The 121,896-nt window shown below is 43.8% G+C and overlaps 1 protein-coding gene across 1 annotated transcript; it reads right to left on the bottom strand.

Moving 5' to 3' along the window:
• Positions 1–215: 215 nt before the first annotated feature.
• CLVS1 (clavesin 1) lies at positions 216–75,143 on the bottom strand. Its single transcript, XM_054985657.1, is given in 6 exon segments — positions 216–303; positions 12,461–12,696; positions 16,772–16,882; positions 55,674–55,848; positions 74,688–75,082; positions 75,084–75,143. Coding segments are annotated over 6 exon segments (1,065 nt in total).
• Between the last annotated feature and the right edge of the window lie 46,753 nt (positions 75,144–121,896).

The raw sequence follows: 121,896 nt of genomic DNA, 5'->3' as shown, positions 1-121,896 counted from the left end.
TCTCTAGCTTAGTATTCTGGGCCACAAGGAATGTCCCTTTGGCTTTGGCCGCACAGACAGATGGCTGGTGATGATCATTACTTGCTTGGCAAAGATGGAGAACCTGACTTCAAGCTGAATGTGTATTAGCATGTGTGAAACCTGTCTGTGGCTTCGTAGGTTTCTTGTCCCATTGAAGTCCGGTGATGTGTTTTTGTGTCAGGGTGAATCCAAACTCAGTCTAGAGCCAGAAGTGGCTGGGTGTTCTCATTCTCATTCTGATCTTCATGTTTCAGCATCCCAGGCTCCACCACCGACTGAGACCTAAAAGGAAAGCTCAGCTGTTAATTTTTGTTAAGCCTAATATGTTTGCTTACCATTTTTCTTCTCTAGAGGTCTCATGTTCATAAATCTAACCAGATATTTGAAATGTCCAGAAATTTTAAAGCCAAGAGGGGGAAAATAAGAATTTTTACCAGTTTCCCTCTTCCAACCCACCAAAATTTTGGGGAAAACTGAAATATATGCAGATTTTGCTTATCAACCTAAAATTGATTACTGCTTTAACAACATAAACTACATCATTTATAACAGCATATAATACTGTGTTATTTGGCAGGTTTATGAAACTTAAAAGGATAAATGCCTTTGTTTTCTACAAATAAAATTGTTAATATACCCAAAACTACAGAGAGAAAGTTTCAAACTCCTGTTCCCTATCTAACTGAGCATATACATTTTAGCTTTTGACATCTGAGAGACAGGAAAAAATAACAGTTAAAAATAGCAAAGACTCATTTTGCAGCAAAAAAATGTGTAGTATTTGGAAAGAAATCGACTCATACAGTCACCATAATATTAGCATCATAGTTGAATTACCAAGACTGAAAACACTGAACTCTTCAATATCCACACGAGAGCATATTAACTGGATACAAAATCAGTCATATTTAAACATCCTTGAACATATGTTGTGTGTCTACAGTACACATCAGAATTATTTTCCTCTAATGCTGATTGTCTTATGTAAAAATGGTCATACATACTGTATAAAATCTTGTCTTCAAAAGCATTTCATTCATTCCGTGACAGAAGACATTTGAGTTTGTTTCTTTGTTTCAGTGTGTTACAAAATGTCCAATTCATCAGAACAATTGAAAAAGGCTTTTAGGGCCTCCAAAGATTAAATTTATATACAAAGTACATTTATCAGCTGTCTCAATATAATTAATGGCTTGGATCCAGATGTAAGCTCTATTCTTCTTGTGGAACAGATCTTTACTCTAAAAGAAGCTGTTGAAGGCCAGGAGACTTCCAAATCTTGCTACACATCATTGGCTTCTACTTTCCCATATTTTTTCAGAAAAGTAGAATTAGGTTGCCTGAAAGGTTCCAGGGAGCAGTGGATTCATGAGTAGCAACTGAATGAACTCTGAGAAGGCAGCCTTACACCTTGCTCTTACAGCTTGGAACTGGATTGAAACAACATCCCAATGGTTTCTTCTCTGTGCCTTTCCGTAATCTGTATCATGTTCATCAGCTGGGTCTTCCAGTTTACATTAAGCATTTCCAAATCCAGGATTCCAACAAACTGGAAGAGTCACATGATGAACCACACTGTCTATTACAGCCACAGCACAGAATAGCCAGAACACAGATTCTGTGTTGAGCTAGCTATGCACAGTACATACACACACCTCAGAGTTTGTTTCCAAGAAGCACCATTAGACCGGTGACTAGTTATACATAGTTACATTTTGAGAGAGTCCCCAAGCTTTCAAGAGCCTTAAGGAGAAAGAAACGTACAGATGATGTGTCACCTACTGCAATATTTGAGTGATACAACCTCTACTTCATCTCTGCAACTTATCAGTCTTGCTTTCACAGACCACAGTAGCATTGTGGCAGAATCAGCTATGCCTGCCCAGTGCCTGCTAGATGCTGAAGAATCACTGAGGGAGGAGAGTTAGTTGTCAGCAATTAGCAGCCCTAAGCATTCAAAGTATAACTGCACATAGATGCTACCTGAAGGCTGTTAGAGCCAATATTGGGCCAGATGCTACCACAAACCAAAGCAGATTGTGATACCTTCCCAAAGGCCCACTATGTTACTATTTTGCCAACTAAATTGCTTAGGGAGCCTGTAGTATATTTTACTTAAAGCTAACATTCATGAAATGTTTCTACCAATGTTTGGTCATAGATCCAGAGGAGTTAGCTGTATTAGTCTGTAGTTGCAAAATAGTAAAAAGTCCAGTAGCACCTTTAGGACTAACCAACTTTATTGTAGCATATTGTAGCTTTTGAGAACCACAGCTCTCTTCGTCAGAGGCATCTGACGAAAAGAGCTACTGGACTCCACCAATTTTTGGAGCATCTTCCATGCAGCTGCTCAGGACTGCTGCAGCTGAGTTAGCAAATCTATGATTTAGTTAATCCAGGTCTCTGTTCCCTGTCACTCCCTGCTACCCGCAAAGATAATTTGCTGTACTTTTTCTAAGGTAATGCAGCCTATAGCAGATTTCTGACAGAAGTACAATTTCTGAAGATGATTTTGAGGAAATAATTCCTTATACTGGATCAAATTAAATCCAGACAGAAGTCCATAGCATAACTGAGAAATTTTATTTCTAGTAGTGCCTGGCCAGGTATCTCCAAAAACTTACAAGCAGGGCACAAAGATAAGAATTTGTCTTTGTTGTTCAACCCCACATCAGGTACCTGGAGATACCCTGTCTAAACACTGTTATGCCATGTAGCTATAATGACAAAGAGTCATTGACTGACCTATTTAGGTTCTGAAATTCCTGGAGATTTAAGGGTGGATCCTGTGGAAGCAAGGTTTCAGGAGGGAAGGGACCTCAGCAGGGTATAATGTCATAGAGTCTACCCTTCAAAGCAGCCACTTTATCCAGGGGAACTGATCTCTCTCTGAAGATCAATTGTAATTTCAAGAGATCTCCGGGGGGGGGGCCTAGAGGCTGGCAACCCTAGATCTATTCTCTATGAATTTGACTTGTCCCGTTAGACATCTCCCCCCTTTCATTCTCTTTGCACAGGGTGTTTGTGTAGGATGTTCAGTGGTGGTGTACTTGGTTGCATTTGGGAAGTATAGTGGCTTAAGCATCTCCTTTCTTAACCTGTGCAGGCAATTTGAGAGTAGGGTTATATATATATATATGTTACATATGTGTGTGTGTGTGTGTGTTACAGCACAGCTGAAACAATGACATCTTGAAATACCATTAAAATTTTGCATTTTATGATTGACTAGACTAATAATGGGGTGAGGTGGAAAGCAAGAGATTAGGACTCGGGGGAAAATTAATAAACTAGTGCTCAGAAAGTGCTCTGTATTTATGTTTTTCTACCACAGTCTTTTTAATAGAAGTTACACACCAGAATCTCCAAACTGATTTTAAAACTCCCTTTCAAGAGGAAAATTCCACTGCCATCCCTTCTCCCCAAATGCATGGCATGTGAAGCAACTATTACATACACTCTCAGTTCTTAAATGTTAGTCGGTAACATGAAAATAATGTTAAATGATTGTTAAACTTCGACACTGTAATATTTTAAATGTGCCCTTTTGGGTTTCAGGTAATGTATGAATTAACAACTGAACACTGTGTTCCAAATCCATTGTAGAATCTACCACACACATTTGAGTCAGTTCATGATTCATTCACACCGAATGCCTTCTAAACATTAGCTAGATTTAGAAAGTACAAATTATGTTCCTCATAAAAAAATCACCAGCAGTTTCTTCAACAATATTGCTGTGTAAAAATAGCACAGCAAAACAGAACATTGGTGGGGAACAATGTTCTTTCTCCTTGAAAAACACTAATCTAAGACAAGTTAGAATTAAGGAGTGAGTTCTAGTTGGCCACGATCACTTTAGCTATGTTCTCTCCCCACCCCAAAGGGCAAACACTGTCTTCAAAGAGGAAAAATGGAATGCATCTCTTTCTAGAAAATTCTATTTCTCCTCTTGTTTGTTCTTAACTGAGAGTAGTGTTTAGACAAACTTCTGTGGACCAGTTTATAAAATATTAAATTTGACCTTCAGAGTGCTACATATGCATCATGGAAGAACTTAAAGACATGGCTAGCTTGTCCGTTAGAAATACTAGGTGGTACCTATGCTAACAAGAAAGAAGCCCTAACATACAGCCTTCTGAGGATTGCTATTTTGTAATCCTACATGTGGCCAAGTATTTGACAATGGGCCATAGCAAAAGACCAGAAACTACACCTCTCAGACATACCCCAAACTATTACACCTGAATTCAGTCAAGTAAGTCTCAGAATAACATATAGAGTGAATTTGTAGATTTAGGCATTGTGAGATTGAAAGTAGACCTACACATTACATAATTATGTGTACAGTAAAAATCTGATAGCTGCTCTTTCTAGACATACTTAAGGAGGGGGCAATCTGCTGGGAAGAAACAACTCAGGTTGCCAACCTCCAGGTGAGGTCTAGCAATCTCTCAGAATTACAATTGATTTCCAGATTATAAAGATCAGCTCCCCTGGAGAAAATGACTACTTTAGAGGGTAGACTATGGCATTATACCTTGCTGAGACTCTACCCCCAAATCTCCAGGAATTTCCCAGCCCAGAGTAGGAAACAGCAGAGGAAGCAGAGTCTGAATTCATCTTCTTCATTTGTATTTTTTCCCCGCAGATTTTAACATTTGCTTTACTCCAAATGCATTTTATGGGGAAATACGCGGGTGGGATTCAGCCAATTATTCTGCCTGCCTGCCTGTACTTGGGCAATGTAGAAGATTGGCTGCAAGAACGTCCGATTTTTCAGAGGAACTCTGAGCACTAAAAGGAAGGATTTGGATTCACCCCTCATTGTAGGAACACTGCACAAGGAAACATGAAACCAGCAGGCAACAGCAGAATACAAAGGTAATAAATTATTGGGACTATAGAAAAAGAAAAACTCAGTGGATCAATGGCTTAGACTAGGAAAGGGACTAAAGTTTGATGCTGTTTTTAGTTATGCATGAAAATAGCTGCCCCAAAGCCTCATTAACTCACCCACCCCTGAAAATAGCAGTGTGTGTTTACACATGTGAGTGCAATGTGTACTCAAAGGACTGAAACAAAACAACACAAACTGATCAGTTCTGAGCCGGGACCAGCCCAGACGGAACAAACTAGTAATAAAACAAGAGTGCTCCAGAACCCTAGAACAGAAATGGAAATGGAAATGTTCTAGATGCACATCCCCCTACTTGCTAGCAATAGTGGAGATACTGTATACTAAGTAGCTCCTGATTGGCTAGGAATCTGCACCTACACTGGGTTCTCCTAAACAGGAAGCAACTGCTCTGTGCTGGTGGCCTCTTCCACCTTCTAATCTCTCCTCTCTGCTTGTTGCTGATAACCCCACTCTGAAGATACTGGACCAGACTCAGGGCACAATTCAAGGTGCTGATTTGAACAGGGGTCTGAGTCTGGGCACCACTTATAGAATTCACATGCTTTTGTAAAGTACAAAAGCATTTCCCCCCATACCCTAGGTGACCTCCCGGTATTTTATCAGCATAATCCAGTCTCTAAAATCTGCTCTACTCCCAAACTCCTTGCATTGATGGGTTCTGTGATCCCAAATCATACAATGCATGCAAAATATAGACTTTTCTGTAGGCAAAGTATAGGTGCCCTGCTTGCATAGAGAAAGCTTATGCATGTAGAAATGCTTCCACTGAAGTGCAGTTTTGAACCATGGTTTTTATCTGTGGAAAGTGAAAAAAGTTTCCATAAAACATGAGAAGTCCAAATTCTGTTATGACTATGTTTCATTCAATAAATGCATTTTTGCAACCTGTATACTTGTATTCCCAGTCCCTCGCTCCTATTTTTTCCCCCTTCACATTGAATTAACAAGCTTATTTGCTATAAAAAAATATGATAGTCCTGCTGGACTTTCCCCCTCGAATTGAGCTTTGTGCTTTTCAAACTAGCACACTGTAACCAATCAATCAGACCACACTGCAAAGATCTATTCACTTGGCTCTTACTACCCATCTGCTCATTTCCGTCTAATTCTTTGCCCATTACACCAACTCCTCCAGGCTATTATCATTTAGTGATTCATTCCTTCTGCAGAAAATAATAATGAACAAAAAAGTTTCCTTGTAACCAGAGATGAGCACAAACCTAAATACGACCCCCCCCCCCAAAAAAAACATGAACCAGGCTGGTTCGGGGTTCACGAACCAGGGTTCATGGAAGCTCCTTTTCACGGAACTTCCATGAATTGTGTACTGGTTCATTGGGTTGTATTTACAGGGGCAGTTTAAAACTGCCCCTTTAAGGGACTTGCAAGGGCAGGTCCCTTTACCCCCAGCCCCAGCCCTAGCCCCACACTTACCTTCCCCTGAGGCGTGACGTCCTTCCTCTCCTCTCAGGAGTGGTGGGAAGGCCGTTTTCAGCCTCTTCCATCACCCTGCGGGCCCCCAGGGCAGCAGAAGAGGCCCAAAACAGCCTTCTCACCCCTCCCGGGAGAAGAGGAAGGACACCGCGCCGCAGGGGAAGGTAAGTGTGGGGCTGGGGCTGGGGGGTAGGGGGTAGGGGGGCTGGGGTTTAGGCAGTTTAAAGGGCCCTGCCAATGGCAGGTCCCTTTAAACTATCAGCTGGCAGACAGCGAGGGCGGGATCCCCCCTGCCGCCTGCCAGCTGATAGTTCAACCCTTTAAACTATCAAATACCCCTTTCCTTGCCACTGTTAAGGCTGAAAAGGGGCATTTAAACCCCTCGAACCATGATCTGGTTCGTAACTGGTCTAGCTCTGTGGTTCGTGGTTCATGAACCACAACCACGAACCACAAACCTCCTGGTTCTTGGTTTTTTTTTTTGTTCCATGCCCATCTCTACTTGTAACATGCATGTCTCGATTTTCTTATTGATGTAGCGAGAAGGATTTTATATTTCCAATAGTATTTAAGATTTCTTTGTATTTGGTTTTTGGGCAGTATTGCCTCTTACATCTCAAGAATATGATCTCTCAAATAGAAAGAAGATTTCCCCCCCCCCAGTTGTACCTCTAGATTGGGGGCGGAGGGAATCAGTAGCGGAGGTAGTAGGAAACACAGGAACTGTGTTTATTGGAACAGGACAACTAACTAAGCAACAGGCCACAACTAGGCCCCAGTAACTGCAACTTTTCCTCCAGTCACAAGATCTGAACCTCTCCTTACTAGAGAGCCTTTGGAAGTTGACCTTAAAGTAACTCTGGCAATAACCCTTTGCCATCTACCCCAATCGCCTTTCACAGGTTTGAGGCCCGACAGGTAGGTAAAGGGTAGGTCATGACACACCACTTGTTTAACCTCCACTATAGCAGGCAGAAAGCCTGACCCAAATCGTCACAAGGTCCCCTCTCTGCTCTTCCAGAGGCTCCACCAGACAGGCAGTCCATTCCCTGTAAGTACCTCCCCTCACCCAGCTACAGCCCAGGGCTACTGGGGAAAAGGGGTTACTTTCCCTATATATACACTGTCACCATTTAAATTTGGCCCATTTAACAGAACAAGAGTGTTTGAGACCTGTGGGGGGGATATTTTCCATCAGCCAAAGATTTCAAGCCAGCCAGGGTTAAACAAAACAAAACTAGACTTTATTTATAAGATGGAACATAGGAGTGAATGGATTTTAAACTGTGTGTGTGTCTGGTGTGGGGGCAGCATGGAGGATGGCCCCATGGGCCATCATTCCACTCTGGGGAGCCATCATCTTTGTAGCTACCTTCCTGTCAGCCTCTGTGTATGCCAGGAAAGAGGAGATGGAAATCAGGTCCACAGATCTCTTCATCACTTCAGCGATGAGTAATCTGTGCAATGGCTGGTTACCTAGCAACAATGTAATTTTTCCCCAGTCTGAGGACCAGTTCAAATATAATTAAATGGCATGGTATAGTCTTTACATTGACATCTTGGGTTTCACATAGGTGAGAGTTATTAGTTTTGACACTCCTGAACGTGAAAATTATTTCCATATCAAATTGGTAGAGTTACCATCCAAATAAAATTAAAATCACCTAACCATTAGCGTGAGGGGCATGGAGATCTCGCGGAATTACAACAGATCTCCAGACTACAGATATCACTTTCTTTGGAGAAAATGAACAGCTTTGGAAGGTGAACTCTATAACATTATACCTCGCTGAGGTCTTTCCTGTCTCCAACCACCACCTGGTGGTTGGCAACCCTACAAAAAGGAGATGTGTATACATAAAAAAGAGACGCTGGCAGGAGAGATTCTAGCAAAGTAGACTGAAGATAGGGAGACAGTGAGACAAAACAGAGTTGAGGAAATGACAGGGCAGTGGGTGAAAAGGAGTGTGTAAGAAAACCATGTATGGAATGCTGGACCAGGCAGAATGCCAAAGATCACGAGAGCAGCATGGCTGTACTGACAGTGACATGGGAAGATGTGGACCAAGGCCTTTCATCTGTGTTGGCCTTGAGTACTGTAGCATCTAAACGGGCAGCCCAATCCTGCACCAACACCCACACATCAGCGTAACATTATTGCTGCTCGTTCTCTCCCACAGGACTTTGGCAGGCAAGCAACGGCAGCAGCTGAGCCCAGGAAGGTGCAGTGTGGCTGCTGCCACAGTTCCCCTGCCAACTCCACCAGCACCTGCACCACTTCTCTGACAGGCACATGAGGGGCAAGGAATGGTGCAGCCAATGGGTGGGCCATGGTTGCCACTGCCTGGTGATACCACCCCTGCCAGGAAGCAGGCCGTCAGGGGCCACATGCCCCTATGCCTGGGCACCCACACTAGGGTGCCTGGCTGGGGAATGTGCCCAGTGCAGAATCTGCCAATTGGAAGGCAGCTGCAATTGACAGTGCTGTGAGTGGCAGGAGAAGGTGTAGCCAGTCCATGGGCAGGGCCATGTCTCCCCTTGCTAACTGCCAGGGCTACTCCTCTACCAGGTAGGTAGTGGGTGCATGGGGCAGAGAGAGCCTGTTTGGGTTTGCCACATCCCAACAGAGGCGCCTGCCTTGAGAGAAGCCCCGCCCCATCTTGGGACCAGGGTATGACTCGCAAGGTCCACCCCGAGTTTTTGCACCTTTTTGATGCAGTGATGTGTTTCAGTGGCGCTGCTGCAAGCTGGTGGATATTTGCCACTCCCATCACATCAGATAGGCCTTCCAGCCTCTCCCATGGTTTCCAATGGGCATTCCTGTCAGTCAGTACAGAACCTGCCCCCTGCTTATCTCTAAGGAGCTGCCTCTCTGAGTCTTTGGGAGTGCAAGTGCAATCCTTACAGGTCCCACTACCTTTCTGGTCTCACTTTTCAAGGTGGGGGAGCATGTTTCTCAGAGTAGCAGCAGCAGCTGGGGGGAGTTTGCAAGTGGTGCTTTAGCCACCAGGCTGGCCCTTGTCAGAAATCATGGTTGGGCGAGCAGGTGGACAGGTGCCCTGTTATCAGCTGTGGAAAAGACATGCAACTCAACACATGTACTCAGAGATCTCACAGCACATTCTGGAGATGGAGTTCCCCTTCCTCCAACTCAAGTACTATTCCTAAGGCCATGGGGGTGGGGGGAGCAGCCAGGCATCCACTGATCATGGCTGGATTCAGCACAACTTAGAATTCTCTCCACAAGGAACTTTTTATATCATACTTTAAATACATTATTTGCATTAGATTCTGATACCTGTGAACACCTTTGGGAGCCAACTTACCACTGAAAAGCTACCTGCAAGTTCTTGCGGGTCCCCCACTTGTCATCTCTAAATCTCACCATGCCCAAATCTGTGAATACTTAAATCCTGAGACTGTAGCCATGAACAGACAAGACCTCCATTAACTTATGGTTGTTTGTATACATTGCTTATACCTTGATATGATGGATTGAGTGTAATTATTGTTCTTACTTGTATAAGGTTACACTTTTGAGCACGTGAGCATTTTAGAATTCAAAAATTTTGTAATAATTGTACAGAGTTTTCTTATTCCCCGATAGGCAGTGCCCTTTCTGTTTTGAGCTCTTTTCGGGGAAGCCCTTTTCTTATTGTTGGCTTCTGCTACTGTTCAACAGCAGCTACTCTATGAAAGCCGGCGTGGTGGTGTTAGTGTTTCAGGCTAGGATTCTGTAGACCCAAGTTTGAATCAATGCTCTTCCATGGAAGGTCCTAGGACCAGTCAAACACACACACTCAGCCCAAGCTACCTCACAGGGTTGTTGTAAGGATAGAATGGAGGAGAGGAGAATATTATAAGTCACTTGGGGTACCCATTGGGGAGATAAAATAGATATAAATAAAGTAATATATAGCTAGAGATGGGGCAGATAAAAGGTAGGTTGGTTCGTGGGTGGGAAGGAAAGAAGAAAGCAGGGAAAGACAAGGATTTGGGGGTTGCCAGGAGCAGGGAAAGAGAATATATCTGCAGAATGTGATGTGGAGGAAACCTACAGCTCCTTGCAGGTTCCTTACCACACAACTGGACCTGGGCTGACAGCCAGCACCTTGAAACTTGGCCATAGTTTTCCTCGGTAGAGGCTGCCAGAGGATGAAAAGAAGGTAAGCTGAAGCCAGGAGTGCACAAAAAGATAGGTCGGCTTGTAGGTGGGAAAAAGAGGAGGGAGCAGGAAAGGGGAGAAGTTATGAGGGCTTTCAGGGGAGGGAAATAGCCCCTGCAAACCCCCCTGGTCATAATTAATATTTATGGCCAAATCTATTTATGGCCAATGTAAACCCAAACACTGGAGCCATGATCTTTCTATAAGTCTGAAAAATGCCCAAGTTTTTTTTTGTGGGGAGGGGACTTGAAATCTAAGGAAAAAATACATGGGATGATGTTTTTTAAAAAACCCAAACAACAGAAGCAGCATCTGAGTAGCCATTTGGGGGGTTGTCAGGAAGCCCCAACAATAATGCCAGACTTCAAGTCTTGGTTTTTGTCAGTAAAAGGTGGGGGGAAGGGCCCTTTCCAGAGCTCTTTGAAGCTCTCAGTGAGTCCACCCCTGTTCCCCTCCCTAGAGAGAGGACTTACAGGAGGCAAGCCTGGCAGCAACCAACACTGGGTGACTTGCAACCATATGATTTGCATGACACACCTAGGTCTAGAGCAAGGACCCAGTAACTTGCTGCTTTGCAACAACCACCACCACATGACTTGCAATTTGTATCACTCACCCTGGTCTGGCAGAGGCTATCAGATGACTATACCATGTAACTCGGCTGGGCCCAGCAGCAGCCATCAAATAACTCACCTGAGTAACTTTCTACTGCACAACTTTTGCAACTTACCCAGGAAAGCTGAGAACCAGCAATAGTTTGAGGGTTCTGGATGACTCGGGTTCAGTTCCCCGCTCTGCCATGGAAGTTGGTTGGGTGACTGTGGGCCAATCATACCCTCTCAACCTAACCTACTTCACAGGATTGTTGCGAGGATAAAAAGGCAGAGAGAACAATGTAGTGGAGAGAAAGATAATTTAGAAACAGAATAAATAATAAAGTTGAAGACAGTTTTTGGTTGGAGAATAGGATGGAGAAAAAGAAGCAGGGAAAAGGCAGGGGATGGGGGAGCTGCCAGGAGGAAGAAACCATAAGAGAGAGAGAGAGAGAGAGAGAGAGAGAGAGAGAGAGAGAGAGAGAGAGAGAGAGAGAGTGTGTGTGTGTGTGTGTGTGGGGGGGGGGGGGGGTTTACAGGGGAAAATAAGCCTCCTCTCCACAAGTTCTTGCGGATTCCCAGCTTCTTATATCTAACTCTCAACATGCCCCAGCTGATTTTAAATGACTAAAACCATGGCCAAGTTATTAAGTGCAGATCAAATTGTGGTAAGAGTGTGCATCAGGCATTAAGTCAGCCTGCTGTTGATGGGATTGCAGTCACCCCAAATAAGTAAGTTAGAATAGGGGGAATTTACACTGGAGTGAGGGAACAGCTGAGAAGGACCACATGGTTCTAATTCCCACTCCTGGTCCATGAACTTGGTCAAAACTACCCCATCATACCTGCATTGACCCTCAAGAAAGTGTTCTTTCAGAGCTCAGCTAGTAGTAGATACAACGACATATACAGTTCAAAGTTTTAATTCCCTACTTTGGAGAACAATTGCACCTGTTAGAGCTTATTTTACCTCTCATTATTTTCCTTGGCTTAACGAGTGTGACCTGGATGCTCCACAATCAACAATTGTTCACGAGACCCAAGATGACAAGAAGCATGCATGACGCCTCCTGAAAGAGCATTCCACTGTTCACCATTTAAAACTTACCCATTTAATACATCCTTGTTTTTCTCTTTGCTGTCAATAGTAATGAGGCAAAGTAATTGCATTTGTACTATGTGCTGTTCTTTTGTGGCCAGACAGCATTCTCTCTTCAAGGTGAAGTGCCTTTTCTTTTCCACTTCAACAAAATGACTACTTTGGAAAAAACAATTAAAAACATGGGGGTTTTGACAGGTTCCTCTTTCTTAATTCTTAATTCTTACCTTTTCATGAGTTTTGGTGAGCATTCCCTCTCCAGGTTGGAAGATGCATGCTTCACATGCATGGCATTGTAGGATGTGTGAGTGTATTCATTTTCATCGCTGTAGTCAGGGCCAAGCAATGTCCGAGCCCAAGTACCCATGTCATAAGGAGGAAGTGTCCCTCCAAACTCCGAGGGCAGACAGTCAGGATGTATTAGCTGGTGAAGGCTGTTCAGATTGTTACCATGAAGGAAGATCTTTTTAAAAAACACAAATAGCAAACGAAAAACACTGCTAGTTCATTGTGATCAGTGTTTTCATGGACAGTAACAAAATATCAAGGATGATCAGAAAGGAAGACCAAAAAAAAAATATTGTAAATCAGTCATCTATCTGTAGAAATACACATGACTTTTGGAACCCTAAATTTTATTCCAGCATGTGCTGTAGGTGAACTAGAACAAATGCAATAAATATATGTCTAATGAACAATAAATTCGGGGATCTCTAACTGGATTAGAGAATCTGACCTGGATTTCAGGGATACCAGATCTGGATTTATTTTTATTATTTATGTCATCACCCCAATTCTTTTTGCTGCACACCCCTATTGTTCATTAGCACTTTTTAGCTTCCTCCATGTAAAAAAGACATAATACAAATATATATTGCACAAACATAGACAGTAAAAGTGAGCAAGAGAAATACAGAGACTGCACTGCTCTCTAGAGAGGGTAAGTTTACCTCGTGCCCACTTACGGCAGGCAATCTCCCAATAGTTTCTGTTGTAGCAGTGTGTGTGTGTGTGGGGGGGATGGAATTAACATAAAAATACTATAGGTCTCTTTGTTAATATGTTACTTTAGAGTACAACCCAGAAATGACAATGGGTAGCTCTAAGAACTACCAGAAACTCTAAGGTAAAACCACAGAGTTTTCCTATAGAGTTGCAGTGATTCCTAAAACTATCTATTAGCACTTGTGGGTTGTACCTGATGTCAGCACCGTTACTGACATCACCACACCAGATCCCTGCCCCCAATCCTTCTGTTGGCTGCCAGGCTTGGTCTGGCAACTCTAAGAGAGCATTAAGGACAAATTCAAGCTATGGTTTTAAATAATGCTGGTTGCTACCTGGAGGATACTAACTTTTCTTACAGAGTGCCTCTCCTTGTAAAAAAACCCCATCTCACCAGGATTTGAGTTCAGTGGCACCTTAGAGACCAACAAAATTTTCAGAGTATAAGCTTTTGAGAGTCAAAGCTCCCTTCTTCAGGTACAAATATGAATGTAGATTCTTGAGCCTTTATTTCCCAGTCAGGAGGTGGGAGGGATGAAGCAAAGAAAGGAATGTAAAAGTACAATGTTACAATGCAGCTTGATTAGAGGAGAAATTAGCATCCATAGTGAGATAAGAATCCTATGTCTCTATTCATCCCTGGAGGTTCCATTATTCTGAACTTGTAAATGAACTCAAGTTCAGCAATTTCATGTTGTAATCTGCCCTTGAACCTGCTTTGTTTGGAGACATCCACTTTTAGGTCAGCAATGGAATGTCCCCAAAAATAAAAATGTTCTCCCACTAGTTTTTGAATGTTGTGGTTTTTAATGGCAGATTTATGTCCAATATAGAGAATGAAAGGTCATTGCTGACACTTGACAGCATATTTAACAGGTGTTGTTAGGTCCATGATTATGTTGTTGGAGTGAATATGGGGACAGAATTGGCATCTTGGTTTACTGTAGGCCTGGGTTCCAGAGTTTGTGTCCATGTTAGGAAGTACATTATTGTGAGAAGTCGTTTGTGGTTAGGGCGCTCTCTTGGGCAAGAAAAGGTTTGTCTTTTTGAAAGCTCATACCCTGAAAATCTTGTTTGTCTCGAAAGTACCTCTGGATTTCAGTCTTGCTGTTTTACTGCAGACCAACATAGTTACCTCCCTGAAACCCACCTCACCACATTCACTAAAACAAGGAAGGGAGAGCTCTGTTGAAGGGCCTGTTCTGAAGGATTGTGACAACTGGTACATGATATTGTGAGGTATTTAGACCAGTTGCTCCTGACCTGCTGCCAGGAGCAACTAGAACATGTTTATATAACCAAAGGGAACCAGTGTAGCATAATGGCTAAGATAATTAGCTTTATGATCTAGAAGGTTGCCAGTTCAAATCTCATCTCAGCCACAAACACACCAGGCAAGTCATTCTCAGGGCCAAACTACAAGTGACAAATGACACAGGTCAGCTTGTCAGCTTGACAAATGACACTTGTCAGCTTCCCTCAAGTTTTGATGGGAAATGTAGGCAGCTTGGCAGAATGTTGGACAAGTGACAGTTGAAAAGTCCATTGGACAGCAGTCGGAGAGCCAAGCTGCAAGACCAGGATGCCTACATTTCCCATCAAAACTTGAGGGAAGCTGACAAGTGTCCAACCTGTGTCATCCGTCACTTGTAGCTTGGCCCTCAGTCTACCTCCCATTCTGCCATCTGGCTGTGATAATACTGGCCTACCTTATAGGGCTTTTGTAATGTTGTTGTGATGGTAATATATGAAGCACTTTAAACCCTGAACGTGCTATATACACTCTAAGTATTATTATTAAAGGTCTCCATGGTATGGGTCTTTTCTCTGTGTTCCATATGGGGCTTTCATTGTTTGTATTAAAATGCACAGGGAAGAAAAAAATTCTCATCACATTTTGGAGTAATGCTTTTTCCTGTTTTTTTATTCTTCTCTGTAGTCTCTCTCTCTTTGTGTGCCCTGAACTAATGATTTTCTCATCGCTCTCTAATTTGGTAGGGAGATGCTTGTTAGAAGAGGAGGAATTGATGCTGTCCCTTTCCTCAAGTTTCAGAGGGGGACACACCAGACAGTTAGAAAGATACCAGTTACTCTTATACTGTCTTGAACTATCCTTTGATGTGTAGATTGCTAATCTCAGGCCTTCCTCCTTGTGACATCCTTCTCTTCATCCCTTTGTCACACTACTATCTCTTCTACCTATTCTCTCCATCTTCCACCACGTCCTGCCATCCATGCCCATCCCTAGACTAGATAGATGGACAGGAATCCACTTCTCCTCTATTCTATCAGACTATGGAGTTCCCATCATAAAGGATTCTTATTTGTTTTCTGAAAATAAGCTACATGTAAGTTTGTTATTTTCTCTCTCATACTCACACCAGCCAGCACGCTCCAACTACCCATCATGTTTTCTATGTAATTGATGCTACTCTGTTAAGGCCCAACTATGGATACCTTTTAACAGGTTAAAGAGACCCAGTTTATGTTCCTTTAATAATGCTACTATTTGCAGTTACTTTTTACAGTTTCTCTCTAAGTCTGGGAAAATTACACTTTCGCTGTGACTGCATGACTCCCATCAGCTTCCTCATCATCTGTGTGACTCCCACCCACCTTCTCTCTCACACACTGCTGTTTACCTCATTGAGGCTAGCTGGTCTAAAAGAAGGGCAAGTAAGTAAGGACTCCACCTGCTCCAGCATCCCTTCCACCAGGAAGGGGAGATTTCTTCAGAGGCCTTTGTGACATCAAAAAAGACCTCCTATTTTGTGATGGGGGATGTGCCTAGTGGATTCCTCCACAGCTGCCACGAAGACATGCCTGTCTTCCATTGGGAACTATCACCCAGTGTCTCCTGCGGGTAGGGGGGGCATTGGCTATTCCACAGCTCTATAGAGAGATAGTTGTGAATTTCCTACATTGTACAGGGGGTGGACTAGATGGCCTTAGAGCCCCCTCCAACTCTATGATTCTATGATTCTAGACCATTGTCACTCCTTGACACCCATCACTGATAAAAATGATATAGAATAGAAATCAGTATTTACAGGCTTTTTGCAGCAATGGAGTCCTGTTTGTTCTCCAACTACATCTGAAATTGGGATGTTTCAGAAGGAGACTGAGCTAACGAAACAAATGGGAAATTTCTTTCAAGATTAAAATTACTGCAACGGACAGGAAGCATATAGTCTAAAACTGTTCCAGTGGGAAATTTCCTCTGGTTCTTCTCTATCAGGGCCCTGAAAATGCTGTGTCTTCACTTCATCTCTGTGTATTTATAATATAAAATGGTGCCTTTTGTTTGTACATGATGAAAGGGTCATTTTTAGTGCCTGACTGTGATTCTGAAAATAACTCTCTCCTGCTGAAATATTGATTAAATGTTGGCTGTCGGCAAACTCCAACCGAGGCATCAGGCCTTGCTGCTGTTCTGCGGCCACACAAAGCACACCACAAACAGACCAGAGGAGGAGGCAGATGAAAATGAGTGTCACTATAGGTTCTGCAGATGAGTTTCATTCTCTAATTACCCTTTTCCTTGTCTTGTCTTTGAGAAAGGGTTTGATTAGTGTGTACAGGGCATGGATGTACCAAGGCTGGTTCACAAAATGGACACCTCCAAAGCGAGCAGGAAAGCTGTCCTGTGGAGAAGAAAGAAATGGAAGCCAATTAACAGAGGCACCCAGTCAGATGAGCAAGCAGCAGGGTTCTAGTCAGGACGGAGAATGTTTGCATGTTAATTGGTGCATTATGATCCAGTATTTCCTTTAAGACACACACAGGCACACAGCTTCTGTTTTAACACTTTCTTGCCACTTCTGTAAACAATTACAGGGGTTGTGTATGTCTTTGAAACAAACCAGAGCTCAGCCTGCCTTTCCCCAGACTCATCCCAGCGCTCTGTGTGCATCTTATTTTTCAAAAAGCTCAATATGAATGTGGGAGGGAACGTGTTTTCTAATTCCCCATTGTGTCACAGAGCCAAGTTCCCATATACCTCTGTGAACACAACTCACCTCTTCACCCCCATGCTTCCCTCCCTCCCCCAAGCCATCATTACAATAGCTGAACTTTCTGGGTGAATGAACTGCACATTATGCAGAAGAGGACGGGTGGAAAATGTTGATAAGTGAAGCTGTTGAGGGGGAGCAGCGTGACAACACCATGGAAACTGACACAGACAAGGGCTTGCTTTGGAGGATTTCTACAGATACTCAGCAAATTAGCATGCAGGTAGAGTAGCCTCTGCCAGCGATGGCTGCAGTAGCACGCAATCCCAGGTAAGCAGAAAGGCATGTTCACGAAAATGGCAGGCTTTGGAAGTGCCTTTACAAGTCATTCGCTATCACTACTGACATTTAATCTGTACGTTAAGTTCATAAAAATGTCAGAGAATAGTTTGGCTCCTTTTTTTAAGCGGTGAGTCAGGAAAGCAAGATGTCTTGCGCTTTGAGATCACTGAACATTAGATTCACTTCTTATAAGATTTGGTGGGATTGTTGTTGTTTTAAAAAACTATTCAAAATAAAAGTATACTTGAAGGGACTCACTAATATACCTCTGATGCATAAAGAAGATAGCAAAGATACAACAAAGGAGGGATTGGCCCTGAGTGTGGAGAATTCAAAAGGTTTGAAAAGTGTGACATTTTTATCATTCTCTAAGGGAAGAAGAGAAGGGAAAAGTTTACCCATGTCAATAACTATAGCATTCATCATCATCACCAGCTTATAGAGATTCCAAGTACATGTTAGCAGAATCAGTTTTAAGATGTATCACACTCTGAAAACTGCAGTGCTTTATCACCTTCATTTCCAAATGGCTAACTGATGGCCTGTGGACAATATCATCTGGCAGATATTAAATTGTGGTATGGTAAATAGTTTGACCGTAATTTCTTTCATAAGAAAAATAATTATCATGGTTTCAAGTTGTACAACTTTAATCTTACAACTTGCCTTTTCACTTTCTCTCTTAACATGTACAAATTATGTGCCACATTTACCTGAAAAGAATATGGCCCTGAATGTTATATTCTCCCCCCAAAAAAGATTATACACAAAGGCTTATAGATTATTGTACATGCCTGCATCATGTATGTAAATTTAAGAAGCCCCCCCCCCTTTTTTCATAGTAACACATGTGGGGTGAGAGCTAGTCTTTTTCCACGTAAATAGGGTAAGCTTGTGTGAAATACTATGAAAGCCTGTGTTCCATAACTAGGGTTGCCAGCCTCCAGGTGGTGGCTGGAGATCTCCGAGAATTACAACTGATCTCCAGGTAACAGAGAACAGTTCCCCTGGAGAAAATAGCTGCATTGGAAGGTGGACTCTATGCATTATAGCCAGATGAAGTCCCTCCCCAAACTCTGCCATCTCCAGGCTCTACGCCTAAATCTCCAGGAATTTTTCAACAAGGAGCTGGCAACCCTATCCATAACTGATCAGCCCTTAATAATAGACAGTACCAACTCTATTATTGCAAAGGGCCTCAATTTGTACAGCAAAATACCCACTCAGCCCTTGAATCACTGTAAAGAAAAATACAAAATAATACAAAATTTGGGCCACAGTAGCTCAGAGGAGATCCTAAACTTTCTGTCCATCAATTGTTCAGATATATGAGAAATTTCTTTAAGTAAAGCTGTGTTGAATTATAGTTACACAGGATTGTATACCAACTGCCAATTCACATGTTTATAAAAGTGCTCCTTGATGTCCTTGTCCCAAGGACAAATTTACACAGAGAACTGCAGTTGTGTGAATTGAGTCCTTCACAACTCCAAGAACAGTTTCCTGGCAACGATTCCCATGACAGCAGCAACTAAAATATAAACCACCAAAACTGCAGTATTCGACACCAAGAAGCTGCAGCTGTATCATGGAGCGATCAGGTCACCAGGCACTTGCGACCCTGCCCTATTAACCAAATGTTTAGGTAGCACTAACAGGACGAGCAGGGAGGGAGTTTTCTTCCCGCTCCCTGCTATGCCCTTTTTTGCTTCCCTGAAAGTCCCATAACCTCCCCTCTTTTCCTGCTTCCTTCTCGCCTTCCCATCTACCACCCAACCTACCTTTATCTGCCCCGGTGTCTTCAGTTTTCCCTCCTACCCTACCCCTACCAGCCTGTACCAGGAAAAACTATGGCCCACTTGTGCAGTATTGGTCACCAGGCTAAGCCCGCTTGCTCAGTGAGGAACATCTAAGGGCTTGCAAGGGGCACCATATTTCCCCAAGTAACATGTCCTCTTTCCTGCCCCCAGCAACCCCCATATCCTCACCCTTCTCTGCTTCCTTCTTTCCTTTCTACCCACCTTTTATCTGTCCTCCCCATCAGGTATATTCATTATTTATTTACTTCATTTATATTTCATCTTTTCCACCTTTCTTCACAATGGGAATCTGAAACAGTGTACATCATTCCTCCATTTTATCATCAGAGCAACCCTGTGAACAGGGATGGATTGGAAATGAAAAACCCTGGGAAAGGGCCCTTCCCCCACTCCTCCCTGGCCCCACCTACCATAGAGGAAGAGACCTGATCCTGCCCCACCCTCCCAAAGGGAGGGAAGAAAGGGGGTGGGAAGAGGGTTCAAGTGGGCCAGCTGCCACTTCCTGCACCTTGGATGGGCTGAGAGCCACCACCCTGGTTTCACACAGGGTTCAAGTGAGCTGGGTGTCACCTCCCTCACCTCTCCTTTCACAGGGTTTATGAAGACTTGGTGCAACCTCCATTACTTCATGCAGGCCTAGTCAGGCACTGCCTCCTTTCTCGTCTTGAATTGGCCAAGGCAGGTACTGCCTCCTCTCTTGCACGGGATTCAGGAAGGGTGTCACTGCTTTGCATGGGGCTCAGGTGGGCTAGGGTGCCATTGCCTCCCTCACCTTATCTCATGCTGGCTGAGCTTGGTGCCACCAACACTTTAGATTTGCCTCCAGGGTTACCTGCAGGAGGACTGGGGTGTGGGGACATGGGTGTAAGTGACATTGGTGACAATGGTAGCTTCAGGAATCACTGCACCTCTATGGTAAATCTCTATGGTGATTCCTGGAGCTACCATTTTTACTTCTGGTTATATCCAGAAGTGAGGTGCCAGCAACTGAGCCAAAGCCTCTTTTTCTTTTCTTTTTCTCCCACTACCACTTGGGGTGAGGGCAAGCAATAAATCAAATCTCTGGTAGTTTGCCCTCCATAAGCAGGCAAATAGTAAGCCTATATTTGCTGAGCTGGGTACCACTGCCTCCATCACCTCACCTTGGGGGGTCTCAGTGTTGGTTTCTCCACCTGACATGGAGTTTGGACAGACCAGGCTCAGATGACTGGCCCTGCCCATGTGGGGGAGGCCATTGGCCCACTGGAGGGCTTTCTAGTGCTCTTAACAGCCAGTTTACTCTTTCCTGTGAGGTAAATTAAGCTGAGAATATATAACTCGCCTAAGGTCATCCAGTGAGTTTCTGTGGCAGAAACGGGATTTGAGGTCCTAGTCTGAAAAGCCACAGTGGCTTTTGTAGGGAGCCTGCTGTTGAACAATAGCAAGCAGTGAGGCCTAGATAAGTCATGCAATTTGTGTGGTATCAAGTCACCCAGTGGTTGACAGGTTGCTGCTGGGCCTGTCCCCAGTGAGTCCTCCTTCAAAAGCCAAAATGCCCTAAAAAGGGCCCTGCCCCTCCCCCACCTTTTACTGACAGAAACTAGGCCTGGAATACTGGCTAAACTGTTGTAGTTGCCTAGCAGCAGCCACTGAATACATCCATTTCTTAATGCTACAGGTGTTCCTTTTTATCATTTTGTTTATTTTAAAATGTACTTTTTATTTCAGATTTTTCTGCAAACCTAGGGTGTTTTTCAGGTTTGTAGAAAGTTTTGTCTTGTCCATTATAGCTCCAAATCCCTAGAGTTATGTATCGTAAGATTTGGCCTAATTGAAAATAGATATATTTTTGTTGTTGATGATGATAGGTTCTGATAGCCCATTATTTTCATATATTTATGAATTAACTACTAGCAGTATTGATGTCCCAGTCTTCCCTTAGGCCACAGGCTATCAGAGGACTACTGGAAAGCATGAGTGATTGGATGTGGCTCCTACCAACTATACAGCCTGTGGAAAAACTGGTTGCACCTCCAAATAGTTACCCCAAATTGTTACCCCTTTATCTCTCATACACAGGTCCTTTGTAAAATATGACCTTAAATGAACTGTAAACACATACTATTGCATCCTTTTTTGGAAAAGGAGAAATTGAAGTGAAAGTCTCAGGAAGGCAATGCACTTGCTCACTTCTGTCTCAAACCTATCCCTATTTGTGAGAAAGGAATGACTGTGGGAGACTAACAGAGCGACTGAAAGAGAAATCCAGGCTTTGTCCAGAAATCCAAGCTTTGACTGGAAAACTAATTTTAAGAAGGATATTCAGCTAAACTAGGCTTACTTTCAATGTATTTATTTGTAAAGGTTTTGTAAACATGTTTTGCCCTATTCTGGAAATTATTTATATTCAAGTCAAAATAAATACAAGAAATATAGTAAATTAAAGTAAAAGCATATAGGAGATGTCACACAGAATAAAAATGTGTTCTTTTCCAACGATTGACCTGCAAGTTATTTGTAGTACCCCAGAATGGGCCAGATGTTATTTGATGGTTTTAGGATTATACTTGAACAGTAAGCCAGGGAATCCTATGAAACTGTTTAAAAGCAAGACAGCTCTGTTTTAATGGTGTGAACTGAATGAACTTGCTTGTGATTTTGCTCATCTCTGTGAGGATGGGAGACAGGCACATTCTATTCCAGTAAGAAAATAGAGAACACACAGGGGGCCAGGGAAGGTCACGTCAAAGCAATAATTTATTATTTTACTGTCTAGCACCCATGGAGATTTCCTATTCACTTAGCTCCCCACTCCTTCATCACCACATTCTTTTTTCATGTAGAAGTAACAGTAGACACTCTTTGTCACCTAATGCTAAGTACTAAGATGTACAACAAGAATGTTCTCTTTAAAATACTCTGTATTTACCACATCTGAAAACAGCCTGAACAAGATCTCAGATTCTGACCTGCAAGAGTACAGCAATAGCAATGATTGTCCAAACACCTAAGGAAACTTCAAAACACCAATTTATTTGTTAAGATTTGAGCATATTTCTAATGCTACTTTAATAACTTAATGTGAATGAAATAATTTGCCTCAGAGATCCAATGTACAAAGCAACATTTGGAGCTTTAAAATTTTGTCTGTATTTGGAAGGGGTTTAAACCGCAATATTACTTCAAAAAGTAATATTGTTCTATATCAGAAATGGAAAAGTAAATCTTCTTGGCTCTTAGAACATGTGATCTTTTTTCCATTAAGGATTTAAATCTTCCAAAGGCTAGCAGCATTACTCCCTAACAGTTTCTCAAAAAGTAATTCTGAGTGGTTGGTGGATTCGAAGGGTAACAAAATCTCTCAGCTCTAGAATCCCAGGGCATTCTGGCTACTTTTAGTCCCTGATAAATTCTTTTCAGGACAGGAGAGAAATGATTTTCCAAGTTGCCAATTCTTGGTCCAGTAAGTTATTATATTGTTCTTAGTGTGCACTGCAGTATCTATATACCCAAAGATCCCTATGGGAACTCCTTGGAAGTAAGAGTCCCAAACTGTAATTTCATTCTTATTACTGCTTTAGGGAGAAGAAAAGTCCCAAATGAAATAGGTGTGGCTTGCCTCCAAATAAAAGATCTTAGGACCAGGCTGCACAATCATATCCCCTTTCAGACATTTAATATGGGGAGAATGAACATATCTGTGGGGGCTGTCTAATTCCAGTAGCAAGCTCTGTTTAGGCTCTACAAAGTGTGCCAATGAGAATGTAAAAGTCGGGGCATATCATGCCATTTTGGTTCCACTTCCCACATGCAAAAACATGTTCATTCTGCTCACCGTGAAGATCTATTTTCAAGAGAAAGGCTCCAACTTTGAGTTTGGTATGATAGGCTGGAGCCTTCCTCTGCTGGAGTAGAACCTCCCTAATACCATTATGCCGCATAAAAACGCAAGTTGAAGAGCTTTCTTGCAAGTGGATTTTTTTAATAAATAGGTGCAGCAGATGGCCATTGGGAGCAAAAGGTGGTGGTGGTGCTGCTGGTGGTGGGTGACAACTCACAAGCAAGTATACTAACACATCTAGATGAATTAACATATGTAGATGAATTGTTATTGTATTTTAATATGTTGTTATCCACCCTGAGCCCGCTGGTGGGGAGGGCAGAATAGAAATGTGAAATAAGTAAACAAACAAACAAACAAACAAAATCTAATGCAATGGGAAGGATGAGCAAGCAGAGCTACTCTCAAATAATTGTTCCCACCTTGGGAACTCAAGTACTAGGTTTGGAGTGGCCAGTGTTTTTTATGAAATTATTATTCTCAGTATCTTTAACAATCAAAATAAACAACCCAGAAATGAAGTCCTTATTAGTGATTCCACCCATGACTTCACCAGCAGCACTGCAAAAACTGAATCTGATCAACAGTAATTTCCTAAAGAGGAACAGCAAATTAGGATGGAAAAGTAGAATATATGTGTTCACCAGTAACCTGGGCAGCACAATCCTAAGCGTCGCCTCACCGCCATTGTATGCCTGCCCACAGATCTTAGTTTAGTTTATTCGGTGTTTAACCCACCCTCCCCACAAGTGGGCTCAGGATGGGGTACGACAGTCATAAAATACAATTACATAGCAGATTCTACAATAAAATTCAGCAATTAAAATTATATATATACAAAAACCTGATATAGTTGGCTACACATTCCTGCCCCCAGCATACAAACGGGGTAGACAGACACACGAGCTGTACTTGAATACCGGAGACCGGTGGGAGGCTCAATGATGGTCCTGACGCTGGCCTCAACTGTAAGCCTGGTGAAACATCTCCGTCTTGCAGGCCCGTCGAAATGATACAAGATCCTGGCGGGCCCGAGTGTCCTCAGACAGAGTTCCACCAGGTTGGGGCCAGGACCGAAAAGGCCCTGGCCCTGGTCGAGGCCAAACGAGCCTCCCTAGGGCTAGGGATCACCAGTAAGTTCTTACCTGCTGAATGAAGCACTCTCCGGGGCACATACGGGGAGAGACGGTCCCTCAGGTATGCTGGTCCCAATCCGTTTAGGGCTTTAAAGGTTAAAACCAACACCTTGAAACAGATCCGGAATTCCATGGGGAGCCAGTGAAGCTGCTGTAGGATTGGTGTAATATGTGTCCTGTATGGAATACCCATCAGGACACGAGCAGCAACATTCTGGACCTGTTGTACTTCCGGATCAGACCCAAGGGAAGCCCTGTATAGAGCGAGTTACAGTAGTCCAACCTGGAGGTGACCGTTGCATGGATCACTGTCGTTAGGTCCTGGGCTGAGAGATAGGGGGCAAGTTGCCTGGCTTGCCGCAGGTAGAAAAAAGCAGTCCGGGCTAGAGATGCAACTTGGGTCTCCATAGACAGGGAGGAATCCAAGATCACGCTAAGACTTTTAACCGATCAGACGGGCACCAACGGGGCCCTCCCAAAGGCGGGGAGATGGAACCTCGCATCTGACAGCCCAGGGCCCAAGTACAGGACCTCCGTCTTCATGAGGTTCAACTTCAGTCTGCTCTGCTTCACCCAACCAGACACGGCCTCCAAAGCTCTCAGAAGGGCATCTGGGGCAGAGCCAGGTTGGCCGCCCATCAACAGATACAACTGGGTGTCATCTGCATACTGGTGACAACCCAGTCCGAAACTCCGCACCAGCTGGGCGAGGGGGCGCATATAAAGATTGAAGAATGGGGGAAGAATATCAGCCCCTGTGGGACACCACATACCAGTGACTGGTGTGTGGACACCCTTTCCCCCAGCACTACCCTCTGTCCCCGACTGGAGAAAAGAGACAAGCCATTGCAAGGCCATCCCTCAGATCCCCACATCGGCGAGATGATGGGCCAACAACTCATGGTCAACCGTGTCGAACACCACTGAGAGATCTAACAATATCAACAGCGCCGACCCGCCTCGATCCAGGTGTCTGCAGAGATCGTCCATGATGGCGACCAACACTGTCTCCGTCCAATGGCCTGGACGGAAACCAGACTGGTATGGGTCCAGGACAGAAATCTCTTCCAGGAAAGCCTGCAGCTGTTCCACCACCACCCGCTCAATCACCTTTCCCAGGAATGGGAGGTTTGATACTGGGCGGTAACTGGACGGGTCTGTGGGGTCCAAAGATGGCTTTTTAAAGAGAGGCCTCACCACGGCTTCCTTCAATGCCCCAGGAAAAGCCCCAGAGCTTAATGATAAATTAATAATATCCTCCAACTGGGCCCCCAACCTATTGGCACTGGCTTTCATCAGCCACGATGGGCAGGGGTCCAGGGAACACGTAGTTGGCCTAACCAGCCGCAGGATCCTGTCCACGTCCTCCCGGCAGACCAGGCTGAAGTGATCTAAAATTGAACCAGAAGACGGCCAAGGGGTCTCCAGTTCCCTCACTGTATCAACCGTGGCTGGCAGATTGCACCGGAGAGACAAGATTTCATCTGCAAAGAAAGTCCCAAAAGCCTCGCAGCTAATGGCTGAATTCCTAATTTGGCAGTCTCCCTGCGAGAGGGAGACTAGAGACTGAACAACTTGAAACAATTTTGCCGGGTGTGAGCTTGCAGACACTATGGAGGCGGCAAAGTACTCCCTCTTCGTCGCCTTCACAGCCACCTCATAGGCCTTCATAAATGCTCTATAAGATGATCTTGCCTCTTTACTACAATTCCGTCACCACACTCGCTCTAGCCGTCTCAGTTTCCATTTCATCTGATGTAGCTGCTCCGTATACCAAGGAGCCAGTCTGACATGGGGACAGAGAGGGCAACGGGGATTGATCTCGTTGATGGCTTTCAAGAGACGGTCCTGCCAATCTCCCACCAGCTCATCCAATGAACCGCCAGGAAGCATCGGATCCCGCAGAGCATTCTGGCAACCAATTGGATCCATGAGTCTCTGTGGGTGAGCATAAATCAGTTTGCCACCCATGTAGAAGGGGGTTGGCACTCCCAGGTGAGCCTTCAGGACATGGTGGTCTGACCACAGCACCACTATAATAGCATCTAGGTCCACCTGAATCCCCAACCCAAAGATCAGATCCAGCGTGTGGCCCACTTGATGTGTAGGAGCAGAAACAAACTGGGAGAGTCCCAGTGCTGCCATGGATGACACCAGGTCCACAGCCTGATGCTGTCAATAACACTCTCAGTGAGCCCCCAAGTCTCAGAGCCAGGAGAGGCGACTGCCAGGAGACATGTCCCACACTGCTGTATCTCAGGGGGAAGACAGTTTGTGGGAAGCTAAGTTGAGCCACAGCCCCCAAGGTGTCATTAGCCTCTGTTCTGTCTTGCAGCAGAACAAACTAGATATCCAGGACACTCTTCCAGGGTCACCCAGCCAGAAGTTATGTAGGGTGAGCGACTGTGATTGGGTGCTAGTGAAAGGTTCAGTCACCGCAAGTGAGCCTGGTCTCCCCAGAGAGCCGCAGGGGAACAAGCACATTGGTCGCAGCTCTACTTGGCATCCTATGCTCCTCTGGGCTGTTTGGGTGGGGCTGAGCCAGAGCAGAAACAACAGCTTTCCCTGTAACGTGGGTGGGCTTTCCTTTGCTACTGGGAGCATTCCAGAGCTCAAAACAGCTTAGGGAGATGACTAACTCATGCCCTGTCCCTGCCATGCCCCTTGGCATGTCAGTGCAAGGAGTTATATCCCTGTTGTTCCCATGCTTGGCAGCGGCAGCTGGGCACTGGCGGAGAACCCAGGTAGAGCAGTGCCTGGGTGCCCCACTATCCTGAGTGGGGGTTACAATGGTGTGTGTGAGATATGCCATTGTACCTCCTAGTTGGCCTCCTGAGCACTTTCAGCACTCCCCCCCCCCCCTAGGATTGCACGGATAAAATGTCATTTGATTTGTTTAAAGTACCGCTGGATTCTTTCATGCTTCAACGGATTACTTGATTATTATTCTAGAATTCATCTGTATGTGACCAAAGGTCTTACAGCAACATATAAGTAGACAGTCCAACTATATCTGAAATCTACTGTATCTCATACAGCCACCACTTTAGCCTGTAGAAGACAAGTTCCTATATCAAAAAATTGCTGCTATCAAATGGTTTATTGACAGGAAAGAGTCTGTCAAATCATCCTTTTTGGTGAACACTACACTAGAGTTCTTTTATCTATGTTATTTGTATCTTCTGAGAAGTTAGATGCCTTTCCAGTTAGATGCTCAGACGGCAGGCAATTTCAATGATACTTCTTCTAGGCAAGAGTATTAACAATCAGAGCTGTTTTCCCATGGAAAGCAACACTTTCAGTGCAGTAAAACATTACTAGCCCAGGCAAAGGTTGGGTGCTAGTGAAGGGTTCAGTCACCGCGAGCAGTTTTTGCCCATAATGACACAGGGAATAGTGTAGGAACCTAATTCGCAAATGTCATGTACCCAGCAACAGATGGTAGTAGATTATAAAAGTAGTCTACACAGGCTGCAATAAACCTGTTTGAAATTTTAATGCTGCAGCACTTAGACAATGAGATTTCATGAGCACTTCACTCTTTGGCCACTAAGGGTATAAATACATGATTAGACATGGGCTGTTTTCACACTGCCTTAAAATAGCACAACACTAGCACAACCTCTCGCTGTTCTTCCATGAATACCTGTATTATCCCGTAATCTTCAAATTCCACTTGTTCCACTTTGTGACACTTATTTTGTGGTTTTTGTTGCGTTCATGAAAATGCCTGGAAACGATTAGGAACTATTGGGAATGCTTTTCCCGGGACTTCCCACATAGACCATCCCCCTTTTTTTCTTTTCGTGAACCATTGGAAGCAATTTTCCCGCCCAAGACAGGAGTCCCACAAGCCCTTGTGGGCTCCAGGTAAAAAAAAAGGAAAATTGATTGCACTACTGCAATGTTTCTTTAAACAGGAACCAACAGCTGAATACTTACTGCCATGGTCTAATGCTGCTGTTGCTGTTGATTACATTTAAGTTCTGTGTGTTCAGTGTATGCTGCTAATCACGCACTAGGCAAAAGAGAACCACCACTTTTGTCTTTTTTTTCTTTTAAATTTTCTCTGGGAGACAGCGCAATAGCGCAAATCTGCTGTCTAAAAGGCAGATGGGCAAGCTGCATTTTCGCCTTTGCACTTCTCCCGTGCCCAGGTGCCCAGAGAAGGGGGGGAAGCAAGTCAGGAGGGATGTGAGGAAGGAAGCCTTGGCTTGAGAACTCTTGTCATTTCCTCCAGGCTCTCTTGAGTGAGCATGAGAAGGCAGAGGGGAAGGACGGAGGAGAGTGAGAGAGAAAAGAGTGTGACAAGTGTTCTGCTCAGGGAGAGAAAGGTAGCAAGGGAGCAGCTGGAGAGAAGAGGCAAGATGCCAGCTGAGCACGAGGCTGGCAGCACCTCTGCTGCCATTTAATAAAAGCCACAAACCTTGGCACCAGCATGCTCTGTCCCAGCAGGTCATGAGGGGGCAGTAGGCAGGAGGCATCGGAGCATGCCACCCTCCCGCCTGCTCCCCAATGAGGCATCAAAATGAACTGAAAGTCCCAGAGAGAGAGAGACAGACAGACAGACAGACCACCCCCCCCCCCAAGCCTTGGCAGAAATTGAGATAGTTTGAAATAGTGATGTTGCACAAATCTCAGAGCCTTTTTTTAAAAAAAAAAGGTGAAAGTGGGTGGCAAGGTGCTGTTGTCAACTGTGACATGAACAGATATGACTGCCCACTATTGCATGATTTCTGCAGAATGTGAACTTCTGCGTACATCTGCGTACGTTTACTTGGAAAGTGTAGTCAGAGACTCCTTCCCCTCTCTGTTTCCCCTCTCCGTTTTTAAAAACAGGATGGTGGAATAGTGCCAGCAGTGGCAGCCTCAGTAGCTCCTTCTGCTGTTGCTCGCTGCTTTCCAGCTTCAGGATCCCTTCTCTGACTCTCTCCCTCCTGTTCTCCTGCTGCTCTGACATTCTTTCCACCCCCTGCCCCCAAGCTCCCCAGAGCAAAGGCTGAGCGGATCCACTCTGCTTGGCTTTTCCTTCAAGAACTTGGAGGCAGGAGGGAGGACATGTCAGTGCAGCAGGAGGACGGGAAGGAAAAGTCAGCGAAGAGAACCTGAAGAGAGGAAAACCCAAGTAGTTCCACTCTGCTTGACTTTTCTTCCAGCAGCAGCAGAAAGCAGGAGGACAGGAGGACAGGAGGGGAAAGTCAGCAAAGAGAGCCTGAAGAGAGCTTTCTGCCTCTATTGTCGAAGGCTTTCACAGCCGGAGAACGATGGTTGTTGTGGGTTTCCGGGCTGTATTGCCGTGGTCTTGGCATTGTAGTTCCTGACGTTTCGCCAGCAGCTGTGGCTGGCATCTTCAGAGGTGTAGCACCAAAAGACAGAGATTTCTCAGTGTCATAGTCACACTGTGCGTTCGTAAAAGCTTGTGGGCAGGGGGGTGGGAAGTCATGTCAGAGCAGCAGGAGGACGGAAGGGAGAGAGTCAGGGAAGGTTTCCTGAAGCTGGAAAGCAGCAAGTAGCAGCAGAAGGAGCTGCTGAGGCTGCCACCACCACTTCTACTCCACCATCTGTTCTTAAAAATGAAGAAGGGAAACAGAGAGGGGAAGAAGTCTCCGACTACTCTTCCCAGGTAAACTTGCAGGAACAATCAAATGCTCTCCACGTGTAATTTGTAATTTGTAACTTGGCTGCTTCACCAAACTTGGAGGGTGGCTGGAGGAGAGCTTGCTGAAGTCTCTCTGCGAGCTTGGCATCTCTGGGTATGAAGGAGGCCCCGGGATCTGATGAACCAGAAACCTAACAAATCATTTTGCCCTTCTGTAAAACTTCTGTATAAACCAGTGTGTGGGTTTGATTGCAAAACTTCCAGTTACTCAGAGCAAACTATCTGAAATCATTTTGAAGCCTGCTTAATTTCTAACACTTAGAAACATAGGCAATTACAGCTGTCATAATTCAGTGCTCACAATCTGTACGCATCGGTGATGTCAGGGGGTGTGGCAAATGCTAATGAGGTATGCTAATGAGTTATGCTAATGAGTTCCTGCAGTTCTTTTTCTACGAAATGACCCCTCAGAACTCATTAATTTTCACTTTGCTAGACTTAACATCTAAACATCTTAACAAACACCTTAACTTTTTAATTTTTTTTGTAAAGAAAGGAATTAATAACTATTACATAATGTTTTTTAAATACTTTACAAAGCACTCTCAACTAGACTATGTTGGCTCATACTGAGGAATTGTCATACTTAATTATCCAGCAGTAAATATCCTGTATATTTCCATACTGTTTGTATTCTCGTCTTGCTCACTAAACTCGGCAATTCACAATAGTTTTCCATAATGCTAACAATATGGTTTTACACAATGTAATGAAGCCTTCTGCACCTTCTGTTTATTTTGCACTTGGCAGACGGTGCCAATAAAAACAAGTTATATAGAAAAGGACTCATCTGAGACGTTTTGATCTGTCTTTGCAAAATAATATCACATTCCATGATGAACCCAAATAAACTGTAGCTTTGGGGTTTTCAGATGCCCCTTCACTAGAAAGAAAACTGTGGATCAGTTTATCCATTGGGCTTGGCCTAAGAATGTGCTGTCTTTGGGGGAATCAGAGTTTGTGACGAAAGAAATGATAATGTTTCTTAACTCGTGTAGGTATCACTGCTCAGGGAAATGGGGGAGTGGCAAACAATACTTTTTAATACCTCCAATGTAAATTCTACAGTATTCCCAAGTTATGTACTTTAAACCAAGGTATTAGGGTTGGATTCTCAGCATGACTCTTTTACACACACAAGTCTTTGAATATGTCCCCCAATCAATAGAATTTATACACAAATTAGTTTCAGCACCCACAAACACCCATGAGATAAAAATAATCAAAACTGGCAGGGGAGCTTCTGTGGTTCAGTGCTTAGAGCATTGGACAACAATAGGTGGATCCCTACTGGGGGCCAAACTACTCATTTGGGTAGCCACAGTAATAAAGGGAGAGCTTAAACAAACAGGGGATGCCACCATGGGGCGGGGGCGGGGGCGGGGCGGGGGTGGAGGAGAAAAACAGGGAACTAACTCTGCCCCGCCCCCCGCCACAGTATTGTTTCCATGTGGAGAAATGGCCGGGTGGGGAAGGCCATGAGAGTGTTCCCACGGGAGTGTTCCAAGCCTGTTTAGCCTCTTTCATTTGTTAAAAGCCATTCCATGCAGATGCTGAACATGAAAAACCTGAACATGCAATTTGACTGTCAGCCATAAAATTCACTAGGTGACGTTGGGTTAGTCAGGTTAACTTATTTAACACAGTAGTGAAGATAAAACATCCTGATGACCTTTTAGAGGAAACATGAGATTAAAATATGATAGGTAGATCAGGGAGGTGCATTGAGATGTCATGTGCAGGACAGAAGAATAAGTTTGGTTTTTCCCAGGTGATTTTGACATAAATGTTATACCTTACTGGATATATTTCACACAAACAGCTTAATCCAGTGAGCATGATCAATGTAGAAAGGCAGACTTCCATGCAGAGATTCTCTTTTGTCATATGCTTGGACACGAAGCTCACATTGCGGGATCCAAATTGCATACGTAACACCAGAGATGGCAGGCACAATCAGCTCTGATAGTGCTGATCATCAGCTTGGGGGAAAGAAGCTGAACTCAGAATCCTCTTGTCCTTCTAACAGGTCACCTCTATCAAAGCAGAGAGCTCCAGTCCCTTGCTTGAGAGATGCTATCTCATAGATCCTTTAGCAAACTAGCATGCATTGGCTTCTGCTACATGCAAGGGCCTACAGATCAGAACCATTGTCCTCCATGTGGGAAGGAATTCTCATGGATACCAGTACATCTTCAAAAGAGGCACAAAGAAATGAATTGCAGCATAATCAGAATTACAGCAGACATTATCATATCTGAGCTTGAAGCCACATTATCTTAGGATAATGATTATCCACATCATCCTCTGACATGTAGGGCTATACAATGAATGTTATTGCTAGACTCAGGATCTCTAACCTTCTTGTAATTTTAACTGCATAGCATCTGGAAGCTAGAAAGCTTCAGGGTCATTGTGACCCATTAGTTTTTCATTGCTCATTTAAAGTCATCAGACCAGCAACAGATAATTGTCTTAGAGAAGCTACAATTCTCAGCCAAATCAGACTGTCCAGGGAATAGCAACAACCCTGGAGCTGATGCTGTTTCACTCTAATTTACTGCTTGTTTGGTCTGTCACCTTGTATTGTGCAAAACATAGGATAAACAAGAAACACTAGTATGCAAGGAAAAACCAGTAGCAGTTACGGCATGACGTTTATAGAGGAAAATCAGCACATTTGCTTTCTTTTAATGTTTGTTGCTTGCTTATTTGGTTAACTGATTATGATCCGTCTCATGCCATCTACTAACAAAGAATTTTTGGTATATCCACCTTTCCTTACAATCTATAATGAAAGTTTTCATATTGAGATACCATGATTAATGTTCATTTGTGTTGTCACAAGATATCATGCTCTTAATAAAATTTTTAGAATTTAGTCGTTTGACAACATATGTTTCTGGGCACAGTTCAAAGCTCTGGTTCTTATCTTTAAGACCATAAACTGCAAGGTTCCAGAGTAGTTGAATGACCGCTTCCTCCTATACTGTTCAGTCTTCAGTTAAGATTCCCTTCCTAAGCCCTGCTCTTTGTGCCCCCACCTACAGAGGTGAGGCAGGTGGCAGCTAGAGAAAGGGCTTTTTCAGTGGTGGCACCTTGTCTACATGGAATGTCCTCCACCTAAACAACTGCTTGGAACCAAACTTACAGTCTTTCCGGCACCCGGCCAAAACATTTCTCTTTACCCAGGCTTTACATTGATCTATGCACTTATTTTTAGCTGTCTTTATGGTCTGGTTTTGACCTGCAGGTAATTCTATGGGTTTCATTTTAGGCTGCTTAATGTTATTTTTATGTCTTATTTTTATAATGATAATTTCCCAGGCAGAACTATATTAATAAAAATATGTAGTTACATAGCCAAGTAAGTGGTGCAGGTAGATCAAGACTAGAGGTGGGCATGAACAGAAATACGAGCTGAAGTTCGTCACAAACTGGGCTGGGGAGCTCTTTTCTCACAAACTGTGATGAATTTTAGCTCAGTTTGTTTGGTTTGTATTTTGGCTCATCACTGCAGGCAGCCTGGTGCCAATCAATCAGTTTCCTAGGCAACGGGGGTGGAATGGGCTCTCTGCAGACTTTCTGTTGACCTGGAAGTGACGTTTTCACAAACCGAACGAACCAGTTCACAAAACGGGGCAAGTTCATGAAAGTTTGTGGTTCGTGAAACATGACGAACCACGAACCACACGGTTTGGAATTTTCCAGGTTCATGCTCATCTCTAATCAAGACTACTCGCATTGCTTCCTGTGGGACTCACGTACTACTAACATTAAATGGATTGGGAACAAAATAGATAGTATGGTTAGTGAAGGGCATTTATTGCTGCTGCAAATACAAATGCATGCACGTTGGCAACAGAGCATCCACACAGGAGCTGTTTTAAAAGATTGTTGCACATTGGAAATAGAGCAAGTTAAAGCCAGTTTAAAATATTTCAGATGCCATTTGAAACTAGCATTGTTATGAGAAATTCTCTTAATCCCTTTTTACCCAGTTTCTCCCTGCAATGCAACAATCTATTTCTTTTCCTCTTTTTAGGATTTTGGAGTCTGTTTCAAAGTAATTCCATTTTGATCAAAATAGAAGTTCAAAGAGAGGAGGATCAGGAAGGGAGATGCCACAGAATTTTAGATTTTCTCTCTGCAGAGTCACAGAGGCAGGCAATGTTTTCCCAGACCTTTCTATCCTCCTGTTGGAGCACCACTCTGTGGTATATCACATCAGAAATTGCAAGGGCTGCAATTACAAAAGAGTGCACAGAGGTCTAACAGAAAACTACAAAGAAATCAAAGGGAAAATCCCTTTTAAAGAGTAAATGAGAATATGAGGAATCAAGAGCTATATTTTAAAAAGTGAGTTTTGAAAAAAGACATTCTATTCTCCATAACTATATTATTTGAAACTGGGCAAACAACTGATGTTAGTTGTCATGAGGAAGGAGGAGAAGCCAGTGGGATGCTGATTTGCAGGCAGAGTCTGGAGAAGGCAATATGGTAAAAAGCAAGATTTTGATGAACATGGAAAACAAGATAGCCTGAAAGTTCTAAGAAGCCTGACATTATAAAGAGTGACTCTGCTCTGAGCAAGGATGATACTAGCATTAATACATAAAATAAGCAACCTAAATGTCAAAGATTCAGTGATGATTTTTGATGGGAAGAAAAGTGAGACTGGCTGAAAGTTGGGAGAGGCGGACACTCCAAGTCGGATACACAGGCAAGGCCAAGCTGTAAAGGCCAGCAAAAGGGTCAGTGGGGGAGAATACGAAGGTCAGCAAGCAGCCAGAGGTCAAATTTCTTATGCAAGTGGAACTATAAAAGCAAAAATTTGCTTTTTAAAAACAGAGATATAAAGAGGAACTTTCTTTTAAGCATACATTGTTACCATGTTGACTTATATTACCAAAGGAATCCAGAGTCCAGACCCCTTTTGTAGCAACTTTTTCTTGGACGTTTGTGTGGCTTTGATCTGGACAATGTCTGCACAATCAGTTTTCTAAGTATAGGAAAATGAGCACCCAGGAACTTTTCTTGAAATGTCACAAAGAGGAGAAAAGCCTCCAGCTTTGTTTTAAAATGGATAAATGCAATGAAATGGAAGACAGGGAAGGCCTAGTGGCACTTGCCTTTCATTTCACAGCCTCAAAAATCAAAGCTCCTTCCTTCCTTTCTGGTTAGTCCACACACATTATACAGAATAGAGTAATGGGGGGAGGGGGGAAGGTGGCATGGTGATCTGTTGCATTCAGAATTAACTGATCTTGTGACAGGGCCAGGCAGCTGGGGAACCACACCCACCTGGGCCCAGGGGGACTGCAGCCAGCAAGGAGCTGAGAGATGCTGGTGGAAAGGAAAAGGTGTCCAGGCAGCATTGAGACGACAGCTCTAGGAGGGCAGAGCAACTTTCGGTTGATGATATGGAGCCTGAGTAGGGCTGGTAGAGAGCAGGGACAGTAGTTGGGAGAGAGTAGGTCTGAGGCAGGTAGGTTAAGCTGCTTGGACTGATAAAGAAGGGGATGGTTTGAATCAGGCTCAGCTTTTGTCAAAGAAACATTTTCTCTCCTAGTACTTCATTGTTTGATCATTTATTGTGCATATAGGACTTGACTTGTTATCAGTGGTTTGACTTTCTTTTTCAGCTCTGCATGGAGCTTTTTATATTCCTGCTCTCTGGTTGTGCCATCATCTGGATTCTGTGTAGATGTCTTCTATATCCATCATGGTCTGATTAAAGGATATGTTAAACACGAGTTGGGTTGGGGGAAACCCCACCTCAAGTCACATTCAATGTGTGACCAAACACTTGTCTTTAAAATAGTGGGGCAGAGGGGACTAACTGGCTCCAGAGTGCATATGCAGGCAGGAAGAGCATCATCTTTCCCTCCCCCCTCCTGTGCTTTCACTAGCAGAAAAGGGCTGTGAGAGAACTATTTCAAGACACACGGAATCAGCAGTAAGAAAAATAGCACAGGAAGGCGCAGGAAGTAAAAAGGTTAGGACCACTCACCCAAATCCTTCACTTCTAGCCTGCCCAGCACTTGAGTGGTGGGATGGTAGGAAGAAGGAGACTCCTCCCATTCAACCCCAGAGTTCCCTCACAGGGGTAGCCAGGATGGGAGAAGCCCTCTCCCATCCACGTTGCTGCTGCTGCTCAGGTCCACTCTGAAGTCCAGGTGGGAGAAAGTTCCCCTTTCCCATTCTGTGCTGCTTCTGGTGCTTTTTAGAGCCAAGCTACAAGTGACACCTGACAGGAGTTGGACACATGTCTGTTTCTCTCAATGGTTGATGGGAAGTGTAGGTGTCACTTGTAGCTGCCTCAGCCAGCAGCATGAACTTGCCTGGTGTCTGCCACCACCCCTTCTCCTGGAGCCCTGCAGTGTTGGGCTGAGGCCCTGGCAGCACAAGCTCACCCCTCACTGCCCCCTGCAGCCATGGCCACATCCAGTCCCCATCCCACCGCCACACTTCAGAGGCAGCCGCCGAGGGAGCACATGCCTCCCCCCACCCTCTCCTGGAGCCATGTGCTGTCGTGCACAGCCTGACCACAACATGAGTTCACCCCTCACTGCCCCCTGAAGCCCCACTGCCACACCTCGGAGGTGGCCACCGAGGGAGCGTGGGAAGCTGTGGCCCCAGCAGCACTCCCGGTTCCTCTCAGCCCAGTAGAGAGAGGGGGGGGGAGGCAGATGCCAGGTGAGCTTGCTTCCAGCTTCCTGCACTCCAGGAGAGGGTGGGGGGAGGCAGATGCCGGGCAAGCTTGCAGCCAGCTGGGTGCGGGAGCCAGGAGTGTTGCCTGAGCCATAGCTTCCTGCACTCCCTCAGCAGCCACCTCCGAAATGTGGTAGTGGGATGGGGACCAGAAGGGGCACAGCTGCAGGGGTGGTGGTGAGGGGTGAGGTTGTGTTCCTGGCCGGGCGGCAGCCCAACACTGAATGTCTCTAGTTGAGGGATGGAGGCAGACGCTGGGTGAGTTTGTGCTGCTGACCAGGGCAGCTACAAGGGATGCCTACACTTCCCATCAACCATTGAGGGAAACTGACACATGTCCAACTTCTGTCATGCATCACTCGTAGCTTGGCTCTTAGGGTCAAATCACAGGAGACAAAATATACTTGAACTATGCTCAAATTACAAAATACACTTGAATTTTGTCTCGTGTAGTGAGACTCTCACTTCACTGGGATGTCATGCAAGCCAGCCTGCTTGAGGGAGGGGGGACCAAAAAGCTTGAGCTGGCCCTATGAGGAAGAACAACTTCAGGAGCCCAAAGGAAGCATGAGGAAGGGGGAGTCCTCCATGGTTCCCAAGGTTTTAAGAAGTTGTCCATTTGGGGCTAAGTGAGGAAAAGTCTCCCCTCTGAGTAGTTATTCTTTAGTTTTACTACTGTGACTCAAATTCCTTATTGTCTAAAAAGGTTGATAGAATAGCACAAATCAGCACCAATAAAAATTAACAGTTTGGCAGTTGCTTTTCAAAGCATGGTTAGAACAACTGCTGGCTGTCACCTGCAACTGCAAACCATTCTCAAGCACCTCTTTAAAAAGAGGAATCCCTCCTTTTTGGTATGCAAAATAATGCAGCAGAACAGGGCTCCATCACTACAGCAGCAGGAAGATAATAGCAAATGCTCTTGGAGAACTTAGTCTCTCTCTGTTTCTTTTTGATCTTTATCTCTGGGGAAATGTTATAGCAAGAAAGCATATTATAAGTACTCTCACCCACACTCTTATTCCAGCTTGGGAGGAATGAAATAGTTTCCCATTGAAATGGAAATGAAGTTGAGGACTGATCTTGTATCGTTGAAGTATAAAAAGAGAGGAGGTGTGGCCACCCAAGTCAGATTCAGTGGGTGGTGCTATGAATACCATAACAATGGTTAAACCCCACAAGGTAAGGTATTGCAAAGTAGTCTAGTTGAACTTCATAGATTATTCCAGAGTAAGCAGGGCCATTTTCACACTGCTTACCGGCCACAGAATATCTCACCAAGCTCCCGGAATGACAGCGTCTTCCTGGCGCGATTTCTCATGAGAACGGCAGTTCTCTGCTGCAGTTCTTGTGTGAAATCACGCCAGGAAGATGCCGTCATTCCAGGAGCTTGGCGTGATGTTCCATAGCCAGTGTGAAAACAGATCAGGTTATAGTATAGGTTAGAAGTTTAGTGAAAAAGTAGTCTGAAAGTTAAAACATGCCTCTTTTTTGTTTGTTTTATAATGACTATGTTAAAAATACTTGGTAAGTAATTGAGGTGTATGTACAGCCTGAAGTCATGGGGGAAAATGGTTCTGCCTGCGGTTGTGAAGTCTTGTCATGATCCCTGTATGCATCAGCCTGGAAAGAACTGGGAGAGAAGAGAACCACAAGTGAATAGAGAAATGGCTACTACTGGTCTGTGAGAGTGACAGAGAGAGAAACAGAAGTTGGGCAAATACAGACAAGTGATGTGCATGTACAAATGAGGTAGAGGGGAGAGAAGGATGGGGGCAAGAAGGAGATGGATGACGCCATCAAGAGCAAGAGAGATGGAAGGAGGGAGAGAAATTTATAACAGTCAGCTGATTAAGAGCTTGTTGCCCCTTTCTTCACCTTTCCCCCTTCCCCAGCAGCCGCTCCCCTCTGGCCCAGTTGCCTGGTGCTAGTGGAGCCAGGACCAGTTGCATGATGGGGGATGAGCAAGGACTTGCAGGAGGTGCTTTGCTTTTCCCTGTATCCCCTTCCCCACACTGTTTCCTCTTTCTCTTCTCTTGGCAACTCCTATGTCCTCAGCTTCCCTTCTTTCCTTCCCACTTACCAACCATCCTACTTTTTATCTGCCCCTCATGTTCAGCTATATTTATTATTTTCTTACTTCATTTATATCATACTTTTCTCCACAATGAGGACACAATGAGCAGGTTATATCATTCTCCTATCCTCAACCCTGAGAGGCAGGTTAGGCTGAAAGTATGTCTGGATCAGAGTAACTCAGAGAGCTTCCACAGGAGAGTGGGGATTTGAACCTGGGTCTCTCAGATTCTACTTTGAAACCCTAACCACCACATTGTGCTGGCTTGGCGGGGGAGGGGTGCTGCTGTTGAACAATAGCAAGCAGCTGGGCTTGGGTGAGTCATGCAAGTTATGGTATCAAGTCACTCAGTGGTTGCTTCTGGGCTTGACTCCTATTTGTCTATTTGCAAAGGCCAAAACAGCCCTGGAAAGGCCCCTGACCTTCCCACTGCCCTTTATGGACAGAAACCAAGCCTGGAATACTGATTAAAATATTATGGTAGCCTAGCAACAGCCACTGAGGGAATCTGGTTAATGCTACAAATGCTCTTTTGTCATTTTGGGGTTTTAAAACTTAAAAAAAAAAAGATTTGTCTTGTCTGTTCATGGCTCCAACCTCCAGATTTAAGTAGCCAAAGGTCAGGACCATGTGGCTATTATGATATAAAATTAATAGATCTTGTGTCATGTCTGAGCCCCATCCATGCCAATATGAATGCTGTTTAAATCAATGGTTCATGCTGTATCTTGATATCCTATTACCAGTGCCGTAAATGTTTCTTCTGTTCAATTCTTTCACAGAATGATTGCAGGTGTTATCTAACAAACTGTAGAAACTTTCAGTCCTCATGATCTTGTATACTACTCACTCCTGTTCATTGCTAGGTCTTGCTTTCCAGTGACTCAACTTGATAGTAAAACTATGCGAGACGTTCTCACACAAAGTGCCCACCAAAATCATGTTTATTGTTGGGAGGGGGAAGGAGCAAATGTGTGTGTTAAGAGGGAGAATTTCCCCCCCCAGGTTCCCATTCCTGTCAATTTCCTGCTTACTGCTTAGATGCTTACCTTACTTCTGAGTAATCCTATGGACATATATATGAAAATGATTTAATTTCTGAATAAAACCATTTAACCAAGAGCCTGGACTTCTTGCTGCAATGGGACAGGGATCTGTCTGCCATAGCCTGTCATCCATAGCCTGACATCTTGACAGGAAACTTCGTTTTAAAACTACATCTATTGCAATTTGTAGGGAAAACAAAAACATCTTAACATCCAAATGATCTGTTTTGTCTTGACAGTTATGTACAGAGAATCTCTTTGAAGGGAGCAACAACCATCCAGCACAAGGAGGTCATGTAAGGCATATGAAAAGTACAACACTAAAATAAGTGAAACAGCATGTTTTTATGTGCCTTTGGCAAAGCAAACTACCATACATTTCATATAAGTACAGTCCCCTGACAGGAAGCTTGTAAATATTTAATACATTGCTATAAATAATATTTGCATAATTCTGATAGTGAACAAGGCAAAGAACACCAAACCTTTTGCTTCAAGAAACGTTGCCTTTATTGGGTAGATTCATTGATTGGCGGGAGCACAGTGGCTACGAGACTGAACTGTAATCTGCAAGGTCCCCAGTTGTAATTTTGCTTGTACCTTGAACTCACTAGGTGAGTGAGTCAAGCTAGTCTCTGTCAGCTTCCACCCCCTCATCTACAATGTGCATAATAATGCTGGCCTACCTTGCAAGGGCAGGGAAGGTGGCATGGTACAGCCTTATCTTGTTTGAGCTTAGAAGCTGAGCAAGGTCAGTACTTGCAGGGGGGGGCATCAAGAAAGGGTCTGCAGAGGAAGGCAATGGCAATATGACTTACCCTGCGGCTGCTTGTAGCTTGAAGCAGGGAGTCATTGTTTGCAGCCCTGCCGGAGGAAGGAGGCAGGCTCCCCTCCTCCCGGGCATACAGGGCTTTGGCCGGGGGGCGGAACCAGGAGCCGTTTTCTGGTGGCTCCGCTTTCCCCCGGCCGCAGTTGGACGCGTTCTGTTGGAGGCAGCAGCAGCGTTTTTCCAGCTCTGCTCCTCCAAGCGTGTCTTTTGTTAATGGACCCAGCGGCAGCGTGCTGCTTTGAGCCACGGGGCTCGCCGGCGATGGGCTGCTTGAGCAGCACTTTCATGGAGCTGTGTCTTGGGCCCACTTCTGACGGCGTCGGGGAAGTGTTCAGACGGCCGCATTCACCCGGCCGTGTGAGAAGGCCGCCGCTCGGCTCTGGAGCGGCCACTTCGGAGGGCCGCTTTTAACGCGGTCCTCTGTGCTGGCGGCCACTTTTTTTACTGCGCCTGTGGTAGAGGTGCAGTTGTTAAAACAAGATACACATACACGCTATTAAGGAGGCGAGGGGCAGGGGTGGCTAGAGGGTTGGTGGGCTGCGGTTCCCCCCCTCTTTTAATTCCCCCTTCCCCCCCCTCCAGGTAGCTCCCGGCCACTGTTCTTGTGGGTGGTTTTTAGGTGGTGCAAAGTGTGACAGAAGGGGTGTGGAGTGGGATACTCAAGGGGTCAGTTCATCTTCCCCTTACAAGTCCCAAAGCGCCTAATACAATGGCCATATAGGGCCCTGTTTTGGCCTCCTCCTGGTGGCCATTTTAGATTGCCTTTGTGAGGCCAATTCTCTGTATTGGCGCCACCTACTGGCGGCTCTGTGGCTTTCAGGGGCTTCTTGGTTATAAGCGCCATCTGGTGACTTGCTTAGGATGTTGCAGGACCTCTAGCCTTTCTGCTTGAGGTTCGCGCCACCTGGGGGCTAGCCGGGACTGCTACAGCAGTGCCCTGCGGTGCGGAGCGGTAAGCCGCTGTACTGCAGTCTAAGCTTTGTACCCAGCCTTCTGGTGTTATAACATAGTGGGTTAGGATGCCCACCATGAAGGGTAGCAGCCCATCTAAAGGAAAGCAGCCGGCTAAACGGCGTGCACCCAAGAGGCCAACCCCAGTGATTTCTTCCTCAGATGATGAGGACAGTGGTCCGACCAGGAGAGAGCTCATGGAGCGCATAGCAGTGTTAGAGAGGGAACAGGGGGCCAGGTCAGTATCAGCCCAGGCACGCCCGGGCCGGGTGGCCAAGAAGATGCCTAGGGAGGTCTTTTATAACGAGTTCTTGTCTCGTTTGTCTGCCCTTGAGGGATCATCTCTGGATGTGCCAGGTTCTGTTGGTGGCGGTGACTGAAGCGGGAGGCAAGCCAGAGGGCACAGCGGAGGAGGCTCAGGTGGCCATAGCGATGGAGCCACCTTTTGATGATGGTAAGTCCCCCATGCACCAGCAGGAAGGTTCTTGGCCGTGGGGGCCCATTGGCCGCCAGGAAGCCTCGGGTGTTGCCGTTCAACCGCAAGTCCAACCGCCAGTTTATCCCTCTGTGGGGCAGGGCTGGCCTTCCTATCCTTCCACCTCAGCGGGTTTGCCTGTGTCAGGCCCGTCGGTATTGCCGGCCTGCGCACAGCAGCAGCCCCCCCCCGTGTTTGGGGGTGGATTGCCGTTTGCGGCTGCGGGTTGGCCATATGGATATGGCCCTCAGTTGGGGACCTTTCCACCGGTGTATGGCACTGGTCCTGCTTATGGCACTGTTCCATACAGTGCCTTGCCCCCGGGGGATTCGGCATTGCCCTTGGGGGATCATTTGACTCAAGCTACCCGAGAGAAAATTATCCGTGGCGAGTATGTGGACGTCTTTACCCTTCTCTTCAGGGAACTGGAGAAGAAGGATAAGGAGGATCTGGACGAAAGGGATAAGGAAAAATTCCGTAGGCGGTGGATTGACAGGTCCTGGGCTCACTGGCTGCCCAGTTTCCTGGTCTACGCTGGGATTTTAGCCAGGGCTCAGCCACATAGGGCCCTCCCCCTTTTCCAGTATATGAATATCATATACAGGGGGTATACAGATTTCGAAGGGGTCGCTTGGCTGCGCTATGATGAGGAGTTCCGCATGCGTGCGGCCTTGACCCCAAGTCTTCCCTGGGATCAGATTCAGCTCTGGGTGCAGGTCATGGGTCCCGCCAAGTCCTCTGCAGGGGATAGGACCGATAGCGGTCACATGATTATTTGGCCCGCCCCAAGTTTTGGTTCCCGCACCTCTGCGGGGCAGCAGGTTCAATCACAGCTGCTCTGCTGGGACTTTGCGTCCAAAGGGGTGTGCAACAGGAAGTTTTGTAAGTTTCGGCATGAATGCCCAGTGTGCGTAGGACCCCATGCACATACAGCTTGCCCCAGGGGAAGACAAGGTGGAAAACGCTTTGGGGGTGGCGGCGGTCAGCAGGGGCCTGGAAAAGGGGCCCAGCCCAGTAAGGCTGAGGGTACTTGAGCAGTTGCTGCAAGTATACCCAAGGCGCAGGGACGCTGACTATTTACTTTTAGGTTTTAAGTTTGGTTTCCGAATCCCTTTTCAGGGCCCCAGGACACCTTTCATGGCAGCCAACCTTAGGTCAGTGGCTGGCATGGAAGAAGTAGTCCGCTATAAGATTTCAAAGGAGTGTGCAGAGGGCAGGGTATTAGGGCCTTTTGATGCCCCACCTGTCCCGTCCCTGAGGGTCTCTCCTTTGGGGGTGGTGCCAAAGAAGGCGCCGGGGGAGTTTCTCCTCATTCACCACTTGTCTTTCCCCAAAGGGAGATCGGTGAATGATGGCATCCCCGATGAACTCTGCTCGGTGCACTACACTTCCTTTGACCAAGCAGTCAAGGTTGTGCGCCGGTGTGGGGTGGGAGCTGAGATGGCAAAGTGCGATATCAAGTCTGCCTTTCGCCTGCTCCCTGTTCACCTGGAAGACTTTGATCTTCTGGGTTTTGCATTTGAGGGCAAGTTCTATATGGACAGGGCCCTTCCTATGGGGTGTTCCATATCTTGCTCGGCCTTTGAGCGCTTCAGTTCCTTTCTGGAATGGGAGTTGCGGCATCGCAGTGCCTGCCCAGACACCGTTCATTATTTAGATGATTTTATGGTATCTGGGCCTGCTGGCACTGGGCAGTGTGCCAGGCTACTGGCACGGTTCATGGAGCTCGCGGAGGAACTAGGGGTCCCCTTAGCTCATGAGAAAACTGAGGGACTGGCTGTTGTCCTGACGTTTTTGGGCATTGAGCTGGACACAGTTCAACAGACCTTGAGGTTGCCACTGGAGAAAGTGGTAGACCTTAGAACTAGGTTGGAAGACTGCTTGAGTAGAGACAAGGTATCTCTCCTCGAGTTACAGCAATTGGTTGGCCATTTAAACTTTGCCTGTAAGGCTGTGGCGCCTGGGAGGGGATGCTATGGGGAACTTGCGGTTGCCCCATCATCGCTTGCGAATTAATAAGGGGATGCAGGAGGACTTATTGGTGTGGAAGGAATTCCTTGCCACCTTTAATGGGGTGACCTTCTGGAGGGAGGATCTGCTGTTAGAAGCTGAACTCCAGGTCACCTCTGATGCCTCCGGGTCCACAGGCTTTGGAGTCTTTTTCAGGGGGCATTGGTGTGCTGACCAATGGCCTGCAGATTGGTTAGCCCAGGGACTGTCCAAGGACCTTACGTTTTTGGAGTTCTTTCCCTTGGTAGTGGCCGTTTGGCTTTGGGGATCGCAATTGGAAAACCAAGCGGTCCACTTTTGGTGTGACAACTTGGGTGTAGAGCATGTGGTCAACACCATGGCATCTAGATCCCCCAGGGTGATGAGGCTGGTAAGAGCCTTTACATTAAAATGTTTGCAGAGGAACATTTTGTTTAGGGCCAGACACGTTCCTGGGGTTAACAACGGGGTGGCAGATGCTTTGTCTCGCCAACAGATGGAACGATTCTGGCAGCTTGCCCCCTGGGCCAACAGGCAGCCGGCGAGGATGCCCCAGGAGCTGTGGGAGCTTGGACGGCGGAAGTAAATAGAGTGATCCAGCTGTCCATTGCCCCCAGTACACGCCGTGCCTACGACCGTGCAGTAGGGCAGCTGTTCCAATTCAGGGCATCAGCGGGCCTTCAGCAGTCGTGGCCCATCCCACCTGGGCACCTGCTGCACTTTTGTGTTGTGCAGCGGGGCCGGGGCCTTGCCGTGAAGTCCATCAGAGGACAGCTGGCAGCTTTAGCTTTTGCCAGCAAAGCACATGGCTTTCCTGAATTCACGGGTGACTTCAGGATTAAGAAGATGCTGGAAGGATGGGCTAGGGAGATAAAGACACCAAGTGACCCGAGGCAGCCCATCTCCCCATCGATGCTGAAGGGGCTGGGAATCTCATGGGTGGCAGTCTGTGCATCCGTTTTTGAGCAGAAGCTTTTTCATGCTGCTGCATTGACGGCATTTTTTGGGGCCCTGCGTGTCAGTGAGCTGGTGGTGTCATCACGTGCTGATGCATCTGGCCGGGCCTTGAGCGCCCATGACATTAAATTTGTCGGGGCCAAAGTTAGCATTGGAATTAGAAGGTCCAAAACAGACCAGAGGCAGTGGGGGACCGCCTTGCTCTTAGGCCCCTGCGCTGAGAAGGAGCTATGCCCTGTTAAGGCCCTCAGGGAATATGTCACGCTTCGTGGGGATGCCCAAGGGGTCTTATTCCGCCACGAAGATCAAGCCCTGTTGACTAAATATCAATTTTGGGCTGTGACTGAGAGGGCTCTTAAGAAGTTGGGCTTGTCAGGGGTAAAATTCAGAACCCACTCCTTCCGGATTGGGGCGGCCTCCACAGCAGCTGCTATGGGATACCCTCAGCAGGCGATCCAGAGAGTGGGCAGGTGGCAGTCAAGGGCATTTCGGTCCTATATCCGTCCCCTGCAACCGTTTTAAATGGCGAACTAATTGCTCTTTCCTCAGGTGCCGTGTCGGGCCATGCGAGGAAGAGGATATTGATTTGTGGCCACAGCATGGTGTTCTGGGCAGCTTACCAGGCCAGGAGAACGCCGCATGGATCCCATCTTGGTTTGAGCGCTGTGGCCACGGTGGAGTGGCAGGGCCGACGGGGCCTCAGATGGCCGGGCCTGCTGCCCCTCTTGTTCCAGGACCGAAAGGGTCCACCACTGCACATTGTGGTCATTCACCTGGGTGGGAATGACCTTGGTTTGATGCAGGGCAAAGCCCTGTCATTGCAGGTAGCTGAGGACCTGAGCTTTATAAGCAGCCGATGGCCGGGCATGCTTCTAATGTGGTCAGAGACGCTACAGAGACGGGTTTGGCGGGGAGCCTTAGATCCTAGGGCGATAGAGAGGGCCCGACGTAAGGCTAAGCATGCCATTAAGAGGTCTTTGGGGCAAGGCTTGGGCATTTACCTGCCACACCCCATGATTAGGGTCGAATTTGCCCACCTCTACAGAGGAGATGGCGTACATATGTCGCCGGAGGGCAATGATTTATTCATAGATGACCTATGGCAAGGGCTCCGGTTGGCTTTAGGCCACCTGTGGGGCGCGAGGGTCTAAGCCGAGGCTTGGCCCTTGCGTTGGCAGGAGATTTTGGGAATAGGGTGCGGGATGGTGAGCTCCCAGTGGCGTTTCCCCAAGTGTGGGGAACAGGGTCTGCCATTTATGGCGGTATGCTTGTTGACGGCTACCGTACCACTGGCAGAATCCTGCGGGGATCCCCAAATACAAGGCCTCCCCTCATGCTGGACGGCTGCGGCATTAGGTGCTTGATGGGGGATCCATTGCCTGGCTGGCCGGGTTGCAGCCATTCATGGAATGGCCTATACCTGGGGCGATGGGGCTCGCCCAGGCAGGTCAAGGCGGAGGTCCAGGTGTTGACCCCAGGGCTTGACCTGCACTGCTTAGTTGGCCCTTGCCTTGTTAAGTTATGGTCTTGTTAATAAACGGCCCTTTAATCCAAGCCTGTGTCTGCCTCTTCATTCCGGTTAGGGTTGCAATATGACTTACCCTGTGGCTGCTTGCAGCTTGAAGCAGGGAGTCATTGTTTGCAGCCCTGCCGGAGGAAGGAGGCAGGCTCCCCTCCTCCTGGGCATACGGGGCTTTGGCCCGGGGGGGGGCGGAGCCTGGAGCCGTTTTCCCCCGGCCGCAGTTGGACGCGTTCTGCCCACCCACCTCTCCCTGTTTTAGTGCAGGATTAGCTGGCTGCTGTTTCAGAGCCAGGTAGGAATTTTTTGCCCATTTTCTCTGATTGGCTTTGGGAAAAGGGTTTTTTTCGTCTACCTTGCACTAATGGTGGGGTTGAGGAATTTATGAGGTGGTTCCGTAGTTGGTTATTGGCAGGAGATTTTGGGAATAGGGTGCGGGATGGTGAGCTCCCAGTGGCGTTTCCCCAAGTGTGGGGAACAGGGTCTGCCATTTATGGCGGTATGCTTGTTGACGGCTACCGTACCACTGGCAGAATCCTGCGGGGATCCCCAAATACAAGGCCTCCCCTCATGCTGGACGGCTGCGGCATTAGGTGCTTGATGGGGGGATCCATTGCCTGGCTGGCCGGGTTGCAGCCATTCATGGAATGGCCTATACCCGGGGCAATGGGGCTCGCCCAGGCAGGTCAAGGCGGAGGTCCAGGTGTTGACCCCAGGGCTTGACCTGCACCGCCTAGTTGGCCCTTGCCTTGTTAAGTTATGGTCTTGTTAATAAACGGCCCTTTAATCCAAGCCTGTGTCTGCCTCTTCATTCCGGTTGGGGTTGCAAACCACCTCTGCTTCTCACTTGCCTTCAAAGCCCCTTGCTGAGGTCACTATAAGTAGATTGTGATGACGGCACATATGTATGTAATTTACAAGCCAGTTGAAAGGATTATACCAAGATAATGTGCGTGAAGCCCTTTGAACACTGAACATGCAACAATCTACTCTGTATTATTCATATGACTGCATCATATGAAGAAAGCAAAACTTTTTGCAGTTTGAGCAAAACAATGTCATTTAAAACTTTCACGTCACCTCTTCAGAGACTTTCTTGATAGTATTAGCAATTAGAAGTTTTACAATCAGAACGCACAAGAGCAAAATCTGAGAATCCTCCACCTGATGTTCACTGTTCTGGGTATGCCTCCTCTGAAGCAAGTTTTGTGGCAGCATGGATTCAAACCACATAGGGTCTGATCCACATAACAGTACGATTGCTTAAGTTCACCACTTAGAGCAGCTGCCACCGGGAGGTTAGTTGTGTAAGCATCCTCTACATAACCACTGTATCATAAAAAACCTTTATCAGTTTCCAGCAACATTATGTTAATCCAAACCAAACATGGAAGAGGTAGAACAATTGTCTGAATGTTCCACCACAGCTAAAATGCTTATTTAGTGCACCAGCACAAATTATCTCTTACCCACACCTGATACTTCACAGAGCCAATAATGATAGCACATCTTGCTTCCAGATGGTTCATTGAATAATTGTTGTGAATATATATACATGGAAGCATTTCATTAGAATTAGTTGTGCAGTGGTCAATTAAATAAATAAGAGGTGCCAAGGTGCCCAACCAGAAATCACATCCTTTGGAAGGCTTGTTCCTTAACTGTATGCAGGCTTACATTAGTAAAAGAAAGGCATATTTCCACAATGAAAGAGACTAGAGATGTAAGTTTTAAAAATGAAAGCTAGAAAATTAAAGAACCTGTAACACAGATTGTTACATTACATAGATATAACAATATTGAGCTGCTGATTATTAATTAAAAAAAAACAGCCTGGGGTAGAGGAGAGGGCCACTGCTGGGGAAATTACAGGCAAGTTGACATGTGGCAGCCGCATTGCAGTTGTGCTGTATGTGCAGCTGTACCTGAAAAGGGGAAATCATACAAGCCCATTCCCTGGGCAGAAACCATCTTCCGTACACTTACATTCTTTCCTACTGTTTCACACTTTTTCACAAAAGGGTGTGAAATTGCCATGAAAGAGGGTGCACAGAAAACGTATATATGAAATGTGCCTCCCTTTCAGCTGGGCACCAAAAGCTCTTTCAGAGTATTTGAGCATATAGGAAATACATTTTCCCTTATATATCCACAATGGAAGAAGCAAGAAATTTCCTTTTAAAAAATGAGATCTGGGTATTTAGAGAACCTGTTAACACAGATTGTTATAACATTGCATAGGTATAACATTTAATTTCTATTTTTTTAGAAAATTCCCCCCCCCCGGTAGCTAGGGAAGGAAATGGCTGCAGCAGAGATGGGAGGAGCAAAGATGGCTTCCATGGGGGTACGAAAATCCAATTTTTTTCACCTACACAGCAGCCATCCAGTCCTTCCAAAAACTTTGCAGCAAAGCAGGTTTGAGAAAAGTTGGGAAAACCATGCTCTGTGAACAAATGTACAACAATGCCATGGGGAAACGAGGAAAACATAGTTTCTTAACAGCATCGAAGTGGGGAACATAACCTGTGAAAAGAGTATTCCCCTGTTGCTTACAGCGCAATCCTATGGCCGGCCCCAACGCCGACGCGGCTGCACTGGTGGTGTGGCGGCGCCGCCGGGCCGGATCCTGTGCCAGCAAAGTGTGGCCGCAGCGGCGCCCGCAGCGGCGCAGAGATGCAATTTTGGAGAACCAGAAAGTGTTGTGGGCGGGTCTGATGCACGGCCGCCGCCAGGCGCAGCCAAAGGGCGCTGTTCCTGACAAGCGTCAGGGGGAGGGGCCAGGAAAGGCGCAGCCTATGGGCAGCACGCGATCCCGGCCAGGCCCCAGAGCAGCAGGCAAACCGCCCCCATGCCGGCAGACTGCCTCGGCTCGTGTGTCGGGCGGGGCTCGCAGTCGGGAAGGAGAGGGGTGGGCGTAGTCTGAGAAGCCTTTCCCCCGTTTGCCCAATGTAGCACCAAGTCCGTGGTGGCCGCGTCCAGAGAGGTTGGCATGGGACTGGCAGGCGCCCTGCCATGAGGAATCCAGGGCAGCAGCCAGTCTCTGGCAGCAGGGGACAGCCCCCAAGTGGCGCCGAAGGGGAGGGCTGGCCTGAGGCCGCCACCAAGAGGCAGACACAGCGGGCCTGCCCCCTCGTCCCCATCCCAAGGCAAAGAACACAGACACCCATTGCACAGAAATCAGCCTTTATTATTATATCATCCCACCTCCCCCAGCAGACGTGAGGAAGGGGAGGCGTGTAGGAGAGCCGCCTGTGCAGCAAAACACCCCACCCCACCCCCAAGGCGGCAGCGGCGGTCACCGGGGAGGCCGGCGGCCGGACCCCCTTGGCCGTCCACGGGCCCGGCCTCTCGCACGCAACTGGGCCCGAGGGAGGGGTGCCTCTGGGGCGGGTGGAGCTGCTGCAGCGGGTGGGGCCGGAGGGTCGAGGATGGCGACGAGCCGCCCGAGCAGGGCTTCGGCACGGACTTGAGAGGCACACCCCACCCCTCCCAACAACCATGGCCTGTTGGCGTGGGAGGCTGGCAACTGCTCCACGGGATTGGATGTGAGGCAGGACGCCCTGGGGTGGAAGGTGTTGGAATGACCAATGGGTCTGCTGCAGACGCCCGAGGGGCTGGACCCACTCTGGGAGGCGGCCGCTCATGGGACTGTGTTGCTGGGGCTGCGGCTGCGATGGGGGCGACCCTCCCCAGGCGCGCGAGACCTCCTGCCCGGGATATGGCATCCAGCTGCCACCACCCTGGATTCTCCATTGGTGGGGGCTAGGGTTCCAGCGAGCGGACCATTTGCCCTGCCATCTCCCGCCCCCTTGCAGCGGCAGCTCGCACCACCCTCTCCCTGGCTTATCGTGTGCCAGCTACTCTCCCCACCGGGGATTGATCCCCCTCCCCGCTCACATGCCCCGCCCCAACACTCTACCTGGCCATAGATACAGGGGGGTTAGCCGTGTTAGCCTGTGGTAGCGAATTCAAAAAGGGTCCCGTAGCACCTTTACAACTATCCAATTTTATTGTGGCACAGGCTTCTGAGAATCAAGTTCTCTTCGGCAGATGGGTGGTACAGACACTGGTCAAATACAGAGGAGGAGGGGGGGAGGAGGAGGGAGGGAGGGGGCGGGGAGGCAAGACGGGGTGTGTCGGATACATTTGTGGCAATGTGCAGGTGGGGAGATGTGACGGGAGTGTTGGGGGAGGGGCAGAGGATGAAGTCAGACTCGCAGACACAGAAGACAGTTGTTGTACATCTCGTTTTATTGCACTGGAAAGAGCGGGCTTGCGTTTAGGCTGGCGAGGGAGCCGGAGCATTCCACACAGCCCTCCTTCCCGCTCGGAGGGGCGGGGCTGGGATGCAGGCCGCGGCGCAACGGTGCTTCCTGGGCTGCAGCCAACCGTCCGTCAGAGATGTTTGGGGAGGGCGGGGCGCGGGGGAGCAGCCATGCCCTGGACGTGCCTGTGGGGGAAAAAGACACGTGTGGGCTTTGCCTCGTTCCACTGGCAACAGGACTATCCGGGGTTTCCCTGCTTTGTTTCAGTTTCGTTCCACTGGCAAGGCAAGCCCCACACTCCGCCATCAGGGGGGGGTTGCACATGGTCGAGGGCAGCAGCTGATGCCTGACGGTCTGGCGAGGATGCACTCAGCCTTGGGAAGCCTTTACCTTTATGGGAGGGAATGAGCTGGTCACAACAAACACCTGGCCACATGTGGTTTTCGAGGCGCCTGCCTCTGAGGCAGCCAGGGCGGCCATGGTTGCCCCCCACCCCTGCTGGGCCTCACCCAAAGCGGCAAGTGAGCGGGTGGGTTCAGGTGAATGGGCGGTTTGCACTAATCTGCGGAATGCCCCCCCTCCTCCTCACCTGTCAGCGCTCCGTCGGTCATCACCAGGTGGGAGCGCCAGAGTCAGGGCACCTGCAAGGAAACGGGAGAGCATGCGGTTAATTTGCAAAGTGTCATTCCCTTCTGCCACGGAAGGGTTAGTTTGTTTGTGCTTAGTTAGAAGCAACTAGCATGCATGAGTCCAGTTAGCTGTTGAGTCATTCTTTCTATCACGTAGAAAGAGAGTTAGGCAGACATTTGCACCTCTTCCCCTTTATGTGAAGTTCCCCCAGTTTTTCGCAAAGTCCCCCGAGTGCATTCTGCGCCTGCCAACGTGAATGCCCTCAGCCCGTTTCAGTTTTCAAAGGGGCAATGCCACTCAGCAGACGGGCAGAGCCTCCGGCCGAGTGCTCACTTACCTGGGGGTTTGGGCGGCGCTGGCCGGATGTTTTGTAGGGCGCGGTCGCAGGTGATTGGGTGCAGAGAGGGGGGCTCGTCCACGCCGGGCGCGCACGCTGATTGGTCCCCGGGATAGTTCTCATCCTATGCTCCTTTGGGCCATAGGGGCGGGGCGCTCAGAGAGGGGGCTGATTTTTCGCCGTTCCATGGACGCCTATGGGCTACGCCTTCTTTTTCCGTGGCGTAGCTTTTTTGCACCACTGTGGGCATTCCCGCTTCTGGAGGAGCTTAGGGAGCGGACTAACTCCGACCCCGCCTTGCTCCCCGCCCCCCCTGCGTCGGCGTAGGGCTCTACGCCACTCCTGTGCCGCCGCCCGGGCGCCTGTGGCTTGCACCGGTGCTGGCCCGCCGGCGGGCCAGCGCCGCGTCCCAGCGCGGGCGGAGGGCCACTTACGCGGGCGTACGGGCTAGATGCGCGGTCGCAAGCCTTAGTTCGGTTCCTGTTCACTTCCTCTGCCCTTCTTAGGATTGTGCTGTTAGATACCCAGACTGATGCTCCCATAATCAAGTTTATGATTTAAAAAATAAGCAATGGCTTAGAGCAGGCAGGATCTCAAATGCAAAGCTTTTCACATACTTGGTGCCAGTCATAAAGTGTTCAGTAGTCAGAGATATCAATGATGTACTTGAATATGCACATCAACCCTTTATGTCCTAATTCAAATGACATTGTACAAATGCAGACAATATTTATTTGCAGCGATTGTGGAAGAGTGAAACATGTGGAATCCACCTTGTCCTCATTATAGAAGGGTATGCAGCCATTATAAATATAATATACTAAAAATACATTCAGAGGACAATCATGAGCCTGTAGACCTAGCTAAACTCTGTATTACCTCACCAAATAGTCAAGGAGAATTTTACAATACATCGGCTGGAAATGAAGAGTAAATTGGCCATCTCTTTGTGTGAACATGTTTAGATTTATTGAGTGAACAAGTATACCTTCTTTCTACCTGCGATCAAGCATTGAAAAGTGACATGTAGAAACAAATTTCTATATGTGGATCAGATCCATTGTCAGATGCAAAGGTTTGTATAAGTGTGGAGCCCCTGCATTCTGCATTTGAAGATCACTACCAAACAGAAGACCAGTGCTGTCACTTCTAATACTATTATCTTAGGTCGATGAATGGTAAAGCAGGTAACATTATTGACCAAGATACATCCTTCCCATTGGCAAGTAACCAGCACTATTGACTCTTACATTACAATCCTAAACAGAGTTACTCCAGTCTAAGCCCATTGAAATCACTTGTTGATCATATCTTGGAGAAAAAGGGGTCCTAATAGCACAGTGGAGGTCCACATAACCTTTCCCAGATTAGGACCGCTATATTTATACTGCCCTGTTCCCAGGGTGAGTACAAAGACAAGCAAAATATCCTGAACAGATGTTATATAATTATTCTGAGGTTTTTTTTATTATTCTCTCATTGCCATCTGGACCAGTTACTCTATCTAAGATAAGAATAATAATTACCCATAATACTAATTACTTTGTCACAAAACTGTGGAGAATGGTAAGAGAGAGACTACAAAGTATTTTGCACGCCCCCTTTCTGATAAAGACATAAGTCCATGAGATGCTGAAAAGAACCTCAGACAGAATGAATGGCCTTTGGTACGAGTCTAACAACAGGCAACAAGGATCCAAGTTCCATCAGACAGTGACAGCTGAATCAGGCAGGTATCATTCCCAATGAAAACTCCCCACAGCAACGGATGATACTTTGAGCAAGTAAACAAAATGGTATCTCAACCCTGCCCTTCTGAGTTACAAAGAATTCCACAGAGGAGCACCTTGACTTAAACCTGGATATTCCAGTGTTACTAGGTAGCCACCAGTTGCATTTTCAGCTTACAAGAGGTTAAGGGATCCAGAGTGGTTGGAAATGGGATAGAACTGTGGATTTTAATTTCTCATTGGAAAAATCTGAACCACAGACCTGAACTTTAATTCCCAATCCAAAATATCTTAGAAAATACCATTCTCATTTCCAATTCCCAGAAGCAATGGGCATGGCTTTGACAGAGTGCTGTTGCTCACATTAGATAAACCACAGGATGGCTTATGGACTGGGATTTCTGAGGTAGTGTTCCCTCAAGCCACATTCATAGAAGTGCTTTGTGAATGAGAATCACTGTCTGAAGCTCCTGGAGTGTGGGATATGGAAATATAGTATTTTAACATCTCAAACACCTTATAAACAACTTCACAAAATGTTTATTAAACTATAATGGACACAATCCATCCAAAATTAAGTATTGTTAAGGCAATCGGCTTAAGTGATCTTATCACTGTGCTAGACTGTAGCCCTTATGTTAGAAAGACGTGACAATCCTAAACTTTCCATTAGACTTAAGGAACATCAATAACATATCACTATCAGCTGTTGCCACTTTCCTGCCAAATGCATGAATACTTTACTAGTTAATTGCAATCTACAAGAAACAAAAGCCAGTTTATTGCCAGAAAACTTTTATTATTCCTCATTCCATATAGATTCTATGGACCAGTGAGCAAATAACAACAAAGTCTCTCTCTTACTGTAAGTAAAGTCTTGCTTTTTATTTTACTCAGAAAGACTAGGTTTCCTTGCAAAGATCTCTTTGAGTGACAGCTCAGAGAGAGCTCACTAGTCTACCCTGCATTACCAGCTGCTGGAAACAAATGGCTCAAATGTTTGGGGGATATGTTGAGCTGACATTGTTTCAGTCAGTATCAAAATGCTCTCCACTACCACTTTAAACTAAGTGTTCAATGGAGCAGGCTTCAAAAATACAGCCAAATATTGGCAATTTAAAGAACAAATATCTCAGAATACTAGAGATGGGCATGAACTGAAATATGAACCAAAGTTCATCACAAACCAAGCCAGTACATGCTTCATGAACTGGTGGTTCATCAGAGCCCATTTCTGACAAACTGCAACGAGCTTTAGGCAGGTTCATTTAGTTTGTTTTTCAGTTCATCACCAGCAGCTTTTTTCAACTGATGGGGGATCCTCCTCCTATCAGCTGAAAAGCGGTTGGCTTTTGAAAGGGGCAAACCAAAAATGCATACCCCCAACCTGTAGATCTTCTGCTGCCCCGGAAGTGACGTTTTCACAAACCAAATGAACTGGTTTGCTAACCGGGGGAAGGTTCGTAGTGGTTCATGGTTCGTGAAATGTTCAGCATTTTCCCAGTTCATACCCATCTCTACAGAATGCCTAAGCCTTTTCAAAGCTAAGAACACGTTTATAGAATATCTTCAGTAAGCACAAAACAGCATTTACACAAGTATCACTGTGGAATATAAACTGTATTTGCCTGATAAGTAGTTTAAATAGTTTCTGATCAAACAAATTAACAAAGTGGCTCTGATATGAATATAGCAATGGTGATCAACACAAAAGAGGTGAAATGTTACAGTTATGTGACTACAGCTCATTTGTTTTTCGGCTCTGGCTTTGATCCCAAGTGCAGGATCTTCTCGCAAAGCAAAATTTCCCTGCATCCCCCTTCCTCCACCACGTAGCACATTTATAGAGATGCCACATGTGTGTGACATGTGCCTCCATCAGGCAGATGTCACAGATTTTTAATACTCAGGAAGTCTCTTGTGGATTAAACCTCAAATCTCTAAACATTATTCTTAACGGCTATGGTAAGTAGTACATCTTTGTTTTAAGAACAGCTCAGAATCTAAACAAAAGCAATAGTCAAATGTCTGGTGTTTTAAGTTTATTACAGCTGCATGATATTCGAAAGTTTCTCTGGCTGATTTTCTCTTCTTTGCATAATGAATGAAATGTAATTTTTCCATTAAGCACTAAAATCGTATAATTCAGGGTCACATAAGTGTGCTTCCCCCAGTCCACATACCTGTAAACCTTCAATGGCCAGTTTGAGGATAGAAGGCGTTAATTTGGAGGCTTGCTTGAATGAGAAATTACTCCAGTCTATAATTAGAATGAAACCATTTATCTGAAGCTCTTGGTCTTCAATGAGAACTTCTAAGGACAACAGAATAGCCCGTAAAATGTCTATGAAAGAATTCCTAGAGAAGGAATAAAAGAGAAAAAGGATTACCGTTATCTACAAATCACAAGAAAATGTATAAATGTTGTGAATTTTTTAAAAAACATGAAAAAGTGTTCATTAATTTCTGTGCAGTCCTTCAGAGACAGCAAATATCTCAAAGGTGTATACAAATGTTTCTGTGAGAAAATTCATTATGTGTTATAAATCTGTAAATCTTCAATCAATCTTCAAGTTCTTGTTTCATTCATTGTAGTAGATATTTAACTCATCTGTATATGAAAAACATTTTCTATGTTTTCTGGAATAGGGACCTTCCTTAGACTTACCCAATAGCACATAGACAACTGGGATGGGCCCACCTGGATAGTCTATGGAAGGGAACGAACCTTTTAAGGTTCCAATGCTGCTGCTACTGTGTGGCCACTGAGAGCCTGATGTGGCCAAGGTGGGAGTGGGGCAGCAGGAGAGAAGCGTCAAGAACTGTCAAAGTTATCCCAAGAACGCCTTCTCTCCAGAGAGGTCAGGGGAGTTCTTTGGGCCTGCATGCCTTGCCACATCAGCCTAACAGCATCATCATCATCAACAGCAACAACATTTAATTTATATACCGCCCTTCAGGGCAACTAAATGCCACACTGAGAGCATTTTACAGTGTGTTGTTATTATCCTAAAAACAACCACTCTGTAAATTGGGTGGGGTAGAGAGAGCTCTGAGAGAGCTGTGACTGACCCAAGGTCACCCAGCTGGCTTCAAGTGGAAGAGTGGGGAATCAAATCCAGTTCTCCAGACTAGAGTCCTGCCACTCTTAACTGTTGGAATATAGGCTGCAAGGTCTGACATTCAGTCAGTATGGGGTTAATGTGTTTACCCAGCGTGCTATTGTTTGCATTGACCTGGAAGGGAAACCTGGCAGAGAGCCAATAGCCTATTCTAACTCAAAACCGGTAAACTAAGAAGTGTTTGTAAACTGCTATTGGTCAGTTGATCAGGTGATTCCTTTTCTAGGGTCAAGAAGAAGATCAACATGACAGGCATGTTAACTCAGTCCAAATCTGTACTTAGTTTGTACTTTGTAGTGTCAAGATGTAGGTGATAGATTTCTTTGTTTTGTAGCAACCCTGTGCACCCTTTTCCTTTAGAAGTAAACTTTTCTTAAAAGCAAATGAAGTGTCTGACTCTCTATTGATTCAAGATCCATTGCAACTCTGAATTTAAACTATTTTAACCTTTCCCCCAACATTAACCACTGCAAAAAACTGGGTCTCACACCAAACTGGCAGGCAAGAGAGGAGGTGGCTCTCTCTTTCTCGCCTGCACAGGAGATACCTGTGGGAAGAGGAGGAGGAACAAGGTGCTGTGAACCCCCTGTCTTCTCTGAGTCTGAGGCCCTGCAGGACCCCAGGGGCAAAAGCAAGGGAAAGATGGGAGGAGGTCTGCCCAAGGGCCTGAGTACCCCACAGTCTCACACAGTAATATCTTTTAAAGTACAAAAGTCAACTGATAAGGTAGACTCTTGCCTATGAATACCTGTGTCAAATAAATTTGTTAATCTTTGAGCTCATGTTTTTGATGCAGCAGACTAACATTGTTTCTGTTCTGAAATTAAACAGAAGTTGAGTCAAGCAGGTCAATTTTTCATAGTTTCCCACAAATTTTACAAACATTTCTGCTGTTTATTTTTTCATTTGAGTTTGATTGCAACCATTACTAAATGTAATCCAGAAAGGAAACTCTAATGAAGTCAAATCTATAGCCAGATTCACTACAGGCAACAAATGAGAGCTATCAGCAGCAAATCTGAAACGTCACTTTCCTTCAATTTATACATTCAATCATAACAATGAGAGAGTTTGAATAAAGAGAATTTAACGTGATCACAGTAGTGTTTCTCAACTGGAGAAGAAAGTGCTAATAACAATAGAATAAAGAATAGAATAGAACAGAACAGAACAGAACAGAACAGAACAGAACAGAACAGAATAGAATAGAATAGAATAGAATAGAATAGAATAGAATAGAATAGAATAGAATAGAAAGTGAAAGTTTTAAACTGAAAGTTGATATAAAAGCAGCAGAGCAGGAAGCCTCCCAGCAGGCAGCCTAATGAAGAGAAAATATAATCATAGATTCTGATTTTGCTTCTTGTAATGAACTGTCTATTTACAAAATACACAAACTGGGAAAATTCCGAACTCTGCGGTTCGTGATTTATCACGTTTCACGAACCATGAACTTGCCTTGGTTCGCAAACCAGTTTATGAAAATGTCACTTCTAGGTCAGCAGAAGGTCTGCAGAGAGCCCCCCCCTCGTTGCCTAGGAAACTAATTGATCAGCACCAGGCTGTCCGCAGTGATGAACCAAAATACAAACCAAACGAACAGGGCTAAAGTTAGTCACGGTTCATGAGAAATGAGCTCCCGTGAACCACTGATTTGCAAACCATGAACCGGCCCGGTTTGAGATGAACTTTGGTTGGTTCGTATTTCAGTTCATGCCACCTCTAGTGACCAGTCACAATGGCCGTTGTTGTTTACCCATCATCTCGAATGTAGTAGGTCTCAGCTGCAACATGTTTTATTCTGGAATCAAGTTTAGTTAGCTGAAACCATTTCATTGGGTGAAGTTTAGATTGGTATCTCAAACTGTTTTGTAACTAGAACAAAGTGGGTTTTTTGGTGTATGTGTGAGAGAATATTAACAATAAATCTCTAGTAACTTTGATCTAGTTTAGAAGAAATAAGTCAAATTCAGAAGATTGATTACTTGCAGAACCAGATAGTGATTAAGTGGGCGAGTTGTGAACCATGACTCTGCTGGTTCGAATCTACTGCTGCCATGACCTCTGCAGGTGACCTTGGATAAGCCACTTCTCTCAGCCCCAGCTCCTCAGCTGTATTGCAGGAATAATAATAACACTGACCTTGTTCACCACTCTAAGTGGGGCACTTATCTGTCTAGAAGAGCAGTATACAACCACAGTTGTTCTTGTTCTTGTTGCTATTACGTCACTGGGTGACTCGCTACATTGTGACGTGCATTATTCATACAGGCTGGCTACTTGCTAGTGTTCAACAGTAGTGACTTGACAAAAGCCAGTGTGATATTGTGGTTAGAGTTTCAGATTAGGATCTGGAAGTCCCAGGATTGAATCCCCACTTGGAAACTCTCTGAGCGACTTTGGGCCAGTCACTTTCACTCAGCCTAATCTGCCTCACAGGGTTGTTGTAAGGATAAAATGGAGAGGGGAATGATGTAAGCCACTTGGGATCCCCGTTGTGGAGAAAGGCAGGGGACTGCAGGGACTGTTGGACAAACAGGTGGCAGCAGTGGCCAGGGGTACCTTCCACCAGCTTCAGCTACTGAGCCAACAGTGGCCCTTCCTTAATGAGGAAGATTTTGCCACTGTAGTACATGCCCTGCTAACATCTAGATTAGACTACTACAATGCACTCTACATGGGGCCCCTGAAGGCTGCTTGGATGCTACATGTTTGTTATAGAATGCTGGAACTAGAGTGTTGACTAGAGTGAGTCATATGAACTATACTTCTCCAGTCTTGTTACATCTACACTGTCTCCCAATTTGCTTCTGTGCCCAATTCAAGGTGCTGGTATTGACCTATATGCTTTGAAGCTAGTATACCTTAAGGGCAGCTTTCTCCCATATGAACCTACCTGTCTACTTTAGTCATCTTCAGAGATTCTGCTTTGGGTATTCATGTCATCTGAGGCTAGAGGGCTGGCAACCCAAGAAAGGGCATTCTTGGTCATGATGCCAAAACTTTAGAACCCCCTACCCTGAAAGTGGGTGAAGACTTTTTTGTTTTGTTAGGCATGCACTAAGTAACTGTTATTGGTGCTGGACTTCCTCCCTTATTGTGTTGTTATGTTTGTGTGTTTATATGTTTTTATTAAATTATTTATGTTATACCCACAAGAGAACTCCCATACTGAGGATAGCAACCCTTTGGGTCCAATCCATGAGGTACGATAAACTGGTTCAAGGCACATCCCTTGGTGCCTACTTCTGCTTCCAAATGTCTCAACAGGATGGCATGATCTAATGTATCAAAGCCTGCAGATAGATCCAACAGCATGGCCTTTGTTTACTTTCAGATAATGGCCATCAGCTAACCCACCAGACCCATCTCTGTCCCATAGCCTGGCCAGAAACTAAACTGAAAATGGTCCAGAGCACATGAGTTACCCAAGAAGACATGGTGCTGGTCTGCTACTACACTCATAATTATTTTACTTAGAAAGGGCAGATTAGAGACTGCACAACTAAAGGTATTGGCTATACAAAGCCCTTCATGATCTTAGTCCATCATATCTGCAGGCCCATCTCTCTCCCAATAGACCTGGCTCTCTCAGGTCCCAGTACAACACTTTAACCATTAAACCACACTGGCTATCTTACTAGTATAACCATTCTAGAAGTCTCTATTCAGCCCATAGTCTCTTTGAAATTGAAATGCCTTACAGTGACCTCAGAAGACCATAAAATTGATTAATGTCACACCTATTCCTGTCTCACAATCATTTTACCATACTGGGCAACTTCAGAAAAGCAGCTGTCCTTGCCCCCATCTGTTTTAATTACTCTCATGATCTGAACAGTGCCTGACCAGAAAATTTGTACAGACAAAGTGATCTAAACAGAAAGAGGCAAGCACTGAGATATTTAGGTCTGGAGCCATGAATGACAGTGTTAGGATCTACATGTCCCCAGTACCAAAATGGAATAAGATTCCACCACTACTGAATTTTTGAAGAATTGGACTGTGGATCTTTTGTCTCTGAATGCCTTCTACATTTTCCCTATGGCAGTAAATTTCCCTAAGGGTAAATTAATTTGTGTCTTTTAAGCACCTGCTACCAGTTCCTAAATCTGTACTTGAGTGAAGACTTTGGAGTGCTTCAGAGGTTGTATTCATAGAATCGAGAAGAGGTGGTGGTAGTTTTTTGTAGGTTTTTTCTTTGATAATGAAAATAAGGTCAGTTTTTTAAGTCTGCAATTCTTAAATTGATATAGCACAAAACATTGGATTGATTGCCACAATATACTAGTTCATCTGAATTTCCAGCTTTAATTTTGAAAAAAAGTCTCTACATACTTACTTTTTTTTAAAAAAATGAAAGCTGAGAGTTCAGAGAAACTAATAGATCAAGGCAATAGATTGTTGTAACATTAGCGCACTATAGTAATCTAGCAGTTGTCAGTTTTGTTTTTTTTAAAGTCTGAGGGAAAAACCCTCAGTTGCTATAGGGGCTGTGGGGGAGGGGCAACCTTCTCTGCTTGCTATCCTAAGTTATACAAGTTGGGAGGAAGGAACTGTCAAATTTTCTGAATGCTTCTCATCTGCCACCAATAGTTCATTTTCTCCCCACACCCCCTTGGGGATCAATCAAGAATCACTGATCTGAGGTAAGCCTATCTCATTTCTTTCCTTTACTATATTTTAAATGTTTCAGTTCGTTTATCCTCCCTTTCCCTTTTCCAGCAACCTGAAATTAATTAGGTCATCTAACCAACTTCAGATATTTCCATGTCTGCATTTTTTCCAGATTAGATGATCAAAAAAAGTAGTATTAAGGCTAGTAACCCAAATATCAGTATACACAAGTGATCTTGTATCTAACTTTTTCATGCTTTTTGTTAACCTTGTTTTCTTATTTACTTCTCTAGCCATCTCTGTGTATTGAACTGGTTTTCTTAATTGTCTAGTCCCTGCCTAGTTTTTTCTAGAAGCTGCTGCAAGTAACACAGACCCCCAGCAATGCTTACAAATGCTGGAAAATTAATTCTTGACTGGATATGAAAATTTTCATTGCTGATCATCCTAGTTTCATAAATCCTCATGTTTTTCAAGTTAATCTGAAGATCCTGTCCTCTGCATTAATCTTACGTAGCTAACTGAGCAATTGACTATTTCCCTCTCATTTATACTGCAAAACGGAAATTATTTCTACTGGGGCTGTACTGCTATCTGATAATGACGTTTATAGTCACCATTTTCCAGTTCTTACATGAGTGCATAAAACCATTAAGACCAGGAGGAGTCTAATGCAGCACCTTCTCTGCAGTCTTGCACACTCAATACCAGGGAACGGGTGCATGGGAAGCAGAGAGCAGGAACAAACAAGTCCTACCATGACAGTCCTGCCTATAATGCATGTAATACACTTGCAGGGCAATACAAAGCAGTTAAACCCTTCTAACTCCACTGAAGTCAATGGGCTTTGATGGGTGTTACTCTGCTTAGGACTGCACTGTTAGTCAGGCATAACCAGGTACCTTGAGCAAGCAGCTGAAAAAGCAGAAAACACCAATATTCATGAACCAGGATAACTTGGGGGGAAATTGTCCTCTGCTCTATATGCATAAACGGACACATTGAGGTTTCCTAGGAGAGAAAATTGACTTAGCTTTTTAAGTAAGGCCTCTTAGCTCAATGTTTCTCAAACTGTGGGTCACCCCAAAGCAAGATGTGATTGGCACACACGTGGATCGTGACACTAGGAAGGAGAAGGAAGAGGGACAGGATGGCAAATTGGAGATTGTCTTCTGTAATGTTTGCAAAAGTCACGAAATACAGCCAGTGGCTCAATTATCACTATATATTTATAAATGCTAAACATGGTAAAAAATTGACTTAGCTTTTTAAGTAAGGCCTCTTAGCTCAATGATTCTCAAACTGTGGGTCACCCCAAAGCAAGATGTGATTGGCACACAAGTGGATCGTGACACTAGGAAGGAGAAGGAAGAGGGACAGGATGGCAAATTGGAGATTGCCTTCTGTAATGTTTGCAAAAGTCATGAAATACAGCCAGTGGCTCAATTATCACTATATATTTATAAATGCTAAACATGGTAAAAATAGGATAAAAATGATTTAAAAAATGATTAAAAAGTGATAAAATATATATATTAAAATTCAATCAACTGATACGAAATTCCACTTCCGGTTTGGGATTCATGGAGGTCTAACGCAGCTCCATTTGCGGAGCTGACCGGACTGCCGTTTTAACCGGCCGGAGGGGTGAAAATAACCCGCGGCCGACTGCTCTCAGGCGGGGAGCAGGCAAAGAACGCTCAAGACCCTAGGGTGAGCTAGATCTCGGACGAGGGGGGGCTCTACTCAAGGAGTCTCCCCCCCGATCCTTGAGGTCCCACCTTGCGACGGGTCGGCTATAATCTCTGCGGCAGTTTTGGGGCCAATTCGGCTGGCATAAGACCTACATACCCAAGCTTCGATCGGGGAGGGAAGTCGAGAGGAGAATTTAAGATCGAAACAGCGATTACAACCCGAGAAAGTTGAAGAGAAGGTAAAGATCGCTATCTCTTGAAACGGGACAGATTGATAAAAACAGAGAGGAAAGAAAGTAGATTTTTAAACTGCAACAGACTAGTGAAAAGGAGGTGAAGACTCGGCAGGAGTTGTATTTTAAAAGAGACTAAATTTAAAGAAGTTATTGCAAAAATCGGACTATTGTTTTGAATACCTGTGGTTTTGGAGCTGTGGGAAAAAGACACCATCGCGAGACCTGCTGTGGGAAGACGGGAGACAGGAAGTGCGTAACAACAATAGAGTGGCTGGAGGGAAGCGGCCCTTGCCGACGGACAGGAAGTAGGGAATCGCCATTTTTGAAAGGGGAAGGGTCGCGGCTTCAGCGGAAGAGGAAGTAGGCCATCTTGGATTACAATAACATAGAGAAACCATAGAGAAAAGACGCCCAACATTTTGGATACAAAAAAATTAATTTTGGCAAAGATTGGGACATTTGAAAAAAAGGAAAACGTTTAAATATACGCCACGGAACTAAGGAAGAGAGCAGATTCGTGGGAGCGAGCTAAAGCAAGCCCCACGATGTCGAAAAAAGAGTGGCAATCGGCAATAGAAAATTTGGACAAAAAACTTATAGACATGATGAAAGAACTTAAGGACACGAAATTGGAGCTTATTAAAGAGGTCAAAGAAGTTACACAGACAGTTAAGTCGGAGCTGTCAGAAGTGAAAAAAGGCGTGGAAACGATTAGTAGTGAATTACAAGGAACGCAGCAGAGAGTTAAAACAGTAGAAGACGCGATGGAGAATTTAATAGACACGCAACAAACAGAGATGAGACTGGTGAAGGGGAGGATGTCAGTTGCAGAAACTAAACACATGGAGAAGCAGCTTCGTTTTCGTGGTCTGCCAGAAGTGGAAGGGAAGTCAGCGCAAGAACAGATGACTGAGGTGTTGGCTGATTACCTGGGGAAGGAGGAGGAGGAAATTGTGGCTATCCTAGATGTGGCGTACCGTGTGAACTCGAGAATTGCAACCCAGAGGAAACTGCCAAGGGATGTGATTGTGCAGTTTACAACTAGAAACATGAAAGAGAGGATTGTGACAAAACAATTTCAAGATCCATTGGAGATTGATGGCAAGACGATTATCATAATGAAGGAACTGCCCAGATCAGTGTTACTGGACAGGAAAAAATATAGAGTGCTAATTCAGACTTTGAAGGACATGAATATCAGATACAGATGGGAGTTACCGGAAGGAGTGTCCTTTGAGTTTGGAGGGGCAAAAAAACGCATCAGATCTGAGCGGGAGATGGAGAGATTTATCAAGGACAATGAAAAAGACTTACCAACAAAACCATGAATATGGAGTGTAAAGTATTATCTTGGAATGTAAATGGACTAAACTCACCGAATAAGAGGAAAAATATTTTTCATTGGCTACTAAAACAAAAATGTGATATTGTTTGTTTGCAGGAGACCCATATTAGAAAACAGGATGTAAAATATTTAAAATCTGGAAAATTGGGCAAAGAATTTGTAGCGGCCTCAAACACGAAAAAAAGAGGAGTGGTGTTGTACATAAAAGAGGAGCTGCAGCCAAAATTTGTTATGAGAGATGTTGAAGCTAGATTTGTAGCAGTGGAATGTAATTGGAATTCAAAGAGAGTGTTGGTAGTCGGACTTTATGCACCTAACGGTGCAAAAGAAAGCTTCTTTGAGGATTTAAGGAAGCATTTAGACGATCTTGTATATGACCAGATAATTCTTGCTGGAGACTTCAATGGAGTGACAGATTTGGAACTAGACAAAAAGACTACAACAGCACAAAAGAAAAGAGGACTATTGCCAAAGCTTTTTTTTGAGTTGATTCAACAAGAGACTCTCGAAGACGTATGGAGGAGAGAATATCCTAAAACCAAACAGTTTACTTTTTATTCTGCAAGGCATCTTACATTATCAAGAATTGATATGATCTGGGCCTCAAAGGACTTAGCGTTATGGACTAAGGAGGTAGAAATAATGCCGATGGTAGGCTCAGATCACAATCCAATTATGTGGAAATTTGGAAAAAGGAGAAAAAGGAAAGCCTGGAGAATAAATGAGGACTTGTTACAGGAAAGTGAGAATATGGAAATATTGAGAAGAGAGACAAAGTTTTTTATACAATACAACGTGAATAAAGAAGTACCAACCAGTAAAGTTTGGGACGTGTACAAGGCGGTTGTAAGGGGCATACTAATGGACTTAAATGGCAGAGCAAGGAAAAAGAAAGAGGAGAAAAGACAAGAGATTGAGGAGAAAATAAAGGCCAAAGAAGCACAGTTAAAAAAGAGACCAGGGAAAAAGAAAATACATCAGGAAATTAAAATTCTTCAATAACTGTTAACAGCAATGAGTAATAAAGAATTGGAGTGGAACCTTAAAAGACTGAATCAAAAAGCTTTTGAGGGTGCTAATAAACCTGGGAAATATTTGGCATGGCAATTGAAGAAGAAAAGGGAAAAGAAAATAATAAATAAAATCTGTGAAGAAAATAAAACGTACCTGGAGCAGACTACCATTAGTAGAGCCTTTTATAAATTCTATGCTAAGCTGTATAATAAAAAAGAAGTAACCAAAGAATCAATAGCATCATATTTGGAGAAAACCAAACTTCCAGAGATCTCGGAAGCTTGGAGAAATAAGTTGAACAGTGAAGTAACTGATGAGGAAATAAGTAAGGCAATACAATCCGCAAATCTAGGAAAGGCGCCAGGGCCAGATGGACTTACGGCTAAATTTTATAAGACAATGGCCAACGAACTGGCACCATTCCTAAAAGAGGTGATGAACGGAGTTTTCAGGGATCAAAGAATTCCAAACACTTGGAGTGAAGCGAATATATCATTGATCCCAAAAGAGGGCCAAGATCTGACTAACGTGAAAAATTACAGGCCTATATCATTACTTAACAATGATTATAAAATTTTTGCGAAGATATTGGCGGAGAGACTGAAGGGGTGGCTCTCGGAAGTCATAGAGGAAGAACAAGCAGGCTTTTTGCCGGACAGACAAATAAGAGACAATTTAAGGACAGTGATCAATGCTATTGAATACTATGACAAGCGTTGTGATAAAGAGGTTGGTTTCTTCTTTGTAGACGCTGAAAAAGCGTTTGACAATTTAAACTGGGATTTTTTGTTTGCCACTATGGAAAAGCTACAACTGGGAGAAAGATTCATCAGAGCAATTAAAGAAATTTATAGAGACCAGACTGCAGCAATTGTAGTGAATGATGAACTGACCAAGAAATTGACGATTAGTAAAGGAACAAGACAAGGTTGCCCGTTATCTCCATTGTTGTTCATTTTAGTATTGGAGATTCTGATGATACAAATACGACAAGATGAGGAAATACGAGGAATAAAAATAAAGGACTATTCATATAAGGTTAGAGCATTTGCAGATGACATAATGTTAATTGTAGAAGATCCATTGGAGAACATGCCAAAAGTGATAGATAAGATCAAGGAGTTTGGTGACTTGGCAGGTTTCCTCATTAACAAAAAGAAGTCAAAGATATTATGTAAAAACATGACTAAGCAGAAACAACAATTGTTAATGGAAATAACGGACTGTGAAGTAACTAGTAAGGTGAAATATTTGGGAGTTGAGCTGACTGCAAAAAATATAGATTTGTTCAAGAATAATTATGAAAAATTATGGACTCAGATAGAGAGAGACTTGATCAAATGGAATAGACTGAATTTGTCATGGTTGGGCAGGATTGCAGCAGTTAAGATGAATGTGTTACCAAGAGTAATGTTTTTGCTACAGACAATACCAATCATCAGAGACTCTAAACAATTTGAAAAATGGCAGAGGAAAATATCAGATTTTGTTTGGGCAGGCAAGAAGCCTCGAGTGAAAGTAAAAGTTCTACAAGATGCAAAGGAAAGAGGCGGAATGCAACTGCCCAACCTGAGACTTTATCATGATGCAATCTGCCTAGTTTGGTTAAAAGAGTGGATGACATTAAAGAATAAGAAACTATTAGCCCTAGAGGGATATAAAAAATTTTTTGGATGGCACGCATACCTATGGCATGACAAAGTAAAGGTCAACTCGATGTTCCTGCATCATTTTGTAAGGAGAAGTTTATATACAATCTGGAAGAAGTACAGAATTTACCTACAAGAAGGAACCCCCTGGTGGGTGGTTCCATACGAGGTGATAGATCCGAGAGCTGTTGATAATGAACAACAATGTTTAACGTACAAAGAAATAACCAAAACTGAAGCATCTAAACTTAGAATAAAGACGCAAGAGGAACTATCACCTAACTATGATTGGTTCCAGTACAGACAGATTAGAGACTTATACAATTCGGACTCTGCAAAAGGGGGCATACGAACAGAGAACTCGGAACTAGAGCAGACCCTTCTTAAAGAAGACAAGAAAAGAATATCCAAGGTATACCAAGTACTGTTGAAATGGTATACCGAGGATGAGATAGTTAAAACACAAATGGTGAAATGGGCTATAAACTTTAATAAAGAAATAACAATGGAGGCATGGGAATACTTGTGGAAAACTACAATGAAGACAACGACATGTATTAATATTAAAGAGAACATTTTCAAAATGATTTATCGTTGGTACATGACACCAAAGAAGATTGCGCTAGGGAACTTGAACACTTCTAATAAATGCTGGAAATGTAGGAAGCATGAGGGCTCCCTCTATCATATGTGGTGGTCGTGTGAGGTAGCTAGGCAGTTCTGGGGGGAAATAATAAGAGAAATGAGTGAAATTTTACAGTTTCAAATAAATAAGAACCCAGAACTCCTGCTGCTAAACTTGGGAATGGAGGGAATTCCAGCCCATCATAGGACGTTGATATTTTATATGACTGCAGCAGCTAGACTTTTGTATGCGCAGAAATGGAAAGTACAAGAAGTGCCAACTATTGAAGATTGGATCTACAAATTGCTGTATATGGCTGAAATGGATAAGATGACAAGAAAACTGAGAGATCTGGACTCAGGGCAGTTTAACACAGACTGGGAGAAGCTGAAACAATATCTGGAGAAGAAGTGGGAGGTGGGAGGAAAACTGTGGCAGTTTGAGAACTACTGAAGTACAATAAAAGTATAAAAGAGAGAGGTGACTTTACCGGGGGAGGAAGAGAAATGTGAATTTATAAGCAGTTAGATTAATTAATTGATTGAGATATATATAGATATGTAAAGGTTAATTGATAGAATATTGATAGAGAATAATTAACGGTTTAAACATGAGGATTGAGTAATTAACAATATTTTTTTTTTACTTGATAAGACTTATATGCACCAAACTGAATGTATAGAAGAGTTAAAACGACTGACTATGTGATGAGTTATATAGAAATACTATAAAAAGAAGAAATGATTAATATATAGAGAACAAATCAAATTGTTTGATTTAAATGTGGGAAATTTTTATGGTTTATGATATATAGAAATATTCAAAACTGGAAAATGGGATAAATTGTTTATCTAAAGAAGTATAGTTTGGATGTATAATAAGTAAAAGAGTTAAAGATGTACTGCTTAATATAATGGAGAATATATATTTGTTTTAGACAGAGGAAGTTAATAGAAGTAAGGGAAAAGGGACAGAGGGTGGGAAAGCTGTTGGAAGTCAACAAAAGGGGGGGAAAGGGAGGGGGTTGGAAACGAAAAATTAGGGGAAAATTGAATGTAATGTAATGTAAAAATATTAATGTTCTAACCCAATAAAAATTTTTTTTAAAAAAAAAACTGATACGAAATTCCTGCACTGTATGTTGTGGAGTGGAAAAGTAGAGCAGAGAGTCAGTTTGGTGTAATGGTTAAGAGCAATGGGGTTCTAATCTGGAGAACCAGGTTTGATTCCACACTCCTCCACTTGAAGCTAGCTAGGTGACCTTGGGCCAGTCACAGCTCTTCCAGAGCTCTCTCAGCCCCATCCACCTCACAGGGTGATTGTTGTGGGGATAATAATAACATACTTTTTAAACCACTGTGAGTGGATGTTAAGTTGTCCTGAAGGACGATATATATTTTGAATGTTATTATTATTATTTTTCTAGTGGGTCCTAAGAAATACAGTAAGTTTAGTTGTGGGTCCCACTTAGAAAAAAATTGAGAACCATCTTGGATACTTCTTTCTCTGATGTGGTAAAGGCTAAGAATACTTTCTCAGACTTGCTAGAGTGTAATCTTGTTCAGATTATGACTTTGCCGATAAATCACAAAATAGAATGAGCATGGGAAGACATCCCAGTAGTAATGGTATGCTGTATAGTGATTATGAAACACAGCGCCTTGCTTGCACACTGCCACGGACTCCACTCCACAAACACTGTGCATATCACACTGTTGGACACAGAGAATCCCTTCCATACACACAGCAAGGCAAGATAGTCTTTGCAGCTGATTTGCAGAGAACACCACGTAGCCCCAGCATGACAGAGAGAGGGAGATAATTATTTTGCATTTCTTATCCTGCTTCTTCATTTGCTTTCATTGCAGGATGAGTTTGCTGCTGGTCAATGTTTTAGCTTTGAGTTTATTTTATGGGAATATGGGGTAATGCACATGAGGAACTGCAGCTGACAGAATAGCTTGCCTAAGGCCACCTAGAGAGTTTATGGCTGAGATGAGACTTGAACTGGTGGCCTCCTGGGGTAGAGCTCATAACAATTCTTTCTTTTTCATTGCACTAGTAAGTGGGTTCAGTAAATGATGTCTCAATCAACCATTATTGCTCTAGGAAAGAAATCATATCACCTTTGTTCTCCTATTGCATTGTTTTAAAGTTATGCACATGATAACATACCAAGTGAATGAGAAGGCTCAGCGAATGCAGGCAGGCACCTGTATTTTCCCTCAGGCCCCTAGGTGCAGAATAACTGCCAGTTTGCTCTACTACTGCTACTGCCCTGGCCATTTCATGATATACCATGCTAGGCACAGCAAGGCAAGAATCCTCATCTCCAATGTGGACATTCAGCATCCATTGCATGCAGCCTTCCCCTCCTGAGAGCAGGAGTAGGTTCCATACAGGCAGCAGGTTGAGTTTTTGAACATAATATGTGTGGAGAAAACATATTGGTAGACCTAAATAATAATGGATTCGTGAATCATGACGGAGAGGCCAGAATATGGTTGCCAGCCAATGTTGTAACAACATTTATGTTGTTTCATAACATAACAACATTTATGTTGTTACCATAATTTTCTGGAATGGTAACACAAATTCAAGACGCTTGGGAATTACGAAGTCCTGCCTCCTAAGCAATCCATGTTTTTTCCAAGTAATTTTTTTCCAGCAATGAAGCATACATTTGTATTTTTCTTTGAGTCTACTGATTTCCTAGGCAATGACATTTCCTCTTTCTGACTGAATTATTGCAAAGGAGAAACACAGAACACCTCAGCAAATCACCTTTGGAGACAAGTCATGGAGAGTGGCTTTTCTACCCTTCTTTGTAGGGGTGGAGCCTTTTTTGGATGGGCAAAGGTACCTTATTCAGGGGCCCACAGAATCGCACCCATTGGTCTAATTCCCTTGAAACTTGGAGGGTCTTTAGAGAATAGGCAGCACTAGCTCATGCACAATTTTGGTGTCATTTGGTTGAAAAACAGCCACTCCGGACCCCTGAAAATGTCCCCCATAGGGAATAATAGAAAAGCTGAGGTTCTTGCTTGCTCCTGCTTCCCTTTGTGTGGGTGGCACCCCCCCCTTTTTTTTTGCTGCAAGTAGCATGGCTAGGTGAACCTTGTTCAGGGGCCCATAGAACTGAAAATCATGGTCCAATTTACTTGAAACTAGGTGGTTCATTAGTGGACAGGCACTAGCTTTGCTGCAATTTTGGTTTCATTCGCTTGTAAAACAGGCCCTCTGGGCCCACTCTGAAAAATGCCCCCACTGGGGAATAGTACTAGACCTGCAAAATGGGATGGGAGAGATGCTTTCAACAAAAGAAGCCTTCCTCACTTTGGAAGAAAAAGAAGCACCTGTTTGGGAGCCTGTAAAATTGAGCTCCTTTGTTCATTCTGCTTGAAACTTAGGGGGTCTTTAGATTAGAAGGAGGGCTGTGTTCTGTGCAGATTTGGTGCCATTGTCTTTATAGACAGCTGCCCCAGACTCTGGAATGCATTCCCCATTGAAAACAATGGCCCTGGAACCTGGAACTATATGGATTTGAATCCCAAATGAGTAACGTCCTACCCAGAAATAAGCAATCACAGTAACCCCCTGACCCCCAAGCCCAGATCCAAAATCAAAACAATTTTTTTCTCAGCACACACCCATACTTGACAAACATATCTAGATGGATGCTATCATTTCTACTCAGTGAAACTATCTGAAATTGACACCTAGCATTTTCTTTATAACATTTTCCCGATTGTAAGTCAAAATAATGTTATTAAAGTAAAAATGATTTGACTTTGCATCAGATAGCTAGAAGCTAGAGCTGCTTACCTCCAGGTGGGGCCTGGACTGCTCCCAGAATTACCACTGATCTCCAGTCTACGAAGACGACTCGCTGAAGAAAGTAGCAGCTTTAGAGGGCAATCTCTAAGGATTATCATTAATCCTAAGTGAAAATGCCTTCCCCACCCAAATCTCTCCTCCAAAGGTACCCACCCCAAATCTCCATGAATTTGCAAGACCAGCATTGGCAACCCTACTAGGAACAGTTAGTGGGTTGGGTGTAGACTAAATTTTCCAGTGGCAGAATGGAAATTTTCTGCCTCCCCTCTCACTGTAGTCCACTGAATAGGGATAGGGGCTTGAGGAAAGACGCCAAGGAGAGTCTGCAGCAGGAATGTGAATGGGTGGAAATTGCCATTTTAGTCTGATCCAACTCACCATCAAATTCCAGGTTTTTAAAAAGTGCTTTTATATTAAATTTATTCATTTTATTACATTGTTCAGTTGGGTTTAATTTATGATAAGTGGGAACCCACAAGGAAATTATGGGAGCAACCACTCCTCCCCTTTTTGTTTCTTCCTGTCTCCCCCACCCCTTCTTTCGCTTTCTATTTCCCTCTTTCTTAGTATTGCTCTCTCTTTCTCCCTTCCCTGATGCCCATTGTAGTCTATACTCACATTCTCACTTTCTCTGACAGTCACGCCATTTTCCTTCTCTTTCACCCACCCCTAATTCTCTTTCTTGCTTCATCCCTCAATAGTGTCTGTCTGTCTGACTCCCTCTCTCTTACTTCTTCTTTCTTGCTCTGTCACCCAATGCCCACCATCTCTCTCCCTCATGCACACCCATTCTTGGTGCTCTGAATGCTCACTTCCCCCCATTCCTCCATGGCCATTCAGAATGTCAAGCTGTGAGATGAAAGTCAGCACCATCACTGCTAACTAAGCACAGAACCTGAATCCAGGACAGGAACAGCTCATGGTATTTTGCTGCACAATTAGGCATGAGTCATTACAGGATCTCTTGCAATGACACAGAGGATGCTGGAGGGCATGTATCACATGGTGGCTTTGTTGGCACCTCTAAGAAGAGTGCTGCCTTAAGTGAGTTCTTGGCTAAACTGTGTGTATTCACCCCCCCCCAACTCTTTCAATATTGCTGAGCAATCTAATTTTATTAGTACCTGCAAGATAATGATTGATACACCAATCTTAGAAACCCTAAGATTAAATTATCAAGTAGTTAATTATATATATTGGGCAAAACATTATACACATATAAAATCTTCAGTGTTTCCATTACTTTTCTAATCCAGTACAGTGGAACGCAATGAGGAAAGAAGAGCAACACGGCATACGAATTCTGTCGTGAGCAGTTTGCCACTCTTGCTTGAGCCATCTAAAGCTGTGTGCTCTGTATGGCTCTTGATGGTTTGTCCCTATACTCCATAGGATTGGATTATGTGAGTAATCCTTGAAGGCATCTGGTTACACAGGAATATTTATGCCAGTTTTGCTCCAGCCTGCATAACTCATCCTTCCATTCTTCTGCTATCTATTTTAGAGCGATACTTTCCTGCCACTGCCATTTGGCAAGGGGAAGCATGAGGGGCCACCTCTCTGCTGCCTGTGCCATTGAAGACAGTACAAAAATAGAATGGAAAGGCATGTCTTAAGGGACCACCACCAACCATCTCAGTCCTGGCCAATGCATCTTGCAAACACAGAACCCTGTATACTCCCTTAACTACCTTGTCAATATGCTTCTGCCTCCTATTTTAGTTACAATTCCCTGTGATCCAAAGGGTAAGACAAGCAAAATAGTTAAGCTTGGATTCCTGGCAGAATTAAGCATGTTTCATTTTTTGTACAGTACCCATTTGCATCCCTTCCTTCCTTCAGATGCCATTCCATCATTCGTAAACCTCTCTTTTTCCCACCCACAAGGATGATATTAATACCACAGACTGCAAAAAATGTAATTGTTCTAACTAAAGTGTAATTGCTCTGAACTAATGGCTGCAATCTGTCACATATAACTTCTCTGCCAATGCCACAGACAGCAATTTTGGCTGTTCTGTGTCTAGTAAATACAGAAATAAACCAAAATTAGAATCTGAGGGTTTGCAGAATTCTTTACCATTATTTGTAACAATCCCCAAGAATAAACTGCCACTAAACTAAGAAATAATGGCAATTATTTCTTGCCAATGTCTGCTAAGTTCCTTTAGCTGCTCATTTACTGTTTGGCATGAAACACCAGAGATGATCACAGGAATCAATAATTGACATCTAAAAATATCCTTTTTGAAAATAGCCATTGTAAAAATACCCATTGTAACAACATGTGCTGCTGATGGTATCCCTAACATTAGAACGTGGAGGAGTGTTCTGGGTAAGCAGGCTATTTGGACTTGATCAATAACTTTTACAATCTTCACAGGGCTTTTTTTTTTACTCAATATCACATATTAGTAATGCTTTCCCCTTTAAAACCAAGTCTCTGTACACTTTCCTGCAGAGCAGTTAAGTATCTGACATTTACAACTCTTGGATTAATAAAGCAGAATTTATGGGCACCAGCTGGTCTAGGAAGATTGGCTGTTGTGAGCAAAAGTATATCCCCCACCTCATTGCCTATTCAGATTGTTCATTTAGAAAGCAAAAACCTCTCATAGTTATATGGCACCTACCAATACAATTAAATTCCATTTTCTCATTCTAGTTTTTAAAAATATAGGGTTGTAACAGAAGCCACAACTACTGTTTCATATTTTCTGACAGTCGCCTGTGTACAAATAAGTACCACAGTACTTACTGTAAAAAAAAATTCTCTGTATATATGGGGAAATGTGAGTTATATGTCTGAAGCAAAAATGAAATAAATTATTCAAGAGCACACAAAGGCACATGATTTGAATACAGTTTTATCAAAAGAAATGTGTGGCCAAAAATATAGCGTTGGATCTAAGGTCTCCCTTCTACTGGGTGAGAAATCATGGATCAGAAAAAGAGAGCTTCCTATGTCTAATGGAAGGGAGGCCTTGGATCCTACTCACAGATACTAGCAAGTAGTAATGGTTATGTATAAAGAGATAAGTACACTATCTACATTTACCTACTCTGATCCCAGTTGGCTGCAAAAAGCAAAAGGATCTTCCGGCCATAGTGATCCCTGTTTTCCAGCACTCCAGGGAATCCATCAATCAGAGCCCGTTTGATCCCTGGATCATCAGCCTTGAAATTTTTGAACATATCCAGGTTCAGTTGACGGTACTGGAAGTACTGAGCCAGTAACCTGAAGGCATCTGTTTGGTGAAACTTTCTGGCTCTGAGAAACCTTAAGATGAAGGCATCATCTGTACGTAAAAATCCAATGTCAGGCCTCGTGATGATCATGTCCCTGACTTGTTGGATGTCCTGGTGCAAAACATCTGGGTTTTCATTGAGTTCCAGGCGGGCTTTCTCTATAGTCTCTGGACTGAGTCCAGCATGTAAATGAGTCATCTTTGCAGAAGTTTCGATTCCAAATTCTTAACTTCAGATGTATGATTAGCCAATGAATCGGTCCCATTCAACTGACAGTCTGTGGGAAGTATGATCCATTCATCAGCTTGTTTTATATTGAAGGACACAACTTTTCCACATCCACATCTGTCCAAGGATTCTCACATTCAGTCCATATTCAATGGAACATAGCCAACTATCATTAGCTGAAAAACAAAGGCATAGATAAAAAGCATGGATTACATGTGTGTAAGTGGTGTGTGAATGAAGATATTTTCAACAGTTGGCTCTTTCCTTTTTTATTGTTACTGCTGCTCTGATTAAAATATAAGAATGGGGAAAAGAAATGGGGTCAAGTAACAACTTAAAAACATATATAGAAAGTATTTATTATAGATGTGCACAAGTGTAGAATACAAACAAGTTTAAAACTTGAAACAAGTTTAAAACCTGAATGGCAGGCTACATGTATATGATAAAACTTGCTAAAACATCTCAAGGTACAGATGATGGTACAGCACAAATAGACCAAAGTACAGTAAAAAAAAATGACCAGATGCATTTCGGCCCTAAGGCCTTCCTCAGTGGTCAACTGTAAATAATTTATAATCAAACACACCCACTTTAACCTAAAAGGTTTTAGGTTAAAATGCCATTCTATCTTTACTGCAGATTGATGTGACACACCCTTATACACTGGAAACCAAGCCTTGGGTTGGTTTGTGACTGAGTTTTGAGAACCTGGGGGGATAATTCAGATTTTGTTATAGACTGAGTTTTGAGAACCTGGGGGGATAATTCAGATTTTGTTATAGACCAGCGATGGTGAACCTATGGCACGCATGCCACAGCTGGCACGCAGAGCCCCCTCTCTGTGGGCACGTTAGCTAAGTCGCTGGATTGTACTAGGATAGTTAGTACAATGATATCATTATATATCTTGCATACATAATATAAAGGCATAATGAACACAGCTACATGAATTTATTATTGAACAGAGCCTTTAGCACTGCTGAAATTGTACAGATTTAACATTATATTACAATTTCTTATTTACTTGAATGCAGATAATCATGGAAGACATTGAGAACTCCATTCAAACAGAGTTGTGCTAGTTTCACTGTGGAAAGTCACTTCTATTGCCATGCTGAAAAAGTAATACTTAAAAAAAAATCTTGTTTATTAGTTTGGAGTTCCATTAGAGATGATATCACAAGTTTTAAAGAGTCACATTCACAGCATCGGCTAACTCCTCTGCATCTATTCACAGCATCGTCAAGCATTATAAATTACTGCTAGTTAAATAGGCCATTGTTCACATATTAGGCTACGAAAACTTCTTTGTAAAGTTATGTTCAGGCTGTGTGTATATCTTTAGCTTTCATGTGCCCCTTGTGCAAGTTATCTTTCAGATAATACAAATACACACACCTCATGTCCATAGCAATTCTTGCACAAGGAACTTGTGAAAAGACAGCCAGCATGGTGCCATGGCTACACAGCTGGATTTGTACTCTGGAAACACAGTTGTAAAATCCCTGTTTAGCTAACCCTATTGAATGGCCTTCAGCAAGACAGACTTTCAGCCAAGTTCACCTTGGAAGCTTGTTCTAAAGCTAAAATTAAGGAATATGCATTAACTAATCACAGTCTGAATCCATTATACCCCATTTTTAAAAAGCATTTTTATAACTAATTCTAACTGGAAAACAAACAATAATATCAGAAAATATTAGGAGCTCTCCCTTCTTCTGGTACCTGGCTGGCCAGCTCAGAGTTCTCAGAGGAAGAGGAAGGAAAGAGCTTGAGGTTATGTCTGCACATTGCAAGTCCTTGTGTTGTTTTTAGGAAACAACACAAGGACTTTGTATAACACATGTGATGGGGGTTTTGTGCCTCTCAAATGCACACCAGCTCTTTTCCATTTACATGTGGGGAGAAGCAGCTATCACTTCCTCCTCCCACTGTTTTCACATCCACAAACTGTCACATGGAACCATTATTGTCTCCATTGTAAAAATCAACTTAGTTACATTGACTATATTTAAGTTTTACAAAAGGCCAATAATGGCTGCATGGGGTGGTTTGTGAAGACGAAAACAGGGTGAGGATGCCAAAGTTGCTTCTCCCTGCATGAAGCAGTCACAAACAGGAAAGGGTCAGTGTGCATGCGGGAGACACAAAATTCCTAACTTAAGTACTTTATAATGTGCAGGTGGAACTTGACTTAGCATATTTGTAAGTGACCCAATCAGCAGAATTACTCACATGTAACAATAACAACAATAATAACATTCAATTTATATACCGCCCTTCAGGACAACTTAATGCCCACTCAGAGCGGTTTACAAAGTATGTTATTATTATCCCCATAACAAAACACCCTGTGAGGTGGGTGGGGCTGAGAGAGCTCCAGAGAACTGTGACTAGCCCAAGGCCACCCAGCTGGCTTCAAGTGGAGGAGTGGGGAATCAAACCCGGCTCTCCAGATTAGAGTTTCGCTCTCTTAACCACTGCACCAAACTGGCTCTCATGTCTTGTCATATGTCTTGCCACCAAAATGATTGCACTGATGGACTTATCTTTCCTAAGTGTTGTTCATACTGGCTTGGGATTAGGGCCTTGATTCAATTCTATAGAAGCACAAATTCTGATATATTTGTTTGCTAGGCAAATGCTTTGGCATATAGGTGGGCAGCGTTATAAACTGGTGGGAGGAGGCAAATGCCACACTTGCCCACTCCAGTGATAGGCAGCATCTGCTGCTGAACAAACAGAGTCAAACATTTTGCTTACATATGCTGGCCATAAAGCTCGACAGGGCTAAAGGCTGTTTCCCCCACCCCCACCCCCTCTGGTAATTGGTGGCATCTGCTGTGTTGTCTTAATTTGTGTGCCTTGCAATCAGTAACACACATACACAAAGAGAGACAGAAGCTATGAACAAACCAAAAGATGCAAGAGAACCTCTGATAAGAATGTTTTGATATCTTCAATATCTTCTTTAATTTCATTTAAAAGCAGTTGGACTATTTCCCTGAGTAAAATTGCTCTCCCCAGCTGCTATTAGCCTCAATAGGGAAGACAGACAGGCAAACTCCTATTTATGAATTTAAAAGTGTGTGTGGGGAGGTGATGATCTATTTTCAAACAGGAATAGAGAACACAGGTGAAGGCAACTTAACCTTGGCCCTGCATATGCCTTACATCACTGCACACCATTTCCTTTCAGCATTTTCCTCCTACCTAAGCTGGGCTGAAAAAAAATGCAACTAAGCTGTGAAAAAAATGCTTCAAGTATTAGTGTGCACTAAGGTAAGGCTTGGGTAGTGGAAGAGTTTAGCACTCCTTACTTAATGTCTCTGTTTTTGTCTAAAATTAGAGCTAACATCTCCATACACATAAATAAGTGTACTCATTTATGAGGATCCCTACAGTATAAGTTTACTTCTTGAGTTGACAGACGTTTATGTCTATGTCTGTTGTGCAAATGAGTATGTTAATTGCCTAAAAAACGGAGACCCTTTCTCCTATCTGCTTGTAGGCAGGAAGCATCCCTTCGGCAGGAGGGGTCCTTTGGGCAAGGGATTCAGTCCCAATTGGGTGGGAAAAAATTATGGGCAGAAATGTATTTCCCTCTTAAACCTATGGAAATTAATAGAAGAATAGAATCAAGAACATGAACATGAAAATAAAGATTTGTTTGAAAACGTGAAACTAAAATGAAAATGTACATATTCCTATTAAAAATATAACATCCTTTGCAGTTTCTGTAATGCATAGATACAAATTTGCCTTATGATTCAGAATTAGTTTTATTGTAAGTAATTTTTTGAAGTTTTCATTTCATCATTAATAAGGTTTACTTATAGACTCATCAAAGTGTCTAATTCAGTGGCATCGATTGTGTTCGAATTGTTTATTTTTTAATTTTTAAAGTAATTATTCCACCTCTGGAAATATTTTTCACTAGGGATGTAAAATTTGTTGAATGGCTTCATTAATCCAAAATTACAATATGGTTGTTGCAGTCAGATGTCATACTTAGCCGGAATTAACTCTAATTTCCCATGGCGGGGAAATATTCCCCTCACGCCAGTTGAAAATAAAGCACAATTGTCCCCGATGACTGAATACAGGCACTTGGGTGAAATGGGACTTGTTTGCCCCCCTACATGCCAGGATGTTAAACCAAAGCTGGATCCTAGTTTATATCTTCTCTGTTTTCTTGTTAATACTTTAATTTCAGCACGTGGGGGCAATTTTCTACATTCACTTAGTCATCTGTTCACATTATTGGAAGCCATAGATACACAGAGTGGGAGGGATTTCTAGGAAGGTACACAGTATCACCACGCTCCAGCTATTGTAAACATGCAGAAGAGTTTTACTACTCACAAGAGTTTTTCACTTTCCTGACAACTGCATAGGAACTTATAAGGGGGCTTGTGGACTTCCCTGAGGGCTACAGTGTGGCCAGGAGTTGAGGCTGAGTGATGGACAGGCTGCACATCTGCAGCTGAGGTAGAGGCTGGGGGATGAAGTGGAGAGAAGCATGGGAGGGGCTAGACATCATGCCAGAAGCCCCTTGTGGTCCTTGCTGCCATTTGTCAGTGGGGAAGGAAGCCAACAGATGGTCTCCCTCCCTCCCTCTCTAGATGCAGCTGTGGCAGGAGATGCCTATCACAACTTGGTGGTTTGGGAGAAATGGGACAGAGCCACTGTGGTGAGTTATGCTAGCTGGGTGGCTCAGCACCTCTTGCAGGGTCCCTTTAAGGGATCTGAGTGAGCTGAAGAGTATGTGCCAGGTCTGGCTGTTGCAGGCTTCACCAGGGTCATACTCATACAGGCGGTTCTCTTCCTGCAGTTCTGAGGTGCCCAGCTTCTAGCTGGAGAATGCAGGCCATCAGATGGCAGGTGGTTCATTCTGTGCTGTGAATCCTGCCTTATGCTGTGCTAATGCTCCAATGGCTGTAATCAATAAAGTTGTGGCCTATTTTCATCCAAAATCCTGTGTGTTGTGTATTCATTGCCCAGGACCAGCCTCACACACAGCCTATATGGCTGCAATGTATACACAGGTAGTGATTTTCTCTACTGAAAAAATGGTTGTGCATTCTTTCATATATATTCCTTTTCATACTGAAGCTGTACATTAGATTGCACATGGAAATGTGAACCCAGGTTGCCTTTTAAAAAATTCTACAAATGTTCATGTATTACTCAGGATATAAGAAAATGTTCACCACACTTAGAATCATAGAATTGGAAGGGGCCTCTAGAATCATCTAGTCCAACCCCCTGCACAATGCAGGAAATTCACAAATATCTTCCCCCCACCACATACACACCCAGTGACCCTTACTCCATGCCCAGAAGATAATAATAATATTTGATTTATATTCTGCCCTTCAGAACTACTTAACGCCTACTCAGAGCAGTTTACAAAGTATGTTATTATTATCCTCACAACAAAAATCACCCTGAGAGGTGGGTGGGGCTGAGAGAGCTCCGAGAAGCTGTGACTGGCCCAAGGTCACCCAGCTGGCTTCAAGTGGAGGAGTGAGGAATCAAACCCAGCTCTCCAGATTTGAGTCCCATGCTCTTATCCACTACACCATCAGGATCCCTAGCCAGCTAGCTTGGGGAAAATTGCTACCTGACCCCAGCCTTACCCTGGGCATATAAGAAGGAGCCACAAGAACTAAGCACTGATGTGTCCCTTCTGCTCTCCCTTTCATGATCTGCCTAGAGGCACAGAACCAGCATTGCTGTCAGATGGCCATCTAGCCTCTGCATAAAAACCTCCAAAGAAGGAGAGCCCACCACCTCCTAAGGAAGTCTGTTCCACTGAGAATCCACTCTAACTGTCGAAGTTGTAGAAAAGAACAAGAGCCCAGTAGCATCTAGAAGATTAACAAAATTTGTGGTAGGGTATGACCTTTTGTGAGCCACAGCTCACTTCTTCAGACTCTTCCTTCACTTCTTCAGACTCTTGCTCTTTTCTACTGCTACAGACAGACTAACATGGCTACCCATCTTGATCTGTCAGGAAGTTCTTCCTTATGTTTAGCCAAAAACTCTTTTGATTTAATTTCAACCTATTGGTTCTGGTCTGATCTTCTGGGGCAGCAGAAAACAACTTCATGCAATCCTCTATATGACAGACCTTTATTGTATCACCTCTCAGTTGTCTCCTCTCCAAGCTAAACATATTCAGCTCCTTCAACCTTTCCTCATAGGATTTGGTCTCCATCCAGACCCCTCACCATCTTCGTTGCCCTCCTCTGGACATGTTCCAGCTGGTCTATATGCTTCTGAAATTGTGGTGCCCCAAACTGAACACAATACTCTAGGTGAGGTCTATTCAGAGCAGAATAGAGCGATACCATCACTTCGTGCAATCTGGACACTATGCTTCTGTTGATACAGCCCAAAATCACATTTGCCTTTTAGCTACCATATCACACTGCTGACTCATGTCAGGGGTGTAGCAAGGGAAGATGTGCCCACCCACTTTTGGCTGGGATATAGAAGCTCAGGGATTCCATTCCTACTTGTGTCTCAATAAGGGAGCTCTGACTCATGATAGCTTACACTCTGAAAATCTTGCTGCTCTCTAAGGTGCCGCTGAACTAAAATCCTGATGTTCTACTGGAGACGAACACAGTGACCCACCTAAAACTATTCTTAAACAATGATTTATGCTGAGGTTGTGGTGATATGCCACTTTTCATAAAAGTTAATCAATTAATTGATCTATTAAAAGGCAAGAAACTAATCAACTGAGTCAGCCAATCAGTTGACAGTGCTATCAAAACATATTAGCAACACTTATGAATTCATGACAAAGTTTCTATTTCATAATGTAAGAGTACAGGCCTGCTTGCTCATAGACATTTATCTCTACTTCAGCTACCAAACTGCAGCATTTGGGGGCAGGGGGGAGCACCCACAGAACATCAGAGTCCAATTATGCTCCAGCATCCTTTGCCTGTCCTCAGTATGCATTTTCCCAAACCTGCTTTTCTTGTGAAAAGCACAATCCAAGTGAGTTATCAGGTGGTCTGGGTGGGAGTTATATGTTATCTAAGCTTCCACAACATCAGCATCATTTTTCTTCCCTGGGCCCTTTGTGGAGGGTTATTTTCAAGCTTTAAAAAAAATCAGGATTTTTAAGGTGCCACTGGACTCGAATCCTGCTGATTGTTTAAGAAGATATTGAACAAAGTGTGAGATAGCATTCATTTGCTTGTGAAGATGGAAGGGACAGAAAGACCAGCAAGACCTTCTAGTTCTACCTCAGCTGATTTCAGTGTTTTTCTCCCACCTAATTCCTATACTGGAAGTATCATGTTAAGGGGCTATCAAGAAGAAACATGCTGGAAGAAACATGCTGAAAACACCAATCGGGTGTATGGAGTATACGGAGGGGCAGCTTCCCTCTATTTTTGTTTAGAGTCATACACACACCTTCCTGCTTTCTTTACTTTGTTCATAAATGAGCCAGTTTTGTGCAGTGGTCAAGAGTGTGGGAGTCTAATATAGACAACTGGGTCTGCTTCCTCACTCCTCCACTTGAAGCCAGCTGGGTGACCTTGGGTCAGTCCCAGCTTCTAGCTCTCTCAGCCCCACCCGCCTCACAGGGTGTTTTGTTGTGGGAATAATAATGGCATAGTTTATAAACCACTATGAGTGGGTGTTAAGTCATCCTGAAGGGCGGTATATAAATCGAATGTTGTTGTTGTTATTAACAAGGTTGCCTATCTGCCCTTTCCTGGCTCAGTGCCACACCCCCAAGCCAAATCACCCCAACAACTGCTTTTAATGAACATATTGGGAGACCTCAGAAGGATCATCATCAATGATCTCTTACATAAAGACACCTAAGATCTTTCCTCATCAAACATCTTTTGCATCTTATCTGGTTTGGTCTGTCAGCCTGTGATTTTTTTGATAGAAGCCACCTGAATTTTAGAGAACACAAGCAAAATGTTTGCTCCTCTGCCTTCCTTAGACATAGCACCAAAGCAGAGAATGGAAGAACAAACTAACAGGATTCTCAAGGAAATCTTCCCTAATCTATTAACCATGCAAAGCCTGGTGTAAAGTGAAAACATTATACACCAGAATTTCTTTTGAGACAATTTTCTTTGGTGGTAGTATCTGATAATGTATATGGCTGGAAGGCGCCTCTGTCAGATTATCTACTCAGTCACTATGCCCTCTCACTTCTCCTGCTCATTTTGCCTCCTTTTATGTAAGGACAGAAAGGAGTCAGAACTGGTTCAGAATAATAGTAATTTCAAAAATTATCAACCGTTATTATTAGCAATTGGATTCAGTTTATTAAATACAGTAAGGAGTTCTGGTAATTGGTTCACATTTTAATAATTTCTGAATGCATATTTATAAGATCCAAAGTAGTTTTAGGGTATCTGAGATATTAAAATATCCACTATTTAGTCAGAAGCAGATGTAAAAGTAAGCTGGAGCAGCCACGTATGGCATTTACGGAATTCATTGATGATGCAAGAGTTATAAAACATAAAAATTACACTTTGATTGATTGACCAAGAAAACCCTTAAAGGTTCCTCTAGAAAGACACTGCTCTTACTATTTGCTTTCCTTTGACTTATGATTTTGTTTGTTTCTTTTCTCCCATATTCACTATCATTCATTCACTGCCTTCTTCTACCTTCTCAGGAATAGTTGCTACATGGCACAGTGGTTATCATTTTCTCAAGGGGCAAAGCATTGGCCAATTATGTTTCTACTATGGAACGTTAAATGTAATAATTTCATTTTATTACAATAATTGGTGTTTCTCCTTTCTTGATGGGGGTAATTAAAGGAGGAATAAAAAAAACACTGACAGAAAATAACACTCTTTCTCCACAGATGGTAGAATGCATACATACGTGTCATTAGTTGCTTGTCTCTTTAAAGTACACAAGCGTGTGTTCTCATTTATTTTAAAAGGGTATGTCTAGCAAGGCATGTGTGTGCACATGTACTCTAGCATCGTACCAATAGAAAAATACTTTGTATGAAGTGGCCTCCAGTGATGATTCATAATGATTATGAGATTATATGGCTCCAAATAATGTAATCAAAATGCGTCACATGAGCTGCACCAACTAAGGCATATAAGTGTGATTGTTCAACAAGACTAAGGCACATAAGTGTGATTGTTCAACAAGACATTGCAGTGATGCCAGAAGGGAAGTGTGTGGGCAGGGAAGGAAACCAGATGCTTCTGCAGAATGAGTCAATCTAGTACTGTACAAGTACGAGCTTAATGAATACTTCTATGCCATTTCCATGTTGATGGCATGATATATTGGTGGGGCTAGTTTCTTTATTAGAGAACGTCTTTAAAAAACCTGTTCCTTAATTGTTTTCCTATGAAACAGGAGCTTTTTAAGGAAAGAAGTTATTTTAGAGACAGAGACCTTGTGAACACTAATATGTCAATCCTTCAGGAAAAGGTACATTTCTGTACAACTGGGTGTTAAATTGGCCTTGAGAGATACGAAATTCCACCACCTTCCCAAAAGCTCATCTCGAGTGGAACATGGATGGATCAGTGTGATGCACCAAGATGTGAGTGCAGTAACACCTTAAAGACCAATGAGATTTTCCATGGGATACGCTTTCGAGAGTCCAGCTCTCTTTGCCAAATACCAGTATCTCTCGAAAGCTTGTACCTTGGAAAATCTTGTTGGTCTTTAAGGTGCTAATGGACTCACATCTTACTCTTCTAGCGTAGATGAATACTGCTACCCACCTGAAAATACCTTCAGCGTGATACAAAGGTTAGACTATTGAAGGAGGACCATGAAGAATCCCCTGTCATGAAGCTTGCTGGGTGACCTTGGCCCAGGCACTTTCTCTGCTAACGCTGCTCAAGGGCTATTGTGAAGAAGGCAGGGGGGGGGCAGGGGAGAGGGACCGAACAAGCTCCACTGAGCTACATGAAAGAAGGAAATAAAAATATAGATAAATGTGTGTGTGGTAAATGCTAGGCTGCAATCCCAAGAACACTTTCCCGGGTGTAAACCCCACTGAATAAAACGGGACTTGCTTCTGACTAGACTTGTTCCAGATTGCTTCCTCAGGGGAGATTCACTGGTAGAAGTCAGTGAGATTTACTTTGTTGTAGATCACAAAGCAAACTATCTGACAAATGGGTCAATTTTAGCCACAGTTTCATGAATTACTAGTAAATGATGGCATATACTATCTACTAATTAAATATCTAAAACAAATTTTAACACAAGTATTTCTTATTGGCAAATCTCAAGGCCAGTGGTCAACTTCCATCCTTATTCCTATCATTAATTAGTATAAGATGATGTTTACTATGGCACATTGGTAAATATACAAACCAACCAACTGATGCCATCATTTCTGACATTTAACAGTGAATATCAAGACCCACTGTCGGCTTTTAGAAAATGACCTAATTTCATCCTAATTTTTCCAGTTATACCTTATTCTTCATTGTGTGCATAGGCTTAGTGTTAACTGTTAAATGATCTTATACATTCACATGAATGCATTGGAATGACTGATAACAAATACTTCAGTTAGATCCATGGATAACTTACTTCCATGTAAGTACTTTAAGGAAATTTCAGTTTGGGTTGCTTGAGTTTTTGGGGAGGTGGAAAGCTGCTTAACCACAAAGCAAAGAAAGGTTTCTAAAGATAAGATTTCACATTACAAATTGATATGACTTAAACATAAATCTCAATGAGAATGGTTGCTTTGCAGGCCCAGTTCTGCTCATTCTAATCAAGAAACCAAGAATTGAGACTGAACAGATGAGCTGTTGCTACTTTAAATAAATAACCATTGCAGATCAAAATGGTCATGATTAAAATGATTTTAAAATCATTTCCTTCAAACAACTTTCTTTCTATACATTCCCAGTGATTTTCAGAGCAAGGATGAGTCAACAAAAATGTGACAATTCGGCACCATACTTTCAAAATGACTAATTATGCAAAAATAAAAAGAATGCAGTAATTTCAGAGGTAGAGTTTCCCAGATTAAAGATACTTAAAAGAATAGCCATCCTACAATGGTCAGGGAGAGAAAAGCCATACCTTTGCTGTTTCGTGTATGACATCATGCTGTTATATAACGTCATTTACTTGTTGGCACTGCACTAACTTTTAATGTACCAGGAAAATCTGTGCTATCATCTGCTTATACCCTGAAAGCTCAAGAAATCTCAATCTCTCTCTGATCTTGCCTTCCAAATATAAACCAAGCACTGACTACAGATGAACAAAGACCAGCCATCTGTTCTCTAATTTTCATATTATTTTGTCTCCACCCCACCCAATTCAGCCATAGGCACCAGCTACTAGAAAAGATCTTCAGGGCTGAAATGAATGTGAAGTAATGCCAGTTAAAACACCTAGGCAGATTTGGATAAGGGGGAGGAGGTTGAATTTTTGATCTTAGCTCAGTTAAACACACAAGAAACAGATTTTTTTGGTTTTACTTTCTGCAGTAAATAATAGGAAAGGAAATTGGTGGAAATGACTCTCTCTTTCCCCACACCCACCTCATATTATTAGTGATGATTTCCCATTGAGAAAGCAGAACATTCGATTGACCCTATTTGTTTTTCTCAGCACATCATCTCACCCAGTGTTAAATATGCCTGATGGAAGCAGACAGCAATTTGCTTAGAAGCAGCAGCTACCTCCCATTCTGTTCAACCACCCAATTTCTTTTTTCCTGCCTGGCTGGGGAGACTCTGCTTTACCCATAGCCCCAACTCTCCCAGGCTTTTCCTTCTGTTTTCTAAATTGTCACCTTCACCTGAACTTTCCCCCTATCAACTCCTGCTTTCTCGAGTGATCTGGAGCTTGCAGAGATGTTTTTCATTTTCCCCTGACCTCTTGGGAAATGCAAAATATGCTCAATTTGAACAGAAAGGGGAGAAATAAAAAGCCAGAAAAGAATAGACTTAAGGCAGGGAAGGGGGGGGGGGAGTGCAGATGGATTGCAGAAAAGAGCTGTCCACATAAGGTAGTGCTGAAACGCCGCAGCCATGGCATTGCAACAAAAAGAGGGGAAATGGGGAAAGAAACGCAACGGCAAACATAAGAAGATCAGTCCAAATACCTTTAAAGCGCCGTGCAGCCTCTCTTTGGGTTAGCTTGCTCCGGGAATCCTTGCTGCTTCGACGGCCGTGGGTAGGAAGGTTTCTTTCTTGTAGCATCAGCCTAAAATCTCTCTAAAGAACTGTGAATGAGTGAGCCCCGGCTCTACGGGGCTATGAAAATTTTGGTAGGATGCGTGTGCGCCTTCTCCATACAGTGGCTGTGCTCCCTCTGGGTCCTAAATACCTTCGGTGTTCTGCCCATTCCTGTAACAGAAGAGCACAATGTGAGCACACATGCTGAGATCCCGCCTGTGTCAGACAGATTCTCCCCTAAACATTGTTCATGACGCGTTGAAAATGATACAGGAATATGTGGCAGAAGAACAGACTCCCTATGCAAAATACCCTCCTGCTGCATTGCTGAGTGCAAAGCTTCTGAGAATCCGTCCTTTGCAGATGTTTAGCATTAAACTTCTAGGATAGTGGAAGATATGATAATGGAGAAAGAAATTGCAGCTCTGTTTTGGAACACTATATGACTATATGACTATAAAAACCTGAGAACTGCAGCCTACAACCCTGGAAGATACAACTCCCCCCCCACCCCCCCCCCACACGCATGTACACTTCTCAGCACCAAGCAATTTAGTGTTAAGCAGAGTGTGGTGAAAAACAACAAAACGTTCATTAAATGTCTGCCTTTCCTATCAGGCATTTTATTCCTTCCAGTTATATTTGCCACTTGTACCTGGGCTGGGGAGCTGTTGCATACATCAATTTCCTGATCTGTATATATGAAGCTAAAAAGGCACTTCTGCAACCAAGTGCAGATTACAGAATATATAGTCATTAGAATTGTGTGTTATAGATGACTATCACACCAATGAACGTTGATTGAAACGTTGGTTTCTAATGAACAACTGTATACAGCAACAATGTTGCTCCTTTGTTGTGCTTCTAATTTGACACCCTAAATGAGTACTTAAATCAGTTCAGAGCTGTGCTTCAGAACATGTACTCACTGGAGCCCTGTCTCAGCTCTGTAACATGTGCTTCCATATCCACATACAGAATGCCTTTCAGGCATAATGAATAATCACAACTAATTTGGGGTTACGGAAAAGGGCTTCTGGCTTCCAAGAGAGAATTATGAATGTAACATCCTAAACGGAATTATCCCAAATGAGCAATTGACTTCAACAGAAGGGTATAACTTTGCTTGGGATTGTACCGTAAATGGACTTCAGAATCAGGACTAGTACCTTTTATTTTAAAAACTGAACATGTATATCAAGCTTCATATAATCTTTGCCTTATGCACAGCACTTGTGCCATCTCTAGCAATGGTGTTAACCACCTTTGTATGCTATTGGATGGAAAATACATTTTCCTTGGCTATGTTAAAAAAAAAATCTGCATTCCAACCCTTTTGGTCTGACCTGGTGGGAAGCTGAGGAAGGCTGTGAAGTACAATTTTGGAAAATTATATGTTTCCTCTAAAAGATTTCTTACTGCAGATGGTAAAAACTGATCACCACTATTTCCAGTTATTCAAAATATTATATTGTAAATTACATTTTAACTGTCTCTGGAAATGTGTAGCATTATGCGAAATATTTATCTCTGCAATCTATACTCTGGACCTGAGATGACTGTCCTGTGATGAACATCAATATAAGAATATTGTTATTATTAAGATCCTTATTATTTGCAGAAGGGGTTAATCATTTCTTTATTTCCACCATTTCTATCCCATGTCTCCAAAAAGCTCAAAATAGGTTGCAAAATAAAATCCCAGCACAATTGTCACATGCTGTAGTCAAGCTGTCCTTTTCTGTCCCTCCACATTCTCTCTCCATTAACAACTGTTCCATGTGATCCTTTTGATGGTCTAAGATGAGAGTTGACTCCAGTCCATGTTATGCATGCTGAATTTGTCTATTGATATAAATGTAGTAAGAACACTTTCCCAAACTTTTCACATCTCCCCCACCCCCAACCTAATCCTACTCAACAGTCCTGAGCAGGTTTATGCTAATCTGTAATGCAAATACAACGTTTAAGTTGAAAGTTAATATAAGGTTTATTGCTTTTTATCAGTCAGTGGGTGGCTTCATTGGTACTTAAGTATCTTTGTCTTCTCCCATAACTGTAACAACAGAAAATATATTATTTTCTTAACATTGGAATAACATCAGATTCTGCTCTACTATGACGGTCTCTTGAATGTTCAGAAATGATATTGACTACATGAAAGGGTTGCTGTAAAATATCAGTTGGACAAATACTATCCCATTTCCATGAATATGTCAGGAAAATGGTAGTTTATGTAGAGCAGCAACACTGAAAATTGCAAGATACTATCAGGACAGTACCATGCAGTCCATATAAATCATACATAGATATTCTTGGGGAAAATAATGGAAAGAATGTTGTTGTGCTCTCAAGAGATGAATCCAGCAACAAAGAGATGAATCCAAAGATGCCAATCCACCACTGGTGGAAATTGGAACGGCAATTTTTGCCAATGCCTTAATTCTGCTACAGACACTCCCTGTAGCAGGAGGGGGAGGTAGGGAAGTCCTCAAGACTACAAACATGATGATTTTGTACCTTGGGTACTTTCTGAAACCTCCAGAGGTGTCCTTTTTCATTTCTTCATAATCTTGTTAGATGTTCTGTTTAGTATGAGACATGAGAGTAAAATGATGGTGACATATATCTCTTTGCTCACAGAGTACAAAATAATAATGTCTGGTTTTATTGTTCACAGTTTCTTCCCCAATTGGAAATAAATAATTTGAGCACACTCTACACCTAAAATTCAGCCCAGTTAATTTCCTCCTCTTCCACCTTTATGCTCTATAATGCCAGGTCAGTAAGAAATAAGATCCCAACTCTCCAGCAGAGTATCCTGTTGACTTGGTGTGCCTAACTGTGAGCTGGGTAGGTGAGGATGAGGTGATTCTCCTCACCCAGCTTACTCCCTCAAGATGCTCAATTCTTCATCAACATTGACTAGAAAGACAGTGAGGAGGAATGGTGATCCTCATGCAAGATTGTTTTCCCTTCCAGAAGATCCCTGTGCCAAACATCATTGGCCTTGAGTGCTCACCCTTGCAGATGTTGACAAGGCCTGGCTTGGGGTGTTGGGGAGAGGGTGGAAGTCCTGCTGGTTTATTGTTCACCTACCTCTCTGGTGGACTCCTGGCTGAGGCTGTCAGAGGTAGTAGCCAAGTAGGCTCTGAATTTCCCTAGACTGTTGGTCTTAGGAGATTTTAATGTCCATGCAGAGACTTCTTTATTTGGTGTAGCTTCAGACTTTATGGAATCATGGCAAGACTGGGATTCTCCTGAGCGGTATCTACCCCCACACATGAGACAGGCCGCACACTAAATTTGAGCTTTTGCACAGGGCTTGATCTGAATGGCACTGTTGTTTATGAACTGGTGCCCAGACCATTTCCCCATAAAGGTTGCTTGGGCAGTGGCCATTCCCCCTTGCAGGCATGATGAGTGTATTTATGCTCGCCCGTGAGACTGATGGATCCTGATGGTTTCCAAAATGCCCTGTGGGATTTATCTGGACCCGTCAGCAGTTCTCTCAATGAGCTGGCTGAGATCTGGAATAGAGGTCTTCATGAAGCTATTGACTGGATTCCGTTCCGATACCCTCTGCATCCCTCATGTCTCTGTGGCTCCCTGATATAATGAGTCTAACAGACCTTGAGAAGTTGCTTGGATGGATAGAATAAATTTGGTGACAAATCCGGGACTAAATGGTAAGAACACACTATAAAGCCCAGCTGAAGGACTACAAAGTGGCAGTGAAAGTGGCAAAATCAGATTATTTTGCTGCCTTCGTTGCATATGCTAGTTCGCAACCAGCTCCATTATTTAGATTGGTTTGATAGTTGACCACCCCTTTGGTGAGTCCTAAACCTGACACCAATTTGGCCTTTAGCTGTGATTCATTTGCAAATTTCTTTCAGATAAAGTCTCTAAGTTCCTCTTAGAGTTGGCCACCAAACTTGATAACAGTAACAGGATGGAGGCTCGGTTTGCACCTCTCATTCTTTTGGGGAATCTTTTTGCCTGCTCACCCTTGCAGATGTTGACAAGATCCTGCTAGTATCCATCTTGGGCTCTCTTGAAGGCCTCTTTCTTGGAACTGCTTTTTGGAACCACTTTTTAAGTGGAATGCATTAGGGTCTTCTTACAATAAAATAGATTTTGTTCTTCCTACCATCTCTGCAGCTAGAGTAGTATGGCACATAATATCACAGCAATCATATGCTAAACTAACATTATGGTCAAATCCAGATTTTAAAATTGGGAAATCTTTTTTATGGAAGGCTTGGCCAAATAAGAGAATTTTTACCTGAGGTCAATTGATAGGTAATGATGATGCATTCTTGTCATTTTTTCAACTAAGGTCTAAATATGATTTGCCAGCTTCTGCTGAATGGTAATATTTACAATTGCAACATTTTTTTTTTGGAGTCCAAATATGTCCTGGCAGCTCTGAGTGCTTCAGAATCGTCTTATGCTGTATGAAAGATTGCAAATGAAGAGGTCACTGCTTCTTCCTGCCACGTGCTGGACCTTCCTTGTTGCCTTCCGCCTTCTCTTCCCTGTGCTGGGGCCTGAGGCTCGGCTTGCCGGCTTGCCCTGTGGGATGCAGGGCAAGCCAACATGGCAGCCTCCGTGCCCATCCCGTCTCCCCACCCCATGGCAGCAAACTGCCCACCCGGTAAGTTGGGCACTGGTGCTTCTCTCAAATGTTTTTCGCTGTACAAAAAAAGTGCAAAAGGGAAAGTGTTCCCATTTCTGCTGCTGCATGTCGAGGTATTGTGTGCATGTCTAAGCAGCAGAAACGGGAAAACTCCCTCTTCCCACACTGTTTTTGCATGGGGAAAAACACTTGGGAGAAAAGAAAGAGCTTTCCATTCCCAGGCAGCAGCTTTCTGAGCTCATTTTATGCAAGCCATTTCCCAGAGCTCCTGTGTGTCTGCATGAACCTAGATTGGGGCTCTGTGGTGAACTCATGAAGGAGTTTATAGTGACCCTTACACTACAACACTGGAAAAATAAAAACCCACTTCCTGTAATTCACTGGACTGCAAACCTTATAAACTTACCAACATTTGAACATATTTCATATAGACAACAATAGTGTATGGATTTATTTTTAGAAACGTGGAACCTTTTATAGAGACTTATGTATAGATTTGCCAGTAGCGTTTTTATAGCCAGCGTTGTTGGGGGAGGTGAGTTTGTTTTGCACTAATAAAATAATTAAAACTATTGTTGTTTTTAAAAAAGGATTCCACTAGCTATGAAGCTGACTCCCTGCTCCTTGGATCACTGCCCCTCATGGCTGGTAAAATCATCCTGCAAAGAGATAAGAGGCCCTCTGAGACAGATTATTAATGTGTGTCTCTCACAGGGCTGTTTCTCTAGCCCCCTTAAGGAGGCTATTGTTAGACCTTTGTTAAAGAAACAGCTTGGATAAAAAGGAGCTGGCCAATTACTGGCCAGCATCTGATCTTCATTTTTTGGGGAAGTAATTCAGCAAATAGGTTCAGATTTTCCTGGATGAGACATCTGTCCTTGAGTCTTTTCAACTGGGCTTCAGGCCTGGTTTGGGGGCTAATACAGCTCTGGTCGCCTTGGCTGACAATCTATGTTTACATCTGGATAAAGGCATGCCTGCACTGTTGATTCTTTTGAATCTACTTTGTTGCTCTGTAATTCCAGGTCAGTAAGAAATAAGATTGCAAATTTCCAGGAGATAATCCTAAAGGGATGCTTTGACCGGGCATACCTGACTGAGGCCTGGACGGGTGAGGATGAGGTAATTTTTAATAGTTTGGTCCTGATGGACCACCTTGCCTATGTGGGGGTGAGGGCACTGCCCTTGGATGCTTCTCCTCATTCCTCCAGAAACAGTCTCAGAGGGTTGCAGAGGTCTTCTTTTTGAGACCTGAATTGTGGGTTCCTGCAGGATTCAATCGTCTCTCTGATGGTTGTTGTGGGTTTTCCGGGCTGTATTGCTGTGGTCTTGGCATTGTAGTTCCTGACGTTTCGCCAGCAGCTGTGGCTGGCATCTCTCTGATGTTAATATGTATGTATGTATGTATGTATGTATGTATGTATGTATGTGTATGTATATATATGTGTGTATATATATATATATGTGTGTATATATATATGTGTGTGTGTGTATATATGTGTGTATATATATATATATGTGTGTGTGTGTGTGTGTGTGTATGCAATCTATTGCTGAGATGGTCCAAAGTTTTGGAGTTGGGTGCCATTAATATGCTGGACACCCAGCTCTTCATCCTGCTGGATAAGCAACTGGTGTCAGTGCTCTTGGCAATATCCCAATGCCTAGATGAGGTAGTCAGTTTGTTAAGGGGGAGCTGGCTAAAGTTGAATTCATCCAAGATGTAAGTCATGTGGCTGGGAATAACCAAGACACTAGCTGGAGGGTCAGTCCGTCCTGAGACTCGATGGTGTCCAGCTGATAGTTGTGGACTCTGTAAAGAGTGTTGGGGTATAGTTAAATTCTGTGCTATCCTTGGATAAACAAATTCTCATGGTAGGGTAGTCAGAATTTTCTCACCTATGCCAGGCCCACCAGCTTTCTGGGTCTGGGTCTGACTATGCCACATTGATTCATGGAACAGTCACCTCCAGATTGGATTACTGTAATTCACTGTATGTAGGGCTACCCTTGAAAATGCCCTGACTAGGAGAGCCCAGGTGAGCCTGATCTCATCAGATCTCAGAAGCTAAGCAGGATCACCCTTGGTTAGTAATTGGATGGGAGATCTCCAATGAAGACCAGGGTTACAGAGACATGCAAGGGGAAACCACCTCTGTTAGTCTCTTGCCATGAAAACCCCACCTGGTGTTGCCATAAGTCAGGTATGACTTGAGGGCACTCTCCACCACACCCTTGAAATTGCTTTAGAGACTGCAGGTGCTCCAGAATGCAGCTGCCAGGTTGCTGACTGGAACATCATAGAGTTCATATTATCCCAGTTTTGTGGCAGCTGCACTGGCTACCATTTTGTTTCTGGATTCAATTCAAGGTGTTGGTGCTAAACTTTAAAGTCTTTAATGGTCTAGGATCCTCATACCTACAGGACCACTTCTCCCATTATAACCCTCCATGCCCCCTTCAACCACCTTCTCAGGGCTTCTTTTAGATGCCCAGCCCCTGGATGGCTCAGCGAGCTGTTGCCAGGGGAATGGGCTTCTCAATTGTGGTCCATATCCTGTGGAATGCATTCTCTGATGACCCTCATGCCCTGTCAAATTTGTTAAGTTTCAGAAGGACTCGCAAACCTGAACTGTTTAGGCTGGCCTTTGGAGTTTAACTAGATGTTTGGTGGTTGTTTCTGACAGTGGCAAGTTGCTGAGTTATATATTTTAATGTAATTAATATGCTTAATATTTTAAATTTAATATTTTATATTTATGCTCTGTTTTTATGTTGGGTTTTGATGTATTTGTTTTGTTGATTGTTGTAAGTTGCCATGAGCCCCTAGCATTGACTAAAGAATCTAATAAATAAATAAATAAATATGCTGTAACATAGCGGTTAAGTGATTGGATTGCAAATCAACACTCTGCTGGTTCAAATCCCACTACTTCCATGAGCTCAGCAGATGGCCTTGGGTAATCCACTCCTTTCAGCCCCAGCTCCCCAGATGTATTGTGGGGATAATAGTAACACTGACTTTGTTCACAGGTCTGAGGGGGGCACTAATCTGTCAAGAAGAATGGTATATAAGCACAGTTATTATGATTATTGTAAATTAATAGTGAGTTGTGATTCCTGTTTACAGCAAAGTTTACAACAAACTTCACCACTACCCTTATTTTCCTTCAGCAAGTTGGTGATAAGACATAACTTTGTAAACAATGACATGACCATAAAGGTAAGAAAAATGTAATCTTCCATAGTCATGGATCCTTAAATGTTCATTCATAAATTATTTGCTCAGAACATCTGAAACTGATGACTGAATTTTATTAACTAACTAGGATGTGTTTCTTCCCTAATTCACAGGTGTCACTTGGAATTATTTCCTTTCCAATTAACTCCTTAAATTCAGATTACAAGGATATGCAAAAGGGTCTAAGAATCAATAACTTATTATACTTCGATGAAGGTCTATCTTCTGTAGCATTTGACAATATATTCCAAACACTTGTATTTTTTCACAACTGCAACAACTTGGTGAATATTTAAAGATATTTTGATGATGTGCTATGATGAATGGATTCAAAAACCAGAAGAGCTGATTCTTGCATTAATTTTAGGACTGCCATCATGTGTGCCCTATGCAGCTATTTGTTTGGAGACCAACCAAAGATGCCTAGAGACAAAAGCCTGGATTCTAACAATTAAATTCTGGCTGTGTTTGCACTTCAGGAGCAACCCCAATAGTCTTATTGCATACATGCTAACTGAATCCCAGTCTTCTGCATGGTTAGCTGATATCACTGTAAAATCTCTGTAATCAGGCTTTGCCTTGACGAATTAGTTTTTCTTTCTGAGAGGTCTGCATTTGATTAAACAAAGACTTGTAGATATTGAGATGCAAGAACTTAGGAGCCTCGCCTCTGGTAGATGTTCCCCTTTGAGATGGGGGATTTCCTCTAATGGTTCTTTGGCAGAGTATTTTTCTGGTTTGACTTCCCCTCACCTTCGGAGAGCATTAATGTTATCACGCTTTAATGTTCTTCCTTCTGCGGTACTCCATGGGAAGTTTAAGAAAATTCCTTACTCCACAAGGTATTGTGCCTGTGGCTTGAGGGATATAGAAAGTACTGAACATGTTCTCCTGTACTGCTTATTGTATTGTGATATTCGCGCCATTTATCTAGAACCTTTGCTTCAAAATCATGAAGGTCAATCGGATGACAGTAAGACACGCCTTTTACTATCTACACATAACCCTGGGATCATTGAGTCTGTGGCTAAATTTCTTTGTTGTGCATCAAAGAGGAGAGAAATGGTTTAAGTGATGGGGCAAGGGATTTTTTTTTGTCTCCTTGCTGACTGTGCATATGTATGTCCTGTTATGCCAATAAAGGTATTTGATTTGATTTGATTCAATTCGATTCTTGCATTTTGAGTAATCCTCTTCCATAATCAGCATATTGGTCTGATATGAATCCTTTCTGCCTTTGTGTGTATTTTATCTGGAGGCTACCTGGGAAGCCCTTTAGTAAATATGGAAACTTTTTTGTTAACGATGGTATGCAGTCGTGAAAAATTACACTGTCCTACGAAACTTTTGTTTGCATTTGATCCTAAACTTGCAGAAAACAAGAACAACTGCAAATTTGCTTCCAGGCTACCACACACAAAAGGACAGACATTTCATAGCTACAACCCCAATAAGTCCATTCTACTAGATTGTAACTACTAGGCAAAAGCATTGGAGGGGAAATGAATGACCCTATTGCTGTATCTAGTTTAACTGGAGAACAGATTCATATGGCTGGGGCTTTTTTACCTTCTTCTTCTTATTATTCTACTGGCCTACCTTATAGGGGTGTAAGGATTACAAAATAATGCATCTGAAGCACCAGTACCACTGAAGGCACTATAATGCTAAGTATTATCATTAATTTATATGGCTCTATCAATGTGCATGATACTTTACATAGTATAATAATTAAGGACAGGATCTTGCACAGTTTGGGCAAGAGGAAAACAGCCAAGAGGAAGAGAGGTGAGAGAAACAAGGGATGCTTTTGCAAACCATGAAGTTCATGTAGACTTCATTTAAATGGGAGATGAATTAAGGATACAGGAACAGACTTCTCTGAAGTGAGTTTTGAGCTGGGGTTTGAAGGCAGAGAGAGGGGTCATCCAACAACAACAACAACAAAAATGAGAAGAAGCTCCAGGTATAAGGCACAGCCAAGGAGAATAAGCAGCATTCTTTGTGGGAAAGCAAGAAACCTTCTAGCAGCCCAGGCACTAGAGAGGGAAGATGTTTGACAGGGAGGTATCAGGCCATAAGAGCAGAACGATGCAAAGCTGTAAAATGTACAGATAACAGTTTGTAGAACAAATTGGGAAGGACAGGGAGCTGAAACGGGATGTCTCTTGAGCTGAACAGCAAGAGAAGTAAATAATTTTAACAATAGTGCTCTGGAAAGAAGGGAGACAATGAAAGAAGAGCCTTGTGGCAGCCAAATTGTCAGGTCCAATATATATCTTAACTATACTGACTCCATTTTCTAATGCTTTTAGTGTTTAAGTATTTTCTCCTCAGGTGCACCAGTTCCCAAGCAGCATTCCCACCAGAGGAGACTGTTTTGTCTAACACCGTTCCACCAGGCATTGGCCTTGAAGGAGAGCAGCTTCCCAGGACTGAAAGATGTTGTTTTGAGAACTGTGGGGGGAGGCTGTTCCAGATGGGTATTGTTACTCTGTATCCTATGCTTGCTCTTCATTGGTAACAATGATCATGTACCATCCTGAGTCTCCTATTCAGGACAGTGGACTATAATGGATCTTTTCTGCAATAAAGCTTCCTTTGCCAGACATTGGACTTATTCTTGCTTCTAAGGGGAATCTTGCAGAGAGTACCTTATTTAGCCACAGTCTGACATTTTGTTACCAATCATGTCTGAGTCGGGCCCAGCGGAATCCAAGGTTGTCCCGGACAGGGATCCTTTGTTTGATCCGTATGCGTCTCCCGACAATCAACCGGTGCAAACCCAAGACTCCCAGGAGCTGGGAGCAACCGGGAACGGAACCGGAGCCTCCACTTCTACCCTGCCTCTCATCGACTTCAGTACTCGGAACGAGACCGAAAGCAACCTCGGGGCAAGGCCGAAAGCAACCGCTCTCCCCTTGATCTCGGTACCCACCCCGTCGGAGTGGGGAGCCAGACCCCGAGAAACCAGAGAGCGCCGGGCAGGTGGACTCCATCCACGAGTCTCGATGGACGGGCGCCGAAGCCTAGAAACCGTCCCGGAACTAGATAGCAGCCAACCATGGCGATATTGGAACAGGACGTTTGAGCAGATGGAGGGGGACACGTCTCGCCGAGGCGCCCTGAGTTGGGATTATTCCGAACTTGCCCCGTGGAAGGAGCCAACGGAAGTCCCTGAACAAAGTTGGGAGCAGATACGAGGTCGCACCTATGCGGTAGATACCAGCATCTCGGCCGTGACGGGTATGGCCAAGGGAATTCTAGCCGCGAGGTCGCGAATAGTCCAAGGGGACCCTCCTCCGTGGGGCCCTTTCTCCCCGGTGAGTACAGCGAATGAAGGTTCCCTGAGCGAACAACCAGGGCCAAGTCGTATACAACAATTAGAAGCTAAGCTGATGGATATGGAAGAAAGTTTGGCTCACGCCATTCATTTAATTTCCTCAATGGGGGCAGGGGAAAGACTGTCTCCTGAAGAGATGGCGATACAGATAGCTACCCTTCAAAGTGTCATCTCCTATCCGATGGAGGAAGTTCAGCAGCGGTCGTCGCCTACCGGCGAGGGGGGCACCTATCCTGGCGAATCGGGAGAACAACCCAAGGAACTTCCCACTCAGCGAGAAACTCCACCGAGAAGGGACCACCCGGTTGTGCCATCCGGTGAGACTCCCATCGAACCTCCTATCACAGGAGGGGAGGTGCCGCCAGACGAGACCCCCGTTGAGAGGCCTACGGAAGGGGAGGAAAAGCCAAGTGATACACCGGTGATACCCCCCCATACTTCCCCTAAAACGGTCCGGCCGGACCAAGTGGGAGCACCCGTGGCTCCATCAGGGGAGGGAGCCCCTGGTCAACCGCGCGAAACTGTTCCCGTCGGGCAACCTCCGGGAGATGGTCTACCAGCGCCAAAAGGCCAGCCAAATTGAACATCTCGGCTCCCGCTTACAAGGGAAAGCAGCGGACTGGTACGTAGGACTATATAATATCGGGGCCCCAGAACTCGATACTCTCCAGGGGTTGGTAGATGCTATTAGAGCACAATATGAAGACCCCTTAGAGGAAACCAGGGCCCGAACAGAATTGCAGGCCATTAAGCAGGGCAGCATGGCAGCGAGAGACTATATCACGAAATTCCGACAATTGGCTGCCAAGTGCCCCAGGTGTGAGGAGTCCACAAAAATTATTCTGTTCAAACAAGGACTTAATCCGAGACTTTTGGACAGAGCCCTCATGCAAGACAATCCCCCTACGCTGTTAGGTTGGATTCAACTTGTTTGCGAAGTGGAGAATCGCATTTTAGAAGTCCGTTTGGTTGAGCAACAACAACAAACGGGACAAAGAAGACCATTGACCTTACAGAAGGGAGCTCGGGGAGCTGGCTACGCCACCCGTGGAGCGAGAGATGCTAGATGGCAACAAGGGCTGTGTTTGCAATGCGGACAGGCTGGTCACTTTGCAGCACAATGCCCCTACCGGCCTGTGCAAAGACCTCCGCTCCAATTACGGCGTCCAACCCTTGCTCCGTTCCCTACGCTCCAACGCCCGACTCCAGCTCCACGAGCAAACAGAGGCCGCGGCGCTTCCCAAAGGCCAGCCTCAGAAAGAGGGCTGGAAGCGGAAGAAGTTATGGAATACGATCCCGCTTCCCCATCTGCAGAAGTCAATCCAGAGAGTCCCCAGTCGGGAAACGAGATGGATCTGTCGTAAAAGGGCCCAAACGACAGATCCGCCCCAAGCCCGTCCCTGCACGTAACCGGCCACCTGGGTCCATTTTATTCATGCCAGTGACTTTAATCAACCCAGAGAGAAAAATGCACATTCGGGTGCAAGCTCTTATTGACTCGGGTTGCTCAAGAGATATCATAGCCCCAGCTCTAGTCAATGGACTAGTCTTACCAACTCGGGAATTACAAAATCCAGTAATTTTTGAACAAATGGATGGTACCAACATGAATCCGGTCACAACTGAAACCATCCCGGTGATCACAGGCATGGGACAACATTGGGAAAAGAGATCCTTTGTCATCAGCTCTACTGCCAAGTACCCGTTAATTCTAGGCAGCAAATGGCTATGTGATCACAATCCCTACATAGACTGGGCTCAAGGATGTATTACCTTCAATCATGCCAACTGTAAACTTCACCGTTGGAATCAAAACTGGGGCGAGGACCCAACTTACAAAGAAAAGGCCCTCCTCACCCAAGAAGAAGTCAACCAAATACCCGAACCGTACTGGCCTTTCCTAAATGCTTTCTCGGAGGAGGAAGCTGATACTCTACCCCCGCACCGACGAACGGACTGTGCGGTGGAAATTTTACCCGGAGCCTCATTGCCTAAAGGACGACTCTATCCCATGAGTTTCCATGAACGTGAAGAGCTCCGGAAATTCATCGACACCAACCTCCAACGAGGGTTCATCCGCCCAGCCTCTAGCTCCCACGCCGCTCCAGTTCTCTTCGTGAAAAAGAAGGACGGGGGACTCAGACTGTGCACGGATTTCCGAGGACTAAATGCAGTGTCCACCAACAACGCCTATCCTATACCGCTCATCCGAGACCTTCTCAACGTCGTGGCCCAAGGTAAGATCTTTACGAAATTAGATCTAAAAGATGCTTACTTCCACGTTCGTATCAAGGCAGGGGATGAGTGGAAAACCGCGTTTAATACGCCCCTCGGACAATATGAATACTTAGTTATGCCTTTTGGATTGACGGGAGCCCCGTCTGTATTCATGTCCATGATAAACGAAGTTTTACATGAATTTTTGTACAAAGGGGTGGTGGTGTACCTTGATGATGTTTTAATTTATTCTGACACCGAGGAAGAACATGTTCAAATGGTACAAAAGGTCCTGGCCACCCTGATGAAGAATAAACTGCCCATCAAATTGTCCAAATGTGAATTCCATAAAACCGAACTCACTTACCTTGGGTATTGTATCTCACAAGAGGGGTTGAAAATGGATCCAGCCAAAATACAGGCGATCCAGGATTGGCAAACACCCACCACCCGCAAAGAACTGCAATCCTTCCTGGGTTTTGCCAACTTCTATAGAGACTTCATAGCAAATTTCGCCCAAATCACACTCCCCTTAACAGAATTGCTGAAAACCAAAGATAAAGGGGACCAAGCCAAAAAACCCTCTGCTAAACTACAATGGACCCCCGATTGCCAAACGGCCTTCGAATGCCTTAAAAAGCAATTTGTAACGGAACCCATCCTCTCCCACCCCAACGAACAGTCCCCCTTCATAGTACAGGTCGACGCCAGCGATACGGCGATAGGGGGGGTTTTGCTGCAGAAGGGGGAGGATGGGAAATTGCGGCCTTGTGCATTCTTGTCTAGAAAGTTCTCAGAGGCAGAAAGGAATTGGAATGTGTGGGAGAAGGAGGCCTTTGCAGTGAAAGCAGCTCTCACAAACTGGAGGCATTGGCTGGAGGGGGCGAGATACCCTTTTGAGGTCTGGACAGATCATAAAAATTTGGAGGCCCTCCGAAGCCCACGCAGACTGAATGCCAAGCAATTGCGGTGGGCGGAATTCTTTTCCAAGTTCAACTTCACCCTCAATTATCTCCCGGGCAAAACTAACTTTTTAGCGGACGCCCTGTCGCGCATGCCCCAACATAAGAGCAAACGGGCGGAGACTGTCGACACGGTCTTCTCACCTAAGCAACTTGGGGGCGTGGTGACTACTCGCAGCCGTGCTAAGCAGCCCCTCCCGGCCGACCAAGAATGGAAATCGAAACTTAAAACTGAAGTGGAGAAGGAGGGGGATAAAGCTCCGCGAAACAAACTAACCCAATCCCCACAGGGGGATTGGCTAGCTGGGAGCAAGTTTTATGTCCCGGACAGCCTTAAGCTGGAAGTCTTGCGGCGCTGTCATGATGCTCCCACTGCTGGACATTATGGGTATCTGAAAACTTTACACCTAGTTCAAAGACAATTCTGGTGGCCGGGCATGCGCAAAGACATTTCCCAATACGTTAGTTCCTGCCCTGTTTGCCTCAGCGCAAAGACCAGGAAAGGGAAACCTCCGGGTCTCCTGCAACCATTAGAAACGCCGAACAGGCCCTGGGAAGTAATCTCCATGGACTTTATCACTGATCTACCTCTTTCAAAAGGACATAATTGTATTTTAGTTGTGGTAGATCTGTTCTCCAAACAAGCCCATTTTATCCCCTGTACTGCTATACCCTCCGCTCGAAAACTAGCGGATCTGTTTCTAAAACACATCGTAAAATTACATTCTTTTCCGTCCAAGGTGATTTCGGATCGCGGCGGACAGTTCGTTGCCAACTTCTGGCGGGAGCTTTTGAAAATGTTGAATATTGAACAAGGTATTAGTTCAAGCCACCACCCACAAACCGACGGGCAATCCGAAAAAACAAACCAAATATTAGAACAGTTCCTTCGTTGCTACATCAATTTCCAACAAGATAACTGGGTGGACCTTCTCCCTCTAGCCGAATTCTCCTATAACAACAGTGTACACGCTTCAACGGGAGAAGCCCCCTTCAAAATTGTATATGGGACTCACTTCAATCCCTTCCCATTGGACGCACCCCCTCTCCATTCCTCTAAATTGCCAGATGTATCCTCATGGTGGGGGGAGGCGGTGCAGCAATGGACTATCATTAAGAGACACCTCGAAAAAGCCAAACTGGATTACAAAAAGTACGCAGATCGCCATCGTGTGGCCGAATGGGAATTACAACCAGGAGACCATGTGTATATTTCCACAAAGAACCTAAAGCTAGCTCAGACAAGCCGCAAACTCGCTCTGAAATTCTTAGGACCCTTTCCTGTGCGCAAAGTAATAAATAAAGTGACTGTTGCTGTAACATTGCCCAAGAACCTTCGCCATGTGCATGATACGTTCCATGTCAGCCTTTTGAAGAAAGCTCCCACCGACAACAAATGGCATATCAAAGCTCCACCCATTCCAACTTTAATTGACGACCAAATACACTATGAGGTACAACAAATTTTGGACTCTAAAATCAAGAGAAATCAGCTGTTTTACCTCATTAGATGGAAGGACTTTGATTCTGGTTACGATGAATGGGTGAACTCTGCACATGTTCATGCTCCTAGATTAACCAAAGCTTTTCATACTCGCTACCCATATAAACCAGGGGGGGATCTATTTTAAGGGGGGCAGAAATGTCAGGTCCAATATATATCTTAACTATACTGACTCCATTTTCTAATGCTTTTAGTGTTTAAGTATTTTCTCCTCAGGTGCACCAGTTCCCAAGCAGCATTCCCACCAGAGGAGACTGTTTTGTCTAACACCGTTCCACCAGGCATTGGCCTTGAAGGAGAGCAGCTTCCCAGGACTGAAAGATGTTGTTTTGAGAACTGTGGGGGGAGGCTGTTCCAGATGGGTATTGTTACTCTGTATCCTATGCTTGCTCTTCATTGGTAACAATGATCATGTACCATCCTGAGTCTCCTATTCAGGACAGTGGACTATAATGGATCTTTTCTGCAATAAAGCTTCCTTTGCCAGACATTGGACTTATTCTTGCTTCTAAGGGGAATCTTGCAGAGAGTACCTTATTTAGCCACAGTCTGACATTTTGTTACCAATGAAGAGCAAGCATAGGATACAGAGTAACAATACCCATCTGGAACAGCCTCCCCCCACAGTTCTCAAAACAACATCTTTCAGTCCTGGGAAGCTGCTCTCCTTCAAGGCCAATGCCTGGTGGAACGGTGTTAGACAAAACAGTCTCCTCTGGTGGGAATGCTGCTTGGGAACTGGTGCACCTGAGGAGAAAATACTTAAACACTAAAAGCATTAGAAAATGGAGTCAGTATAGTTAAGATATATATTGGACCTGACACAAATCAGGAATAATCAGAGCACCAGAATGTGTAGAATTTGTGGCGCAATCATAAAGAATATGACTTCTGAGCTGGAATAGGACAACCATAATCAGGCTTCATAATGTGGTGATGCTTCAGAGTGGAAACAGATTCCCTCAAAAGGAAAGTAATACAAGGAGAAACACCATTATTTCTGACCCCTCCAAATACCCATTTACTAACTTCCATATCCCTTTCCAGCCACAAATCCCACATTATAGCCTATAGAAATCATATCTTTGTTACTTAAATAATGGTGACTTCAAGCAGGCAAGATGTGACATTTCCCTCTCTACTGTCTTGAGTTTCAGTGAGAAAGGAAGTCTACACATTAAGTAAATGAATAAAATAGCTGGATTGTATCTTTACCTTGTATTGCTTTACTTTTGGTGGATCTGTTTATGCTTTGAAGCATCTGCATGTTTGGGAGATTTTTTAGGCTACATCTCTTTAAAATGTTTTGTGGCTTGTAAAATTCATGAAGCTTTGGCTAGAAATATCATAAATGTATAATGCTAATTATCCTGACATTTCAGATGTATGGAAGGATAACTTCATTTTATCTGAATAGCATTGGGGAAACAAAATAATTTCTTGTATTTGAGGAGCTCCATTGCACAGGGAACCAGGCCACAGAAATAAACAGATGGAGGACATGACCCCATTTGGAATAGATGCAGTTTGTATAATTGAGGCTGAACAGCCAGTGTGCTGAATACAATCACTGTGGCACTGGATCTTAATGTGTGAATCACAGAAAATCAATAAAGTTATCCTAATCTCCCTCTCCTGAGGATAGATTTATTTTATCTACCCATCTCAGGGGAGAAATAGACTCACCAATATAGCAAGGTATGTTAACACTACATAGAAAGGAAAGAGAAGGCAACATCAAGCTACTTCCTAACTATTTTTATCCTCCAAATAAACAACTTAGAATCAAAAAATATAAATGTCTTAACAGGAGCATTACAGTATATTTATGCAGCTGAATGCCTTTTGGGAACCTATGTGTTCCCTTCTGTGAAAGTAAGACAGATATACAGCCTGATCCTAAACAAAAGTCCTGTTGCTTTCAGTTGAACTTAAATGCAAATGTACTCCGGGTCATAGCCTTAGGGACCAACAACTCAGCAACAGTCGTCTTATATTCTCTGATGTGTAAGAGACATTTCCATGTTTTGCAAGCAAAACCTGAGCAATCCCCCAAGACCTCAAGCTGCCGCCATCCTCATTTCAAGCACATGCTGATTCATTCATTAAAATGTGCATTCGTCTTCTTTTCCCCAGACATAATGCAGCACAGTGGGTTTAACTAAATTGCCTAAAGAAACTGACATAAATCATCTAGCCCTCTGACTGGCAGCATCACCAATCCACATAGTGGATAAGTCCCTGGTCCGCATGGGGAGAATATGCTGTGGCCCAGCAAGCTTCATGTCTTTTGTAAAACTGACTGGCTTTACATTAGAGATAAACAAACAAATAAGCAGAGAGGTACTAGTGACTAGGAAATTCAAAAGAAACAGCAGCTATATATACATTAGAAGTCTGCAGCAAAAGATTTTGGCTGTTCTATGTATAAAATGTATCCTTAAATCCTGTTTCTTTTGCTTTCCTGGACAAAAGGCTGTCACAATTCCATAAGATCTCTCTCCCCTTCCTCTACCCTGTCACTCAACTGAAAGAGAGAGAAATGGCTGAGGATTCCACCATGCCTTGGTGGGACCCTATCTTTGTTCTCTTCCAGGACACTAACTGAGCTCCTGGAGTTCTCCAGTAGCAACCACCCCCATCCCCGAGATAATCCCTTTTCATGTCCTTCTGATGTTGAGGGGGCACCAGAAAGGGTAAATGAACAGTGGGATCAAAATGAAAAAAAAGGTAGCCATATGCCAGTTCTGGCTGTGTACCAGGAAGTGACATCACAGCTACATTCTAGGAATTTCCCAAATCTCTATGGTTTTTTCCATAGAGATATGGAAAATTCCTGGAGTGATACCAAGATGTCATATCCAACTATATGAGTTCCATTCTACAGAGTACCAACTCAGAAGAATAGAAAGTTACACTGTATAAGAATAAGTAAAACATCTGAGGAAAATTAAGTAAACAGAGAATAACAAACTTACACTGGGTATGTCAGTCAGTACCTGCCATCCTTCCTTTTGAGGAGCAGGCATGGAACTGACAAAAGCCATAGTAGAGATGCTTTCAGCACATCTTTCCCTCCTTGTGAGCTGCAGCGCTCTCTGCTGCCACGCTCACACACTCCCTCCCATGCTTCTTCACTCACAGAGTGAAATGATTTATTCAACCCTTCCTGGTTACATGGTTACATGGAAGGTGGAATAACCAATCCACATTCTGAGGGACTGACCTTCTATAGCCCACCAAACCCCGTTAGCCAATCTTGTAAGGTTTGTGTATCAGAGAGTTTTAGTGCTGTAAGACGGTGATATGAAATCCCATTGAGCTTGGTTTACCCCAGATCTCTGGCTCCAAACTCTGACCATTCCCAACTGATCTATCAACATATAACCAGTCTCCCTTCCTCCAGTCAACAAATGGTAATACTCACATGTAGATGTATATATTTTCTAAGTGGCTACAGACCACAGGTTCCCTCACACTCCCGTGAGACTTCTCATTGGTGCTCTTGCAATTGGCTTCTCCATTCCACACCTTTGTATCTTTCACACCTTCTTTTTTCTCCCACTCTACCCAATGTGTACACAGGCCTTCTTCCACCCTGTCTGTTAAGTCCTACCATCTCTCTGTTCATTTTGTTCTCGAATACCATTTAGATATTTGCTTTTTCATCATTTATATATTTATTTATGCTTGGAAATTTTAATTCTTTATCAATTTCCTTTGGATTCATTGGGAAACTCATTTCCACTGTAACCTTTGGTTTCCACTCAAAATGAAATTTCCAGGGACCCTCACACAAGGTAAAACAGGAATCCAGAGTACCTTAAAGACTAACAAAATTCAAGCCACTGTAAACCTTCATAGGTCAGAGCTCTTAAAAGCTTGGCCAGAATAAATGTTGTTAGTTTTCACTCCTTTACTCCTATTTCATGTTGTTGCTGCAAACTAAAAGTGCTGTTGTGTACCATGTGGTGTAGTGATTAGATTATTGGACTAGGATCTGGGAGACCCAGGTTCAAATCCCTACTCTGCCATAAAAGCTCACTGGGTAACCTGCAGTTAGTCTCACTCTCTTAGCCTAACCTACCTCACAGGGTTATTGTGAGGATTAAATGAAGGAGAGGATCTAAGGATCTAAGCTGCTTTGGGTCCCCACAGGGGAGAAAGGCAAGGCATAAATGAAGTAAACAAACAAACACAGCTATCCCTTTGGAATTATCATCATGAAATGCTGCCCCAAATGGCCAAGAGTGTTTATTTGCCTTTATCACATTTATTGCTGCTGAGCGTAAAGAAGCCCTCAACAGGGAAGGGGAGCAGGCAAGCAGGCCAGTTTCCTTGTCTGGCTTTTCCGGTGATGCGGGGCTATTACAGGATTTCATTCATCTTCTCAGAAGGCGGCATGGGTCAGCAACGGGGAGAGGCAAGAGGGGGGTGTTTTTCCCCATGTGACTGAGAAGTCAGTGCGCTGACGTTTTCTATTGGTGAAGCATAACATAGGAAAGGCTGCCATGCACATTAACAACAGCAGAGGAAAAGAAAGCTTCTTCCCTCGTGATCAAAATGTGATACAACTCTTACATGACTTTGGTGCTTCTTATTACAAGAGAGTAAAATAATAAAAAGCTAATCCTTGATGTTAAAAAGGAACCACTCAGCCTAGATTTCTGTAGGATTAAATTCTTAATAGATTCCAAATTTCAGTTGCTCACTGATTCTTTTTATTATTCACATGGTCACAAAACTGTGATTAAGAATAGACATACACACACACACCATGTACTAACTTGGAAGTGCTTGCAACCATGCAGCATCTCTGAGGTCAATGTCATCTGACTTACAATCATTAGTGGGTTGCTGGAACGTTTAGCTGTCCACTTCCAGGGTGCTTTGAAATTGAAAAGTCATCTGGCCTGTCATGCTTTGTCTGTCTTCCCATTACACAGGAAATGCACAAACTGGAGTGTTGTTCTTCAAATGCACTTCTTTAATACAAACACAAGTGCTTCAGATATGTGTGAACCAGCACAAAATTAAAAACATGTAGTAACAGCATATTTCTGGCAAGTCTCCACTTACATGAGACTCTGCACTCATATTCCTCACCAGTTTTTTTTAACGACTACCTTCACTGTTGGCTTGTTCTTGTGGCTGTGATTTCCCCTCAGGATTATTTTATCAGAGTCCAGCTGCATGGTCTGCAATAAGAGATCAGAGACACTGGAAAGTATTAGGTGTCTGTGGCTTTGTATTCACCTGCCATGCCATATTTAGTACATCTTGTATACAGAGACTGGCTTTTATTTACAAAGGTCACAAAGCAATTAGTGTGGGGAAATTGTGATTATAGAACTATAGAAATAATAGAACCATAAAACAGGAGTGGGTAACATTTATTTCTACAAACCACCACCAGGGCTTTGGGCAATGTACTTGTACACATGAAGAACTACATCAGAATTGCATGTTGGGCCATTGAAGACTTGTATTGTATTCATAGGAAGTAGAAGGCAGGAAGAAATGGCAGTTCTTGCAATGGAAGGGAGTGAGCAGCAGAGTCCCACAAGGGTCGGTATTGGGTCCAGTGCTGCTGATGTATTCATAAATGATTTGGAACTGGGGGTGAGCAGTGTAGTTTGCGGATTACACAAGACTGTTCTGGATGTTGAAAACCAATGTGGATTGTGAAGAGCTACAGGATGATCTATCAAAATTAAGGGTGTGGACAATAGAACAACAAATGTTGGGAAGTGCAAGCTGATGCACATTGGAACAAAAAAAAAATTCCATATGCTGATGGATTCTGAACTGAATGAGATCAAGACTGAAAGCATGAAAAAAGCAAACTCCATGCTGAGGATTGTTAGGAAAGGGATGCAAATATTGTAATGCCCTTGCATAGAGCCAGAAGTGATGCTATCATATAAAATACCTATAGAAAGTATTTTACATGATAGCATCACTTCTGGTACAGCTGAATAACAATTACAGCATTATGACATTTTTGCAGTCTTAATTTGTATGACTTCCATGGGTTAATGATGTCTTTGGCAACAAAAGAAGAAATATGAAGATGGAAAAGCAACAGACAGATGCAGGTATGAGGACTGATGCAAAAAATCTTGTGCAGTCATAGAGCTACAGGATGATCTATCAAAATAGAATGGCAAATGTTGGAAAGTGCAAGCTGATGCTTGATATCTCACCAATTGCTGAATGTGTATGCTGTTTTCATTATAAAGTTCTGTCTCTGTGGAAATATAATATGCCGTTATATTCATATAACACTTCCAGTGTTCTAAGCACTTTCCATATGCTATTATGTTGTAATCCTGAAAATGCCTCTGAGAGGACAGTATTGTTACTAGAGGTGGGCATGATCCAAAAAAAATTACCGATCAAGCTGATCGTGGATCCGCGCCAGTGACAACCCCAAATCACCGATCCACACCAATCATCTCCCGTTTACGATCTGTGGATCAGATCGGGGAGTGGGAAGATGGGTGGTGGTGGCGACCGCCGGGCCCGGCGGGCACGGGGAGGTGGCGATGAGCCTCCTCCCCTCAGGGAGGGAACGTTCACACACACACTTAGAGCAGGGGGGAGTTTTTAACCCGGCGATGAGCCTCCTCCCCTCAGGGAGGGAACGTTCACACACACACTTAGAGCAGGGGGGAGTTTTTAACCCGGCGATAAGCTGCCTCCCCTCAGGGAGGGGATGTTCACACACACACACACACACTTAGAGCAGAGAGGCGGGGAGTTTTTAACCCATCCCTGCCTCTCCAAATAGAGAGAGAGAGAGAGAGACACCCCATCAACATGTTTCAACCAGCTTTTTAAAAAAAGCAGGGACAGAATCCTCCATTCCTCCCCACCCAATTTTAAAAGCAAGCAGCCAGTCTTCCAAAAGCATATTTTAAACATACACACAGGGCCGTGAATGAGGTTTTCCCACAAAATACAGTGTTTTAAAAGCAGGTTAAAAACAGAGAGTGACAGACACAAAAACAGCCATTCCAAAAAACGTTTGGAACACCCCCTTTCCCCTCCCTCCCCTGGGTCTCTTCTCCCAACTGGTGGTGTGTTGCTGCTCCATGGTTGGAAGGAAACCCTGATGATCAAGGAAAGCTGGGCTTCCATTCGGGTTTCCAGGGCGACAGAAGGAGAACAAACACAGCTCAGGCATTCCCCTGGCTCCGTTGCCCCGGGAATAGATTACTGGCGCCTGATTGTCTGCATCCCCGATCAGATCCCGATGGCCTGAATCATGCTCCGATGAAGCCCCCCCCCCCAAACGCTGGATCAGTCGCCATGGACGGCACCGATCCACTGGGTCCCGATAGCACGAACACCATTATCGTGGGTATTTTTCTATCGTAATGCTGATCGTGCCCATCTCTAATTCTTACCCCCTATTGCAGATGAGAGAGATAGTAAGTAAATTCCTGGTAGTGGTGGAATTTGGACCTGAGATCTGCCAGCCAGCTCTTAGTCCATGTTATTAGTCACTCACAACACTGAACCATCTGGATGTGTTAGATTTGTAATAGTTGCCTTTTACATCCAAAGAATCACTTAATTAGCATGGATGTTTGAGCTTGTCCCGAGAAGTTCATATAGTGCAAATGAGTGGTCTAATTGTAAAAAAGTGGAATGGCTCGTCCAGAATTGCAAAAGGAACATTTTTGGTACCTTCCAGAATAAGGTTCAGCATCTCCTCTGAAAATAGTCTACTATACCAAATTCTGAGCTCTTCAAAAGGAGTTGATGCTTTACAGTTGTAAGGCAATTATTTTTTGCACTCATTACCGTACTTACTATGAAAAGGATCAATTTTCTTTTTATAATTGTGGAAAGAGTGGTTAGTGGCCAATTATTGCCCAAGAACATTAATCTTACTGTAGCATAGAAACTATTGTAATTCACAATTTAAAACAGCTAGAAGGACCGTATACCAAATGCCAAATTTGCTGCTGTATTATTCTACCTTTATATCACTTATTAGTTCTAATGGAGGGATATTAACATAAAATGTAAATGATCTGGACTGTGGAGATGTGTAGGCACACATAAATCAGACTCTTAATTTTATTTTACCCTTGAATTATGTTCCTGACATGTTCATAATCATGCAATTGGTTAAAAAGAATGGGCAGATCTAGAACTATTAATTCAGTTCAGAGGAAAATTCTAGTATAAATCCCCATGGTAAAATTCCCATATATTTTTATTCCAGTAGTCTTGTTTGCATTCCATAATGTTGTCCCCAACTCCCTAAACATTTGTAACATCCAAAACGTATGTATAATCCAAGTTACCCTGAGTAAATTCTCTAAGTTGGACACAAATTGCTGGAAACTGGGGTTTGTTGATGTGTGCTTATGTCTGTGTGTCTTGGTGGGAAATTTTGAGTTGAGATTGTAAGTTGCTAGGCTGCAGGACTGTGAAGTTTTAGAGAAAATGCAATTATACTATATTATTAGTATAAATGCACCATCCCTCTTCCCTAAAATTAAAAGAAAGTGATAGAGATGGAGCAGAATGTTGTAATTTTCTGCTTCTGGAAATGGAAAATTGAGGGATAAATTATGGCTTAAAATAACAAGTTTGGAAATAACGTTTAGGGGCTAGAATACACTGGATGCTGCACCTGAAACAAACAACAGTGATAAATCATTGGTAGGTATTTTAGGAATTATTCAGTGTAACTCTAGCTACGTCATTTGCTGAAATAGTAATTAACTACTCATAAGAAAGGATGGTTTTTATGGAGGACACTCTTAACTCTTTTTCATCCCTTATACTCTTGAATATTGGATGGGAGCATTGCCATATGTCAGTTTGCCCTGTTGGGGGCTGCATATGTAGCCCATTAATATATGGGTAGCTCTTATGGGGAAATTGGCACCGCTGAGGGCCTTTTCTGGTCAAGAAAAAGGTGTGGGAAGGTCCAAAGCCCTTTTGCACCCAGCACTAGGTGTGTGTGCTTTGGGAATCTGATTCGGGTAAAATTCCTGAATTGGACCCGATCCGGAAAGCTTCGGGATTTCCGAATTGGGGCCAGCATGCTGGCCCTGATTTGTAAATACCGAAGCAAAGCTTCCCGAAGCATTTGTAATGCTTCGAGAAGCTTCGGGTTTAAATGCCCTTTTCCCTGCCGCTGCGAGCAGCAGGGAAAGGAGCATTTAAAGCCCTAAATCAGCTGCTCGTTGGGGGCTTCCTCAATGAGCGGCTGAGTGTGGCTGCCACTGTCGGGGCCATGAAACTCCTTGGCCCCATCAGCGATGGGTGAAGGAGGTGGCGAGGATGCTGCAGGCTTAAACCTGCACCTCTCCACTGGTGCTCCATTTGCCTGCTGATGTTGGAGCTGAGGAGCTCCTCAGCCCTGAAACCGGTGGGCGAATGAGGCAGTGGGGAGGCTGGAGGCTTAAGCCTGCACCTCCCCCAGCAGGGTGCTCCATTCACCCACTGATGTTGGGGTTGAGGAACTCCTAGGCCCCGACACTGGTGGGCGAATGAGGCGGCGGGGAGGCTGCAGGCTTAAGCCTGCACCTCCCCCAGCAGGGCGCTCCATTCACCCACTGATGTTGGGGTTGAGGAGCTCCTAGGCCCCGACACCGGCGGGCGAACGAGGTGGCGGGGATGCAGGCATAAGCCTGCACCTCCCTGCTGGGCACTCCGCAGCCGAGCAAAGATAAGTGGGGGGGGGGTCTGGGTGTTGTGGAGTTTTTAAAGGTCCCTGCTGCTTGCAAGTGACAGGACAGGGCCCTTTAAACTATCAGCTGGCAAGCGGCAGGGGGGAATCCCCCCTGCCACCTGCCAGCTGATAGGGAGGGGGAGCTAAGTGGGGGGAGGTTGGGAATGGGGGGGTGCTGGAAAACCCAGCCCCCTGAATCACTTTGGAATGCTCCAAATCTTTATGGAGCATTCCGAAGCGATTCAAATACCTGAATCTGAAGCGGCTTGCTGCTTTGTGCTTTGGGTATTTCTGAATGTTTTTCGGGTAAATACACTGCCTCTTCAAATTACAGCCCCATACACTTGGCAAATGACTTTCTGGCGTATCACCATGACTGACTAGACAGAAGAAGCAAAAACAGAAGTGAGTTGTGAAGCACATCTGTGTTTCTGATAAGAACTGGTGTGAGGGAGAGAAGATGAGTAGGCTTAGCATGCAATGTTTCAAGCAAATATCGGAAGAGGCAATGCTCACATGTATTTCTTCTCCTCAGCTTTTTAGAATGCCCAGTTACTCTGATTTTCAGGATTAACGAATGACTAGAAGGAGATGAAGGCTCAAGAGGAAGTTGAAAACCATTACTCTGTCTCAACCATTAACTAATCTATAGGGAATGTCCTGTACTATAGTTTCATCATGTTTGTTACTACTTCAGTTAGAATGTTAAATTTTAGTTGAAGAATGGCGGCCACTTTTTCTGAGACAATGGTCCAATATAGGATACCACAAGCTCAACCGAAAGATATGAATTCATTACTATATTTTCCAGTCTCCAGGAACAGCCTGCAGATCTCCCAGAATTACAACTGATCTCCAGACTGCAGAAAACAGTTCCCCTTTGCTCGGTGGATCCTATGCCTTATACCCCAATGAGGTCCCTCCTCTCCTCAAACCCCATCCTCCACAGATCTCCAAGAATTTCTCAGTCTGGAGTTGTCAATGCTAATCAGATCCTACACACACCACAATGGTATTCTCAATTGCAAACTGCTGATTTTGTTACATAGAATTAAATGGGATTCATACATATTTGAATAGTTTTGTGCTTTCATCAACAAAATCCTTCTTCAATGTATGCATGTGAATATGGCAAAAAATCAACATCTTGGATTCTAATCCTTGCTTCCATTTGCACCCTTCTTAGTTCATCATGGAGGCAGTCATGGAAGCACAGTGTAAGTGCTTTTGGATTCATTGAAGGACACCGGTCCTAGCACCAGAGAAACACACCCTGCAGTGGAGGGCTGCCTCTGAAATACAGCACAAGTTTTAAGACCCAAGCCTATGATATTCAAAAGGTTGCAAAATTTGCAAACTCTTCTTTTGTTGGTTGTTGTGGGTTTTCCGGGCTGTATTGCCATGGTCTTGGCATTGTAGTTCCTGGCGTTTCGCCAGCAGCTGTGGCTGGCATCTTCAGAGGTGTAGCACCAAAAGACAGAGATCTCTCACTGTGACACTGAGAGATCTCTGTCTTTTGGTGCTACACCTCTGAAGATGCCAGCCACAGCTGCTGGCGAAACGTCAGGAACTACAATGCCAAGACCATGGCAATACAGCCCGGAAAACCCACAACAACCATCGTTCTCCGGCCGTGAAAGCCTTCGACAATACATCTTCTTTTGTTCACCCTAAGGAAGAGCAGAGTATAATTTGGAAGAATCGCTTGGTTAAAAGTTAGTACTTTGTTTCTATACACTATACTTAATTCTAATGCCAGTTATTGCAAAATAGTTATTGAAAGGCAAGAGATAGGCAAGAGAAGCCTTCAATATTGGACTGATGCTTCCTGTCAATGTTATTTTCAGCTATCCACAGATTAATGTCATTGACAGATTTATATCTGAGAGTAGGAACAGTTCTTTTTCTTTTAATTAAGTTAATACTTCTGTTTTATGCCTCTGCTCAGCTGCATTATAATTTTGTCCATTATCCTCACTTCTGGAAAATTAATATCCTTTCCTTTGTGGCAAGTTGAACTAGAATGGCTGTAAATTGTGCACAGGAAATCTTTGACAAATATTTTTGTCAATGTCACTTGCTTCAGGGAAAGGAAGAGACAGATTTCAGTTTTCAAAAATGCTTTTGAAAATCATTATTAAGACTTTGAGAATACAGTAGAAACAAATATTTCAAAAGCCAGTCTCATGGCAGAGTTTAACAGTACTGCTGTATACCACAGATTAGGAAATGTAGCACCAAAATGAAGACCATAACAGGCCAGCGTGGCTGCTTAGTAAAGTCAAGGAAGTCATAAAAGCAAAAAACTATTTCTTTAAAAACTGGGAGCCTTAACAAAACAAATGTAAATCGATAGGAAAAGAATGTTTGCATTTGTGCTAAAAGAAACAAATGCAAACTGTTTGTTTGTCTGTCTGTCTGTCTGTCTGTCTGTCTGTCTGTCTGTCTGTTTGTTTGTTTGTTTAGAAAATGTAAACACCACTCCTCCAGACACTTGAGGCCAATGCCATTAAAATAAGCCAGAGTATAACAACAGCATAACATGTGTACTGAACAGTCTGAAATGATGCATATAAAATAATGATCAAGCCAGAAGCAGACCATAAAACATTTTAAAAGATAAACGCCTGGATAAAAAGGAAAGTTTTAGCCTGGTGCATAAATGAAAGTAGGCACCAGGTGAGTCTCACTGGAAGGGAGGCATTCCAAAAGCGAGGTGCCATCATTGCAAAAACCCTATCTCTGGTCACCACCTGCCTCACCTTTGAAGGTGGGGTCACAGAGAGCAAGGCATCAGAAGAGATCAACTGAATCTTTGCCAGAAGCAGGAAACTGACCAAGGAGTTGGTTTGATCATAAGATGATCTTTGGCAGGGAGATTTCAGAGCAGCTGGATGAATGAATTCTTTGTGTCTTACTATGGAAGACATGGAGCACTTATGAACCTTGGAGCCACTATTTTCAGGGAGGATCTATGAAGAACTGATTCAAACAGAGATAATGAAAGACAATGTTCTGGGGCAGCTGACCTTCAATTTTCCCAGGCCCAGATGCCACTTTGAATCACCTGCAGTGGCATGGGACTCACTGAGCAGCAAGTCCATGACAGGAAGTAACATGATGACATCACAATCACTTGATGGGAAGAGAAGGGGCTAGAGTCTGAACATCTCAAGCTAAAAAAGAAATGCTATCCATTGCTGAGTTAGTTTGTTTCTCTGCTCTGTTGTTCTTCTCAGAATGCCTGCAAAGGCAGAAAGGGATTTGGCACCATCGCTATCTCTGCATGTCCACTATCGACACCAGCAACTCTTTTCAAAAAGCAGTTAAATACGGCTATCAGTTATACACATGCAAAGAAGATGGCTTTCACTCATCTGGACGGAAAGTAATAATTCTACATTCAAGGCAATTCTTTCTCCTGTCTTGAGTTACTACTTTGAAAGTCACTGGTTAGCTTTCCAGGGATGCTGTACTGCTGGCTTGTCTGGTCATGTTTAACTTTTTCCCTGTGGGGAATACAATTAACTCCATCCAATGCTTCTTCTCAATCTATTGACTGAACAGGTATATTGATGTATTCAATAATCTTCTACATACCCAATTAATTAATGTAGTGACTTAAATTGGATCCCTTGCAAATTATTTATTGATTTAATCTTTTCTGGCTTTGCAGAATTGCTGCTCCAGTCTCTCTTTTCATTATTGATCTCTTTTCTTGTGTCATGTCTTAACTTCAATAGATTCACCAGCTGTGGCTTCAGATCTGTTCCCACTCTGTAGCTTACATAGCGAGTTTCTCCTAATTGCAAAGGAAAACAAATTAAGAAGTAGATCTTTCACAGGCCACAGCTTTATTGGAAAATAGCATACAATGGAAGAACAGTGTGGAATGTACAATTGTAACATCCCCTGTTGAAACAACATCTCTTAAGAAAAGAATAAAAGTACACTAAGTAAAAAAAAACCGGCTAGTAGGATCATAACTTATAAGCAAATTGTCAGGAGCTAGCTGCTAGGATAAGGTTGCCTTTCTCCTGGTGGGGGCAGGAGATCCCCCTCTCCCACCCTCTGCCCCTGCCACCACTCCCCTGGCTGGTGGTGGGGAAGGCAGGGGAACAGGCCTGCTGGGAGGGGTAGAAGAGTTTCTCTCTGGACATTGAGTCAGCTCAGGATACAATCTAATGTCAATTTGGGTGTGCTTAATAATAAATATAACAACAACTATAACAACAACAACAGGACTTCTAGACAGATTAGTGCTCCACTCAGAAAAGTGAACAAAGTAAGTGTTATTATTATCCCCTCAATGCAGCAAGATGGGTGCAGGGATGGAGAGGAGTGGCTTACCAAGGCCACCTACTGAGCTCATGGCAGTAGTGGGATTTGAACCAGCAGAGTGCTGATTTGCAGACCAACAAATTAACCATTATGGTTCAGCAGCAGCTCTCTGCATAAGCCCATCATGACAGAAATGGCTTTATAATGAGGCAAATAGTTGTTTTATCCAAAATCAAATTGTATATTTCGGCAGAAGCTCTTTAAGTACTGAAGGAGATGTCATGCTACCCAAGATCCTTTTGATGAGTGATGTTGGGGACGGAATGTTGGTACCTTCAGCATAAAAATCATATGGTCTGTCACTGAATATGTACTCCATCCTTCAAAATCCACTGAAATTGTAATGTGTTATACTACTAAACCACGAGAGCGTCGGGCCATGTATTTTTGGAACTATATGGGGTCCACTCTCTAAACCTATAGCTGCAAATTCTTATTTGAATCTACTGGGATTTTGTCAACAAGCAAAAACAAAGCAGATGTCTAGGCAAATATTGTGTTACAATGATGTAAGAAACTGTCACAACCAGGGGTTTATAATCTTCCCCTCCAGCCTTTCTTCCCCCGTCCGATGATGGATTGTGAATCCAAAGAGATCTCCTGTGCCTTTAATGACTTTCAGTACCCAGCCCACCATGACCTTTATTTTACCATCTGCCATACTATGTCCCACTTCAACAGACTATAAACACCAGCTGGATATATGAAAACCACAATACACTTAGAAGGAAAAATGATGCTGCCATGTTATTAACACTCTAAGCCGTGCAGCTGTTGACTTTCAAAGGCCTATCCTGAAGTAAGAAAGTGGACGGCATGCATGGTAAGTTGTCAGTATGGTTATATATATATTTAAAATAAAGGAACAAAACCCTTAATGATCAAATCAACATTAATTAGAAAGGCTTTTTAATATAAGATGAGATTGAAGTAACTAAGTCTGATATAAAATAATTCTTCTTACTTGTGTGAATACATTCTGAGACCTAATCCTGCTGAAAATATACATTAGAAGAGTCAAATTCAGCTCGTCTGTCATTTGAAAAATGAAATATACATCTTTAATATAGTAATGAAAGTTTAGGAAAGCCATGCTCATTGGTTTTAATGGGGATGCATTCCTGGGTATAACTTTGTTTCATCTCCCCCAATAATGAATTGTATTTTCACAAGGCTTGCACCACAGAGGCAGGGCCGGATCGACAGGGAGCAGGGGGGGTAGTCTGCCCCCGGTGCCGTCAAAGAGGGGGTGCCAGGCGCAGCTGCCAGCTGCTGGGAATGCACGGGCAGTTGAGCAGAGGGGTGGGAGCCCACCCGCATCATTTGCCTGCCCCTAGGGCAGGGGGCACATGACAAGCCTGCCGCCCCATCAGGGCGCCGCCCGCATGGCAAGCCGGCTGCCCCAGCGAGCCATGGAACTGGAAGCGGTAGCATGGGTGGCTGGGAGGCCGCCCGCACCATTCGCCTGCCCCGCTGAGGGGGCAGCCAGCTTGCCGCGCACCCTCTGTCCACAGAAGTGATGTCATCACACAGCGCCAGGAGTGTACACACGCTGCGCGCATGCGCGGAGGCCAAACTTGGGTTGCCCTGGGCACCAGCAACCCTAGATCCGCCGCTGTGCAGAGGTTCTCAAAAATTTCAGGGCTGCATCTTATAGATTCCCCCTCCCTAATCTAAGCAAACTGAAGAAAGTGTCCACATTCTATGGGAAATTAAAACTCTCACTTCCACAAGGGGCACAGGGAGGCATGAATTTATATGTGAGTGGGTATTTCCCTCTGTTCCTTGGATCCTAAAGTTCAGAGGCAGGGCGTGTTTTTATTTATATGGAAATGAAGTGCACAGATGAGAAGAATTATACCTTGTCTCCTACCCATATTATTCACTGTGTCCTGTTTCTTTCAGCATTTATATTCCACCTAGCTTATCTGCCACACTGGGCCCTTGCGGGCTTGAGGACCCTATTTGGGTACGAAGGCAACATCCAAATGTTATGAATAAATGACAAACTGGCCCTCCATAGAATGAGATGTAGTGAGATAAGATGGAGGGTAGCAGGATCAGCTCAAATGTGAGGATTTATGAAAAATGGCTTATTCACTTGCCTCTAAAGTGAGCTCACTTGTGGGCTGCAACATCTGCTCAAGGCTCATATACATGAAACAGAACCAAAGGCCATATGCTGAGCTTCTGCATCACCTCAAACAGAGAGCTTTTCAATAAAGGCAGAGCATACACTTTAATTGCATTATTAATGTGTCTTTGAGCAATATCGAGTTATATACATATATAAAATAAAAAAGAAAGAATTTAATACTGTTACAAGATAGATGCTAAAAGTCATTCCCATATTCTATAAATTACAAATCTCTGAAGTATTTTAAGTAAAAGTATGGATTTTGTTAAATAAAATAAATAAAGATGGATATAAGTGGAGATGGACGAGATCCCCACAACTTGTAAATATTTGGCAAAATAGTTTTTAATGAAACATTATAACTGGGAGCCTTTATTTTCTGTTTTCACAGTGCTCTACTTAGGAATTGCAGTGCAGCAGAAGGTAGCCTATTGTCCAGCAACCAAATGATGCTGTCTTTACTCATGTGTACACCATACATCCCCACAATGCCTTATCTCAACTAGTATTTAATTCTGAATCTGGCTCCAGAATGTAAATCAAGAGTCCACACAGTGGGCCCAGGGAACACAGAGGAGATTTCCAGGTTTATAGAACTAACAGAAATCTAATACATATGGAAGGCTAAATCCACCCAAATAATGTAATCATGTATCTTTCTTTAAAGAAAAAAAAAGAATGCTGACCAAGATTTCATAAGTCTTTGTTGTGAGGTGTTGGTGACAATTTGGGGAGTTGCTAGGCCTTATTATCTTGATTAGTGTCACTTTAAAGAGAGGGAGAAAAAGACAAGAACTGAAAAAGGTAGAAAATGAAAGGGAGTGAAACAAACAGGGAAAGAGAAGGGGGTCAGAATAAATAAGGGAGGGAAGAAAAAGAGAATCTTCAGGAGCTGTTGTTAGAAGAAAAGGAGGGAAAGATGGAGGGGCAGAAAAAGTAGGTATGTCATATTGAAATATAGGCTGCAAGGTCTGACATTCAGTCATTATGGGGTTAATGTGTTTACCCAGTGTTCTATTGTTTATAATGACCTGGAAGGGAAACCTGACACAGAGCCAATAGCCTTATCTAATTCAAACTAACAAAACAAAGTTCCCACACTGGTTCTTCAAGCCTGTAATGTGAATAACCTCCCACTTTATACAGAATAAACGCACTGAGAAGGACTTGAAGTTTACAGTATTAGAAGTCGTGCGGGACAGAGAGGGAAGGATCTCACCACGACAATTATTGAGACGTGAAGCGTGGTGGATCTTTGAGCTGAACTCTTTAGAACCAACAGATCTAAATCAGGAATGGGATCTCTCTTGCTTCATTTAGAGTTTCTATTTGAGTGTTTTGTAGTATGTAATCTTATAGGAAAATATACAGTGGTTGTTGTTTGTGACATGGTCCCATTAAATGAAATGGTTTTTAAATCAGTCAGTGAACCTCCGTGTTGTGGAAATGGCATCCGTCGAGAGAAAGAGTCAGGACATCCGAAGTGTAAACACTGTTAACAATGCTGTGAGTATAAGAGGAACGAATTGTTTAGTTGTAGTTTTAGAGTAATGAGATTAGGATTGTATAACAAGGCTGGTTACAATTTGTATTTTTAGTTAATTGCCCTTGAAAAAGCCGGTGTGTGCGAAACAAACTCAACCAACTGTTTGTCGGGCTGACTTGGAACTGTGAGCTCTTCATGGGAATCAGTGAGATTTGAAGCTACAAGCCACTGTGCTTCATTAGAAGTCACTACACGAATGAGGAGAGTGAAGAGGCACGGGAGGAAAAACCTAGTACCAACCTCGAGGATATAAATGGACAGCACTTTATATGGACTGTGATTTTGAATGCATTCATTTATTGCCGGTTAATATTGTATTTTGGAACTTGTATTTATTGACTTGTATTTATTGTTAGATGCATTGAAGTGTAAAAATTTTTTGAATTTAGATTGTTCCATTATCAATAGGCACTGGGAACTTTTTACAAATAGCACATTATTCACATTACAGGCTTAAAGAACCAGTGTGGGAACTTTGTTTTGTTAGTTTCTTATCTTTTCCCACTTAAGCCTCTGTTGAGTGAGTTATCTAATTCAAAGCCTGGGAAAATGAGATGTGTTTGTAAACTACTATTGGTCAATAGATCAGGTGATTTCCTCTCTAGGAAATCCATGCTGCCAAGATTGAGGGAGGAGAAGGAGAGAGGTGTTGCCTCGAACAAAGCCAAGAAGAGAAAGGAGTGAGAGGGAGGAAGTCAGGAGGAGGAAATCCTGAGAATAGCAATCTGCATATTAAAGGACAGTCAGAGCAGTAAACAATAGTAAACAGAGTGCCCTGACCTCTCTATCTTTCTACCTCTTTGGTTTGTCCCCCTCTGAAACCTGAGGAGAGAGACAGCACTGGATCCTCCTCTTCCAACACCCCCTCTCGCTGTTGCTCGGATCAGTCTATGAGATTCATCTTGTCTCGTAGATTCTGAAAGTGAAGTCTTGGTAGCGGCTTGGTTAGGGCATCGGCAATCATCT

The sequence above is a fragment of the Eublepharis macularius genome, chromosome 7, assembly GCF_028583425.1.
Source record: "Eublepharis macularius isolate TG4126 chromosome 7, MPM_Emac_v1.0, whole genome shotgun sequence".
Classification (NCBI taxonomy): domain Eukaryota; kingdom Metazoa; phylum Chordata; class Lepidosauria; order Squamata; family Eublepharidae; genus Eublepharis; species Eublepharis macularius.
Note: the sequence above shows the minus strand (reverse complement) of the source record. Positions and strands in the feature narration are given on the sequence as shown.